The 144179-nt window shown below is 34.3% G+C and overlaps 10 protein-coding genes and 10 non-coding genes across 21 annotated transcripts; 17 read left to right on the plus strand and 3 right to left on the minus strand.

The window, feature by feature from the left end:
* Positions 1-6375: 6375 nt before the first annotated feature.
* Positions 6376-9022, plus strand: LOC131608190 (protein NONRESPONDING TO OXYLIPINS 2, mitochondrial-like). The gene is made up of 3 exons (XM_058880114.1): positions 6376-6626; positions 6718-6836; positions 8644-9022. The coding sequence occupies exons 1-3, from the start codon at positions 6472-6474 to the stop codon at positions 8661-8663; spliced, it is 294 nt and encodes a 97-aa protein (XP_058736097.1). The 5' UTR covers positions 6376-6471; the 3' UTR covers positions 8664-9022.
* Positions 9023-10256: 1234 nt separating this feature from the next.
* LOC131603864 (proteinaceous RNase P 1, chloroplastic/mitochondrial-like) lies at positions 10257-13886 on the plus strand. Its single transcript, XM_058876304.1, has 7 exons — positions 10257-11761; positions 12185-12274; positions 12360-12541; positions 12648-12768; positions 13032-13100; positions 13206-13320; positions 13482-13886. The coding sequence occupies exons 1-7, from the start codon at positions 10373-10375 to the stop codon at positions 13610-13612; spliced, it is 2097 nt and encodes a 698-aa protein (XP_058732287.1). The 5' UTR covers positions 10257-10372; the 3' UTR covers positions 13613-13886.
* A 7807-nt stretch (positions 13887-21693) lies between these two features.
* LOC131603865 (protein LIKE COV 1-like) lies at positions 21694-28712 on the plus strand. Its single transcript, XM_058876305.1, has 7 exons — positions 21694-21955; positions 22610-22662; positions 24549-24658; positions 24994-25161; positions 25251-25348; positions 27975-28101; positions 28292-28712. The coding sequence occupies exons 1-7, from the start codon at positions 21815-21817 to the stop codon at positions 28384-28386; spliced, it is 792 nt and encodes a 263-aa protein (XP_058732288.1). The 5' UTR covers positions 21694-21814; the 3' UTR covers positions 28387-28712.
* Positions 28713-30924: 2212 nt separating this feature from the next.
* LOC131603866 (protein LIKE COV 1-like) lies at positions 30925-35699 on the plus strand. Its single transcript, XM_058876306.1, has 7 exons — positions 30925-31230; positions 31732-31784; positions 32823-32932; positions 33271-33438; positions 33542-33639; positions 34696-34822; positions 35268-35699. Exons 1-7 carry the CDS (start codon positions 31084-31086, stop codon positions 35360-35362), a joined length of 798 nt encoding a protein of 265 aa, XP_058732289.1. The 5' UTR covers positions 30925-31083; the 3' UTR covers positions 35363-35699.
* A 7085-nt stretch (positions 35700-42784) lies between these two features.
* Positions 42785-42878, plus strand: LOC131608448 (small nucleolar RNA Z43). The gene has a single exon (XR_009285708.1). It is a non-coding gene; the product is annotated as a small nucleolar RNA Z43 (small nucleolar RNA).
* A 245-nt stretch (positions 42879-43123) lies between these two features.
* On the plus strand, positions 43124-43205 carry LOC131608477 (small nucleolar RNA U83). The gene has a single exon (XR_009285735.1). It is a non-coding gene; the product is annotated as a small nucleolar RNA U83 (small nucleolar RNA).
* Positions 43206-43270: 65 nt separating this feature from the next.
* On the plus strand, positions 43271-43361 carry LOC131608444 (small nucleolar RNA snR60/Z15/Z230/Z193/J17). The gene has a single exon (XR_009285704.1). It is a non-coding gene; the product is annotated as a small nucleolar RNA snR60/Z15/Z230/Z193/J17 (small nucleolar RNA).
* Positions 43362-43466: 105 nt separating this feature from the next.
* Positions 43467-43571, plus strand: LOC131608479 (small nucleolar RNA snoR99). The gene has a single exon (XR_009285737.1). It is a non-coding gene; the product is annotated as a small nucleolar RNA snoR99 (small nucleolar RNA).
* Positions 43572-43596: 25 nt separating this feature from the next.
* Positions 43597-43719, plus strand: LOC131608304 (small nucleolar RNA SNORD14). Its single transcript, XR_009285573.1, has one exon. It is a non-coding gene; the product is annotated as a small nucleolar RNA SNORD14 (small nucleolar RNA).
* A 53-nt stretch (positions 43720-43772) lies between these two features.
* On the plus strand, positions 43773-43894 carry LOC131608303 (small nucleolar RNA SNORD14). Its single transcript, XR_009285572.1, has one exon. It is a non-coding gene; the product is annotated as a small nucleolar RNA SNORD14 (small nucleolar RNA).
* Positions 43895-70229: 26335 nt separating this feature from the next.
* On the plus strand, positions 70230-70324 carry LOC131608449 (small nucleolar RNA Z43). Its single transcript, XR_009285709.1, has one exon. It is a non-coding gene; the product is annotated as a small nucleolar RNA Z43 (small nucleolar RNA).
* A 237-nt stretch (positions 70325-70561) lies between these two features.
* LOC131608478 (small nucleolar RNA U83) lies at positions 70562-70643 on the plus strand. The gene has a single exon (XR_009285736.1). It is a non-coding gene; the product is annotated as a small nucleolar RNA U83 (small nucleolar RNA).
* Positions 70644-70709: 66 nt separating this feature from the next.
* On the plus strand, positions 70710-70800 carry LOC131608445 (small nucleolar RNA snR60/Z15/Z230/Z193/J17). The gene has a single exon (XR_009285705.1). It is a non-coding gene; the product is annotated as a small nucleolar RNA snR60/Z15/Z230/Z193/J17 (small nucleolar RNA).
* Positions 70801-70925: 125 nt separating this feature from the next.
* LOC131608302 (small nucleolar RNA SNORD14) lies at positions 70926-71048 on the plus strand. Its single transcript, XR_009285571.1, has one exon. It is a non-coding gene; the product is annotated as a small nucleolar RNA SNORD14 (small nucleolar RNA).
* A 2056-nt stretch (positions 71049-73104) lies between these two features.
* On the minus strand, positions 73105-75913 carry LOC131603870 (chloroplast processing peptidase). The gene is made up of 5 exons (XM_058876311.1): positions 75391-75913; positions 74280-74417; positions 73818-73904; positions 73585-73652; positions 73105-73494 (listed from the first exon to the last, which is right to left on the minus strand). The coding sequence occupies exons 1-5, from the start codon at positions 75841-75843 to the stop codon at positions 73350-73352; spliced, it is 891 nt and encodes a 296-aa protein (XP_058732294.1). The 5' UTR covers positions 75844-75913; the 3' UTR covers positions 73105-73349.
* A 5527-nt stretch (positions 75914-81440) lies between these two features.
* On the minus strand, positions 81441-84458 carry LOC131603868 (pentatricopeptide repeat-containing protein At5g25630-like). The gene is made up of 4 exons (XM_058876309.1): positions 84302-84458; positions 84069-84176; positions 82481-83398; positions 81441-82392 (listed from the first exon to the last, which is right to left on the minus strand). The coding sequence occupies exons 2-4, from the start codon at positions 84084-84086 to the stop codon at positions 81505-81507; spliced, it is 1824 nt and encodes a 607-aa protein (XP_058732292.1). The 5' UTR covers positions 84087-84176; positions 84302-84458; the 3' UTR covers positions 81441-81504.
* Positions 84459-92418: 7960 nt separating this feature from the next.
* LOC131603869 (pentatricopeptide repeat-containing protein At5g21222-like) lies at positions 92419-94995 on the minus strand. The gene is made up of 4 exons (XM_058876310.1): positions 94861-94995; positions 94640-94747; positions 93506-94411; positions 92419-93417 (listed from the first exon to the last, which is right to left on the minus strand). The coding sequence occupies exons 2-4, from the start codon at positions 94655-94657 to the stop codon at positions 92542-92544; spliced, it is 1800 nt and encodes a 599-aa protein (XP_058732293.1). The 5' UTR covers positions 94658-94747; positions 94861-94995; the 3' UTR covers positions 92419-92541.
* A 7534-nt stretch (positions 94996-102529) lies between these two features.
* LOC131608191 (protein SYM1-like) lies at positions 102530-104784 on the plus strand. 2 transcript variants are annotated; one of them, XM_058880115.1, is made up of 3 exons: positions 102530-102790; positions 102882-102973; positions 104093-104784. In XM_058880115.1, the coding sequence occupies exons 1-3, from the start codon at positions 102623-102625 to the stop codon at positions 104493-104495; spliced, it is 663 nt and encodes a 220-aa protein (XP_058736098.1). In that variant the 5' UTR covers positions 102530-102622; the 3' UTR covers positions 104496-104784. The 2 variants fall into 2 exon arrangements, with proteins under 2 accessions (XP_058736098.1, XP_058736099.1); XM_058880116.1 differs by having other exon boundaries at positions 102534-102784.
* Positions 104785-110659: 5875 nt separating this feature from the next.
* On the plus strand, positions 110660-115220 carry LOC131603871 (grpE protein homolog 2, mitochondrial-like). Its single transcript, XM_058876312.1, has 5 exons — positions 110660-110913; positions 112115-112612; positions 112687-112854; positions 113867-113995; positions 114487-115220. Exons 1-5 carry the CDS (start codon positions 110806-110808, stop codon positions 114571-114573), a joined length of 990 nt encoding a protein of 329 aa, XP_058732295.1. The 5' UTR covers positions 110660-110805; the 3' UTR covers positions 114574-115220.
* Positions 115221-140468: 25248 nt separating this feature from the next.
* On the plus strand, positions 140469-141671 carry LOC131608192 (transcription repressor OFP8). The gene has a single exon (XM_058880118.1). The coding sequence runs from the start codon at positions 140503-140505 to the stop codon at positions 141433-141435; it is 933 nt and encodes a 310-aa protein (XP_058736101.1). The 5' UTR covers positions 140469-140502; the 3' UTR covers positions 141436-141671.
* Positions 141672-144179: the final 2508 nt, after the last annotated feature.

The raw sequence follows: 144179 nt of genomic DNA on the forward strand, positions 1-144179 counted from the left end.
CGACACTCTAATCCGATACTTAGAGCTCAAGATATGAATGCTTCTAATTGTTATCCAAAATACAATACCGACACCATGCAGCGACACCTTAAATGATATTTCCAAAACTCCGCAAATGGTACACTTAATTCCTAAAATTGCTTCTCAACAAGCCTCCTCATTATTCCTTTATTCTGTTCAACTCTGACACTAACATCCCATGTCGCACCAACGAACAATCTAGTTCTAAGGACAAGTGTAACCGTAACTTCACCTCCTTCTAACATTATCCTGACACAATTAAACATGTTACAGCTGCTGCAATCATTTTTATAACAAAGTTCATCTCGTTAGCTTTCCGACGCTTCAAACGGAACTCAAATCGGATGTCCAGAACTCCAGTTATGAATTTTCGAAATTTCATAACAATTCAGCAATCTTCCTGCGATTTGCTTACGGAAATTCTACTCCAAAACTCATTCTTTTCAAATTAATCTCATTATTAACATCATCTTATCACCTCTCTTCGCTTCCAAACTTCTTATAACTTAAACAACATATTTCATCGCTGAAGTTCGATTTCTGCAACATCCTGAAACCAAATTCATGTACGCCATCATCAACCTTCTTATCCTTGAGATCGTACTCGTCTCTTCACATTACTCGCACTTTAAAGAGTTTTCAACAACATCGATAACCTCTACCATCATCTCAATTACTTACTAGTAATTCTACGACAAGGTCTACGACAATACTTCCTTTAATCACTGCTTCAACAGCGACCTCTCTCATAAGGCTACTCACACAACAACATCACAGTCCATCAGTAGCACTTGAAGCATCACAACTTCGAAATTCCATTTTCCAGAAATAACCATCATCTATTCCGAGACACATCCAACTGAAATAACAACCACATTCTTCAGCCCAAGTCACCTTCACTTCAGAAAACAATAACTCCACACTCTTGTACTGCTGCTCTGCGCATCACTCTATCATCTTGCATCTGAGACATATCCGAGAAGCATAGCTTCTCCCCCACTAGTTTCAATCCCACTTCTGCAGACAAACAGTTAGAACACACTGAGTACCAACAGTGTTTCACACACATGTCGCGTACCGAAAGGAAATTAACAACAAGACTCTGGTCACAAGGACCGACTATGCTCTGATACCACTATTGTAACACCCTTCTAAACCCCCGCGGAAAATACAATAATAATTAGAGTAAACATGAAATACAAGGATGTCACAACTTCTTTAACATAAAATACCATAGTCATTTGTCATGCCACACGAGGAACCATTTAACATAAATACAATTCATGTTCAACACAGCGGATTATAATTCATAACATTGCATATTCATCATCATTCATGCAAGTTACTCTAATACAATTATAAAACAACAAAGCCAACAGAGTAATTCGTCTCTAAACTAGCGTTCCCCAGTGTTACAATCAGAGCATGACTCGACACGAACTACGGGCTAGCCTACAAGCTATCTTCACCCAATCAAGACGCCGCTACATCCTTAATCTGAAATCATCAAAGTAAGGGTGAGTTTCATTCGAATTAATAAGCATTATGCAATCATAAGCAATAAAATCTCATAGTAATTATCATCCACTCAATCATACACATAATCGGAATTATTACAACAAGCAAGCATCAATCCAACAATATTGGCCATCGGCCCACAACTCATCAATTTCATCAATGATCAAGTTATATTAACAACATCTTCTCAATACATCAATCATGTAAACACACCAAGGCATAACACTGGATCTCATCCAATCATGTTATCACCAATGCATATGATGCAACTGACACTATGCATGTGGTACCAAAATTCGTGAATCATATCACAGGACTTCTCTCTTTGATACTGCCCTCTAGTCGCTCACACCCCACATGGGCACACGACTACTGCCTCATCGCTCACACCCCACATGGGCACACGATGACTTCCCGCTAATCTCCACACAATGGGAATTAGCCTTCCAATGCAAATGATTTATGAATAATGCACACATGACACATACTTACATCTTCATACATCATCATCATTCCGATGCTTAACATCGCTTAACACCTCTTACCAATAAGGTCACAACAAGTATGTACATGTATAAGCATCATTCAATCATTCACATTCATACATCACATCATCACAATTAACATACACATCATATTAATGTTAATTGCCACCATAGCCAACATATTAATATTAACAACATATTAATATTCACAATCATCAATCATCATCATCATACATATACAATCATTCACATATGTACACTACATCCTCACAATTAACATACACATCGTATTAATGTTAATTGCTACCATAACCAACATATTAATATTAACAATATATTAATATTCACAATCACCAATCATCACCACGATCAAACATCGTTATATCCATCATCATTGCACACAATGTAACAAATTGTCAAAGCAACCCAACAACATAATCACAAAGCATATATCATCTACGACACGTTATATACTAACATCACTCAATGGATATCACAATCTCATCACCAACACAAATACATGCATCAATAGTCATATATATAAGCACATATACATATACTATCTTTCAATTCATTAATAATTAAATCGAGTTTAAAAAGTAAAGTTGGCTATTGCCCATTTTATCAATTCATCAGATAAAGCATCTCATTAGCTTCGCAACGCCCAAAACGGCACATAAATCGGATACTCAGATCAAAAGTTATGAGTTTTCAAAGATAAAACATTTTTAGAAAAATGCTGCAGGAACGGGGTTGTCCCTACGTGGGAACCGGTTCCTGGCAGCTTCAAAGTCACGTCTCTGATTTTTACTATGGGGAACCGGGTTGTCCCTACATGGGAACCGGTTCCCAGCTGCCCAGAATCCATATTTCTCTGTTTTTACAAGGGGGAACCGGTTCGTCCCACATGGGAACCGGTTCCTACGTACCTGCACAGCCAGAATCAATATTTTGACAACTTTTACCCTATCCCATAACCCCAATTTCAGGTACATACGAACATAGCACACAATTACCATCAGTTTGCACATCATAACATATTTCAGACAAGTTTTATACAAGTATTAACACATATAACATGAATATCAACAAAATCATGTAATTCATACAATTCATCAAAACCTAACATAAATCCCAAACCCGACACGTACGATTGAACTAGATAACAATCCTAATCAATCATACTACCCACAATCACATAAGGAATACTAACCCGAAGAATCCCCCCTTACCTCAGAGTCGAAACTTCGAAGTTCTCCTTCCCTTCAGGCTCTTCTCACTTTCACGTGTTCTTCAGTTCCAAAATCTGCTTCTGCTGCTTCTTTCCCCAATTTCTTTATTTTATGAAAAATAAAATAAAATATTCTAATGGGCTTGCTTAGTCAACACCCCCTTACTGCTAACCACCACTCTAGGCCCAATGCCAATATTTCATCATTTTCCAAATAATTCCAAATAAAAATACTAAATTATCTCTAAATAATAATTTAATTTCCAATTAAATTAAAATTAGAAAATATGGGGTGTTACACTTCCTTCTATAAATACCTGTAACACTAAACACAATTTCATCGTCAATAATCAAAACATACACACTATTTGTTTGTTATCATCAACAACTACACAAGAACATTCCAAAAAAATGGCTCTATTGGCCATGGGTGAGCAACATAGAAGAACCACCAATAACATTGATTCCTTTGTAAATTTTTATTTTTTTTTATGATACTAGAGATTTATAAATTTTTTCTTATATTACGTTTCCTTAATTATTGATAGGAACCAAAGAGATTTTATTGTTGTGTACACGAATATGTCTCACATGACGAACAAATAGAACAGTATTTATGACTTGCTGGTTTTGGTCATCTACTCAACATAGTCAATTAACATGTTGATTATAAATTTATTTTCACCTTGGTGAAAAGATGGAGACCGAAAACACACATATTTCATCTTCCATGCGGTGAATGTACCGTCATCCTAGAGGACACATATATGTTATTGGGTCTACGTATCAATGGTAAGACTGTTAATGATTAAGTTAATAAAGACAGTGCAATATGCGAGGAAATTTTGGGTGCCCCTTTATTTGAAGACACATCAAGGGGCTAAGGTATTAATCTCAAGTACCTTAAACAACATTATTCATCTAAGATATTAACCGAAAATTCTACCGAGTAAGAAAGAATATTGAAAGCTCGGTGTTATATTATGATATTATTTGATCACATTTTATTTCCTGAAACAATTGGTAATGCTGTAAATATTATGTATTTACATTTGTTAAGAGGCTTCGATAAAATAAGCACATATAGTTGGAGTTCAATTGTTTTGTCCCATCTATATAGTTCTTTGTGTAAAAACGCGTGGAATAATACTTGTTCATTTTATTCTAGCGCTTTTTTCATCCAAACATGGGGTTGGTCGAGAATGTCGACACTCGCCCCTGTCAAAGAGAAGCCCTTTATAAATTCCTATGCGACAAAGTAAGGTTATATCATTATTCAATTTACTTACTTTAAACTATAAACAACAATAATTAATTTATTTTCACTATTTTTAGTATAAGTGGTCTGTTTTAGAGATGGACTATAACAAAACTCCTAAACATACTATAGTAGTCTATTAAAATTTTCTGGATCATATTAGACGCGACGAGATATTACAACTAAACATCTTGTTAATTTAGTTTAATATTACCAATTTATTAATATTCTAATAATTTATTTTTCCTCTACAGTTTATCTGGAGGTCGTATCTGGGTCTCGACCATGAGATTAACCCATAGGATGCTGCAGTTTGGATTGCAAAACAACAATCATCAAGTTCAATACTATGGAGATGCACCAGAGTGACCGTGTGAATTGCAATTCGGCATTCAGCAACAAATCCCAGACACCCTGACGCCTTTGGGAGAATGACATCAATTAAGAGTCGATGACCAATGGAGATATAGAGATTTGAAAGACTTCGCTAGGGATGTGTGTTGTCAATGGAGGCACCAACGTCAATTGACCATAAATAAACAAATCATGCAGGGGTGTTAGACCAACTCAAAATTATATGAATTGGTATTCATCGGTTTCAATAAATTTGTTCCGGTTTCACCCAACATATTTGACCGACACACGCCAACGAGCTTCATCACCATACGCCCAACAACCCACCCCACGACATTACCAAACTCAACATTATTGTCAACCCACCCAGACCCAACAACCTTACGAAACCACATCCACCCAAACCCGTGACCAATTCATGTCACACACCCAAACAGAAAATCAAGAGCATGACCCATACCGCCACCAACCATATGCTGCCACCACATCTTACCACATCACCGATGACACATATGATACAACCACATCATACCATAGCACCCAACCAATGTACAACCAAACATCACACGTCAGAGTACCTAACCAACACCTGTCTTTCAAACACCATAAGAACCATTGTTTCATTTTAAAACGGTTCAATGTCCCAATTCAACCAACCCCCCGCCCACACATAACCCAACCAACACAATCTAACTACGACAACATGACCATCAAACTCTTTGGTAGCGCCATAAACTGGGAAAAATGATCAACAAGTTGTATGATAACCCTAATATCCCAGGACCATTGCACCAGGCACCTATGGTTCAGGCGAATACTTGGAGACCCCAAACACCTCAGAGAAATCAAGTGAGACCTCGAAGACAAATACGGGGGTCGAAATGTGGATTCAGTAGGCATTTGAATCAAGGAGGTCAATAAAAATATCGTTATGTAATTCTTTTTAATCTTATTGTAAATTAATCTTTTTTATTTAATATTTATTATTATTTTTGTTAAAATAAATTTTAAAAAACTGAGTAGCCAACATGTGTGGCACATAGTACATGTGTCATCCTCTAGGCATCACATAGGTGCATGCGCTATGAAATGTGATGTCTCCTTGTTAATTTGTATGCATGTGTTATAGACAATGGCACATCTTATCTTTTACGATTTTTTAAAAAAAAAAAGGTGATTCCTTTAGAAATTATGTTGAAATTTGGTTATTAAAGTTTTTTTTAAAATTCTCCTACAACTGCGATCATGATGAGATTAAACGCACTTAATGTTCGAATTGATTCCAAACCAAACTATACCGGTGGTAATAAGGTAAAAAAAGTTTTTTATTAAATGTGATTCTTTTAAAAAAATCGACATAGACTCTGCTTTTTTTTTTCCTGTTTAATTAAAACAAAAACAAAATGTGTAAATTGATTTATATGATTTTAAAAGTATTTAGGAGTTAGCATATCAAATCTTACCATGCTACTAAAAAGTGAAAAATAAAAAATGACATACAAATGTTAAGAATTTTAGTTGCGTCTCTAAGGTCAAGGTCACACACTCTCACTCTCACACACTGAAACAGGGCTACTTTGGAGCTGAGCTGAACAACAATCACAATGGCAACATCATCGTCTAAAGCATTCGGAAGGTTATCGTCTCGATTACACTCTCTCGTTAACAACAACAACTTCACCACTAAACCATCACCACTCTCTCATCTCAAACCCAAACTTCAATCTGCAACACTTCCACGCGTCCCTCTCACTTCACGGTCTGAATCCCCTTTCTCTTTAACCTAATCCTTCATTTTTCAATAACCTAAATTTAATTATCATGAATTTTCTTCATTTTTGGTTGATTAGGTTACCGGTAGAGTTGGGTAGCTTGGAATCAATGTTGCCGCTGTACAGCGCTGTTGCTTCTGCTCGATTAGTTTCAAGCTTGTCCATTGAATCTCTTGGTTGGGGTTTAGTTCCTCAAGGTCCGTTTTTTCTTTCTCTTTTATTCAATTTTCAAGTTTATTCATTTGAAATGTGTGTCTTTTGACGTTGAAATGACACAATTAGTTTTGTATTTGTTTATTATTTTTTAAAGTAAATATTTGATACTTAGTGCTTTGTACATTCTCGCACATTGCTTTTGTTTTTTGTTTGCTTTCAGAATTCGAAGTGAATCATAAGTAGGATAGATTACTAAGGTAGCTAGAATCAGTCTTTCAAGAAGACATGGATTGGAATGGTTGAAAATGTTCTTTGAATTGTATGAGAATGTTTTTAAATGGTGGCTAGGTATGTCATGACAGATTTTTTAACAACCGCCATAGGCAATTGTGAAGGCGTGTTTGCCATGGCGGCGCCATAGGCCACAATGGTGTGTTTATATTGTGATTTTTCGGTCTTCTGCCATCGACAAAACTGTTGTATGATTGTGCCATTAATTTTATCAAAACTGTTGTATGAATGTGCCATTAATTTTATGTTGGTGAGAGGCTGGAGCATTATGATAGTTTTGCTATGCATAGCCGGTCCCAAACCCGGATAAAAGGAGAGGGTTGTGTAAGGCATTCATCAGCCAATGTAAAACTTCATTGAATTTCTATGACATGGATCAACTACGAAATAATGTGAATGCTAAGTCGTTGCCCTAAAGATGGATAGAATATGGTCCTGGATAGATCATATGGCCTGGCCGACTCTACTTAGCGGGTTAAGGCTTGGTTGATTGATTGATTGATTGATTGATTGATTGATTGATTGATTGATTGGAGAGGCAAGAGCATAGGTTATGCTTTCATAGAAGAATTTACTGAACATGCCTTTCCCTTATGATCAGAACATGAATTTCTGAAGTATTTATGTTTGTGGTAGATAGTATTTACTTAGATGCAAGAGATTATGTTCCAAGTTTTTTAGGAAGAAAATGGCATGCTAAAGCCTGGAACAAAGGGATAGTAGAGTGGTCAATCATTTCCTTTTGACCCGTTGCTTTTGAAGTTTTGAATCCTTTGATCTTATGCACAACATGATACCTTTGTCCCTATTTTATTATGGGATAGGGCCCAACCCAAATAGTTAGTGAGGGAATGTGAATAACACTGATAGTTCCATTATAGCTCATAAATTTCGTAAGAAATGATTCGGCATTATTTTTTAATGAAGTTTTGCTGAAGTGACTGCATAGGAGGAGTGCTGTCTAGCATGCTTAATACTGTAAAATGACAGATATAAACATTTTTTTAGTAATTTCACAAAATTGTGTATTGTAAGACAACAAAATTAAATATATTAAGGACTGTTTGCTTAACTTGGTTTCTGTTTTCATGTTCGTTGAAAATATTCAGTTCATTTTACACATTTTTGAATATGCATACTGGATGACAAGTCCAGTATTTCCTAAAATTTAGAAAATATAAAAAATCATTTTAAGTATTTCCAAAAGTGCTCTCGTTCTAGTTAGTTATCCATATTCTCTCTATCACAATTGTTCATTGTTGTAGCCTTCCATGACATGATGAAATGAAATTGAAAATTTTTATTGAAAATGTTTTTAGAAAGCAAATGGGTCATTATATCCCTTTAGCACTTGTAAGAAGTACAAAACTTGCCAGCATTAGTGCCTTTATGTAAATACTGCGAGTTTGAGACACCATATATTTATCAAGAGTTCTTTTTAGCACATAGTTGGTAAGATAATTGCCCATAGCACATTTTGTATCTAAATTGAGGTACCAATTATAATAGCCGAAAGGAAATAACTTATCACAATGCTCCTGTTTTTGTATTTTACAGGTATTTCCATGCCTTTATGACAGCGTTGATCGGCGGTTAGCTGATTCTAGTAGCATTTCCATTTAATGGAAGACTGTGGCTCATGTTGACGCTTTTCATTTCTATGTAATCTTGAGGCCTTTTGACATAGGATTCTTCATCTGATATCTTAGAGAGACATGCAATGCCTTACTCATTGAGTTGATTCATTTTATACTGATAAGTTTCTAGAATATCTTTTTTTGGCTTTCCTATTTCTGCGTGTTTTTTTTAACTAATAATGCATTATATATCTGAACAATGTATGCCATGTACTATTCTTAAAACTATGACTATTTTTTAAGATGGATTTACGTTCAATGTAAGAAATGATAATACAAATATATGGTTTCAACTTTCACCATGGCTATTAAAAAAACCTTTGAGTTATGGTTTTGAATGTTGTCCGCACTGAGATGAGTTTCAAGGTTAGGAGAAATATTGCTGGATCAATGTCAGGAGAAATATTGATAACTCAAATATGTTTTCTTCCATAAAAGATACATGATGTTCTAAGCAGTGATACCATATCTACTTTGTGTCAGAGAGACATTTAGGTGGATACCTTTTGCCCTTCTGCAGGAACACAAAAGGGACTATTGTTTATTACCTAGTTAGCTTCTCTTCTACGTCTTATGTTTGGGAAAGCTGCGGGTTTTGTATGTTCCCATTCCTTGATTGTCCCTTTGATCATGTAGAATATTTGGTGCTCTAGAAATATATTCATTCTCAAAAGAGCCTTTCCTGTTATGACTTGATTCTGAGGTAAACATCCTTATAATTGGTTGGTTACATGAGGCTACAATCTTCAAGAAGAAAACAAATGATTTAACATTCTAGTCAAGTTCAAAGCTAACGGTTTTTTTTTTGGTGTGCTTGAAAGCTAACGAATATTTGATGTTATAATTGAATCTCTCTTATTTGCTCTATTAATAAATGTTTTAGAAACTTCTTTTATAAAGAACTACAATCGTACTAAAAAACAAATTTATTTGATCTCTTAAAAATAAATTTATCCTTCTACTATCTTGACATTTTAATCAAAACAGTCTCTTAATTAAAATATTTCTATAAATTATATTTAAAAAAGCTAATTTGACTAATATTTCTTTTAAGCTTTAATTTTTGTAATAGTATTACATATTTTTGTTAAAAAAAATTACATAGATGTCTTTATAAAAACTTTAAATAAAAAAATGATTTAAATAATTTTTCATAAACTATTATTTGAAGAATTTTATCTTTTTTCTACAATTTTTCAATATCAATTTTTTTTAAAAAAATCATTTAATTTTAAAACTATTTAAATAGCTATCCAATAAAATTATTTTTGAAATATGTATTTTTTTAAATCATATAATTTTGATTATGTTAAAATTTTTAATAATGAGTGTTTTACTCGTTGTTAGATGACAAAATTGCTTTTTTAATTTATCATCAAAACCATTTTTAAAAATAAAATAAAAACTTTTTTTTTTTAATTTATAACAAACATATTTAAATATTGATTATTTTTTGAGAATCATTTTTTTTTTTTCAAGTAACAAATTAGTTGGTATTTTCTGCATGATGGGTTTGGGTTTTCCTACTCTTGGCCTATAAAATCCACTTTTGAAAAACACAAATTTACAACCAAAGTCACGAAAAAACATGTTTCAAGATTAGATTGGGTGTCTGTTACTTGTTAGCAGCCACACATGATAACACGGTAATGGCTACTTCTCCCCTCACTCTCCAACTTCACCTCCAACGCTCTCTCTCTTTCTCTCATTCTCTCATCCCCAACCTCTATCATTCCTTCCCTTCAATCACCACCCTCAGTTTCAACCCAAGAAAACAACAGCCCACTATCCAATGCTCTTCACGCAATTCACCACTTGAAACCACCAACGTGAGGAAGTTTTCCAAGAAAACCCCTTCTCCTTCTTCTGTATCTCATACTGACAAAAGGGTTTCTTTGGAATCAAAATCACTCAACAGTGTCATTGAGAAAAACAAGAATGAAAACGAAAGTGTGGTGGGAAAGAAGAAGAAGATTAAGGATACCCCTCAAGTTAAATTGCGGGTTTCTTTGGATATGTGTTCTAAAAGAGGTGATTTGGAAGGAGCTTTGGCCTTTTATGATTCAGCAATATCAGAAGGTGTTACATTAGGACAACACCAGTATACAGTTTTGTTATATCTTTGTTCTTCTGCAGCTATTGGTGTTCTTGGACCCGCGAAAAGTGGGAAAGGTACTAGAACTTTGAATGCACAAGTCTCATCAGTAAATAGAAATGATGATGACAGATTTTGTAGTGATAGTGATGATAATAGAGTGTTAGATAATTCAGTTTCGGTTTCGCGTAGTGATAGTGAGAAACTAGATGAGAAGAGTGAGGCTTTGGTGAGTGATGAAGTTAAGAATTTGGCATTGCGGAGAGGATTTGAAGTGTATGAGAATATGTGTCTGAATAAAGTTGAATTGAATGAAGCAGCATTGACATCTGTGGCTAGAATGGCCATGGCAATGTGTGATGGTGACATGGCTTTTGAGATGGTCAAACAAATGAAGATTTTGGGGTTAAGTCCTAGGTTAAGGTCTTACGGTCCGGCTTTATCGGCTTATTGTAATAACGGTGAAATAGATAAAGCATTCGATGTTGAAAACTATATGTTGGAACATGGTGTTTACCCTGAGGAGCCGGAGTTAGAGACGCTTTTGAGAGCAAGTGTAAGAGCTGGTAAGAGTGATAGGGTTTACTATGTGTTGCATAAACTAAGAAGTAGTGTTAGGAAAGTTTCGAATGCTACTGCTGATTTGATTGTTGATTGGTTTAAGAGTGAAACGGCTTCGAAAGTTGGGAGAAGAAAATGGGATAAAAAGTTGATAATGGAAGCAATTGAGAATAATGGTGGAGGATGGCATGGGATAGGTTGGTTAGGGAAGGGGAAATGGCAAGTTCTTCAAACCAGTGTTGGAAAAGATGGAGTGTGTAAATGTTGTGGAGTGCAATTGGCTACTATTGATCTTGATCCTGTTGAAACGGAGACTTTCGCTAAGTCGGTTGCATCCATCGCTATAAGTAAGGAGAAAAATTCAAACTTTCAAACATTTCAAGTAAGAAACTTCAATAATGCTTATTATTTTATTCTAGTGAGTGATTTTCGGACGATTTTTTAAGTGGTTAGTTAACATGTCTGAAATAGATGGTTAATGAACATACCAAATGTCGAAATTCGTTAACCAAAAATTTAGACATGATTAATTATCGTTTTCAGGTGTTCAACTACTCGTCGATTTGAACACCTTAAAATTGTGATTAGTCACATCCTAATTCACGGTTAAGGAGTTTGACGCCTGTTATATATATTAAGTTGTTAGCCCTTTACTCAATGTAATTAATTGATATTCCAATTGTGTTAACTACTTGGATTGTTATCGCAAAAAATTGTCCGATTTTTGTTGTTGAAATGACACAACTATTATTTCTAATCATATTACATATTCATAATGTAAAAATTGTGAATTTATGAATTGCAGAAATGGATTGACCAGTATGGGCCTTTTGAAGCAGTGATTGATGCTGCAAATGTAGGTCTTTATAGCCAAGGGAAGTTCATGCCATCCAAGGCAAGTTACGGAATATGAAAAATAGTCTTTGTTTTTCTCTTGCATTAAGTTTTTATCATGGTTATTGATTTTTTGTCCACCGTAGATCACCGCTGTTGCCAATGGAATGCGGCTAAAACTCCCTTCAAAGAAATTTCCGCTTATTGTTTTGCATCATAGGCGTATCAGAGGAGACAAAAGGGATGCACCAATCAACAAAGCAGTGGTTGATAGGTGGAAGAATGCCGGTGCGCTCTATGCAACACCGACCGGGTCAAACGATGATTGGTAGGAACAAAATGAAATACATATTCTTAATTAATAATAGATTATTTTATTAAACTCTATTGATTAATAAGCATTATCATGTTTCACTTACTAACATGTGTTTCAGGTACTGGTTATATGCAGCTATAAAATTTAAATGCTTACTTGTTACCAATGATGAGATGAGAGATCATTTGTTTCAACTTCTCGGAAATGACTTCTTTCCCAAGTGGAAAGAAAGGCATCAGGTTAACTGAACTCTTTGCTTTCGTTCATTTTTCTTTCGGCGCTATAGCATAGCAGAATTTGAACAAATTGCTATTGTTTGGCGATATGCTATTTAGTAGTACAAAGTGTTCCTAAATATAGTATCTAATATTGCGGCGCTATAGTGCTGGAGCATAGCAGAATTTGAACAAATTGTTATTTTCTGCGATTAACAATACTACCTTGATTACAACTAGAACTCTGCTTATAATTGGAATACCTATTTTTTTTCTCCAAATTTTAGGTACGGTTCGGATTCTCTGATAATGGTCCTGAGTTTTACATGCCGCCTCCTTGTTCTGTTGTTATTCAGGTAAGAAACATAGCAATTGAAAACTATTGTACTGTACTTTAATTAAAGTGGTTGCGATGAAAACGAAAGTAAGAAGAAAATATAACATGAAAATTGTGGTAGCAGGAATCGGAGGAAGGACACTGGCATATTCCAATTGAAGCAGAACTCAACGATGAAACAGAAAGAAGCTGGCTGTGCATCACCCGAGCTAGCGAAGATTCTTTGGCAGCATCGAAAGGTATCTAGTTCACATTTACAAGAATTATGTGTTTTTCTTCTCCTCTATAGAAATTTTAATTTTATGTCCATTTCTGCTTTTCATCCTTGCAAAGTTATTCCTCGCAAAAAATATTATCCGTGGCTCAATTGGATGAATCAGCTTTGTTTTTGTTTGATTAGATGAGAAACCTCTGCGGACAAAATCAGTTACTAGAAATGAGTCTGAAAAGGAGTCACAATATCGGAATCTTGTCAATCACAAAGAAGTGAAAGAAACACCTCGCGGATTGTACAAAAATATCCGATCATGACTGGACATTTATCCAAACTTGAGGCGGCAGAGTCGATTAACGATTGCAATGTTGATTTTCAGATATAAAGCTCCGGTTTAGCTTGAACACAGACAGCACAAGATAGAGATTGTTTGGTAGTTCATTTTTTTCCGACGAAAAACATTCTTTGTACAATAAGTGTTAAAATCTGTCGTTTTAACAGTGCACTGAAGGGGGGGTGAAAATGTTCTCTCTTGTTTTCATAGGGCACCATGGATTCTATTCTATATTAATAAGTGAATTCGGTTGAGAATCTTGTCATGTTTTTTTTTAGAATTTGTGATGAAAACCTACCTTTTGAAACTGTTATATACTAATTGAGAACATGTGATGTGATGGTTCCTTTTATTTTAAGAACATGTAGTGTAAGGATAAGTCCATTTGAATCACATGTTCTTCTTACCATTTTAGTCCTTAATTGTGAAATTGTCAACTTGTTACATTGTTTAATCAAGTCCTCTGCTTGTCACATAGTTTAAAAGTAACAGCAACATGAATGACAGAACAACCACCAAATTATGTTTATTTTAGGCATAAAACAACACAGATTATTAACAAAAAACACAATTCATTACCAATCGTTGGTTGTTCCAGTGGTGATTGGCGCTGGACTTGGTAGGAGAATCACGGTTCGATCTCCCGCAACTACGATCGGGAGGGGATGAAACCATTTGATGCCAGAACTCGCCTCCGAGTCAACTGTAAATGATTGCTAATAATTCAAAAGATGAGATCGCCTCCGAGTCAACTGTAAATGATTGCTAATAATTCAAAAGATGAGATCACTGTGGTTCTTGAGATGGTTCAACAATCAGAGAATGATAAAAAGACTAAAGAAATACTTCTTTGGTTTAAAAATGACTATCTCTCTAAGAATTTTATTTTCAATGGTCTACCTTTGTATGACTTTTACAAAATTTGTAAGTTTGCAAGAGAAGTTGGAAAAGCTCTAAACTAGAAATAAAACATTGAGGAAGCTGACACAAAAGAATGATGTGAGTAGCTACTTCAAATACCATATGACTCATGATAGATCATTGGAGGCTCAATCCTACAAGATCCATAAATTGCTCATGAAATCATCACTTCAGGCAAGTCTTAAAATGAGCAATTTCAAGTGACTTTAATCATAGACAACTTGCCTCTTGTTTGAAAGAACTTCAAGAACTACCTTAGATTTTGTTTGCGAGTTAGGAGGGGAGGAAAATGGAGGACTCCAGGAAAACAAAATTTTAAAAAAATATAGAGAAGTCTTTAATATTTTTTTGAAAGAATTATTTTGTATAGAATAATAAATAAATGCTTATTATTAATATATTTTTTACTTTTAGAATATTATAACAACATAGAATATATTTGAACAAGTTATATAAACCCTTAAAAACCTTCTAAAATCCTCATTTAATATTTTTTTTAGATCTCTCAAATAAGGGGGGTTTTGTATTATGAATAAAAATAAACCCTCCAAAACTCTCCATACTTTTCACTCAATTCTTTTTTTTTTCAAAGTCTCTCTCTCCCTCTCTCTCAAAAAGTCTTAGGCACAAAACTAGGAAGTTTTCTCTTGAAACTCCAATCACACGCATTTGTATTTGTATTGAGGAAGAAGTTAGATTAGAAAGATTCGGTGTTTATTGTCTCGAACAACAAAACTAAAAATAAATTATTTGGTGTTGCTCTAAAGTCAACTGACAAACAATTTAAGAATCAAAACCACCTAGTGAATAAGAATTTCAACCACGACAAGAATGAGAACCCTTCGAAACCCCAAAATCATCTACCACCTCCAAGAAATTGTTATGGTCAAAATTATCGTACTACAATTATGGAAAACTAGGCCGTATGATACACAAGTGTAAAAATAAGCCAAATATTGCATCAGAGGCTAACATGTATACTAAAAGAGTAATGTATGACTAAGATTACCGAGATTAGTCTTATAGGTGGTTCATGGATCGGCAATGGTGCCTCCTGCCATTTAGATTATGATTTTGCTATGTTCAAGACACACACTCAAGCTATATGTAAGAAATTTTTGTTGGAAGATTCTCACACCACTAAGGTTGTTGTAATTAGAGATATGAAGCTATAGTCCATTTCCAAAAAGAAGTCAATTCTCAAGGACGTGATGTGTGTTCCAAAGATTAATCAACACATAATTATTCAAAAAACTTTTGCCCCTTCCTCTCATGAAATGAACGACAAAGTAGAAAGAAATAACATGAAAAATAGTGATTCGACGTACCTAGAAATTCTTATGAACTTGTTTTTAAGCAGTAGTTCAATCTCTATCTTGATTTTCAACATGAATTTTGGCGCAAACCTCCCTGGGGTCTGCTTTACTAGCCTTTTGTTAGGCCTAATTGGTAGTTTTAACACCACCAAATCCCGACTAAGTCTAGACAACTCGTCGTAATCCCAAGCGAAGGATATTTGAACTCCTTAAGGCTTAGGTTGAGTTTGACACTTATGTAAGTTGGCCTTTTAATCGTCCTGTAATCAGTATATTTTGATGCACTCTTTTACTATTGTACTTATGCAATTCTATAGTTTATTTTATTATTTTTACTATTTTAGTGTGTTTTTATATTTTGAGGTTATTTCTGTATTTATTTTAATTTCGTACTTTATTTTCAACTTAAACAAATAATTGGTATCTTCTTACCGTGCAGACTATAACTTAAGCTACGAAAATTAGATTGACGTATTCTAACATTTGTTGGAAAGCTGAGAGGATAAGCTACAAGTTTTATGTTGAAGACAAAAACTGGTTTGAAATGCAGAATGGTCGAATGATTCGTTTTAGTTCTAGACTTAATAAAATAATTAGTTTTGAGTATGTTTTTATATTTTTCGGGTCGGTTGCCATTAGAGCCTGAATTCCCTTGTGTTACTTAAACCAAAAACATAGTTTAGTAAAGCATCCTGAATTCTCACGATAAAAATACGCTTGATACGAATCTATGCAGAACTAATACTCCCGAAGTTGATCTACTGTATTTAGGTTCCAAAACTTTGAGATTATTATAACTGTGCAATTTGAATTTCGACTTCCTTTCAAGTTCTTCCTATTAAATCGTTTGCTTAATTCAAGTTCAATCGTTTGCTTTATTCGATAGTTGTTATAGGATAGAAATTGTTAAATTCGATTCACATATGTTCGCTAATCTAAATCATTTTTTTAACTCAGCTTATTTGTTAATTCACGTTATCTCTAACTGAATGCTTAATTCGACAAACAGGAACATAATTCACATAGTATCGCTCACGTTTGTTTGATTGGTACTGTAATCGAATAGGATAGAGAATCTGTTTATGGAATTGTAGCTACAATAATCGATGATAAGCCGAAATCTGCTTTTACCTTAATCACTTTTGAAATTAAGTTCTGAAACTGAAAACCCCACCATTGTTACCGTCTATTGGTTCAAAATCAATCCAAGAGTCCTTGCGATATGACTCGAGTGTCGCTTCCCTAACTATAGTTTATTTGTGCGCGAATTAAATTGGCCTTGTTGCGTTTGTTGTTTTTTTGAGGCAATCCCTTCGTATTGAAGAAAAACTCTCTCTTTTTGTCTTCTCAGTCACTTATTCTCGTTTGATAAGGGTTACCCTTTTCTAAGTCACTTATTCTCGTTTGATAAGGGTTACCTTTTTCTAACTCCTTGGCAGTCTGCTTATCAAAAACAACACTGCAACATGGGAGAGCATGACCTCAAAGTTTTTCAACCTACACATGTTCAGAAAATCAATAAGTTCTTTCTTGGCTTTAGGAAAAGCTACCCACATCGACATAAATTACCTTCCGCTTGCCTACGTCAGCTATTGATTTCTCGGTAGGTTGAATCCACTCCCTAGAGGGAACATTGGAAGGAGGGACATTTGTTATACTTTGTTGGGTTTTTTTATGCACACCCCTCGTGTTGAAGAAAAACTCTCTCTTTTTGTCTTCTCGGCCACTTCTTATTGATTGATAAGGGTTGCCCTTTTCTAACTCCTTGGAAGCCTGTTTATCGAAAATGACATTACAACGTGGGCAGAGCATGAACTCAGAGTCTTTCAACCTACACACGTTCCGAAAATCAATAAGTTCTTTTTACAGCTTTAGGAAAAACTACCCTCATATGATCTTCATAACTGACTTTGACCTCCTACGTATCAAAGTCATCAGTGATATCAACCATCAGCACGTCTACAGGTTCGACAAGGAGAGCCTTTTCAACTTTGGGATCATTATCTTCCTCCACTCGAGGCTTTTGCTTGTTTGCAAATTTCAACCTCCTGTCTTTCAAGGCATTCTGCATTAGGCCCCTTAAAACAATACATATAGAAGTTTTATCACCAAAAAAAATTATGAAATTTGAAATTTTATTTTTTCTTTCCTTGCTCTAATGGTAGTGTCTTAAGCCTTTTAGGGATTATGATTTGGTCCTTAGAGACTAGAAGATCAAATATTTCGTCACATTTAGTTACACCAAACATGTGGGTTTTAGTGACAAACTTCTCGTTCTTAGGTTCGACAGGATTTTTCCCGTTGTAAGGTTTCAACAATTTACATATATAAGGAGGCCTTTGTTTTAACTCTGTCATATTAACCTCACTTTCTATGATATACTCAAAGTCTACGTCAGACAAATTTTCTATTTCACCTACCTCGATATTGGCTACGTTCTCTTTTTTATGATACTTACTCGACCTGGATTTTTCAGCCTTTATACGTTCGAACTGTCAAACTTTGTTTGCCAGTTGAGCCATGTCTCTCAAGTACTTGGTGTCTAGATTCTTCCTAATGAGATAGTCAAGACTCCCCATATACAATTTGACTAGCTCTTGCTCAGGCACTTAGGTGAAACACCTTGACTTCATTATCCCAAACTTGTTTAGATAGTTGTCTATTGTTTCAGCCACCTTTTGCCTTTCACTGGCTAATTCCTTAAGGATAATCTTAGACTGGTCCATGTAAAACTGCCCATGGAACACCTTTTCTAATTGGTTCCAATTACATATGGAATGTGAAAGCAATGTGGTGAACCACGTAAAGGCATTCTTTGTCAAAGAATTTGAGAAATACTTTATTTCAAATTTTTGTTGTTGGCTATATCACCAGCCCCAGTCTGATACCTAGCAACATGTTCGACTATGGAATCATTGGTGTTGCCAGCAAATTTGGTGAACTTATGGACTTTCCAACCTTTAGAAAATTCAGTCTGGCATACATATTTCGATAATAGAGAGACGTAATTTGGCATATGTAGGCCAACTTTAAGGCCATTTTGGGGAAAAATCTGTTCGACCACGTTAGTGATATTGTTTTACCCCCCAAAATTATTTTTTTGGTCGCTCCTAAGTATTTGGTTGGCATCCTAGTTTCTTTGCCCCAAAACTACTTTAGGGCCATTTTGGCTTTCTTTAGCTTCGGCTACCCTTGGTGGGGGCTATTCGACAAACATCGTATTATTAGGCATTGGCATAACAGGCGCTTGGGGAACATCAAAGAAGTAAGAAATTCTATCCAACTAATGGGACACCTGCTGATAACTCTGATTTGTGTTCTGAATTAATGGATTGAACACAATACTCATCTGTTAAGTAAGCATGTTCTCCATCTCATTTTTACTTTTATCCATATTTTGCCTCATAGATAAAGGGAATTTGTAGATAAGGTTGACATACGAGGAGGGCATATCCAATCCTTCATTATGGTTGTGCCATTAGACCAGGGATGCTTATGGCAGATCCAGACGCCAAATATGGACTTAGAGGTGAAGCTATCTTTGCAACATTATTTGCAAACATCGAAGTGTGTCTTTACAAACCTGTTGTCATGGCTGTTGCCATGCCATATGAATAATCTCTAGTACCTAGAGGTAGTGTAATACTTGGGACATAAGGGGGCATAGAGTCCCCTACAACGGCCTGAGTGACCCTAGGGGTAGTTGGAATATTTGTTAATGGGGATAACAAAACTACCACTGTTGGTAATGATGTCGAAGTCGTTACTGAGCTTAGGGTTGAGCCAGTTACTCAAACGGAATTTTATGTCCTTGTAGTACCAACCATCAATGTGACTGGTGGTTTTGTGTCTGGAGGATCGTTTCGAGGAAGGGGATTTTTTTAGAGGAACCATTTCAACACAAATCATACCACTTTTCAGACAGATAGAAACCATACATTGAAAACATTTTCATGAAAAACGAAAAAAAAATGGAACACTTTCTCGTAAATGTCTAGAAATTCGCACAAAATGTCCCATTGGGCATGCCAACTTGTTCGCATATGTTTTTAGTAAACAATCACGAGTTTAGTTCACTTGTGAGATTAACTTAAAAAATTTCGAAAATAATCTATGTAAACTTATGTAAGAGGAAAAATGTGTGTGAATTGAATGTAAATGTTTGTATGAAGACCAAATGGACACAAACTTTAATAACGAAAAAACTTGGATAAAAGTAATGAACAAAAAAGACAATAAATGATACTCCGGCAAAGTGTCTCAATTAATGGAACATGACGACAATAAAAAAGTAAGGGGCGCAAACTCATGCATGTTCTTCACAATTGTTTCGCTCTTTGACTTTGGTACTTTAGTTTTATAGAGTATTAGATAAATTTTGCGACCCTGATTTCATTACATGAATATGCTATTTATACTAATCTAACAATAACCGCCGACAACAGTTGAATCCTAAAGATCTGACGCATGTCCTCCTACTTGGGTCTTTATTAACGTGTTTCAACGCATCTTAAAAACTTAACTTAAAATTTACAATATTAAAATTTAATTTTGAACAAAATATAGAAACTAAAAATATAAGAGTTTAAAGGTAGTGCACTAACAGTGTAAACTAACTTTACACATACAACCAATTAAAATCTTTATATTTGCCATGTCATATTAGTTTTTTAAATTAAAATTGTGTTTTAATTAAATATATGGTTGTGATTGGCTGACAGTGTAAATCAGTGCATATCCCATTTTCTCAAAATATAATTAAAATTTAAAATAAGAAGGATAATTTTTAAAGAAAATTTTAAAACATTTTTGCCAAAATAAGGATGATAATTTTTAAATTATATATTCAATTTTCTAAACTGAAATTATATATTCTATTATTTTTAATTAGGTTAAGTCTAGGGTGAGGGTTCAATTAAGTCCCTCACCGGTGAAACCCTTAAAAATAACCATAAGATTAAATGAATGCTTGAGATTTAATAAAATAAATTTGAGAACATGTAAAATTAATTATAGGGGATTTTGTTTCCACAGTGTAAAAATTTTTTTTTACCGTGTCAAAAATATTTACTTTTGTACGAATTGTGTTTCGTACCTATCCAAAACATCTCTCCACCTCTCCATGTTTCTCAGTAAGGTCTCAATTTTTTTCCTTTATTTTTTCCGGCAGCGGTAGAAGCAAAGCAGATTATGTCCATGTTGCTTATGAGGCAGTTTCCTTCAATTGGTTTTGAATTTGTGGAAAGTGGGTCTCTTGAGGATCTTTTGGATACCGTTCGAGAGCATAAATCAAACGTGACTTCAAACTGCGTTGTATTTTCTGCAACCATGTTTGAAGAGCACTATCACATTGACTCCTTAAGTGACGGAGATAATCTGCTTTGCTTCTACCGCTGCCGGAAAAAATAAAGGAAAAAAATTGACACCTTACTGAGAAACATGGAGAGGTGGAGAGATGTTTTGGATAGGTACGAAACACAATTCGTACAAAAGTAAATATTTTTGACAGGGTAAAAAATTTTTTACACTGTGGAAACAAAATCCCCTATAATTAATTTTACATGTTCTCAAATTTATTTTATTAAATCTCAAGCATTCATTTAATCTTATGGTTATTTTTAAGGGTTTCACCGGTGAGGGACTTAATTGAGCCCTCACCCTAGACTTAACCTTTAATTAAACACGTTTTTCCTTTTTTTTTTTACTAAAAATTTATATTTTGACTTAAAGAAAAAAGAAAAATTAAATATTTTATTCCAATTAAAGTACAATAACCCCAAGCAAAAAAAAAATTCAAAAAAAAAAAATTGAATAAAAATTCAATTATTCTGCAATTTGTCCTTTCTGCGGAGTCTACCACGGCGTTGCAGAAGAAGCGAAGCAAAAGGGCACTATCGTCCACTTTTGCGAACTCTGAAACGTCGTCGTTAGCGGTTGTTCCTCCAGTGATGGTTGACGAAAAATCCCCCTCGACGGTCACCGGCAATAGAGATCGAGAGCTTCTCATCCCTGTCGCTAATTCCGGCGTCGACACCGATGCTTCCAAGCCATCGTCGTCGGCCTCCTCCGTTCATCATGCCGGCCGCGAGGTTGTGATCTTTCCTTCTGCTACTTTAGGGTTTTAATTCTTCTTCACTCTTGCTTTATTCTGTTGAGTTTTAATCATTTGATTCGTATATGAACCATGCGTGCTTAATGCTTATCTGAATTTGTTAGTTTCGGAGATTTCTTTGAGTTTGATTGGTAATGTTAGAAGGATCAATTGAATTGAAACTATTGCTTTTTATATCTCCAGATGAAATAGTTGTAACCTTCAATGCTAGTTCTTAGCTCTAGTAGAAACACAATAGTGTTGTTGATCACTGATTGCGAAAAATAGAGGGTTGTTCAAAATCAACTGCACGACGGTGCTTATGCCATTATTTGACAACACTTCTTGTACTAAATAGAGTAGGGAATAATACTGGTTTCTCAACTTCTGCTACTTATAGATGCTATTTAACAACACATAAATTCATAACAAAAAGCTAGTATAGGTTACTTTTTTCCTGGTTTGGATTATCGTGACTTTTCAAGTTTCTTAATTTGGAAGAGTTTGATACATTGAAGCTGGTTTTAGCAACATTACGAGCTGAAATTTGTTTTCATGAATTTGAACTGTTCATTTTGTTGCATGAAAGAATTTATCTGAAGTATTTGTCTGAGTCTGACAGATCGCTATTGTTGTTTTTGTCTATTTGTAGACTTTTTCCATAGTTGTTAGGAGCTGGGCGTCAAAAAAGTTCATGACTGGATGGTGAGCCTTTCTTTCTTCAACCTAGTACCGTGTCATTTTACATTCTTACATGTCAAACTAGTGCACGCGCCACACCTTAATCTTTCACTATCGCATCTTATTATTTCTTGAAGAAAGCTTTTCTTTTGATTTGAGATGAATAGCATGAAATGAATTCATTTTCTCTAATTCTTTTATCTACATTTAGTTTATGCTGCCATCTTGGTGTATCGGTGTTTGTATCATGAATCAAATGTTGCCACTACATGATAGTTACACTTATCTCTTCTACTAGGATATGAGAAACTTTGCTAGTTTGCTAGTTATTGTGTTTGGGTATGGACGCTGGAAAGTAGTGGACAAGTCCTTTTTTGGCAAATTGGGGAAGGGAATTAAAAACCTTCAAACTCTGAACTTTCTTATAATAAAATAAACAAAGATATACCCGAACCCTCCTATTTTCTCTCTCTGAGTGGCACCACCACGACACCCAGGCAACTGGATTAGCATTGCCTGTAGCATTCTCAACAGATGTGCCTGTACCTTTATCTCCACATCATTTGAGAAGTTCCACCATCTTCCGGGAAAAAACGAAGGAAGGAGTCTACCCCATTTTTCAGATTCTCTTCATAAACTCATCAACAGCGTTGACTTTGCTGGAATCTTCTAGATTGTTCTGAAAGACTACCCCGTTGATGGAGGTCGAATTTGCAGGGAGGGAGAGGGGCTAAGAAAAGGTGCCTAGGAGTGAAACTGCGAGTGGAGGGAATTATTCACGCTGTGATGACATGGAAGTGCTTTACGGAGGCTCTGATAACATTCAGAGGTTTGGTGTTTATTTTGTGTGGTGGTGGTGGTGTGGGATTGGAGGAAGTAACTAAGGTTGTGTTATTGGGCTGCGGGTAAAGGAAGTATGATGCTAGTGGGGAGAAGTTTGAAAGACTGGTTTATGATATGGCTATGAGATTGATGGGCTGATATAGAAGTAAGAACTAACAGTGGATCTGATCATGGAGAGGTTGGTGACCATGATGGATAAGTGGTAGGAGAAATCAACAGTTAGGGGAGGGGAAAGGAAGCAGGTTCGGTAGGGGGCAGGGGAGATGAGATAAATTTACAATTCTATCCTTTAAGTGAATATCAAATCGGGGGAGTTAACTAATAAAAAATTCAAAACATCAGATCTAGCGGCTATCAGTGCAAGGTGAACCAGTTTACTATTTTTAAGTTGTGTATTGTGCCATAAACACAGTCAGTAATATATACAAAGTGCCAGTCCTTAATGACCAATCCTAATTGAGTAAAACCCCTAGGTTCTACACTATATAAATCTCCAAATTGCTTATTGTATCATACCAACCAAATTATTGCCAACATGTCTATTTCCATAACAGTTAGATAAAAATATACAATATTCTCATTGCTATCTCTATCACTGGTTTAAGAAGGATGAGGTGATAGAGAAATATATCATATTTTGAAATGATAAAAGATGTAATATGCACAGCATGCTTGCTGCAAACTTGCAAACAAAGTTTATGACTATCCAATGTCTACTATTCGTCTGTCTATTTGCATTTATCTTAGGTTTGCAAAACTATGTCGCTGCTTCAGGGCTTATTATTTTAACATTTCAGATTGGCTGTTGCTTTATCTTTATCTTTGTGGTTTGGTGCTTTTTGTGGCTATTTGTCCACGGAAGCTTTGAAAGATAAGATTATTGTTTTAGATTTGAAGGATATTTCCTTTTTTATGCCTTCTTTCTTTCTCACGACCATGCTATTATATTTGACATTTTATGCTGTCATTTAATATCAAATCTATTATACACATGTAATGGCACTAGAAACTGAATGTTAAGAATTTCTGTTTTTATTTCTCATTGTTCTTTTGTTTCCTTGTTGAAGTGTCATTCTTTTTCCAATTGCAATCACCTTCTACTTTACCTGGTGGTTCATTCATTTCGTGGATGGGTTTTTTTCTCCAATCTATGCTCAACTTGGAATCAATATCTTTGGTAAGTGCTTCTGCTGTGTGGTACTTTAAAATACACCTTATGTTTCCCCCCCGCAATAGATCATTTAAGAGTGGCTATTCTATTGGATAAAGCATTTTGTTAGCTCTAAATTTTTGAATTTTCATTTTGTTCAAGTTTCGCCGCTTTTTGTATTTGTGGGTTACTGGAAGTACAAATGTGCAATAGAGCTACAAAATTAGTAAAAAAAAATCGTGAAAATTAGATATGTTATCGACTGCTGCTGTTGTCTCTAGCATATTATGTTATCGGCTGGATGCTATGGTAGCATTTATCATGCTGAAATAATTGCTCAAACAGTTAAACTTCTTGGTCAGGTCTTGGATTCATAACTTCCATAACCTTCATCTTCTTGATTGGGGTTTTCATGTCATCATGGTTGGGTGCATCTGTCCTGGGACTTGGTGAGTGGTTTATCAAACGAATGCCTCTTGTTCGTCATATCTATAATGCCTCTAAGCAGATTAGTGCTGCTATATCACCAGGTGTGTTTGCCAACATCTCTCTCTTTATTGCGATGCTACTGTAAATTTAATGGTGGGTAACAAATGTTTTGACATATGTGCTGCCACAGATCAAAATTCACAAGCCTTCAAAGAAGTAGCTATCATTCGACATCCACGCGTGGGTGAATATGCATTGGGATTCATCACCTCGTCTGTTGTCCTTCAGGTGTCTTAAATAATTCTACTTTAGTAGCTGTTGAGTTCATAAATTTTTCTTTCAAGGTTACTTGGCTTTTCACTATTTCTCTATGAATATCACTGTCTGTCAGAGCCTGTTGAGATATTGCCCCGGTTTACTGTCCTTTATTCCTATCATGTAGATATTTTGTTTACATCTTTCTGATAATCTGATTGCAGCCCTTTTTTTATCCCTATAATTTAGGGATCTTGATTGTAACTTTTTGATTAAAATACATAAGGCTGTGACGGTGTAAACTCTCAAAATAATTCAGATTAATTCACTATGTACTTAGCAAGTTGGTATTAGAACCTATCAATCCAGGTCACCCGCTATTAATTTATATCCATGCACCAAATCAAATAATATTGAGTGTGAGGGGATGTATTGGAAAAACTCAAACCCACGTAGGATAAAGGTAAGGCCTAAATTGAGTATATAAAGAATGTCATCCCTCACCTTATATGTCGGTTTTCTAAGGATGAGTTGGGTTCAATACGAAAACATCTAATAGAGCCCAAACCAAAATTTGTGCCAATTATGGATCATGCAAGTTACAAGTCTCAAATGTGCCTTGTGTACTCGGAGAAATGACAAAATAACAGAACAAAATTATAATGTAAGAGCTAAAGATGAGAACGTTGGTGATGATGACGTTTCTAGTCATCCACGCGGTGTTCACAAATCTCAAAAATGTGGAGGGGTAATGCATGAGTCACTTTCCGTTATACGGGGATTGGGCTGTGGATAGAGAAGTCATAGTGGAGAATATTGACAGTTATTAGCAGAGAGTTGAGTATATTTGAGTATATTCTGTTATTGTGACTTAGAACTTGAGTACCTATCGTCAGAGTAGTCAATAGCTGCCAATTGCGGCGTTATCCCGCTATAGCGGAGCGGAGCGAAGGCCGACAGGCTACAGCTATGGGAAGAGCTTTAGTGGTGCAGAACACTATAGCGGCCGCCAAAGGGTAAATAGCATGATAGCAGAGCGGAGCAGTTCTCGGCTCAGAGCGGTTTCTGGCCAGCTATCCTTTTCCCCTCTAAAAAAACCGATATTACCCCTTACATTTACAATCTTTTAGGGGTAATTTTAGGTTTCTTAATTTGAGTTGAGACTCAACCTTAACTTCCTTCATAGTCGGTTATGCACTTCAAGAGTCATGTGTGCTTTGATTTATGAATATTTATGAGTCGAGTTATTTGTTTAATTTTACATCAAATATATGTTTATAATTATTATATGTAATTTGTCCAAAAAATGATCAAATAGAGCAGTCATCTTGCTTTACGCTATCCCGCTATCCCACTTTTGGTGTCGGCCGCTCCGTGCCGCTATTCGGGAATGACTACCTATTTTATAACATGGCAGTTATATAGTAGACTTTTTTGTGTAGGAGTCGGCGCTTATTTAATTGTATGTGGTGTAGTTATAGGGAGGTTTTATGGCAATTTCTACTGTCATATGTAATAGTAATGCACATTTTACAAATTTATTGCTAGAATTTTTTTTTATATCAACGAAATTTGTAGTGGGTCTTATAATAAGGAACAGATGGAGTACTACTCTAGACTCGTTTATAAGCAAAAAAGTGCTTGGCATTTTTGCACTCATATAAGCAGAAGTTAATTTTTCTATGCAAATTGAATGTTACTATTTTCATAACACCCTTACATTAATTTATTGATATTCTGAGGAAATGGCCATTATAATTACGGATAGACTGGTAAATGTATTTTCCTTTTTGCATCAAATCAAGAAAATTAAATGAACTTAACTACCATCCTTAATTAGTGTGAAATTTGGTGCTTTTGCTTATAATTGAGTCTAGAGGGAGTAATTATCAAGAGGGGCAAAGAACCAAGCCACCTAAATACTCCACCGAACATCCCATATTAGATGTGAAACCCAGACACCTGTCATTGCACTGCCCTTGAGAGCCAATGTCGTGTGGCTGGCACTCTACAATGCCTTACTTGGCTTTTCCAGTGCCTCCTTTGTATGTAGCCCTTTTCGAACCACCGACAACCAGCTATGATACCAGTTGATAAGTATTTTAGGCACTTGGGGAACCATCCCTTAAAGGCTAGCTGTCAAGGGGAAGAACCAAACCACTTAAATACTCCACCGATCATTCTATAATACTCAATGTGTGTGTCACTTGGGGAACCCTCCCTTAAAATCTAGCTGTCGGGGGGAAGAACCAAACCACTTAAATACTCCACCGAGCATTCCATACTGCTCGATGTGTGTGATACTTAGGCACTTCATAATACCCAAGTCTCTTATCAGTTTATCTACCAGATCCATGTGTTTGTGTATTCTCAGTGGGGAATTCAATAAAGGTTATTTGCTAAACTTTATCAATCTCATTGGCTCCAGGATCCTTATATTATAATCCTTGTAGGAGTGATAGAATTCAAATCTGTGTTGCTAGTTTGCTATACAGGCCCATATGGTAATGCCCGTTAGGACTTTGTAGCACTTAGTTAATGCTTGTTGGTTTCCATGCAGACTTTTAGGTTCATTTTTCTTTGTTGTTGCTTATATGCAATTATCACAGCTTTAAAAAACTTGTTGAATTGAACTATCTGAACTATATATCTGTTTCAGACTTATTCTGGAGATGAGGAGTTATGCTGTGTCTATGTTCCTACAAACCATCTTTATATTGGTGATATATTTCTTGTCAACACCAAGGATGTCATTAGGCCAAACTTATCAGTCCGGGAAGGAATTGGTGAGTTATACTAGTTTCTACTGTTATAGAAGGAAAAGTAGGCTTAATCATGTTGCACTTAATAACTCTAACACATCTTAACCGTGTTGCAAATTTTTATGAGCAATCCATATTCATTGAATATGCAAAATGTATGAAAACTATAATTGAATTCACTCGAGATAATTTTAACATATGCTAAGTTTTGCAGAAATTGTTGTTTCTGGAGGCATGTCAATGCCGCAGATCCTATCGACGCTTGATTTGCATGTTCCGGTGGGAATAAGCAGACATGGTAGAAGATGAAAGTAAAAAGCACAATAGTTGTTAGCTGTTTAACATCTTATTTCATCTGAAGATATCAGAAAAGCAGCGCAACCAATGTGTTGCAAATACAGGCATGAAATTTATATGTTGATCTGTGAGCCAGTGTTAGATCGATAGATTATGATGTTCTGTATAACATTCATCTGTGCAATAGAATGTAGAATTTAATGTTTGTTGGAAAATATAGTTTGGGTGATGATACAGGGTTACAACATTTCTCTTGTTGTAGGGACCTCAAATTTTATACTTGTGCATATCATCCGCTTTCAAGCTTATATATGGCGTTTCTTCTATGTGGTTTTCAATTCATTGTGGAGTCAACTAATCCAAATGTCACATTTTCAATTGAGAATTTATTGAATTTGACCCGACAGTATAAGAGTTTTCCACATGCATCTTTAAAAATAATGGCATTATGATGATAAGATATGGTTAGGTGTATTTCTTAATTTATTATATGTACTGGTATGTATAATACTAACTATTAATTTGTAACAACTCATCAATACCAAAGAATCCCCCTTATTACCGCCGACATAAAAAAAAAACATATCACATAATACCGTGTTATATTGGAAGATAAGATATCATATGCCTGAGTGTACGTGATAATTCAATACTAATAATCAACCAAAATATATGCAACAACTCATCAGCCAAACTTGACAGCATAAGATACTCATACAGGCTGTCAAGTTTAGTCTTATAATGATTTGTAGTTTGCATTTTCTTAAGGCTTCGTCTGTATTATCTAGTATAGGATAAAATTATACAATAATAAAAGCTCATGTTCTTATTTATTACTACTAAAAAATTAAGTAACCTTAATTTCAGCCATTGCACCATACCAACCGTTGTAGTAGGATCCATCCATGGTAACTAATTATTGAGCCAAGAAAAGGTAATATAAAATAGAGAAAGTCATGCAACTTTCCCTGCTTAAGCATGTTTCAATCGGTGGTTTATAAGTTGGAATTAGTTGTATATGATGGAATAGAATGAAATGAAGGGAATGTGATTATTAAGTTGGAATTAGTTGTATATGATGGAATAGAATGAAATGAAGGGAATGTGATTGATTATTCTGTTTGTAATTTGGGGTGTATATAAAATGAATTAATTAGTTATGTTTTATTATTACGTCAAATTAACAAAATTATCTAAAGATAAGATATAGTTGGCTAAAAGACCAAAAATAAAATAAAATATGATTTGTTTTCTATTTATATAATTAAAATGAAAATGAGAAAAGAAGTTAAAAATACTTATCTAAAGAAAGGAAAAGTAAAAAAAAAAAAAAAAGTGATAGTGTAAGTTTCAAATAGTTTTAAAATATTATAATTATTATGGAAATAGGTTACATAAGAGTTATATATTTTTTTTCATTTATATGGATTGTTATGGAAAATATATATAAAAATTAGTTAAATTATTAAGAAGTGGTAAGAAAATTAATGTTTAAAAAAATAAATATGTTGAGTAATATGTAAAAGATATAAAATTATTAATTTAGTCGTGACTATTAATATATAATATGGATTTAATTGAAATATACTAATTAACAGTGTAAAATTTTACATCCATTAAAGTTTTATAAATATTTAACTTTTTCTTACTTGTGAATGATTGTTATACACTAACGTATACAATATTTTACATTTATAGTGCATAACAATTAATTTCATTAATAGATTAAAGTTATATTTTAAAATTATTTTATATAATATTGTAATGATTAATCTCATTAATATATTAAAGATATATTTTGATATATTTTTAAAATTATTTTTATATAATATTCTAATGATAAGATTAAAGTAAAAAGTTCTGCATTACATATATATATATATATATATATATATATATATATATATATATATATATATATATATATATATATATATATATATATATATATATATATATATATATATATATATATATATATGTGTGTGTGTGTGTGTGTGTGTGTTATTTTATAAGAAGCTAAAATAAAAAATTAAATATTTTAAAATTTTAACCACAATGTATAATATATTTAAATTATTGGTGTATATTAATTAACTTTTTATTCAAAATATCAAATTAAAAATTAAATGATAGTTTAAAAATTCACATATACAACTCCTAGATCTTGAATAATAATGTAGTATCAAATTTATTGATATCGGTTTTTTTTTTAATTGTGAAAAGACTTAATCATAAAAAAAATTGTTTATATTATTCGATTCATTTTCATATTTTACAAAAGTTAAAAATTTAATTAAAGTAAATTTTTTCGATCAAATTTGAATATAAATGTCGATTTCCATAATCTTTTGTCATCACCCGTAATAACATCATATTTGTTCCATCAAGTCAACAAAAGTGTCTCAATCCTCCAACATGAGGAACTCTTAAAAATTTATTCTGTCTATTTAAAATAGAATAAACTTTTGTAATTTTTTTGGTAATATGATTAAACTTTTGTTTGAATTGAAATACTATCTATTTCACATAAATATTAAATAATCAAACAAATAAAATTAGAAGGAAAAAAAAAAAAAAAATCATAAAAGAAAGTCGAAGGAGAAAGGAAGAATAGAATTGAATCGCAATTTTAAAAAATCGCGATTTCTACTATTCTTCGTTTTTCATAATCTGTAAACGACGTCGTTACTGATTGTTCCTCCGGCAATGGTCGACGACAAATCTCCGTCCACGGTAATGGGAAACAGAGACAGAGATCGAGAGCTTCTCATCCCTGTCGCCGATTCCGGCGACGACACCGATGCCTCTAGACCATCTGCTTCCTCCTCCTCCACGCATCATACCGGTCGCGAGGTACTTTAGGGTTTTGATTCTTCATCACTTAATTTCAAGCATTTGATGAATCTCGATTTCTGCAATTTCTTTGACTTTGAATTGTGCTGTTTTTATGGATTGTTAACATGTCAATTGAATTTACTGATTTTCATATAATTAACTGGATGAACTTGTGATCAATTTTAAACTAATTAAACTAAGGTGCATAAACGGTAGTTTTTATTTTTACCTTTTTTGAAAATTCAAACCAAATTATTAAATGTGTATGCAAATCCTAGCTCAACTGGCTGAAGCCGATATTGCTAGGTCGGACGTCATCACCTGAGTTTGAACCCTGGTACTCACTGTTGCATGTGTGAGTTTATAGTGGTTATTACCACTTCGTCTACACACACAAAAAATCTGGTCCAACTTAGCTTTGAATTCGCATGGATTGTAGTGTTTTAATGAAATTGCCTACTTTGCATATAAAGTAATTTTCTGACATCTGGTTATGTGTTTTTTCCGTCTGATTTGTAGACTTTTTACAAAGTTGTCAGGAGCTGGGCATCAAAAAAGTTCATGAGTGGATGGTGCGTATCACTATATTCTTAATCTTTCATTGCCTTATTTCCTGAAGAAAGCTGTGCTTTTGTATGCCTTGGATAGTTTACAAACAGCTTTGTGTTTCTTCTTGGTATCTCCTTATTTAATGGGGAAGGGGAATTGAATCTCTAAATAGCGTATTCAATTGATGCCATGCTGGTCAAACTATCGCCTTTAATGTCTATTCCCACCCCACGATAGTTAGAATAAAACTATACAAATATTATCATTGTTATCTCTATCACTGGTTTTAGAAACATGAGGCAAAGGAGAAACAGATTACTTTTTAAAGTGATCAAGGATGATTATATGTGGCTTACATGCTCCAAAAAATTATTTATTGCTGCAGCAGTTGTCTGTCTATTTGTATATATCTTAGGCTTTGTAAAATTGTGCATATATCTTAGGCTTTGCAAAATTGTGCATGTGCCTCATAGTTTACAGTCTTAGCGTTTCAGACCAGTTGTCGCTTTAACTTGTAATTTTCAAGATTCTTTATCTTTGTGATTTTTGTTTCTATTTTTGGTAATTTGAAGCTTTGAAATTTAAAATGATAGTCGAGAATTTTGGTTTTTTACTCTATTGGTTACAGTTTTTAATCCTTCTTTCTTTGTCATGTGCATGCTGCTAAATGTGACATCTTTTTATGCTGCCCTTTAAGATCAAGGAGCCATTTGGAATAACAACTTAATTAATCATATACTAAATGGCAACTTATGGATAAGATATTTCTACAATCAAACAGTGAATGAGGGTAAGCTCTTAATAAGCTAATAAAAACAACTTATGAAAATAAACTACCTGAATGGATTTATGAAAATAAGCTGAAAACATCTAAGGGACATATCATAAACTATTTTTTATAAATTATAAGCTTCTCCAAACATTTACACAATAATATAAAAAGTTCTTTCAAACTCCTCCAAATCTGACATGTGCATTATTACCTATGTAATGGCACTAGCAGCTGAGTGTTATGAATTCTTTGTTAATATGTTATTTTAAACAAGTGATTTTTTTTGAAGTGTCATTCTTCTTCCGATTGCAATCACCTTCTACATAACCTGGTGGTTCATTCATTTCGTGGATGGGTTTTTTTCTCCAATTTATGCTCAACTTGGAATCGACATCTTTGGTAAGTGGTTCTCTTTTATGGTACTTAACCACACACCTTTACTATTTTCCCGATACAGTCAGTAGAGTATGTCTATTCAATTTTATTGAATCAAATTTTTCATCAACTCTATATTCTTAATATTCATTTTATTTAGTTTTTTTTTTTTTTTGTATTTGGGAATTATTGGCAGTAGAAATGTGCAATAGAGCTGCAAAATAAATACAAACGTTACATGGAAAATAGAAATGTTATTGGCTTTTCTTGTCTCTGTTTCTAACCTATTTGGCCACATCCTGGATGTCATGGTAGCATTATACATGTAACATTTGAAGTGATTGCTAACACTTCTTGCTCAGGTCTTGGATTCATAACTTCCATAACCTTCATCTTCTTGGTTGGGGTTTTCATGTCATCATGGCTGGGTGCATCTGTTCTGGGTCTAGGGGAGTGGTTTATCAAGCGAATGCCGCTTGTTCGTCATATCTATAATGCCTCTAAGCAGATTAGTGCTGCTATATCACCAGGTGTGGTTTGCAAAACATATTTTTCTTTAACATATCTCACTCTTGATTGTGATATTAATGTTTGGCAGCAAAATTGTTTATGTTAACATACCTGTTGCCACAGATCAAAATTCACAAGCCTTCAAAGAAGTAGCTATCATTCAACATCCGCGTGTTGGTGAATATGCATTTGGATTCATCACCTCATCTGTTATCCTTCAGGTTTCTGAGATTTCTACATTTGGCAGTTTATTTGTTTAGAATTTTTTTCTGCATAATGTCTTGAATCGGTGTTTAACTGTTTATCTATAAATGTTTAGTGTTTGTTAGTGCTCATAGTCGAACAATGGGCCATGTTCTGCAGCATGCAAAGAAAAACAATCCCTAACATAAGGCTCATGTACTTTAGGAGAAACAGGAAAATATCAGGGCAGAATTAGTAATATCGCAATTATATGGTTGGAGCGTTATGAAGTAGTTTTAATTTTGCAGTAGGGCAGGTATATGGTAGAATAATTATATAGCAGTTATTTAATTTTATGCGGCGTAGCTATAGGTAAGATTTGTAACAGTTTCTGGTATGCATTCTGTCTTTCTTCTGTGTAAGGCTGATAATTGGTTTCTCAAAAAGAGATCCCTTGGGCTCTAAAGCTGGTATGGAAGCATGTCAACAATTGTGATAGATATTACCCTTAGTGCTTTAGTTAGTTAGTGAAGGCTGGAATAATTAGAGAAGTAGTAACATGTATTGCCTATGAATAAGATGTCGGTGGATAGAGAGATGCTAGTCATTTGTCAAAGAGTTGGGGCCTTTTGCTGTCGGGAAGTATACTGACCTTCAAAGTTTTGCAATTATCTATCTTTTAAATGGGGTTTATCCCTATCATTTGTTATAAGGGAAGGATGCTTTGATAAATAAGACGTGTTGCCTATGAATAAAAAGAGAGGCAAAGAGGGTGAGATAACTAATCGTATGTCATAAAATTTGGCCTTTGGGCATAGGGTGATTTGCAAACTCCCAAAGTTCTGCAGTGTAACTTAGTGATGAACTTAATAGTCAGTTGACACTTTTCTAAATCCTCATCCAAATTGCATTCTAGATGTTAACTTGTGATCAATAGTTTGGAGTCATGGGTCTATATCGATATAATTAGATAAGCATTTGATCTATTGTATTTGGCAAAACAGGTTTTCTTTTAGTTAATGAAAATTTTCTGCAATTGTCGCGATCATGAATAAATTGTTGATTTAACTATATTATTTGTATCACTTTTTCAGAGTTATTCTGGAGATGAGGAGTTATGCTGTGTCTATGTGCCCACGAACCATCTCTATATTGGTGATATCTTTCTTGTAAACACCAAGGATGTTATCCGGCCAACCTTATCCGTCCGGGAAGGAATTGGTAAGTTGTCTAGTTTCTATAGTTACTCAATTTTGGGTAATTTATGGAAGGAAAAGCATGCTATTAATAATAATAACTACTTTGCACTCCATTAATGGTATGGGGTTTTTTATGAGTGAACTACTTTCTGGGGCTTCCTTTTCTGATGCTAATGATGCGATAAAATTGAAGTTAAGATTTTTTTGTTTTACTGATTGGGAATCGGGGGATAATTATTAAAAAGACTTACGTTTCACTTACACGCTAGTCATACTTGTGCAAATCAGTACACGTCACTCAAACAGTTTGCAAATTTTTTGAATGCCTCAGTATGTGTAACTCGTGCATATTATGTTGCAAGAAATAACTGTTTGTGCGTGCTTGTTGACATTACTAAATGGAAAGTAACTAAACAACATAATTGAACTCATTCCAGTATATTTTTAACACATGCTAAGTTTTGCAGAAATTGTTGTTTCTGGAGGCATGTCAATGCCACAGATTCTATCGACGCATGATTCACGTCGTCCGTTGGAAATAAGAAGACCTGATAGAAGATGAAAGCAAAAGTATAGTAGTTGTTCGTTGAGTAGCTTATGTTGTTTTATATGGAGCCATCAGAATGGCAATGCAACCAATTTGTGTTGCGAATGCAGGCATTTAATTTAAGGCGTTGATTCATGAGCGAGTGTTAGATTCTGATGGTTAGTGTAATATTCATTTGTGTAATAGAATATAGAAATTAGCGATTGTTTGATAATATAGATTGAAGTACAGAATTACCACGTTCTACTGTGCCAGGAGTCCCGGAATATCTGCATGTGCATATTATGGTGGTTTCCTGTTAAAACAATTCAATTTTGTAGTGCTTTATACCTTAATTTATGTCGTTTCTACTTCTCTGGTTAACAATTAATTAGCTGGCCAAGTGGCCAACTTATTCAAATATTACCATTCTCATCTTTTTATGAGTAAAAAGATTCTTTTATAAAATTAGAGGATAGATTTGAGTCTAGAGGAGGAAGTAGTTTCTTATAACATGGCCATCAATCCCCACCTTTACTTGGAGATAAGGGGTTTGCATAACCCATACCCCAATTGGATATGTATCTTATTAACTCCTCAATTGGTAGTGGGAATGAAGAAATAGATCATTTATAATGGCTTTTTACCCTTATTAGGAACCATCACCTGTTAAACAACGACGCTCATTTTCCAAACACCATATGTTAGACGGTAGATTTTTACAATGGCAAATGTTCTTGAACAAAATTCAAGACAACGTATATTATTAAAAAGTTCTACAAGATATATTATTAAAAAGTAGAATTTGTATATTATATGTATGAAAATACGGTGTAAGTTTAAGAAAAGGGTGTCAACTAATGTTATTCTAATATCCATTTTTAACATTTACACCGTATTTATATATGATACAATTTATTTTTTTCTCTTATTTTATTATTATCATAAGCATTGGTATGTGTATCACATTCAAAATAATGTATAAAGTTACAGTGTAAATGAATATGGTGTTGTAATTTGATTTAAGTATAACAAGTTTCATACTTTATTTTTTGTTGAGTGAAAATTTGGTAATTCAAGTGTTGTAACTGGTTAACACGGGGTGTAATCGATTACAGCTGACAGAAAAACAATTTTAAAAGTAAGAAAAGTTGTTTTAGAGTTGCGTTAACCGGTTAACAAAACATCTTAACCGGTTACAATTATTTGTGTATTTTTGTGTTTTGTTTGTCGTAACCGGTTAACAATTTGTGTTAACTAGTTACAATTTCGAGTTTTGACTTCTTCTTATATTTTGTTTATATGTTTTAGGTCTCGATCATTTTTGTAACACTTATATAAATGTCTTGGAGGCATCCTCATCTTTAGTTAATGTAAATTATCATTCTCACCCTCAATCATATCTCTCTCTCTCACTCTCTTTTCTCTTACTACATCTTTCTCCACCTACTACATAGTTCACCAATTGTGTCATTGTATGTTCTAACGTTTGGCATCAAAAGCCTGGTTGTGATTCATAAACATTTGTTGTGCAACATGAATTTTGTCTCTAATGATATAGTCCTTACAAATCTACCAACCCTTGTTCCAAAGAATTACGACAAATTGTGCAGAAAAATGAAGGTGTTGTTTGGCTACCAAGAAGTTCTTGAAGTGATCAAGAATGAGGTGAATTTCCTTGTCGAAGGTGTAACGGATGCACAACAGGATGCGTACAGGGAAGAAAAGAAGAAAGATTACAAAGTGTATTCTTGATCCAGTAATGTGTGGATGGTGACAACTTTGAGAAAGTTGATGACTGCGAATCGCCAAAGGAATCGTGGGAAATCTTGGAAAAGACATATGCAGGGGATGCTAAGACAAATGTGGTGAGGTTAGAATCTCATAGACGCCAATTTGAATAATTCAAATGGAGGAAGATGAGACAATCAACGATTACGTAACGCGAATTACTCGAATGATGAACCAAATTAAGTCGTGTGGAGAAATTGTTTCTAAGCAGAATGTTGTGTCGAAGATCTTACGTTCTTTGACGACAACATTTGATAAATTGTAGTGGCGATTGAAGGGTCGAAGGATCCTGCGACGTTGAGAAAAGATGAGCTACAAAGCTCTCCTGAGGCTCATGGGCAAAGGATGGAGGAGAGAAATAACGGTAAGGAAAAGGCGGAGATCGCTTTGCTAGCTCGGTTCAATGAGAAGAACAAGAAGTCGAAAGGAAAATGGCACATGACAAGTAAAGAGATTTTTTCATAATTTTGGTGGAAAATAGTCTTAAAATTTGAAGAATTCGACTTTTCAAATGGGTGAGAGCAGTTGCAGCAAAAATGATAGTCAAGACAACTTTAGAGGCAAAAAAGGAAAGTATGACAAGAGTAAGTCACAATGCTATAATTGTCAAAAGTTTGGTCACTTTGCTAGAGAATGCAACGCGAACAAAAGGAACTCTCAAGGAGATGAAGGCGAGAATGTTAGACAGGAGATGGATGATAATGATACATTCTTGGTCATTATCACTGAAGGTGACAGCAGCAGCAGTAGGTTTCAAGGCAACAACAACAACAATTTCGGGAACATTGTAGAAACGTTTGTGGAAGAAAACGTTATGGTGACTGTGAGAGAATAAGTCTAGTGCAGCGAAGAACTGTACTTAGATTATGGTTGTTCTACACATATGACAGGGAGGAAGGATTGGTTTGTCGAAATTAATCAAGCCACGAAGAATAAAGTGAAATTCGTGAATGAATCGAATTTAGCGACTGATGGAATCGATGATGTTTTGATCGTGAAGAAGGATGATGGACATTCCTTGATCAAAGATGTATTGTACATTTCTTGAATCAAATGTAACCTTCTAAGTACTGACCAATTGCTTGAGAAGGGTTACAAGATTCACATGAAAGACAAGACGTTGCACATTATGGATGCAAACGGGGTTTTGGTCCTTAGAGCACCTATGGCTGCCAATAGAACTTTCAAGATGGAGTTGAAGGTTATGGAGCATAGGTGTCTTGCTACAGTGGCAAGTTGATAAGAGTGTTTGTGGCATTACCGTCTTGGACATCTCAATTTTCGAGATCTTAATGCATTGCAATAGAACAAAATAGTAACTGGGTTGTCATCCATCAACATACCAGTTAAGATTTGTGAAGAATGTGTGCAAGCGAAGCAACACAAAGGTAAATCCAGCAAGGATACAGGTTGTAGAACTAAGCATCACCTTGAAGTGGTGTATTCTGATGTGTATGAGCCGATGCAACTTGATTCGTGTGGTGGCAATATGTACTTTGCCACTTTTATAAACGATTACAATAGACAGCTATGGACATACCTGATCAAGATAAAAGATGAGGTATTCAAAATGTTTAATAAGTTCAAGTACATGGTTGAGCGGTAAAGTTGTCACAAGCTCAAAGTTCTCAAAACGGATAGTGGAGGCGAGTATGTCTCAAATGACTTTGGGAAGTTTTGTGATGAAGAGGGGATATTTCATGAGGTTGTGCCACACTATACAACATAGAAAAACGGTGTTGCCGAGAGAAAGAATCAATCAATTATGAACATGGTGAGAATCATGTTAAAAGGAAAGAACTTATTGAAAGAGTTGTGGGAATAAATGGTATCCACAACTGCCTATTTGTTGATCGAATGATGTGTTAAACCAACAACTATTCTAAGTTACTGAAGCAATAATGTGGTGTACAACAAATGAGATCCAACATTAATCCTTATGATTTGAGTGATAGCATTAGCGTAGAATACAAGTAACAAAAGACTCAAAAACCCTAGCACAATGTTTTCTATATAAATATGAAAGGGAATGTCCTTCTTTGATTTCATTGCATTTTTTATAAAACAAAACATGGCCACATGGCCTTCTTTATTGCAGTATTTGCATTTTAATATTTTAAAGGGAGACGTGGTCTTGGTTTTACATATATTTTCCAATTTCTTGTTGTTGTTACTCGGTTCATAACCTAATCATGCTTTATTGTAGGAGACTCTTTGACTTCCTAACAAGACTTATAGGTTTTCTCTTCCTTTGGTAAATTTTACAAGAGTTTTGTGAAGATCGCATACTTCATTTTGTAAGTTGTTACATTTATTACATATGTCATGTTCTTCATTTGAAGTGGAAGGGCTTTGATTGAGATTTTCTCCCTTTTCCCTAAGACGGTATATTTCTTGGTCCAGGTCTTCGTTTCTAGTCTCGAGAAAGAAGATAATGTCCTTCGATGTAGAAATAACTTTCTCGAGATTGGTTATTTCTTTTGATAATTTCTTGCATAATCTAAATAAATCATGATATGAACATTAAGAGCTTACCTCATCATTATGATGTCTTGTCATTCGACAAATGTTGGCCTTTTCTTCTTCTTCTTCTTCTTCTTCTTCATCTGAAGATTCCATATCGTTATCTCCCCATGTGATATATGCTTTCTTCTTCTTTTGATTCTTTTTTATTTTTTTATTTGCCTTCTTGAGTAGAGGGCAATAGGGTCTAATGTACCCTTTATTTCCGCAGTTGTAACATGTTGGAGTGAATGGTTTTTCTTCCTCTTTCTCTTGTTCTTTTGCTTGATTTTTCTCTTTCTTCATAAATCACTTGGATTTTTTTACTATGAGGGCCATCTCATCATCTGAGTTGGATTCTTCAATTTTAAGTGCTAAGTGTTTGTTTTTCTTTTCTCCTTCTTCATCCATGTTCAGTCTTTTGAGCTTCATTTCATGTTCCTGCAATTTTTCAAAAAGAGTGTGTGTGTCAAAAGTCGTTAGATCTTCAGATTATGAAATTGCAGTGACTTTGGGTTGCCAATTGATGTTCAAGCATCTAAGAATCTTTATGACTAATTTCTCATTTGAGAATGTTTTTCCCAGAGTTCTCATACGACCACTTGCAAAAATATCTTTCTCACAAATAAACTTTTACTCAAAAGCACTTAGACAACCAAAAGTGAAATAAGAAAAATTCAAAGAAGAGTAAGAAAGATAAATTCCAAATAAATATGAAATCGATGAAAAGTGGCGTCATTTGAAGTGAGGGAGAGCCTTCATTATATAGTAGTTTGAATCACCAAAAAAGGAAATGATCCACGAGTCAAATTAATTATCTAATCGATGGTCCTAATTGATTAGATGCTTCAAATATAAACGATTATAAAGTCCAAACATGAAGGTTTAGATATATAATTGTTGCGAGTCTTAAATGTGTTATATTCGCTGATTTCACAAATGATTATCATCCTTCTAATCGATTATGAAAATGTTCCAATGGATTAGATATATGAAAAGTTTTGCTAATTGTGACACATATTTTTAATTGATTAGGTAGTCAAAAAAAATTTGGATAACTTTTTAATCACTTGGTCTTGGCATAAAAAAGTCATTTTTAAGAGGAAAAATATTTTTGTGAGTTGCCTTAGTATTCTTAAGCTATTATCTTATTTTTATAGTACTCAGTCCACTTAGACTGATTGACAGACATGACTTGACGAGCTTTCATACTTTTCATAAAAAAAGCTTCAAGATTTTGTGGGATAGTATTTGATTATAAAAGCACTTGATCTTGAGTTCTCTTATAAGATGTTTGGTTATCGTTAGTGTTGCAAGCTATTATCACGCGTTATCATCATCAAAACTCCAAATGCTAATCTTTACTACCTACAAGCACATAGATCCATACATTATTTTGGTAGAACATCAAGGACACTTACCGCAAGCATGCAAAAAGACACACGTCTCAGATCGTTTGGTCATTCCCAATACATTCTCTATCATTGCATTGCATTAAATACACCATTAATCTCTAAATTCAACTTTCACTCATATACTAGTCACAACCTAAACATCACGACCGAAAATCAAATCATACTATGTAAATGATAAACAGTCCGATCAGTGATGCCTTCAAACACACCTAAACTACCTCACCTTTGAAACATTATGTTTGTGAGAAAGTGGACTATGTTGTCATAGCTTAACCACTTCGCTCTTTTAGGCATTGGTCTCGAGGAACCGTGGATTGATATATCTTCAAAAAAGACCCAAAAGCCTCGGTCCACCAACTATTTAACTCTTCATAACACAAAAAATATTTGGATAGAAAATGGCGAGGTGAAATGACGAACATGTGATCGAGCTCGACCCACAATCTCTCATGGGATAATGTGCCAAGTCATAAGCTAAGCAAGTTGAACGAGATTCCCTTAGAAGAATAACCGAAATATTCGTCGGGCTGACCTCGTTCCCAACATATTAGGATAACTCACTCTATTAATGAGTCAAACCTGAGTGACATGTAGCTCGTTTTTTAGGCATATAAACCAATTTTCCTATCAAGTCCTTGATATGAGGTTCCATCTATAAATTCTTAGCAACTAGAACCAAAAAAAGCCATTTTGTGCTCCCTAACATAGATAAGGTCCTTACTACTGTACTCACCACAAGTAAAAGTTTTAAACAATGATAATCCATATTTGTTGGTTTTAAATGCAATGTCAGTCACCAGCATATTAGGAAACACGTTTAACAAGTTTAAGAGATTTAGATGTGCCTGAAATAACCCCATAACAACATTTAAGTTGTCATGTTTTCGACTACAACATACATACTTCTTAGCTTCAATCATCTTCATTAAGTATTGACTCTTAGTTCTAGATACTCTAAAAGATAACATGACTTCTTTTCCAAATTCTATAAATTTGGTTAGTATCCGTGCAACTGTCCTCGTCTTGATCATGGATAGAGTTCAATTTGTGTCTTAGTGCCATATTAACTCATGCTCACATATTAAGTCTTCTTCATTTAAACAAGTAACAAGTAAATGACCCATAAAAATGTAAGCTAACTCGTGGTTGTGAAGACCACATATCACTTCAAACATATTAACTCGTGGTTTTTTTAGCAAGTCAATCATAAATGTTTTAATTAATTCTTTACATAACATATTCTCTTTTGATAAATTTCACAACAAAAAGGAAAAGTAGAACTATTAAATTTGGCCAAAGTTACAATTTGAATATTAAAACATTTATTTAAGAAAAAGAAAAGGGATATTTTGAAATTATCATAATACAGAGAATATAGAGCTAAAAAGTGGGGTATGAAACCAACTTTTTAAAAATAATATCACTGGGCCTTAATACCAAAAAAAAGTTAGCAGGTTGATTAACAAAAATAACTAGGTTATTGAACGCGTTGAATGTTACCTTGCGGCGCAGGTTAAGCAAAGGCGCACCCTCCGGACATTCTAGAATTCAGTTACACGCGTTTACCGTTTCACCCAAAACCCTAGCTCTCATCCTACTCTTTATAAACACCTCTTCACCCTCAAATGAATCAATCGTCTCCTCTCTTCGATTAGGGTTTCACCATAGCCGCTACAATTATCATACTCTGTTTTCTCGTTTTCGTTCAATTGAATTGATATCGTTTTACAATTTAGATCTAGTTTGAAGTTGACGATGACGATTGTGATTAGGTCTCGTTCGTCGTAATGGCCAAATCTGCCTTGCCGACCATCCTGTTATATCACCACCCATATTCTGAGTCTCTTCTTTCTCAATCAATTTACGCTTTCTGTTTTTCTTTTTTCAATTTCTTGAAAAATTTTCAATCGTTGTTTATCCAATTGGCCGATGATTAAACTAAATTATAGACAAGCATATGTCTGAATTTATTCATGTGGAAAATCTAATCTTCTCTATGAGGCCTTATTTTCTTCTCTTAATTCTGCTTAGATCTAGTTTTTAGGTTAATATATCTCGAATAGTTTCATTTATATTTACTATGTAATTGTTCCAATGATGAGATCGATGGATATTGTGTTAGGGTATGAATATTGATGATTATTATACCATACTGCCTTCCTTCTGAGGATTCATAGTTTATCTTTTTGTTTAATTTTCTTTATTTCACTTTGAAGTTAGATTAGCATAGTTGATGGAGATTCATGTGATGATGAATAGCATAGTTCAACTGATCTATTCATGATTAAACAAATCTTTTAGTCTTTCGCTCCTATCTGATGATTCTCCTTTAAATTTTTGTTTAGGTTGTTATACACTATTCATTTGAATTTGAATTTCAATTTATTAGCTTGTTTTGGGACATTCGTCTCTCCTGAAAGCAGTGTTTCTGATTTCTTTTAGGAAGATGACGTCCCTTAAATGCAAATTATTCATCCGCTTCACTTTGTCAGCTCATTGTACCAATAATAAGCTGATCATTTTAAGATGGAATATTTTGTGCATATTTTTCTGCTATAATGTCGTCAGTGATGATAACATTAAGGCTTGTTTCTCAATACATTCGCAGTGGCCGACCAAGAGTTTTCGCCTTCGCCAGGCTTGAGAGCTAGTGCTGTTTTTATCCTTCCTTGGATGTCTGAGACGACTGATATTTTGTTGATTCATTAGTGAAATTATGTTGCATTTCATAATTGATAGTTCAATGATGATAAATGTAAGGCTTGTTTCTCAATACATTCGCAGTGGCCGACTAAGAGCTTTCGCCTACGCCAGGCTTGAGAGCTAATGCTGCTTTATCCTTCCTTGGATGTCTGAGACTATCGATTGTTTTGTTAGTTTTAAATTACTGCTTTTTAAAGCTATTTTATTTATTCATTGGGTATTAATTTTTGTTTGATTTAAGTTTTGAAGATAAATTCTTTGGAAGAACAGCAAGTCCTATTGTCACTGGTCGTAGCTTGACTAATAATTCTAAGGAAGAACAGCAAGCAACCAAATTTGAAGAACCAACAAATCAGAAAAGACTTGTACAAGAAGCTTATTCTGTTTTTCTATGTGTTATGCCTTTTCATTTAAATCCGTTATACTATCATGTGTATAAACATGTATTACTTGTAGAAATTTGAAGATATTAGAAATTAGTTAGATAAATCCCTTCCGAATCTACTTGGGTAATAAGAAGAAATTAAGTTGGATTACTGTGCATTATGATTGTTAGTTTGATATTATTGAACTGTTTTTTCTTATTTTAGTAAAATTCATTAAAGTACTAATTAGTAACACTCTTTATTGAGTATTAACACTTGCTAGTAGTTCATATTTCGTGTAGTTTTTATCCACAAATTAATGTTTTTCAAAATTAAAGTTGTAATTTGAACCTACTTCATTCTTTTTTTTCCAAAAGAAAAAGAATAATGAATGACAAAAATCTTATTTAACATAACAATACCACTATGCAAAAATTGAACCAGTTAGTTCAAGACATTAAATTAAAGGATGGTAAAGAATCCCCACAACCAATGGCTTCCCTTATTATATGTAACCAAAAGAAACCATTGTCAAGAATAATAGCTATCTAATAAGGATATGAGCAAAGCTTTCAATGTGCTTAGACATCCTCATATCTAAAAAAATTCCCCATAAGTACATATAATGTAATAAGGAGGCTGAAATCACAAAAATTATAATCTTGTTTGAGGCTGAAATCACCATTCTCAGTGCCAGTCCAGACCAACATGACATCAATACAATGCTTAGGAATGAAACACGAAGAATTCTTCTTATCATGAAGGTAATCTAAAATGAAGGTAATCTAAAACCACAGGGCCTGCCCCGACATTTTAGAGGCTCTGGGCGACATTTTAGAGGTTCTGGGCAACTACTGAATTTCTTAAGTTTTAATATATTATTATAAAATAATATTTAATAATATATATTTGGCAAAATTATACGCAAGGTCCTTTATCTTATTTGTTTGTAACAAGGTGGTCCTTTAAGTTTATTTCGCTACAAAGTGGTCCTTTATCTTAACAAACATTTGCACCGTTTACCTTTTCCACAAACTCCGTTCCAAAAACGCTTATGTGGCAGTAACCATTGTTGATGTGTCATTTAACTCTGGTGAATAGATATTTGTCACATGCAAAAATAGGATTATCCCTAATTTCAGATTAAACCTAATTTCAACTTGGTGACTGAACCCCGAGCTTGAAGACGAAGACGACGAAACGACTGGAGACGAACACGAATAGGCTGGAGACGAACACGAAGCGACTGGAGAATCATAACTCGTGTGAGCAAACGAAGCTGACCTAGGTAAGAAAGCTGCATTTTAAGTTTTTATTTTGTGTGTTTGATTGTATGTTTAGGTGTAATGTTACGTTGATAGTAGCTTTGATGTGTTGATGTTAGGGTTTGTTGTTTATTTGATTGTTGGGTCTGGAATTTCGTACTGTTAACAGGTAATGGATGGGTTTAATGTTGATTTCCACCATGGGGGGTATTTTGATGGTGACAAATATGAAGGAGGGGAACTGACTAACTGGACGTGTGATGGTGATAGATGGAGTTACTTTGAGATCTTAGGGGTTGTGAAAGAGATGAAGTATGAAGGGGTCTTGGAGATGTGGTATGACTTTGCTGGAACATTGAAGCCGTTAGAAGATGACTTTGGTAATTTGTTGTATAGGTTGTCAGGTGACATGATTTATGAAGTGAGACATACAAATATGACTGGAGAAAAATACACAGTTGATCTAAAGAAGTTTGAGTGCTCTTGTAGGAGTTGGATGCTCAGTGGCATTCCTTGCTATCATGCAATTACTTGCATCCAAAGTAGATCCGAAAGCCCAACTGACTACATTCCCTCCTTCTATAGGAAGGATACTTACCAGGCTTGCTACCAACCATTGATTTATCCAACAAATGGGGAAAACTTATGGGAGTTGACACCATATCCTGATATACTTCCACCACCAACCAGAAGAGCACCAGGTAGGCCAAAAAGAAGGAGAAACAAGGATGCTGATGAAAAGAGGAATGATGCAACACATGTTTCAAGAAAGGGGCTGCCAAACAAGTGCTCAGTATGTGGTATGTCTGGACACAACAAAGCATCTTGTCCAGCTGCTCCAAGGCAATCCCAAACTGCCACCAATGTGGAATCCCAAACTGCCACCAATGTTGAATCACAAACTGCCACCAATGTGGAATCACAGACTGTCCAATCTCAACCAACCCAAAGAATGCAAACAAGACAGTCATCTCTAAGCCAGCCCCAAGTTGGTGAAGCCCCAACAACAAGAGTCCTGACACGACAAACCATCACGGTTGCTTGCAATGAGAAGGGCAAGACAAGGACCAACTGCTGCATTTCAGCCACCAACAAGCCAGAGACCAAAGCTGGCCATAAAGAGAAAAAAAATTGAATCTTGTTGGATTGGTGTTACTGCATTCTGTTGGATTGGTGTTACTGCATTCTGTTTATTTTGTGTTTTTTTGGTGAAAATTGGTGTTGCATGATATCTTTTGAGCTGGTGTGTTTGAGGTGTAATCTTGTTGGATTGTTACTTTGTATTTTGGACCTAATCTTGTTGTACTGATGTAATCTTGCTGTACTCATGCTAGAGCTTTAATTTTGAATATATGGTTCTTATTTTGGAGTTTGGTCCTAATATGGATCTAAAACATATATGATTCTTATTTTGTATTTTGAGTACTGTATCAATGTATTATGGATCTACAACATTGTGGATGTGTTTCAATCTATTAAGTTCTTCTTTAGGTTATTTTCGAGGTACCAAATATATGAACAAAACCTGGAAATTATATTTAAGATTGTAACAAATCAGGACTATTTGTTTTAAATTTGTAACAACCAGGTCCTTCTACTTATATTGTAGTAACATAATTCGTACATTGGTCAATGCAGAATGTTATACAAATACAACACAAAATATGCAGAATTGATATAATCATTAGCTTCATGTTTTACACTGCAGTACAATTTGGTTATTCATTCACCATTGCTTGATCAAAATAAACATCAACCCTACAACAAGCATAACTAAAAACATAATGACATAGACTTGTAGCTTCATCATTTTTATCATATTCTTCAGCATCTCATTGTCATCCTTTGCATTTTTATGCATCTTTACATTTGGAACATTTGGAAATTACTGAAGCATGAATCCCTGGATTGGTTTCATCATTGTAATGGTTCTCATACCACTCAAAAAAGTTGCACCCAACATTATCAGGTTCACTCTGTTAAAAAAACATGAACAAGTCAAGAAAATAAGTTAAATATGACTCATGAAAATAAGTTAAACTTACCACAAAGTATCTACATCCCCAAAATAGCTTCCCAAGGTTCCTTCCTTTCTTCTTAACTGTTCTAATAACTGCTTTGGCTCCACACGAACAAGTGGGTGCAATTTCATATTGAGAAGCACCTGAAATGAATGTATTAGAGCTCTGACTTCTTCGATTTGGACCGCTGCTACCATATGAGGCCATTGATTGAATTTGGGGAAGTTAGGGTTCTAAGCAATTTGAAATTGAGGATGTTAATGCTACGTATTTCAGTCCTAATATAGAATAAATATTATAATTAATGCTTATTCAGCACAGTTAAGTGACACATCAGCGACGTTACTGCCACATAAGCGTTTTTGGAACGGAGTTTGTCAAAAAGGTCAAACGTGCAAACGTTAGTTAAGATAAAGGACCACTTTGTAGCGAAATAAACTTAAAGGACCACCTTGTTACAAAAAAATAAGATAAAGGACCCTGCGTATAATTTTGCCTATATATTTTGATAAAATAAAATAAAAATAACAGAACTAGACATAAATAATAATATATTATATTTTATCATACAAATTTAAAATTAAATAAATTTAATATATGATGGGTCTTTTTGAATATAAAATAAATATAATTTATATATAATTTAATTTTCTTTTATAAAATGGAAAGGCTTATGAAATGCATATATGATTTTTTTTAATTATCTTAATATAATTAATTTTTGGAAACTCATGTGCCATTGTTCTTTATAAAAAGTAAAAGTATGGAATTGTAAAAGTAAAAGACAAAAATGCTCGAATAAGCCAAAAATTTTTTTTGCCTTGGTGCTTATTATTTCATTTCTGTTTGAGAATTGCCTCTCTATGTAGCACAGGTTATCTAAATCTTAATAAAAATAAAAAGTGTAAAAACGGCTTCTGCCATGCCTCTCTATGTAGCATAGGGTATCTAAATAAAAATAAAACGTGTAAAAACGACTTCTGCCAATCTCGAACCCAAAACCATGTGAATTCCATGGAATACCAGTAATCGCTATGCTAACTATACAAATTGATATAGGTTTAGCAAATTGTATATTTACTATGTATAATATATTTTTTATTTATCTATTTTGTTGACTTTGAGGCCCCCGATTTTTTGAGGCTGTGGGTCTGGTTTTCCTGGCCCAAGGCTGGCCCTGTAAAACCATGTTAGAGTACTATGATAATTAGGATGGATATTCAAATTATGGACAGAGGAACATCCATCCAACAGTTTAATCAAAAGTTTATTTTCTTGCCATCGCCAAGGAGCCATTTGAAATTTTCAGCAATAGTAGAATATTAATTCTTAATACCACTTGAGAGAGAAGAATATATATGATGAGTGTTAGATGAAGGCGACATATCTAAAGGGGTGAATAGTCCCCAAAGAAAAATTTTCTTTTTAGAAACTATTTCTAAAACTTGTAAAAATTATGGCCAGCAAAAGATTTAGTCTAGGTCGAACAAATCGTCTAAACCAAATAAATTATAGGAACTCAAATATGCGCACAACTGTAATGAATAAGAATGATAGGCAATTAACACACACAATTTTAATCAATCCTTTCAATATGCTAGCTAAGGTAACCTATTTCCATTGAAAATAGTGAGAAAAACGTAAACTAGCAAATTGTCGATCACTTGACGTGCAATCGATTTTTCAGATTTTTCCTTTTGAATATGTTGATACCAAAAACTACTTACAATCCAATGGATTGTAATGCAATCAACAACACAATTTAATGCTTAACAATCAAAGGAAAAGTCTATACAAGTCGACTACTCATTAAATGAATTCAATTTATTGATGGAAAATAAATGTGTGAGAGAGAGAGGAAACAAGAAAAAATGATTACGTGTAGTTTGCTTGTGTGTATATATAGATAGAAAGTTGAAGATGAAGAGCAATCTTTGTATGTGTTTATAGTTTCCTTAAGTTTGAAATAGTGCATGTATGAAGTATTTATAAGTGTGCAAGTTGGAGGCAAAAGAGAAACTTCAAAATTGAAAAAGAATACAATTTTTCAGAAAAACAACAACATGTGTCGACACATACAAGTCATGTGTCGACTCATATTAATGCATGTGTCGACCTGTGTAAAGTTATGTGTCGACATATAGAAACAAAAGCTACAGACCTTAAAATTGTAGTACATATGTTGACCTGAAAATTGTATGTGTCGACACAAAGAAGCAATTTTTACAGAATGCGTCGACACATAGAAACAGAAGCTACAAGCTTTGTTATTGATGCACATGTGTTGACTCATACCATGTTTGTGTTGACACATAAGCCCTTATTTTGTGTAAAAACTCTTTTTAATGCATGTAACTGATTTTTAATGCTATGATACATTTTCCAAACATGTTCTAAGTGCATTCTAAGTTCCCTAATGCAAAGGTGCACATAATGACTCAGAGATACCGTCAAATATACATAAATTCTAAAGTTTTCCTAGTTTTGACATCATGCAAAACATCTAACGGAGAAGTGCACTCACATGCTCCCCTTTTTTTATGATGACAAAACTTACGACGATGCATTTCTTGTCTTCATGAAGGCTCACCTTGAAAAAGTGCATCCCAAATTCGTCTCGCACATGCTTATCCCCCTTTGACAACATCAAAAAAGACAAAGCATGTCATGAGATGTATCATTTATCGCACAAATACGAAAATATCACACAAAGGCATTTTGCAAAAAGTAAGAACATGCACTCACATATACCCATATACATGGAGTGATGCAAAATTAAATTATAAATACAAATCACCATAATAGAAAATACAATTGCATGAAAGAAGATGAATGCAATGCAATGGAAAACTCTTGAGCCCCTTCAAAAACGCCACTCTTCACATTGGTGCTCCCGATACTGCACACACATGTGCCTAGCTTGGTGAGAAATACATCACCACTAAAACCAAAACCAAAGATGCTAACATAAAGTGTGACAAGACTTCATCAAGAATTATAGTTGCACTAACATACTCAATTTAATTCATGTTAAAATAGTTGCACTAACCACTATGCAAGGAATGATGATAAATACCATGCTTGACCATTAATAGCATCAAAGATACTTCAAATGTGCAATATTTATGTCATGAAAAACACATGATGATGAAATACAAATGATTAAAACATGAACTCACTATAAGCATATGGATTGAAAAATACTCAAAGGTTAATCAATAAATTTTTTGGAAGCGAACATTTATGGGATTGCATCATAACATCAATTTTTATAACATGAATATACAATAAAATTTCAAGAGATATAGATATGCAACATAAGATATAAGGACTTACGAACAAAGAGATAAGTGAAACGATATAACCTCATAAGATGACCAACGAAGAACACACTCACATGAACTCTATACCTTTTGAAGTCAACATCCTTACCATTTTTTTTATCTTTGTTCGAGTTTCCATTTATGGACATTGGAGTGTAAATTGACTTTGCATCTACGATTTTGAAGCGTTTAATCAACTCTTGACAATACTTTGTTTGACACACAATTGTAGCTTCTTTGAGTTGTTGCTTTTGAAGTCCGAGAAAGTAATTTAACTCCCCCATTAACCTCATTTCAAACTTTCCCTGCATTATCTCTTAGAGCATGTAGTTAAGCCTTTGGTGATGTATCTAAGAAGGTTGTCAGTTGGATGGTCCCTTGAAGACTTTCAAGTTAAGGGTAGATCATCCACTTTAGTTAGATTCTAATCATTCTACTTTTCATTATCTTCATCTTCCTCCTCCTCTTTAGGTTTTACCGTTTCAAGTTGATCAATTCCTTCTTCGTTATCTTTGAGTATGTCTTCTGAAAATGCACCTGTATCATGAAAAGAAATACCTTTTCAAACATTTCTCGGATAAGATTCATCAAAAGTAATGTCCGCAGATTCTTCAATAGTAAGTAATCTTCGATATCTTATCGAAAACCCCAAATAATTACCATGATCTTGGAGGGGAAATCCTCACAGTTTTTCCAATGAAACCCCCAAAGATTCTCAACCCAGTTACACCGATCCACATACGTAAATCAGACGTTATCAACCTAGTCTAGATGGCATTATGCGTAGTTGGCTTGTATGCATAGATGGAAGGTTGAAGATGAAGAGAAATCTTTGTATGTGTTTATAGTTTCTTCAAGTTTGAAATGATGCATGTATGAAGTATTTATAAGTGTGCAAGTTGGAGGAAAAAGGGAAACTTAAAAATTAAAAAAGAATGCAATTTTTCACAAAAACAACAGCATGTGTCGATACATAGAAGTCATGTGTCGAATCATATTAATGCATGTGTCGACCTGTGTAAGGTTATGTGTCAACACATAGAAACAAAAGCTTTAGGCTTTAAAATTGCAGTGCATGTGTCGACCTAAAAATCGTATGTGTTAACACCTATAAGCAATTTTTACAGCATGTGTCGAACTGAAGCATAATATGTGTCGACACATAAAAACAGAAGCTACAAGCTTTATTATTGATGCACACGTGTCTACTCATACCACGTTTGTGTCGACACATAGACCTTTATTTTGTGTAAAAACTTATTTTAATGCAAGTAACTGATTTTTAATGCTAAGATACCTTTTCCAAACATGTTCTAAGTGCATTCTAAGACCTAATACAAAGGTGCACATGATGACTTAGAGATACAGTCAAATATACAGAGTGATAAAGTTTTCCTAGTTTTGACATCATACAAAACATCTAACGGGCAAGTGTACTCACAATGAGTGATGACCACTTTCCCTCTAAAGGATCTAGAAGAAAGAATATTTGACCAACTGGAATTATTCTGCATCAAGGACCAGCAAAGAGACATGTTAACCACATCATTAAGAGTTAACTTGTATCTAATTCCCAAGCCTTCATCCTTAAAACTATTACAACGTTTATGCCGGGCAACAATGACTATTTTTCTTTTGTCTAAATCCCCACTCCAAATCCAAGTTTCAATGTTGTTTATGATGCCACATTGCCTATTGTAAATATTTAAATTATGCATCAACACTCCATGCACCACAACTTTAATTAGTTGGAGTCTTCCAACCATAGAAAGGAGGATGGATTTTCAAGCAACAATATTAATCCTGATTTTGTCAACAATGAATTGGAGGTGGATGTTTTTAGGTCTTCCAATAAAGATAGGGGCACCTAGATAAAGGAAAGGAGTGAAGGCCAAAGTGAATCCAAGAAGGTCAGCAATACTCTTGTGTCTGGACTGGTCTATTGCCCCAACAAAGATAAGAGACTTTGCAGCATTGCAAGTCTGACCTGGACATTTAGTATATCTAGCCAAAAGGTTGGAGATAGCATTGAGGGATCTCCGGTCACCCTTACAGAAAATCAGAATGTTATCAGCATATATTGTTTGTGTATTGTCTAGCTCTATTTTTTACTTCAGTTTAATATTTTTTGCTGCTATCAATCAGACTCCGAATCTGATTTTGAACCAGAATCTGATAACAAATCTTTAGAAAAAAATAGGAAAATGTCAACACAATTCAACCCCATTCTTAGGTTTTTCTCACCTTCAAGGATGTCTCACTTGGCAGTAGTCAAAAGGGTCCTAAGATACATTAAAGGATCTATTGGTTGTAGAGTTCTCTTTCTCTTAGTTGACACAGACAAATAATGCAATTTACTCGATTTTATCGATTCTGATTGGTGCAGAGATTAGGATGATAGAAAGTCTACAACTAGATACATATTTATGTTTGGTGGAACACCAGTCTCGTGGTGTTTGAAGAAGGAACAAGTAGTAGCACTCTCAGCTTGTGAGGTCGAGTATATTTTTTGTTTCATTGTATGTGTGTTAAGCCGCATGGTTAATGAATCTATTGAAGGAGCTGGGCATCAATGAAGGTGACACTCTGACGCTCATGATTGATAACGTTTCCACTATTAATCTTACTAAGAACCCAATTGCACATGGGAGGAGCAAACTTATTGTGACGAGGTTTCTCTTCTTGAGAGAGCTTGTTAGTAAAGGAAGGTTGAAATTGAGATATTGTAGAAGTGAAACCAAAGTGGCTGAATTGTTGACCAAGGGTGTCGCAATTGAAGTGTTCAAAATGTTGAAGATGAACATGAGCATGGAAGACTTGAAGTACTTGAATTAAGGTGGCATGTTAAGTGAAAATTGATAGTTCAAATGTTGTAACCGATTACCACATGGGTGTAACTAGTTACAGTTGGGCAAAATTCACTTATGAGCTAAAAAAAAAGTTCATTGTGGGCATAACTCGTTACCACTATATTGCTTTTTTTGTAACAGTTGTAACCGGTAACAAGTTTAGTGTATCTTGTTACAGGTTCGAGAATTTCATTATGTTATTAAGCTCGTGTAACTTGTGTCCCAATTCACTTGTAATTGATATATAAGTACCTTAAAGGTATCCTCATCTATGTTAATGAAAATATTCATATTATCACCCTCAATTCTCTCTCTCTTTTTAATTCTCCCTATCTCTCTCACTCTCGACATTCAAACCCTCCATTTTCACGAACCAAGTAATTCTAGTTCTAACAATAACTAAACTAAAACAATTTAATTTGGTAGAGTATAAACTTTTATGGTTCGACGTATAAGAGATTATCTAAATATTCAGGAACAAAAGTATGCAAATGATGGAAATTGTAATGTCGTTGACCATAGTAAGCAACTACACCCATATGAGTATGCGATGGCGACAATAACAACAAATAAATTACTTCGGAGATGATAAGATAGAGGTTGGAGGCAGTAAAGTGGTAGTTGAAGTAAGATGAAGTTTGTGAATTTCTGAATTGTGGATGTTTCTCGGCTTCATGTATTTCTTGTTTTCCATCTTGTTTTTATTTTAATTTTATTTGTAAAAAAAAACCCCACGTGCATGTATCTTGAAAGTTTGAGAGACCAAACTATAGAAATCAATTAAAAGTCACTCTAACGTGACTACATGAGTGTTTGACTCTGTTTGGTAAGACATGTTTTTGAGCTTATAGCTTATGTCTTATGTCTTATAAGCTCATATGATAATTTAGATCTGTTTGATAACGTTCTGTTCATCATGAGCTTATATCTTATTTTACTAACTTATAGCTTATTTTCCAGACGCTATTTCAAATAGCGTTTTAACTTATGTCTTATAGCTTATTATTTTTTCTTCCTTTTTTATCCTTATTATTTTAATTAAAATCCATTTTTAACCGTTATAATTTATTTTAATTTAAAATAAAATAATTATATATTAAATATTTTTTATGTCATTTTACATCTATATGTTAATTGAACCGCTAATTTTACCAAACACTTCAATTAGCTTATAGGCTATCGGTCTCAACCATCCGCTATAAGCTATAAGCTATAAGCCATCAGTCATCAGTCATAAGCTATAAGCTATCAGCTAGCTTATCAGTCAACCTCTATTTTTACCAAACAGACCCTTAAAAGTCTCTCCAATTGAGTCTCTCTTGCCCTCTATCGTGCCACAATCTTCACCATTAATTTGTTTAAGATAATATTTTAATTTTAAACTTTTCCTTCTAAAATCTATCAGCCATTGGATTATGTGCAGGATAAATAATGACAATTTCCTTATCCACCCCAAGCTTCTTAGAAACCCGCGCGAAATTCCAAAAACGCCCCTATATTTCAAAAGTGCATCTCCGAAGTCATCAAAAAGCGTAATTTTCGAAAATGCATCTTCATAATCATTTTTTTTATTTTAAAAAAGGTGTTTTCGGAGATGCATTTCCGAAAAGGTGATTTCAGAGATGCATCTCTAAAAACACATGCGTTTGCAGTTTAAATAAAACAGCATCCCCCAATTTTTCATTTACCTTAAAACACCAAAACTTCAAAATCACCAACCATTTGTGCCTACACAAATCAAAGGCTAGTTCAAAACAACAACAAATTGCTCTCCAACCTTCAAAGACTACTTCAAAAGCACCATCAACATCACTTCAAATCTGTAAGTTCTCACAACCTTAACTCTAGGACTGCAATTCATATTAGGGGTGTTAGAAATTAGCACAATGTATTAGATTTAAGTTATAATATGTCACCTAGTCTGTTTAGATAGGAAAAATTTGATTTTGAAGCATTTAGGGCAAGAATGGAGTTTTATGAAAAAATGGAGTCGTAGGTGTTTTCGAAAGTGTATTTTCGAAAACACCTCTCTAACCAGTTTCGAAAATGCACTTACGAAATGAACTCAGAATTGTTTCTTTTTATTTTCTTGATTGTTTCGCCTTCTTACCGATTTCAATTTTTTCAGGAAAATTTTAGGAAACCCCACACGACTTAGACAGGATAGGGAGACCCAGACCGCATCGACTTGACGCGAGCGGGCCTCATAGTTAGAATCGACACGGGGACGGGGTCGAGTACCCGTCCAAACGGATGAGGCGTCTGCTGGATCCTCATCTGGATCTAGGAGTCGGCTGACTCGGGCGTCTTCCTCTCATGAGGTGGTACGTGAGGAGGAGGAGGTGAGACATCATGAGGATGATATACCTGATGCTGACCCTCCGAGCGGGGAGGATGATGCGGATGAGGGCTACCCGGGAGGGCCTACAGACACTTCCGTGTTGATTTACTATCACGACCACGTCGTTTGACGCGTTTGGGAGGGAGACGTAGTTTTTTTAATTACACTTTATAATTTAACCATTTTTTATTTAGGTTTTTATTCCACTTTCTCCTAACGGTCTAACTAAGTTTCTTTTTTGTTTTTGTTTTTGTTGTGACAGGAACGGTCGACCATAAAAACCGTGAACCATGCACGAAAGATATTTTCTCTTTTTAAACCACAGGCTCAGTGGTTTAATGACGTGGTAGTTGGGAGCGAGCTTGGTGGGTTATGCATGACCAGCTATAGTACCATCATCCACGACATGCAGGGCGCATTTGTCGAGAGGTGGCCCAAGGAGACATCTTCTTTCCACCTTACTGTTGGGGAGTTGACGATCACCTTACACGACGCGGCCTGTGTGCTCCACGTACCGATCAGAGGGAGGTTGCTCGACTATTCCCGGATACAGAGGGTTGAGGCCACTGAGTGGATGGTGGACTATATGGGCATGGACCCAAACATGGCGGATTACGAATGCAGGGCGACAAGTGGGGCGCATATCAGATTCTCCAGCTTGATACAACCGTATGAGAATCACTTGGTGGCGGTAGTGGAGTCGGAGCAGGAGGGTGACGAGCTTTTTACTGAGTATCACAGGGCTTGCGCTCTGCGGTGTTGGTTCTTGCTTTTGGTAAACACTACACTCTTTGTGGACAAAAGTGCAACCTACGTCGATATGACGTATCTCCGGTACTTTATCGATCTGACTACAGTGGACCAGTGGAACTGGGGGCAGCTATTTTGGTATATGTTGAAAGTATTTTTGGGTAAATATTTTCGGTAATATATCGTATCCACAGGGATTGGTTAATATCACTGCCGTTCTATAGTTGTTTATTTTGAGTTAGGAAAATTGAGTTGATTTATTTTATGATTCTAATAATATCAAAAGTAAACAATAAATTAAAAGCGAGTAATGAACTGTTGTTAACGATTAGAGAAATATGTTGAACCTTAGGGTTCATCAACCTATTCCTATACAATTATCAATTAATTCACAATTGAACAATCTTTTGACTCATTATCTTCACTTATCCTCAAATAAGATTCCATGTCTGCAAATCAAATTAGATAACTTTTACCGGTATGAGATTCGATCTCTCCAAATATCAATAACGATAATAGTAATTAAGAACGATAATTATGAAAACTCAATCCCAATTCCATCTCTGCAAATTGGTATTGAATCAATATAGTAACCTAGGGCAAAAGTTAAATCCTTTCTTTCGATCAAAGATTCAACGATAATTTAAAAATAAAAACAAGATTTCTTATTGATAACGAATTCAAACAATTGTTCACAGGAATTAATTAATGGTATTGTATATTCATAGGTTAACTACTACCTTAGATTCAACACGAGGGGTTTAGCTCTCCATAGACATGAAGAACACACAAAGATTAATGGAAGAATTCATCTTCATCAAAGGAATGTCTTCGCTTGATAGAGAATTGGTCTTCAATTGATGATTGTGGTTGCACCTTCAGATTGCTCTCCTAATTTCGCTCTTCCCAAAGTTATTTTTCTCTTGGAAGCTAGGGCTTTTAAATAGAAGTTTTGGGCTTTTAACGCCGAGGCCGCGGCGCGGCATCGGACTGGCGCGGCGCGCTTCAAAACAGAGATATTTTCGCGACGCGCTCTAGAAACTCTCGCGGCGCGCCCTTTGCAATTTCCATCTTTTTCTTCTGCCTTTGAGACTTCCAGCTCTCTTTCCTCCTCATGTTCTTCTCAAGCTTCAATTCAGCTCTAAACCTGCAACAATAACACCCACAAGTGATTCGATTTGCTTTACGCACGAACTAAACTTGTTCAGTTCAATTCTTAATAAAAACCTATGGATTTATCACATTTTGAATTGGTTTGGAAACTAAATCACTTCTATTAACACATGAATTTACCATTAATTTACTCCTAACAAACTCTCCCCAACTTAGAGTTTTGTTTGTCCCTAAACAAAATTACTTACCTCCAGCAAAGTTTACCGACAATCATGCAACAAGTTTTTCAAAAAGTTTTTTTCTCAAGTGGTTCAATCCAGTAACTAAGTCAAATACTCCTCTTCTACCTGCAAACTCAGAATATACACATGAAACAAACTTTGAAAGCAAATTACCTCCAGAAGTTCAAAACACTACACAGTTGCTTGAACCAGCACTAATCACTCTTATCAGAAAATATAATGACTCAAAGAGGGGTTAAACACTCATCCAAACAATTAAATCAACAAAGATCCATACCATACGTTCACCAAATTGCTCGCATCAAGTCTTGTGGAATCTGAGAATCAGAAGGTCTTTCTATGGTTGTAATGTGGTTTAGATTCAAAGAAAAGAAGATAATCAAGGGTTGTTCCTAATATAGGGAAGCATCCAATTCATAACTTATTTCTTTTTCTCTAAAACTCTAATTCCTTTACCTGTCCATCTTTTTTTTCATTCATTCGTAGCTTGATTCTTCTTTTTCACTTTTTTTTTTCAACAATCTTTATATTCAAGCGTTGTTACTTCTCTTTTTTTTTTTTCAAGCTACGACTTCTTTTATCTTTCACCGATTACCATAAGTACTTACTCTTCTTTTGAATGTGACTCTCCCCAACTTGGAGATCAACCTGTATTCAGATTATATGAATGCTCCCCTACTTTCTAAAAAGGTCAAAGAGAAAACACATCACCAAATTTTATGGTTGATGGTCCAGAACAAAACTTTTTATTGAGATCAAAACTCACCAGCTATTTCCTTGGTGCATATTATGATACTTACCTTGACCTCAGGCTCAAAGAATAGTTAGCAAAGGATCACACTCTCACAGAAGAAAATAATTTTTACGGTGGAGTCGGCTCAAAGAACTCTCAAATTCAAACACTTGCCTAAATCACTTCCACAGATTTCCACAGACGATGCAACAACCGGTTTAGCATGATACGAACAAGTCAAAATAATTGATGGTCTCCTGCATATAGTAAACAATGGAAAGCTTTCCCCACAATGGTTAAGGCTAAGCTGATCCAATAAACAATGTACCATAAAGAACTTCTGACAGTATTTACTAACACCTTAAGTTTCATTGCACACATTAAGAGTTTGAGTTTGAAAATTCATACCTGCTTTGTTACTTATTGAAAAAGAGAGTGAAACTGAAAAATTATGAACATTCACTTCCTACCACTTTCATACATGTTGCTTCATTGTTGATACTTCGCTTGAGATTCTCGTTTAAAAATTTTGAACATTCACTTCCTACCACTTTCATACATGTTGCTTCATTGTTGATACTTCGCTTGAGATTCTCGTTTTGTTATGGGACTACTTACTCTAACTGGGAGTACAAAAACTAGAAATGAAAGAAACAACTAATTGCAATACTTAACATAACTTAATCAAATAAAAACAAGTCATAGTGACCCCTGAGGTTCACTAGAGTATAGATTAGATAAACAGAATAGCAGCAGTCTTATCATCACCTCAATTACCAACACAAAACAATTTTTCACTCACTCTTACATCACCTCTCATCACCTCATACAAACATGGCATCAATATCAGCCTCAATATCCGCCTCATTCTCCTGTTCTTGGTTATCAGCCCCAGCAGTACCACCTGCATCTGCACCTGTATCACCACCTGCATCCCCCCCAACAGGAAAAGGGTTGGTCTCCGGCCAACCACAGTAAGTGAAATAGCTTTCCCTGGTTGGGAAAGTTCTCTCTTCAGGGGCTACAGACAGGTTCCTGAATTGTTGCTGCATAGCATCGTGCAGAAAGATCTGGGACCTCTGATTTGCTTCAAACATAGCAGAGTAATAATGATGGGCTACCAGAGGGTCAAAAGGGGCTGCACTACCCTGAGGGGGTGCTGCAGAAACAGAAGGTCCAGCTGGAGGAGGATCGGTTGCTTGATCCCTGTAGAATGGCTTTGCACAAAACCTGTCGATATAAACATCATCAATAAAAGTGTTAATAACGTGATGTCCCTGTCCAGGAATTTCCACTCCGGCTTCTTTACAAAGCCCCATAATCAATCCAGGTAGTGGCAACACACATTTGGCATTAATGCCATGTTGTGTGTCACTCAATGCAGCTCGTCGCAATTCATTCGAGAGAATGAAGGCGTCATCAACAGTATTTTCCGTCATGATCGTGGTTATTAAGAAAGCCACATCAAGAGGAATGGTGGTGACATGAGTCCTTGGCCGGATGTTGTAGAGGATCACCGATAGAATTCCCCTTGCTTGAATACTCAGATCCTTCCTGTTGTAATGGGTTGGGTTCCCTTGCCGACTAAGCTCTGGTCCTCGCCCCCTAGTACAAATTGTCTTCGTCATCATCTCCACCATGTTGGCACAATTGTTGACATTCTGCCGGTAGAAGCATTTTTCATTCTCACCCAATTGGAGTGGTTCCCCTAAGAATTCACTGATTGACTCTCTGTCGAACGCCACAGTTTTGCCTCTCACATAGGACTGATATGAATAAGCGACAGATTCATCAGTAGTCTTGATGGCATTGGCATAAAATTCCTTGACTATGTCGTAGTCAATTACAGTGTGTGGTTCAAACACCTTTTCCCAATTCCTATTTTCCAGAAAACCCCACAAATTAGCATAAGGACCATCTTCATCTCCCCGAGGTACAACAACTTTCTCAGCCAAGATGGTTCTGGACCCCAGAATCTTGAACCTGTCGGCTTGAGCCCGACCTAAAAACTTTTCGGATTGGTTGGCCGTAGCACGCGATCTGCGAGGACCTGAACCTGTTGACTTTGTGCGCACTCGCTTGGCTGGATTCATCTGCAATTACCACCACAAATAACAAGCCATAGATAGGGTTAGCAAGAATAACCAATGTTAAAAAAATTCTCCAGCCGCGGCGCGACTGCGGGGTACCGCGGCGCGGCTGCGGCGCAACTGAAAGGGTTTGCCTGCTATGGGTCCTTCTTTCAGCCCCTAACCCTCTTTCATTAGAATCAGATACGACCTCAGAACCACAAATCGAAATTGTCTACCCTAGGGTTTACACAAAAAACATCATTGGATTCCTAATATTGAAGATTTGAACTTACCTATTGATAGGCTAACATTACCAGAACATAATACCGAAGAATGAGATACATACCTTGCTGTCGAATGAGTAACGATGAAAGATAGTGAACTAGGTGAATGAATGGAGCTCTGACCCAGAATTTGCGTTTTGGGGCTTGGGAGTTGTAAAAGATAGAAAGAGGGGAAAGTGAGAGTTTTCAAAATAAAACCTATTTTTGGCCCTGCACCGCGGCGCGCAAGGTTAATCCTGCGACGCGCAAATATCTCTGTTTGGCGTCGCGGCGCGCACTTAATGCCCGCGGCGCGGTATTTTAAAAAATTTTGACTTTTTGTTGCTTGTTTCCCCACTTCACTCTTTTGTAACTTCCCTTGTGCTGATGGCACTGATTGATGATAACCCATATAAAAATAAAAGATGAAATTAAAAGAAACTTACTTAAAATAAAAGATGCTTACTCTGTTGGGTTGCCTCCCAACAAGCGCTTCGTTTAACGTCGCATGGCTCGACGGTTAAACTCCTTTGACTAGGAGTTCAAAAGTGAGATTGTGCACACTTCTCTATCAAACTCTCCCCCAAGGTAGCTTTTCAACCGTTCTCCATTAACGGTCCAACTGTCTTTAGTCTTACCATCTTCGATAGTAATGGCCCCGTAAGGTTTAATTTCCTTAATTATGAACGGCCCTGACCACTTAGACTTCAATTTGCCTGGGAAGAGCCTGAGCCTGGAGTTGAATAGTAATACAAGGTCGCCCACCTTGAACTCTTTCTTTTTGATTCTCTTATCATGGTACCTTTTCATATTTTCCTTATACATTTTATTAGATTCATATGCTAGGTACCTGAATTCCTCAAGTTCATGGAGTTGATTCTTCCTCTTCTTATACGCCAAACTATCATCTCTATTGAAGAAACGTAAGGCCCATAGTGCTTTGTGCTCCACCTCCACCGGTAAATGACATGCCTTACCATAAACCATTTGAAAAGGTGATGCACTAGTTGGCGCTTTGTATGCTGTCCTATATGCCCACAATGCATCGTCTATCCTTACCGACCAGTCTTTACGGGACTCTGACACCATCTTCTCGAGAATGTTCTTGATTGCTCGATTTGAAATTTCTGCTTGCCCGTTGGTTTGGGGATGATAAGGTGAAGCTATCTTGTGGTTGATATGATATTTGTCCAGCACTTTTGCCACCTGTTCATTAACAAAATGAGATCCACCATCGCTTATGATCACTCTAGGCATGCCAAAACGTGTGAATATGTTACGGTTTAAAAATTTTAGCACCGTTTTGGCATCCGCCTTTGGTGTAGCGATGGCTTCGACCCACTTGGAAACATAACCCACTGCAACTAGAATATATTCGTTAGTAAAAGAAGGAAGAAATGGCCCCATAAAATCGATGCCCCAGCAATCAAAAACTTCTACTTCAATGATGGTTTGAAGTGGCATCTCATCCCGTTTACTTATCCCACCAACTCTTTGACATTTGTCACAACTCTTTGCATGGTGATGGGCGTCTTTGAAAATCGTTGGCCAGAAAAATCCGGATTGGAGGACCTTTGTTGCCGTCCTCCATCCATTAAAATGACCACCACTCGGTGAATTATGACAATGCCACAAGATTTGTTGGGCTTCTTCTTCAGTAACACATCTCCTTAGAATTCCATCCTTACCTATCTTGAACAAGTATGGGTCGTCCCACACATAGTACTTTGCATCGGCTAACAACTTTTTCTTTTTGTTCCAGTCAAAGTCTTCCGGTATCATACCGGTTGCTTTATGATTAGCCAAGTCGGCGAACCATGGTCTTGTTTGTATTTCAAAAAGTTGTTCATCCGGGAATGTCTCATTTATTTCAGCTTCTTGGTTGGTGACATTTACATTGACCAATCGGGATAAATGATCTGCTACCACATTTTCTGACCCTTTTTTATCCCGGATTTCTATGTCAAATTCTTGTAAAAGAAGGACCCAACGAATGAGTCTTTGCTTCGAATCCGGTTTGGTGAGCAAATATTTTATGGCCGCATGGTCTGTGTAAATCACCACTTTTGACCCAATGAGATAGGATCTGAATTTTTCAAGAGCATACACTATAGCTAAAAATTCTTTTTCTGTGGTAGCATAATTGACTTGAGCATCATTTAGCACCTTGCTTGCATAGTGTATGACATGAAAAACTTTTCCTTTCCGTTGGCCTAACACCGCACCTAGGGCATAGTCGCTAGCATCACACATAAGTTCAAAATGGTTTTTCCAATCTGGTGCTACTATCACAGGTGCGGTAGCTAGCCGTTCTTTCAGATCATTGAAGGCTTTAACACAAGATTCATCAAAATTAAAACACGTACCTTGGTTGAGTAGATTACTCAAAGGCTTGGCAATCTTGGAAAAATCTTTAACAAACCTTCTGTAGAATCCTGCATGACCTAAAAAGCTTCGTACTCCTTTGACATTTATTGGAGGTGGGAGCTTTGAAATTACCTCCACCTTGGCTTGGTCTACTTCAAGTCCTCTTGAAGATACTTTGTGTCCGAGTACAATTCCTTCTGTTACCATAAAATGGCACTTCTCCCAATTAAGGATCAAATTGGTCTCAATACACCTTTCAAGTGCCACGTCCAGATTGTTCAAGCATGTATCAAACGTCTTTCCGAACACTGAAAAGTCATCCATGAATACCTCAATACTCTTTTCAATAAGGTCAGAGAATATGGCTTGCATGCATCGTTGAAAAGTTGCTGGGGCATTGCATAGTCCAAATGGCATCCTCCTATATGCGAAAATTCCAAATGGACATGTAAATGCTGTCTTCTCATAATCCTCTGGGTTGACTACGATTTGATTGTATCCGGAATATCCATCCAGAAAGCAATAGTAATTCTGCCCCGACAATCTCTCAAGCATTTGATCCATGAATGGTAATGGAAAGTGGTCTTTCCTTGTTGCTTTGTTGAGTCTCCGGTAATCTATGCACATGCGCCACCCGGTCACAGTTCTAGTCGGTATGAGTTCATTTTTGTCATTACGGATTACCGTCATGCCTCCCTTCTTTGGAACAACTTGTACCGGACTTACCCATGCACTATCAGAAATTGGGTAAATCATTCCTGCTTCTAGGAGTTTGATCACCTCTTTCCTTACTACCTCTTTCATTGTTGGATTTAGTCTTCTTTGTGGTTGGGCCACTGGTTTGAAGTCTTCTTCTAACATAATCTTGTGCATGCAATATGCAAGGCTGATACCTTTCAAATCTGCCAATACCCATCCGATTGCTGCTTTATTCTTTTGAAGGATTTGTATGAGTCTTGCCTCTTCTGTAGCATTTAACTTTGAGCTAATAACGACCGGTTTACTTCCCTCTTCATCTAAAAATACATACTTCAAATGAGTTGGGAGCAATTTTAATTCTAGCTTCGATTCTTTCACTTCTTTTTTTAGCTCCAAATCCTCCACTTTGTCTTCTTTGTTGGATGTGTTGCCACCCTTCTCTAATTCTTTTAGAAACAACTCAATTTCTTTTTCTTCTTCTTGAGTGAGTACATTAAATGAATCAACAAGAGATCTCTCTAAAGGGTTAGAAAGATGAATTTGGCTCGCCACTTCCTCGACACTTGCTTCAGTTACATCCATGCGAAAGCAATCATTCTTGTCTTTGGGTTGCTTCATGGCATCAAAGAGGTTAAAACATACCTCTTCATCTTGGACTCTTAGCTTCATTATACCGTCATCGATGTCGATCATCATCCGGGCTGTTTTCATGAATGGTCTTCCAAGGATGATAGGTGAATCTTTATCTTCTTCCATATCAATCACCACAAAATCCACCGGAAACAGAAATTTGTCAACTTTCACTAACATGTCTTGTGCAATTCCATACGGGAGGGTGGTAGATTTGTCTGCTAGTTGCAAAGTCATTCTTGTTGCTTTCATCTCAATATTTCCCAGCCGCTTTACTATTGATAAAGGAATTAAATTTATGCTTGATCCGAGATCAATCAATCCATTCCCAATATTTTGATTTCCTATTGTAACCGGCAAAGTGACTCTTCCGGGATCTCTCGCCTTTTGAGGAAGGCGCGATATGATAGCACTACATTGTGCATCAAGTATAATAACCTCTTCTTCTTCCGGTCTTTTCTTCTTTGTCAAGATATCTTTCATAAATTTCGCATATTTTGGTATTTGGGCAATAGCTTCAGAGAATGGAATATTAATTTGTAGTTGCTTAAAAATTTCCATAAACCGGGCATATTGTCTAGCGTTGTCTTTCTTTGAAGGAGCATGAGGATATGGCAAATGTTGACTTGGAATCGTGTTGTTCGCCATCTTATCTTTAGCACTCCTTCTTTTTAATTTCTCCTTCTTGACTTCTCTACTCATATCTTCCTCCTCAGCCCCCTTGTTAATAATTTCATGTTCTTCATCTTCTCTATCATGTTTTTCATCTTCCTTTTCTTTATCGTCTTCAACCTCATTCATTTCCTGCTCATCCTTGCCACCTTTTTGTTCAGACCTTGTCACCACTGCTTTGCAATGTTCCTTTGGGTTCTCTTGAGTGTTGGCCGAGAAAGTTGCATTTGATTGATTAGTTGCAATCTGCTTAGCAAGTTGGCCCACTTGAGTTTCTAAATTCTTTATAGCTGCTTCTTGATTCTTTTGATTTGTCATGGACATTTGCATAAATTGTGTCATAGTTTCTTCTAGCTTTGATTGTCCTCCTTGTTGTGGTGGTGGTTGAGTGTACGGTTGGAAGGCTTGTTGTTGATACCCTTGATTCGGTGGCCTTTGTTGGTACCCTTGATTGTTATACCTTGGTGGATAACCTTGTTGGTATGGCTGATTTTGATATTGATTCTGCCTTTGTCCTTGGTTGTTATTCATGTAATTCACTTCTTCTTCTAGCACTGGTGGACAAAATCCTGTTTGATGATCTCCCTTGCACAATTCGCACTTAGCAACTTGATACGAATTAGATATCCCGTTCAGCTCCTTGATCTGTTGTGGTAATTTAGACATTTGTTGTGTCAAAAGTTCCACTTGTGAAGTTAGCAATTTATTCTGAGCAAGTAGAGCATCACTGTTGTTCAGCTCCAACACTCCGGGTTTCTTATCTCTTACCGTTCGATCATGGTTGCCTTGACGATCATTTAGAGCCATTCGCTCTATTATCTGAGTAGCTTCTTCAGGTGTTTTGGACATGAGTGAACCACCAGCTGTGGCGTCCAAAAGTGTCTTGTTTGTAGCTGTGAGACCGTTACGGAACATATGGATTTGATCAACGTCTGTAAAACCGTGTCCTTTGCACTTTCTCAACATAGCTTTATACCTTTCCCATGCTTCATTCAAAGATTCATTACTACCTTGAGAAAATACTGCTATTGCTGTTTTTGCTTCGAAGAATCGGTTTTGAGAGTAAAACCTTTCCAGAAATTTTTCTTCTAATGTGTTCCAATTAGTCATCACTGCTTCAGGTTGATCCAAGTACCAATCTTTTGCCTTAGATAGCAAAGAGTGTGGGAACAACCTCTTAAATAATGCTTCCTCATCAGCTTGAGCGACACCCGTGGTACCCGCTAACTCATAGAATCGAGTAAGATGCGTGTACGGGTCTTCATGGTCCAATCCGGCGAAAGGACTTGCACAAATCAATTGTATGATGCCGGTCTTCAGTTCTGTCGGTCGCCCGTTGGCGGCAGTTCTAGCAAACTGAGGATTGAGTCTTGGACTATTTGCACATGGACCAGGAGCAGCCATGTTGACAACAGTAGGTTGTATAATAACTTCCGGTTCTTCTTCCGTGAATAGTTCGTGAAAGAAGAGTCCTTCTTGCGACTCGTCAATAGTTTCAAGTTGTTGTGACGATGTCGCGGTTGCGTTGTCTCTTGTTCTTGCTATGTTTTCTCTTCTTCGTGCTTTGCTATTTAACCTCCTAGCGGTCCTTTCGATCTCGGGATCAAAAAGAAGTTGATCGCTAGAAACTTTGCTGCGCATACACGAATTTCTGCACACACTAACAAACGAGTGAAACAACCAGATCAAGAAAATAAAAATTAAAACTCAAAATAAGAACTATTGCAATGCGTGCAATATTGACACCAATCCCCGGCAACGGCGCCAATTTGTTGAAAGTATTTTTGGGTAAATATTTTCGGTAATATATCGTATCCACAGGGATTGGTTAATATCACTGCCGTTCTATAGTTGTTTATTTTGAGTTAGGAAAATTGAGTTGATTTATTTTATGATTCTAATAATATCAAAAGTAAACAATAAATTAAAAGCGAGTAATGAACTGTTGTTAACGATTAGAGAAATATGTTGAACCTTAGGGTTCATCAACCTATTCCTATACAATTATCAATTAATTCACAATTGAACAATCTTTTGACTCATTATCTTCACTTATCCTCAAATAAGATTCCATGTCTGCAAATCAAATTAGATAACTTTTACCGGTATGAGATTCGATCTCTCCAAATATCAATAACGATAATAGTAATTAAGAACGATAATTATGAAAACTCAATCCCAATTCCATCTCTGCAAATTGGTATTGAATCAATATAGTAACCTAGGGCAAAAGTTAAATCCTTTCTTTCGATCAAAGATTCAACGATAATTTAAAAATAAAAACAAGATTTCTTATTGATAACGAATTCAAACAATTGTTCACAGGAATTAATTAATGGTATTGTATATTCATAGGTTAACTACTACCTTAGATTCAACACGAGGGGTTTAGCTCTCCATAGACATGAAGAACACACAAAGATTAATGGAAGAATTCATCTTCATCAAAGGAATGTCTTCGCTTGATAGAGAATTGGTCTTCAATTGATGATTGTGGCTGCACCTTCAGATTGCTCTCCTAATTTCGCTCTTCCCAAAGTTATTTTTCTCTTGGAAGCTAGGGCTTTTAAATAGAAGTTTTGGGCTTTTAACGCCGAGGCCGCGGCGCGGCATCGGACTGGCGCGACGCGCTTCAAAACAGAGATATTTTCGCGGCGCGCTCTAGAAACTCTCGCGGCGCGCCCTTTGCAATTTCCATCTTTTTCTTCTGCCTTTGAGACTTCCAGCTCTCTTTCCTCCTCATGTTCTTCTCAAGCTTCAATTCAGCTCTAAACCTGCAACAATAACACCCACAAGTGATTCGATTTGCTTTACGCACGAACTAAACTTGTTCAGTTCAATTCTTAATAAAAACCTATGGATTTATCACATTTTGAATTGGTTTGGAAACTAAATCACTTCTATTAACACATGAATTTACCATTAATTTACTCCTAACAGTATACCTATATCAGAAGCTGAATGAAGCCTCCAACTGGAGGACCAGACAGTTGACTGGATCATGCACACTCCTAATGGTACGTTTCTTTTTAATTATTTCACATTTAATTATGGTTCATATTTTTTTTCAACATATTATATTATCCTATCGTATTATTTCAATATTATTTCGCATTTACTATTCAATATTATCGTATTATTATTTCACATTTAATATTTGTTTCAATATTATTTCACATACTATATTATCGTATCGTATTTGTGTTTCAGGGCAGGATTATCTCATACTTCTCCCGCATCCACGGCTTCGCCATTGATCCTGCGTACAATGAGGGCATGTCCAGGGCCGCACAATACGTCCTCCAGAGGGGGAATAACGCAATAGGCGCATATCGCGTGAACCTGGACCGCACTATGCACGATGACATCCGTTGGACGCCCTTCACTAATTACCGTCATGTTGTCCCATTCGACTGCATCGCATTATATTCTGGATGATTGGCGTGTGAGACCAACACCATGGTCAGGTATTTTCCAGAGCGGTGCATGAGGCAGTTTGCACGTGTGCAGATGATACCCAAGTCTCCGTTTGAGGCTGCTCCCGACACCGTTACCCGAGTGGGTCTCACTGTAATATTTGAGGATTGAGCACATCATTCGGTGTCTGAGGAGTATCGACGTATGGTGGCCACCCAGGAGTGGCACTGTGTGGAGGGGTACGTCACATGGTTCTATCGTGTGTCACATCCTTTGATGACATCCGATGCTCTAGGAGATCCTCCTAGGCCAGCACATGAGGAGATCTTGGAGAACCAGTAGGCCAAGGATGACCATGCCACTGATCTCCTGCCGTTATGCCAGCAGATATAGATGCTTGGACATGATGCATTGGACAAAGGTATCATTGAGCAGGGCGGTCCAGAGGTAGTTATCATATTGGAGAGGATGGTAAGTGACGCGGCTGGTGCGACGGCGTATAGGCGGCAGAGGAGGTCCCAAGGAGTTAGAGTTATGCATACTCAGTAGTAGTTGTCTATTTATGTTTTATTACTGACTTTTTTTGTATTTGGGTTGTATTATTATTTTGACACTGAGCACGATCTCGTACAACTATTTTTCGTATTTATAATATTATTATTTTATTCTAATTTACGTGTTTTATTTTGTCGACTCTATTCCATTTTGTGGATTAATTTAAAATATGAGATTAATCATTGATTTGAATAAAAAGAAAATCTCAGAGCATATTTTGGAGATGCATATCCGAAATAAATAGAAATGTGAAAATTCGTTTTTCGGAGATGTATTTCTGGAAACACCATAAAATGAGTGTTTTCGGAAATGCATCTTCAAATTATGTGAAAATATGGAAAAAAATTATTTCAGAGATGTAAAATATAAAAAAAAAAAAATTACTTCTGAGATACATCTCCAAAGTCATGATTATTATGGAGTTTTAAGTAGGGATCTCACGCAAGAAGGTGCATAAAGAAATTGTCAAAATAATAATAATTCTAGGAGTGGTTTGAATGGAAATGATCCAATTCCATATTGAACGGGTTGAATGTTAACTGGTGGCACAGGTTGAGCCAAGGCGCACCCTCCGGACATTCTTAAAATCAGTTAGATGTGTTTACCATTTAGCACAAAACCCTAGCTCTCACTCCCTACCCTTTATAAACACCTCTTAACACTCAATTCAACCATATCCTCTCTTCCATTAGGGTTTCTTCATAGCCGTAAAATTTCTCAAACTCTGTTATCTGTTTTTCCCCTCTCCAATTTCTTCTAATCCTTCCCGTTCAATCGAATTGATATCATTGTTCATTCTTGATCGAGTTTAAAGGTGACGATGACGAATTGTGATTAGGTCTCGTTCGTCGTAACGGCCAAATCGGCCTTGCCGACCATCCTGTTATATCACCACCCATATTCTGAGTCTCTTCTTTCTCAATCAATTTTCGCTTTCTGTGTTTCTTTTCTCAATTTCTTGAAAATTTCTCAATCGTTGTTTTTTCAAGCGGCCAATGATTAAACTAATTAATAGACAAGCATATGTCTGAATTAATTCTTGTGGAAAATTTAACTCTATGAGGCTTTTTTTTATTCTCTTAGTTATGCTTAGGTCTTGTTTTTATATTAATTTTTATCAATTTGTTTCAATGCTCTGTTGTTTTTCTTCCAACGATGAAATCGATGAATAGTATGTTAGGGTATGAATATTCATGATTATTAAACCATACTGTCTTCCTTCTCAGGGTTCGTAGTTTACCTCTTTGTTTAATTTTCTTTACTTTTACTTTGAAGCTATATTAACATAGTTGATGGAGATTCACGTGATGATGAATAGCATAGTTCAACTGATCTATTCATGATTATACAAATCTTGTAGTCTTTCGCTCCTATCTGATGATTCTCCTTCAATTTACAAAATCTTCAATTATGTTTTTTTTTTTTTTATTCTTTATTAACTTGATTTTATTTGTAATTGCTTGTTTTGGGACATTCGGCTCTCCCGGTTTATTTTAAAAGTTTTTTAATATCGTCAGTGATGATAAATGTAAGGCTTGTTTCTCAAAACATTCGCAGTGGCCGACCAAGAGCTTTCGCCTTCGCCAGGCTTGAGAGCTAATGCTGTTTTTATCCTTCCTTGGATGTCTGAGACGACTGATATTTTGTTGATACAGCTTTGAAATTGTGTTTTAATTTTGTACACTTGTTATCTTTTTTAGATGGTTCAATGATGAGAAATCAAAGGCTTGTTTAGTAGTCTCATATCTCTATAGGTTTCACACAACTAGTCCCTTTGTCGCTAGTCCCATTGCTATTCTTTCCACTAACGCTTGATTAATAAATTATCAGGGGACATGAAGCAACAAAATTCACTAGAGTAGAGTGGCAATGTTACATTTTTTTCAATATTCACTTCATTTTCTTTGATATCTTTTTAAACATAGGAGATTGGACAAAAATTGAAACGGAGAAGACAAAGGAAATTATGCTGTTTTTCATTGTGTATCTCTTTTTGCTACCAACAAATTAGAAAAGACACTGTACAAGAAACTTATTCATGTTTAAAGGCTAATGCTTTTTTTTTGGATCCATTTTTGCTACTGGTAAGTGATAATTCTTTTGTGTGGAATTCTTTGTATAAGCATTTGCTACCTTTAAGTGATACTCCATCAGGTCTCATATAAATTCTTTGTAGAAGCATTTGCTACCTTTAAGTGATACTCCATCAGGTCTCATATATAAACAATTTTAAATTTTTTTATCTCAACTGCTCTCATAGCGGTAGAGAGCTCTACAAACAAAGCATTACTAGCACCCAAAAATTTCAAAAGCTTTCCATGATTAGCATCCTCATATTTGAAAATTCTCCCACATGAACAAAGAGAGGGAACTCCTACTACAAAGCCGTTAGTTGCATTTCATCCAACACTTATTTGGAGGTTGGTTTGGCTTCTAGCAAAATTGGCAATTGGCAGCAGCAGATATGGAGAAATACACAATTTCTAAAGAACCTTATACCTTCAAATAAATCTTAAGGTTCCTAACTTTCCAAAAACTTGTCAAAGGCCCGTGAATGTTGAACAAGTCTGAGAACCACCTTCAAAGTATGTACCATTGCCTATTTTGGGAATATAACTCTTTCCTAACATTACAAATACTGTTATACTTTTGTAAATGTCAACCAAGTCTAGAAGTGACACCACAAATACTGTTATATTTATGTAAATGTCAACATGACAAAGAGTTTTTAGAAGAAGTGACACCACAAATTTTGTTATATTTTTGTAAATGTCAACCAAGTCTATCTTAAAAGTCAAAACGACAAAGAGTTTGGGAATAAAGGACATGATGAAAAACCAACAAATTGCTCCGAAGGAGTTTTTAGAAGAAGTGACACCGAAAAAGCTCAGAAGGAGTTTTTAGAAGAAGTGACACCAAAAATGAAGTATAATACTAGTTTGGACATTAATTCTGTGTGAATCGTGATAATGGATTCCTAAATGTTTAATCTTTCATAGAATAAGATATTTCGAAGTATGAAATTTCACAATGCAAAACTGGAACAAGACCAATAAGTCTTGTTGGAATTAAACCCACAACTGAGTAATTATTTATTTCTATAAGAAAGAAAATTTGGAAAAAAAGTGAATTAGAATTTGAACAAAATTAAGAATTATGCTTTGCAAACAGCAAGTATTCAATGTTATATAAAATAAGGGTTACTCCATCTATTTGTAGTTTTAGATTGTTTGCTCTCTAAGTCAAAGTCCAAAACTACAAAAGTCCAAAATCTATTTTGATCTAAGTTAAAATCATGTGTCAAACAACCTGTTTTGACACTTCTACACCAAATATAACTCGACACACATTAGACTATTTCAATACATTCTTGTTTATGTTGAGCAACATGCTACTTTGACAACATGTATGTTGAGCAACATGCTACTTTGACACGAGGGATTACAATCTCAACAAATTTCACATGTGGGAGAATGCAAGGGTCTTTATATTCACACCTTCCTATCTGTATTTTGGCTAATCTCCAATCATGTAGACAGCATTGTGTCATTGAAGAACCAAAAACCAAGTATATGATATTTTGGTTTGTTTCTTACAGTTGATAAGATTTTGGAAAAGTTGCTTAAAGAGTACAATTGCCACCTACTGAAAAAACTCACCAATTTTCTATTACTAAGATCAACCAATGTAAATGGGATAGTACTACAACCAGTTGTTAGTAATTAAAAAACAGAATATAGAATTCCATCATTTCATCTTTTGTGTGTCTTGCTAATCTTTGGATTCAAAATCCTGTTACAGAAGGGTGATCAGGCATCAACAACGATACAAGCTAACACGGAGAATGGGAAGGAGCGTAAAATCGTTTTCCCAACAAACTATTGTACAAAATGAATTCTAATTTGAAGCTCTGACAAAAAAGGTTGTTGCCTTCATCATTGAGATGCTAGAGTAGTACTTGTAGTCTCTGGCTTTGTTTCAACAGGGCACCCTCCCTTAGCAACTGTGACGGCAACTCTATTTGGTGGCCAATATCGGAATACTGATCTACCTATGATATTCTTGGCCGGCAGGGGACCCCTAAGAAAATTGCATTTAACAAGTAAGGAAATAACTCAAATAAGAAGTAAGAATAGTGTACAGAATGTATGTAATCTTCAAATTTATTACCACACATGTGAGTCGTAGCTGTTATTGCGGTTGTCTCCCATCACAAAAACGGAGTTCTCTGGCACACGCTGCAAAGCAAAGTATTTTTAAGAGAATGATATGTGTTGATTTTATTTAAATTGTTTTGTATTATTTATTAATTATGCATATGTTCTTAATTTTAAACACTCTATGGAGACCCATAAAGAGAACTGGAGAAAAACAGAGTTACGATATAAGAGTGTAGAACTTACTATGGGTTTCATCTCATACTTCGGTGCTTCTTTTATAAACTTCTCATCCCTCTCAATCCCATTAACTACAACATGTCCATTTCGAACCTGCAAATAATTCAATTGCTCACATTTCGTACACCAAGGCATTGAATCAAACACGGCAAGAATCTGACTGAATTTATAATAACTGAATACTGATTTAATATTCTACATTCATGCAAATTTCCAAGTTCCAGGTACAGGCAACAAACAGTAATCATTAGTCAGTTAACCGAACCTTAAAAATGTTAATCAAGTAAGAGAAAAGTCATCGACAAACGAAATATAATAACACGACCTTGAATGACATTGTAAAAATTTGTTTGTAATCATGAAACTCAACAGTGCACAATAACATTAGCACAAACAATGAATCGAACAAAAAACTCAAAAACAACATCATGATACAAGAGCAAGAATGTTTATCTCCAAAGATCCTACCTCTACGATATCACCTTCCTTTGCAACAATACGTTTTATGAAAACATCATCATCAGTATATCCAACTTCTTGAAGAACTGGAGGACTTTTGAAAATCACAATATCATTTGCACACGGCTTTCTAAAATAGTATGAAACCTGAAAACATGAAGTTGTATCATTACTAATAGTGCACCATAACAGAAAGCCAAGCTGAAATTTGATGTCAAATCTATTAATAGGGTATAGCCATATATATTTAGGTGATTCTATCCCGTGAGTAATTGAGTATTGAGGCTTACAATGATAACTCTCATGAATGACAACAAATAGCTACAACAGCGAGACTATAATAAGTAAAGAACAAAGCCAGCAATCAATTCAACATGCTTCAATATCAGGAACTATGAACTTACCGATTATGTATAAAAGCAATATTCAATCAAATTGGTGCTCAATGAGCTATTATGAACGAAGGACATGCTTGATTGCTTGGATTAATAGTATTGGGTGAAATGGAAAAGGATGACATCCATTTTTTAAAATCCAACTAGCATACCCCATTCCATTCCAACCTATGGCAACAATCCAAACATACCCTAAAAACTACAATGCACGACAAATTAGCCTATGTCATGAATCAACCTTTGAACCTGCAATACTCAAAAACATCGTAATCCTAACAATTTCACATCAACCTCTATTAATTGAAGGATTGCAATACTTCAACAAACAGCTGAAGTTTTCATATGAAGAAGCATCTACAATCTAAACAGAGATGCACCATAACAAAGAGTCTATCTAATTGGATGCTGATGTCAAAACATATTACTAGATCATAGTCATATTCATATACACATTTACATGAATACTAACATTCTATGAAACACATAAACACATACACCGAACACGACATTGACAAATCAACATCGATAATAGTTTGAGAACATCAAACTCACCTTTAACCTAAAGTGTTTGGTAGTACATCATGACCAACATTAGTGTTTTTCTTCCTTCCCATTTTTTTTCGAAGTAGTTAAATTTAACATTAACCAAACGCAAACCTAGTTTTCCACTACATTCAAAATCCTAAAAAATGCAAAGCCAATAAGTACTTCATTTCAATGAGTACCTTTTCAGCAACAATTCTATCTCCAACATTATAAGTAGGATACATTGACAAAGAAGGAATAAACCTCGGCTCAGCAATGAAAGTCCGAAACGCAAGGGAAATCGCCAAAGCAGCAAAAACCGTTTTGGCATCATCACTAGTGAAATTCAACCACTCTGGAAAAAGTCCGGAAGACACATTTTTCTTCTCAACCTCCTGGTCACCATCTCCACCGCCACCACCACCACTACCATCACCGGAATCTTTCAAGGCTTTATTGCATGGGAATCTACGGCGGAGAGTGGTGGAGGTTTTGTAGAGTTGGGGGAAGTTGGGACGAGAGCGTGGTGGTGAAGAGATTCTAGAATTGAAACGGAGATTGGGTAATTTGAGGGATTTGAAGAGAGGAGCATGGTCGAAGTTAGGGTTTTGAAGTGATGGTAGTGAAGAAGAGATAGAGAATGATGATGACATTGTTCTAACTGTGTTGTGTATTGAAGGTTGAGTTGAGTTGAATTGAGTTGAATTGATAACAGTTAAATGTGGTGTTTGTTATTGTTACTGGTTTTTTATTGTACGGTTAAGATTGGGTTTTGTTTATTCCCTATGCATTCTTTTTTACTTTCTTCTTTCTCAAGTTTGTTTATTTTTTGACAAATTATTTTTTTACATCAAAATGGTGCATTGATTATGGTGGCACTTTGTTCTTGCGAGCCTTTTTTTTTTTTAAATTGTTTTTTTTGTCAAATTTTTGAAAATTGTTTGGTGTGTTAGGAAAAAATAGTAAGTGAAAGATTGAAAGGTTGAATTTTCAATGTTGATTATAAATAAATAAATAAATAAATTATTTTTTAATTATTTAAAAGATAATTTACGTATATTATATAATTTTTTCAAAAGTGTGTTTTTGAACTTTTTTTTTTTTATATATAAAAGTAAAAGAGTCATTGAAATATATGAATTGTATTAGTTTTTTTTTTTTTTACATGAATTGTATTAGGCTATCAAGGATGGTTTATGGATTCAACACCTTTTTTTTTTCTTCACTTTTTACACTTCACATCATCTTCTCTCTCTTCCACCTAATAATTCAACACTCATTCAACTTTAACCTACTACAATGATTTCGTTTAATTCAACCATCACTTTTATTTCATATTCTTACTTTCTTTTATATTTTGTTTTTTGTGATTATATATTAATAATTATTGAATGAAATTAAATTAAAATAATTGAAAGTTAATTAAATTTATTTTAATTTTTTTTATTTTAATAACTTATTTGAATTTTATTTTTTTAATTGTGTATTTTTAATTAATTTTTTTCTTGCAAATAATAAAGATGAGATATAGGGATAATCATTATTAAAACAAATAAAGTTACAAAATTTAAAATAAAATACAGTAAAATAGAATTTTGAATGTTAAAAGGGTTATTGTTTGGATCATTTCACTAAAAAGATGTTTAGATCTATAAACAAGAATTTATTGGTGGCTAAATAAAAAAACTAGAGAGAAAAAGGTCGAATTTTTTGTGTGTCCGAATCAAATGAACCAAGTCTCTATTTATAGACAAAAAAATTAAGAATTTTGGTGAAAATAAAAAAAATAAAAAAATAAATTTATTATAAAATATTGTTCTAAATAATTATGATAAAATAAAAATCTAAATAATAAAAACAACCAATAAAATTTTGCAAAGTATATGATGTGGTCCCCACTCCCTTCTCATTCAACATGTTGAATATATTCAACACCAGTTAATCCACATCATATTCAACATGTCATTCAACGCACCATTGAAAACATTCAACTATTGAAAAAATTATTCAACAACCCCATTGTAAATGGTCTTAGTTGAGAGTATTTACGATAGATACCATTAAAAATAAAGAAAATAAGTTTTTCTTTTGGATTTCTTTGTTGAAAAAGAAAAGTTTAAACATAATTAAATTTATTAAATTCAAACGAATCCAAATAAAAATTATATCTAAACAAATATAAATTAAAAAAAAGCAAAACATTATTGGAGATATTTGAATTCTTATATTAAAAAATCGCTCATATCGAATCGGATTTTCAAGTGATTTTTTAAAAACCAATTCAAATAAAACCAAACCACATGCATGTTTATTTTTATTTTGTTTTAATAGTGTTCCATTGTGGTACTAGAATTGGTTTGTAAATAGGTGATTATGATGGATAACAACAAATTTAAGTTTTCGATGCGGTGGAAGAGAGGTTGACATGCAAAATTATCACTCCAACGTTAAAGTCAATATGTGAGGGAGAATAGTAGATGAAAATTGAATTTGAAATTGTGTACCAGAATTCTTCGTGTGTTTCATTCATATAATATAATATAATATAATATGGTGGTTATAACAACAAGCTATTTGATAGGCGTGTGTTGCAGGGAGCCGTTGGACATATCTTGAATTTAGATTGTTTGTATTCTTCCATTGGGCAGTTCCCCTACACCGCATGTACTTTAGATGACTTGGAATTCCCTTCGAATGGCCGATCGATGGCTATTCTGGTCGCCCCAAAACAATTGCCCCCAAGCCCTTGCTTTGTTTGACAAAACAAGGGTTTATTGTTTTTGCTTCGCCCGTCGACCATTCTTTTACCTATTCTGAAAAGTCAAGAAAAGGCGTTACGATTTTTGAAAATTTGCGCCTTTAGTGTCTCCCATGCTTCATAATGACCCTTGGGAACCGAAACAATTGAGTATTTCGTGTAGGTGACTTGAAGCATTGATAGGGTATATTCCCTTTAGTATGCCATCACAAGATGTTTGAAGAGTTAGTTTCTCATTTCTTTGAAGTGTCTTTCCTACTTCGTTGTTATTTATTTTTCCTTCGACATTTCCCTTCTCACGCGCTTAGAGAAAATTGTATCCACCATGAGCCAAAAGTCAAAAGAAGATGTTTGTGCTCCTCGGGCAGATCTTGTTTATTCTTCAACTATTTTATCTTTGCTAGATAGGGTAGCCTTGATGGGGCCTTTTTGGATGTAAGTCCCTCTTCAAACTGCGGTATTTTGACCCCTCGTGAATTAAAGAATCTGCAGTGAGTGTGGTGATTGTGCCATCCCTTTCTATAAGTGTATTTTCTCAATCCTGGGATTCAGAATGCCCTTCAATGGCTTTGAGATGGAAGTCCTTAAACATCTAATGGTTGATCTGTCGCAGCTTCACTCTGCGAGTTAGGCGTATATAAAATTCTTTCAATATCGATATGAATATTTAAATGAGAGACCTCCTTTGACCCTTTTCTTCTACCTCTTCAAAGTTCAACGTTGTCCTATGACTCGGGCGCGAGGTCGTGGTTTTGTTCTTAAGGTGCTGATTGTTCGTGGCTTCTGGGCTTTTTAGGAGAACTTGAGGCATGTTGAAGACCGATTCTTCCTAGTTACCCCTTTCCGTCTGCAGGCTCGTGCGACAGTATATGCACCATCAGGGACAAATTGGGAGGCTGGTGCACCGAATTTTTCCCAAAGTACATGAAGAAAGGTCACTCTTTGATGGATAATAGGTTATATGTTTACAAAGGGGACAATCTTTTCCAAGAAGATGTGTATCTGAAGAAGTGGATGATGGACTTTATTAAAGATATGGGTTAACCCGAGGGTGTTGTTCTTCGGGATGAAGCTTCATAGAAACGCTCGAAGCGACTTATCGACACCCACCTACTGATGGATGCTCATACCCAGGAAAAAAGAAGATTATTTTTGGTAAGTCCTGAATGCCATTAGTTTCTTTGTCGTCAATTCGCTTATTTATAATGTGTTCACTTTGGTAATAATTACATGTAGATTCAATGAAGGATGAGGAGGCGCGTTGTCTTTTAAGACAAGGAATCTAGTCAGCGCGAATTGTAGCAAGTCCTTCCACTATTTTAGGTCCCTGGAAGAACGTTGCTGCTTTGAATTCTCTCTATTTCAGGCCTCCAACCATTACGCAACTAATAGGATCGGGCCCTCGCCCTTCTAAAGAACGTCGAGCTTCTCCTTCATAAGAAGACTTCTTTTACTTAACCAACCTGACTAGGCGTGCTCTTGTAGAACAACAGGTGACTCTAGCGTTTTACATTGTACACGCATCTATTGCTCTGGCCATTGGTGGTGCTAGTCGTTGGGATGCTCTTTGGTCTTACCAACAACGCAAAGAAAAACAATGACTATATGAAAAAGTTGGTTGCTTGACACTCCAGCGGAATACATAGCTACAATAAATAGAGAAAGCTTATGCTTTTCTTAGTGGGGAATGTGATGCTCTACGCCCCCTTAATCTCCGGAATACATAGCTACAATAAATAGAGAAAGCTTATGCTTTTCTTAGTGGGGAATGTGATGCTCTACGCCCCCTTAATCTCCTGGGTCTCTAGTCGACCAGATAAATATTTTGGTGAGAGGTGCAGCGAGGAAGGATAAATCTCTAGCTTCCACATAGGCTATTTTAATATCTACCCATTTGTCTCTTTTGATGCTCAAAGAGATCTAAAGGCTCTACGTCTTGAGAATGTCTCCTTGAATTAGTGTTTAATTGAGTGCTCTACCGCTAGCCTTACGGATGTTTCGGAGTTGGCAATGACTTTAATCTGAATAACATATTCAGTAATAGATCTATTATCTTTCTTCATTGATTTCAACTCAACTCGAAGTTGTCGAACTCGTGTCTTCATATGAGCATTGAAATATCTATAAATCTTGTCTCATACTTCAATTCAAAAACATGTTTGCAAACAAGACTCAAGGTAGCATATATTCCGAAATTGTAAAAAGAAACCATATAAACACAGCTTAATCCAACACTATACAAGATTCGTATTCTTCATAGACTTTGCCTTCAATGCGATCTTGACGAATTCAGATAAGAGGAATTGGCTGCAATCAGTTGCGAGTTCTGAATCAATATTACGATTGTCGCAACATGAGAAGGTTCAACCATGACTGCAAGCAAGATGATGAACCAACGAAGAAGACAAAGATGCATTTCTTGGAACTGAAGAAGAGTGTAAATGAAAGTTAGTTACAACTAAATTGGAGTTAGTTAGAGATCAACCTATGTAATGATACCATGATAGAATTATGAACTTCATTGCATTATGAGTTAAGATTTACACTGCCATGGTACATGCATTTATACTAATGCACTCATGCTACTTTACTACACACTCAAGTATGGTGCAAGCTTCTACACTTGTGTTGCACCTCTTCTACACACTCATGTATGGTGCAACTCTAGACATACTTATCATGGATGGTGCACATCTTCTAATATGGAATAATGACAATATTTGTTCTTTGACATTTGCTTTGAAATGAAAACAGTGGTAATTGAAAGTAAATGAATAAAAAATCTGAGATTCATGGAGAAGTATGGAGATGTGTGTTTGATCAAGATATTCTCTTAGAACACTTCCCATGTACTTAGATTTGTTAAATAAGACTCGATTGAGACAACATCTTTTACAAGAAAAAAAGTATAAATTATTAGCCATGCAACAAACGAGGTGATTATCATATTATACTACTATACATAGTATATGATATGATCTTCAATGATGAAGAAGAAAAATGGCATCTGAAGTTCCCATTACAATCCTCCTTGTCTCTTTTCCAGCACAAGAACACGTAAGTCCTCTTCTTAGACTAGGAAAATGTCTTGCTGCAAAGGGTGCCTCTGTCATCTTCATCACATCAGACAAAGGTGGCAGAACCATGCAAACTGTCAACAACATCATTGAAAAAATACTAACTCCAATCGGCAACGGTTCTCTCACTTTCGAGAACTTCGACGACGGTTTTTGGAGTAGGAGTTAGTCTCGGTTGTTGCGGAGCTGGAAATGATAAGTTGGTAACAAGAGTCAAGTGGAAGAAGGCGGCCAATGATGCAGTGGCCGTTGGTGGTTCCCCTGACCGACATATTGGTGCATTTTTACATGACATTAAGATACGTCACAATATTGTTAACTTTATCAAGATCTAATATGGTTAATTAGTTTCTTTTATGTTCTAAGGTGGTTAATTAACTTTATCAGAATTCATAATCATGGAAGCAAATAAATATATTCAAAATGATTGTGTTTCATCACAAATCAATACTATGAGATGACAAAACCAAAAAGTCATCTCAACAATGTATTGACACTAATCTGCAACAATCAAGTAAAGGCCTAATGATATGATTATGAATTCGATGCCTACTTACAATCAATGACTGTACTCCATATGAATTTGCACGAACAAAAACCATCGAAACAGTAGCATTTCGTGTCCGGTCATATGTTTTAACTATCATTTGGCTTTTTATGTTGCCGTTATTAATGGTTCTTTCTGGTTGAGTTACCACTATTCCAGGCATTTGCAGTAGATTATTAGACTGAGAAGCACCGAGTTTCTGTTTCGTATAAATTCTCTCCATGTTCTGTCCTGGTATCTTTTCACTATCAAAATCTTCATCAGACTCAGATTCATCTTCCAAACCATTGAGAATTCTGTCCGCTTCTTCAGAGAAACCGATGGAACGCCAAGCATCAGCAACCAGCTCGATAGTGGACGTCTCAGGAGCTACACCACTTTCTTTCATAGTAACAAGTAACTCTTCTGCTTTCCAAGGTTGCTTTGCTTCTCCATACCCCCATATTAAAGTTTCATAAGCTTTCAAATTCAAGGGAATTCCCATTTCCTGCATTTTCTCGTAAAGTCTAACAGCGCGGTCCATTTTTCCAGCGGCACACCATCCACTTATGATGGTAGTGAAGATCACAACATTTGGTTGTAAACCATATTTGGTCATCGGAGTCAGTAGAGCCTCGGCTTTATCTGGCTGCCCGGAGCGTACATAGCCTTTAGCCAGGATGCTATAAGCGTGGATGTCAGGTTCTATCTCAGCCTTCACCATGTCATCGAATATCTCTTCGCAATTGTCCATAAGCCCGGATGAACTCCATGCATTCATGATGGTGCTATACGTCACTACATCTGGTTTGATCCCGAATTCCTCCATCAATGTCAATGCCTGACCAAATTTCATTTGTAGGTTACTATTTTGGTCACAATACAAGGAACTATCGATTTTACAAAAATTGTTAGATATTAGAACTTACCTCATTTACTCCATTTGTGTCTGTAATGTCTAAATATCCTTTGATAAGAGAGTTGAAAACTACCGGATTTGGATGCACTCCAAGCTCTTTCATTTTGTATAAAAATCTCAAGGCTTCTTCCATGTAACCTTCCTTACAATAACCGTTTATTATGATACCGCAAGTTCGTTCATTAGGCCTTACTTTGTTATTATACTGCTGCATTTTATATATTAACCTTTCAGCTTCAAATGTCTCGCCATTCTGAGCATACGCTCTCGCCAGCGTGTTGTATGTGACAACATCTGGTTGAAGACCGGAGTCCACCATTTTATGCAGAACATCCCACGCCTCTTCCAAATTATTATTGGTACACCAAGCTTGGATGAGAATATTATACGTTCTCTCGTTCGGTTTCACATTTCCATCCTGATACATCATCTCTAGCAACTTCGTGGCTTCATAAGGCTTTCCAATTACTCCAAATCCTTTAATGAGAGTATTAAAAGTACGAGTTGTTGGTTTGCATTCGTATTCCTTCATTTTCCGAAAGATTTTCATGGCTTCATGTATCTTACCCGAATCAGAAAAAGCATTGATCATGGCATTGAAAAGTATAGAATCTGGCTTCATTGCATTCTCTTCAACTTTTGAAACAAGTGAAGGAATAGACTTGAAACGCTTTAGACGTGTTAGCGCGGCCACGAGTGTTGTGTATGTTATGATAGTTGGCCTATGTCCTTCCTCAGCCAAACTATTGAATACGGTCACAGCTTCTTGCGGTTTCCGTTTTCCAATCAAAGAATTCATCAGTTTTGTTCTTGAAATAACTCTTCCACAACTGTTGCTCTCCATACAGATACGACAGCGGGATTCATCGCCTGTTTCTTCGGGAGTCGAGCTTAATTTTGATTGACTGTTCTTGTATTTCTTCGGCTCCTGTTTCAGAATTGCCAAAACATGAAAATTATAGAGAATGTTCATCTTTAACACATGATTAGTCATTCATTGGGATCTAATGTGTAAATCAAAGATCAAATGATTTTTTAGGCAATGCGCTAACGATAACATTTTGATATATACACTTGACTATATTAATATCACCTCAAACAATTCTAGGATCGAGAGAACATAATATCGATCATTGTCATCGATGGATGATATGCATGTTGAAAGTCTCACATTGGGTCTGATATCCGGAAAAGGAGCTCAAATGTGGGATTCATCCCTCCACTTATTAGTCAATTTTGTAAAGTTCAGTTAAATCCAACTCAGATTCTAAAATAGTATCGGAAATTAAGCATGTACGTACGAGTGTGTAACTTCTTTTTTGAAAACTTGAGACCAACTAATCCAAGGGATCAATCCCACCATCCATTAGCGGGAAGCCATTTAAAGGCAGCGAAAAGCTCTGAATGGACGGCTCAACACAAGGATTGTTAATACCTATCGGGATTCGAACCTGAGACCTTGAATAATATATTTCTAGGAATGTCTAAATGCTCAATATCATAGTATCTAAATGCCTAATGCAACACCATACAGAAAATAAAGATTAGAATAGCATGACTGATAAATCTTTAGCATTTTCATTACTCATTAGGGCTACCTTCTGGAGGCCATCCATGGCAATGAATAGAATTGAGTGCTGCTTCTGAAAGTCTCAACAAACCACCTTTCTACCCTTTCCAGAATCAGATTCTGGCTGCAAGACTACCTATATTCCAACCATCATCATAAAGAAATATCACATTCAAAACCTCAAAACAGAAGTTTACAAAATTAATTCATTGCAAGCAATAGAAACTAGAAACAAAATATATAGTTTATGCTGCTGCATACCTCAGTTGAGTAGTTGAAGGGAGGTTGTGGGGAGAGATGAATATGCATAGTTAGGAACCAATGGTTAAGTTATGGTGGTGCATGTAATGTGATTAGTGAAGAAGATGACTTGTGTGTGTGGCATACAAAGGAGATTCTTATCCACAAATATTTATCGCAAAGAGATTTTAGAGTACTTTTTTTTGAGGCTGTCGTGACAAAAAGACAATAACATAGGCACTTCACTTGTGTAGCGGATTATGCCACGCCAGCATTCAAATTCGCAAGATGAAAAAATTGCACTTAGAATATATTTTTATAATTACAAAAATAGAAGTTTTATTGTATACTTTTAAAAAAATGGTTGAAAAATAAGTATTTCATTCAATAAAATTATAATTACTAAATTTAATAGACTTTTTCTTAATGACCTTCATATTAATATTATAATTTTTGATTTACAATTTAATATTTACCACACTTTCTCAGTGACGAGTCAGTTCCATTAAGACAACTCAGTTGATAGATGTGCATAGAGATTAGAGACAGGGGTGCGGGTTTGAACCCGCAACATCTCACTTGTTCACCTTTGATGGATTAATCATTTCAAATTTTCAAGAAAGTTGGTTGAATTATTCGGTTGGTAAACCATTTGTTAACACATGTTTCAACTAGTTCTTAGAAAAAGTGTAGGTTGTAGTTATCAATCAAATATCCAACTTTTATTTGATGAAATGCAAATCAAATCTCAATGTGTTTTGTCTTGTCAAGTTGAACAAGATTATATGCAATACTAATGACTGATTTATAATCGCAAAATAATTTCATGAAGTCTTCACTGTGTATTCTCAAGTTTTTTACACATATTTCATCCACGGTAATTCACAAATGTCTTGTGTCATTGCTCTAAATTTAACTTCAACGCTTAATTGAACAACTACACTTTGTTTCTTACTTCTCCATGCAATTAGGTTCCCACACAACAAGGTACAATCGCCTGAAGTAGACCTTCATAAGTGGAAGCTTCCATTGTTAAACTTTTAAATGCTTGAAGAAAAGCGTTAATCTCCTTGACATTGCTTATAGCCCAAGCACACCATGGCTTTTGAGAATCTTTCAAACCAGACCCAAGGTGATTGCTTTAATTCATATAATATCTTCTTCAATTAACATAAATGATTTGTTCCACCCGTAAGATCAGAGTTGCTTATTGGAGACATATTTGAAATAGGACATGATCATGTATCCCTTCTCAAATCAATATGTAAATCATCAGGGTCAACATCAATGCTATTAGAAATATGAGAATCATCGGAAAAATAATCTTTTTAGTACTTACTTCTAGTTTAGATTATTGAATTTGTTTGGGGAGCAAGTCGGGTTTACTTCTTATCTTTTACACCAAAGTTAGTACTGAAGGCACTGATTCCTACAAAACAAAAGATACTGGAGGATGAACAGTTATAGACTCCGGTTCAGGTTCAACCATTGAAGAACTAAGAACACTTATATATGTGCTATAGGGAGGTTAGGACCAAGGGTAATGAAATCAGACTCAAACTCTAGGCAATTTGTGTGAGTTATGTACTATAGACGTTTTCATGAAAGGTAACATATCTAGAGACATGGAATTTCCAACTAATAGGATGATAATATTTATTCCCTCTTTTGTTAGGTGTATAACCCAAAAATATACACAAGACGACATGAGGATATAACTTATCATGATATTATTTATGTACATGAACAAATGCAACACAACCAAAAACACAAGACTTAAGGTTCGACAATATGGGAACAAGGGAAACACATGAGAGCATAAATTTAACATGACTAACATTACCTAAGACTCGAAAAAGGACCCAATTAATCAAGTAGGCATTATAAAGAACCTCTTATCCCTAATAAGAGTTAGGTACAGACATTTAAAATAAGAGAACTCGAGCAACTTCATGTAAGTGACGTGCTTTTATTTTGGTAATCCCGTTTTATTGAGGGGTTTTGACACATGTGAATTCATGGTTAATACCATGCTTACGGATGAAGTTAGAAAGACTCGGAATGGAGATAGGAAGATAACATACTTTTACCATCAAGCTCCTCAAAGAAGTACTATAACTTGTCTTTTTCTTTAACAATTCCAATTGTCTCCCCATGGCAAGGTATTGAAAAATACAATGAGAAGTAAACAATGTTGTTTTGTAATTATGATCTCAGGTAAGCTTATGGATAGAAGTTTAATTGTTGGAAAGTATAGGAGCTAAAAGCACATATTTTAGCTTGAATGAACTTTGAAATTCAATATTTCCAGTTTCCAACAACACGAGCATAATAGCCTTTAGCAACAATTATATAAGGAATACTCAAAGGTGAAGTATAACAGGATAATATTGAGGAATTAAAGTCATATGGTTTGTATCCCCAGAGTCAAGAATCCAAACATTATTAGGTATAAAACCGCAAATAATAAAAGATTGGGAGAACAACATTTACTAATAATTTCTAGTGATCCATTTTCAAAAAGCTTACCGGTGGAGTCAAGAAGAGACTTCAACCGTTCCACTTTGTTTTGACTGAAATATGAAATACCAGTGTCCCTTTAGCAAATATTTTAATATCATGAGCATGTGTAGCTACATGTGTCTGATTCTGATACATATATCAAAGACATTCTCATCGGATAAGAACTTTTTCCTATTTATGTTATTTGAAACACCTATCCTTTCTATGTCCACTATGTTTGCAGTTCCTTTATTCATTCCTTTTTTTTATTTTACACCTAAAGCGCACAATACACACAAAACCAATAGAAACTATAATGTCAAATCAATCATGTTTTAGTTAAAAAATTGGTAGTAAGCTTACAAGTCAAGTTCTAGTATAATCAAGATCTAATTATGAGGCACTACATGTTAAAGTTAAAACAAATTCTAAATCTTCCCATATTTTATAGCCTTAGACTTCACTTTTCTATGAAAATTTCATTTTATCTGTACTGATGCATAAAATTAAAATTCAAAATTTCACATAATTTTAGCATGATTAAAAAATAAGAAAATTAAGTAGTTTTATTTACCACACAAAAACAAGAAAAACAAGAAATAAAAATTAATACTTTCCTCCATACGTAAACCAAACATTGTCCTCAAAAGCAAAAAATCAAACAAAAGGAGAAGAAAACTCACAAAATCACTTATAAGGAGGGAAATGGCCGTGAGAGATGTGTTATTTATACATCACTTCATTTATATGTCCTTGCATTAAATGCTCTACCTCTATCCTTGATAGCCATTGTTGATCGATCATTGAATATTCATATGATCTTTGGGTTGGAGTAGACGGGGGTACAATAGACATATCTGCATCATACACATAATTTTATTCTCCTTATTCAGGATATAGTATAGGATATGTGTATAGCTAATATTACAATTTGGACCGCTAGAGTGATTATAGTGTACATGAGACTTTTTAACAAAGTAAAGAGGTTCTTTCCTAAATTAATAAAACACATATCAACATAATAAGTAATTCATATAGTTAGAATGTTGTATTGGTCAACCTGTCCTTGTTGGAAGAATTTTCCATTGAGCAAGAATATTGAACCATTCCTGCTGCTCTGATGTGGAAAACTATATCCTCCGCGGGTTTGAACTTTTCCCACTTCCTCTTTTGAGCCTAACTTTGGAGATTCGATTTACTTGTGACGTTAATGGTGCTTTCTCTTTTTAAAACTTTTTGGTGTCATTGATAAAACTTGGTAAGGGTGAGTATGTGAGAGTCTTGTAAGGGAGGTGAATAAAGGGTGGTTTTAGGGTGATGATAGGTGTGGGAAGGTGAATGGTTTTTGATTCTTGTTGTGGGTAGGGAGAGAAATAAATTGTTGTGGATAATGACCATACAAGACCTCAGAGAATATCTGATAAATGAATGCGGGCTCAAAGTGATCTCAAACAAAGTTAGAGGAGTGCAATGTCGAGATTTATCACTTAAAAGCACCTTTCCCCTACATGCCTCGTGTTGAGGATTGTGCGTTGATATGTCTATATCGGCCTGTGTTCGTCCACCACACATGAAGTTCGAAGAATATTTGAAAGACAATAACAAACTTAGGCCGAAGATGACAAAATATATGGAGGCTTTATTTATCGAACAATTTAACCTGACAAATATTTTATGAAGTCCTATTTAACTATAGTTTAATTCTGTAAAATATGAAGTCATGTGTTAGGTAGTTTACTTTGCACGCCCTCAAAGAGGGTCATGCTTACCGATTCATTAGAATCTAAACTATAACCCTAGGATGTTAAGATGGTATTTGATCAAAGAACAAGAGACTCTTAAATATGGTAGCATCCAATGATTCAAATAACTTGTCATTTCACGTTGCATCAGATAAAGAGGCTGGGGATGAGAAAACAAATTCATCAAGTGAAATTGTTGAACCATGTGATAGGAGATTTTTGGATCTTAATAGAACTGGTTCATATATAAATAAATTTCTAGATGATGGGTTAGAGTTCGGAATTGAGAATGAAGTATTGAACAAAGAGGTTCATAATATGCTGAAGATTTATGTATATTCTGCATACTAGATGCTTGGAAATGAAAGGGAGAAAAATTATGAATAACTACCTTGTGTTTGTTTTTCCTAACTTTGAATAAATTTAGAGTTCTATGTGAGAAATTTTACTAGTCTTTGTTTCAATTATTGTAATTTGATATATAGAATGAAATGAAAATTTGATCTATTGTTCCAGTAGTTAAACTGTATGCAAAACATAACTCATAGAAATATTTCTTAACTCATAGAAATATTTCTTAACTCATTTTTAACTAGCATCTCTAAAAAATTTCCAACTAGTAATGTAACCATATTGAAACTTTATGTAAAAAACCACCAATGTGTAATCTTCCATGCTCTTGAAGTTTCTGCGAAAGCGAAATAAAAAATTAACATACTTCATCACTTCACAATAATAAATAAAAAATAAAATAATGAGTTCAAACCTTAATCAAAATTGTGTAAGTATTCAAAAGTTGCTTGGACTAATTCCGAATCACAATTTAGTTGAATTGGTATATTATCTCGATTACAAAGAAAAAAATTCTTCATATGAGGAATTTTGTAATGATTAGATCATTTGGCCTTCATTATCTCAATCATGCATGATTGAAGCGTGAGAAAAATTTTATTCGAGTCTTTGCTTGAAAAAATTTTAAATTCATTTGCACAACTTGAATAAGTTCTTTCACACTTTTCGCCACTTCCATATGTTGCAATGATTGAATAACACTAAAAAACCCAAATCTAAAACATTAAAATCAAGAGAGTTAGGCGATTGACATATGAAACGAATATCAAATCCACCTTCATAAGCCGCTTTACAAAATTCCTCGTCATCGATAGCTACATGACACGGTGCATTATCTTGTTGTATGTAAATTGTTTCTCTTACACATTCACATGACCACTTTTCTTTGGTCGCAGGTAAAACCTGGTTTATTAAGAACATTTTTCTCACTTCTTTAGTTATAGAAGTAATTGATTGTGTGACAAGTGTTCCGGATGGTCTATTCACACTTGACCTTATTAATAAACTAAAGGTCACATGCCAATTTTTCCTGAAAATGTTTCTTTACCATCATCGTCAAATCTAGGTCTAGCCACTACAACTAAAAACATAACCTTAGCAATGTAGTTTTTGTTTTTGCAAGTATGGTATGGATCATCCTCATTGGCTAAAAGGTAATAGTTCTTGATTTTTTGGGACACATAGAACCACTTTTCATCTCAATTGTAAAATATTATACATGGACTTAAACTTTGGATCATGAGGGTTGCTACTTTCCTCAAGCATGGATAGACAAAATCTAAGATGTCTTTTAATATTATCTTCCTTCAAATGAAGTTTTAATACGCTAGAATGTCGACGCAAAACCCCTTCTTTTTTGTAAATCAACAATTGATTCTTATTAACACCCAAGGCACGTCCTAGAGCTCTATAAGTACTTCGCTTATTTAAAGCAACTTCACGAACCTTTTTGATATCTATCTCAATTCTTTTGCGACCATAATTTTTTATTGGGTTAAATAAGTTTTTGGTCCCTGTAAATATCTCAATTTTGATTTTTAGTCCCTATAAAAAAAATGTTGACTTTTAGTCCCTATAAAATCACTTTTGCACTCACTTTTAGTCCCTCTACAGGGACTAAAAGTGAGTGCAAAAGTAATTTTATAGGGACTAAAAGTCGACTTTTTTTTAATGGGGACTAAAAGTAGTTTTTGATAATTTTATAGGGACTAAAAACATATTTAACCCTTTTTTATTTTTTGCTTCAAAATCTGATAAATGACTTTTATAGAACCGAAAATAAAGCCAACTTTGCAGCAATTCCACATTTGAGCTTACCGTCGTGACTTTCATTTGTCAGTATTTGAGAAATTGTATCTCGTTGAACATTGCTCAAGAATGAACGCTTTCTTTGAATTGGCTCGGCCTCATATGAATCAATGTTTCCCACTGCATATTTTTTCAAAAAATCAATATTTTTCCACTGCATATTTTTTTATAAAAAAAAGAGTACTGCTCAAAATATTGCTCAAAAATGTTGCGAGTTATAAACATAGTTATGCATGTGATACGACCGAAGAATCACATGTTAAAAGCATGTAAATAAAAAGAAGGGTTAAATAAGTTTTTGGTCCCTGTAAATATCTCAAATTTCGTTTTTAGTCCCTATAAAAAAAATGTCGACATTTAGTCCCTATAAAATTACTTTTTCATTCACTTTTGGTCCCTGTAGAGGGACCAAAAGTGAATGAAAAAGTAATTTTATAGGGACTAAATGTCGACATTTTTTTTATAGGGACTAAAAACGAAATTTGAGATATTTACAGGGACCAAAAACTTATATAACCCTAAAAAGAAACATGCATAAACACATGAGAAATTATTGCTCAAAATAAGTTGGAAGTTCTACTGTAAAACATGCATAAACATAAATATGCAGGTTTCTTACTAAAATGGTTTCCACTCAAAATAGTTTCTACCAACGAAGCAAACAATAACACGTTATAAATATCATCATCAACAACACGTTATGATAAAAAAAAAAGTCATCGAAATTGTAATACCTTCCTCAGTTAGTGTCTCTCGTCAACTGCATCATCATTTTGATCATGTTGAACTTACTGTTCTATCTTCTGCTATATTTTCATTAGTTTCAGCAGCAATTGGTGTTATATTATCAAGAACTTCATTATCAATGAAAGTCATTTAGCAATTGGTTTTTTATATTGATCCCTTTAGAAATTGGTTTTTTTATAATGACAAGAGAGCAATTAGTTTCTATACTGGACGTGTAAGTGTTAGTACTAATCATAAAATGAGTCGGCGGCAAATTAGTTCCAGTGGCGCAATGTATGAAAAATTATGATTGGGGGGAATTATAATTAGATTGCTTCAATGGGTGCTTCTGTCATCTTCATCAAATCAGACAAAGGTGGCAGAAGAACCATGCAAACTGTCAACAACATCATTGAAAAATTACTAACTCCAATCGGCAACGGTTTTCTCAAGTTCGAGTTCTTTGACGACGGTTTACCAGAGAGTGATAATCCCATTCTAACAAGTTTTCATCACATGGAAGAACTTGAACTTGCTGGGAAACAGTTGGTTTCTAAAATGATCAAGAATCATGCTGATTCAAACAAACCAGTTTCTTGTATCATAAACAATCCTGTTTTTCGCCACTTACTATAGCTATGCCAACAAACTTGTACTTTTCCCTACAGAGAAAGAACCTTACATTGATGTTGAATTGCCCTTTTGGTGTTCCTAAATAAATACAATGAAATTCCAGATTTTATACATCCTTTTTGTCTGTATCCAGGGCTAGGGACACTCACTTTCGCGCAGATGAATGACTTGTCGAAAGTGTTTTGTGTACATGTGGAGGATACTTATGAAGAAGAGCTAGAACATGATATAATCAATTACCTTTCGGAAAAATCAATCCCGGTAAGATCCATTGGATCTCTATTCAAGAATCCAACAATACAAGGAGCAGATAATATCCGTTGTGATTTCACTAAGAGTGATGATGATTGTGATATTATAGTGTGGCTAAACACAAAGCCGAAAGGTTCTGTCAGAATTCATTTTCATGGAAGCAAATAAATATATTCAAAATGATTGTGTTTCATCACAAATCAATACTATGAGATAACAAAACCAAAAAGTCACCTCAACAATGTATTACACTAATCTGCAACAATCAAGTAGAGGCCTAATGGTCTGATTATGAATTTGATGCCTACTTACAATCAATGGCTGTAGTCCATACGAATTTGCACGAACAAAAACCATCGAAACGGTAGCATTCCGTGTCGTGTCATATGTTTTAACAAACATTTGGCATTTAATGTTTCCGTTATTAGTGGTTCTTTCTGGTTGAGTCACCACTATTCCAGGCATTTGCAATAGATTATTAGACTGAGAAGCACCGAGTTTCTGTTTCGTATAAATTTTCTCCATGTTCTGTCCTGGTATCTTTTCACTATCAAAATTTTCATCAGACTCAGATTCTTCTTCCGAACCATTGAGAATTCTGTCCGCTTCTTCAGAGAAACCGATGGAACGCCAAGCATCAGCAACCAGCTCGATAGTGGACGTTTCGGGAGCTACACCACTTTCTTCCATAGTAACAAGCAACTCTTCTGCTTTCCAAAGTTGCTTTGCTTTTACATACCCCCATATTAAAGTGTCATAAGCTTTCAAATTCAAGGGAATTCCCATTTTCTGCATTTTCTCGTGAAGTCTAACAGCGCGGTCCATTTTTCCAGCGGCACACCATCCCCTAATGATGGTAATGAAGATCACATCATCTGGTTGTAAACCATATTTGGTCATCAGAGTCAGTAGAGCCTCGGCTTTATCTGGCTGCCCGGAGCGTACATAGCCTTTAGCCAGGATGCTATAAGCGTGGATGTCAGGTTCTATCTCAGCCTTCACCATCTCATCGAATATCTCTTCGCAAATGTCCATAAGCCCGGACGAACTCCATGCATTCATGATGGTGCTATACGTCACTACATCTGGTTTGATCCCGAATTCCTCCATCAATGTTAATGCCTGACCAAATTTCATTTGTAGGTCACTATTTTGGTCACAATACAAGGAATTATCGATTTTACAAAAATTATTAGATATTAGAACATACCTCATATACTCCATTTGTGTCTGTAATGTCTAAATATCCTTTAATAAGAGGGTTGAAAACTACAGGGTTTGGATGCACTCCAAGCTCTTTCATTTTGTGTAAAAATCTCAAGGCTTCTTCCATGTAACCTTCCTTACAATAACCGTTTATTATGATGCCGCAAGTTTGTTCATTATGCCTCACTTTGTTATTATACTGCTGCATTTTAAATATTAACCTTTCAGCTTCAAATGTCTTGCCATTCTGAGCATACGCTCTTGCCAGCGTGCTGTATGTGACAACGTCTGGTTGAAGACCGGAGTCCACCATTTTATGCAGAACATCCCACGCCGCTTCCAAATTATTATTGGTACACCAAGCATGGATGAGAACACTATACGTTATCTCGTTCGGTTTCACATTTCCGTCCTGATACATCATCTCTAGCAACTTGTTGGCTTCATAAGGCTTTCCAATGATTCCAAATCCTTTAATGAGAGTACTAAAAGTGTGAGTTGTTGGTTTGCATTCGCATTCCTTCATTTTCCGAAATATTTTCATGGCTTCATGTACCTTTCCGGAATCAGAAAGGGCCTTGATCATGGTATTGAAAAGTAGAGAATCTGGCTTCATTCCATTCTCTTCAACTTTTGAAACAAGTGAAGGAATAGACTTGAAACGCTTTAGACGTGATAGCACAGCCACGAGTGTTGTGTATGTTTTGATAGTTGGCCTATGTCCTTCTTCAGCCAAACTATTGAATACGGTCATGGCTTCCTGCGGTTTCCGTTTTCCAATCAAAGAACTCATCAGTTTTGTTCTTGAAATAACTCTTTCACAACTGTTGCTCTCCATACAGATAAGACAGCGGGATCCATCGCCTGTAGAGCTCAATTTTGATTGACTGTTTTTGTATTTCTTCGGCTCCTGTTTCAGAATTGCCAAAACATGAAAATTATAGGAAATGTTTCCTTACATTTTAATCATCATCTTTGACACATGATTAGCAAAATTCAAATATCAAATAATTTTTTAGGCCATCACTTAAAACAACTGAACTTTTTCATCCCTAAGATATTGTAGATGATATACAGAAAAAAATTAGAATAGCATGACTGATAAATCTTTAGCGTTTTCATTACTCATTAGGGATACCTTCTGGCGGCTATCCATGGCAATGAATAGAATTGAGTGCTGCTTCTGAAAGTCTCAACAAACCACCTTTCTACCCTTTCCAGAATCAGATTCTGGCTGCAAGACTACCTATATTCCAACCATCATCATAAAGAAATATCACATTCAAAACAGAAGCTTACAAAATTAATTAATTGCAAGCAATAGAAACTAGAAACAAAACTATAGTTTAGGCTGCATACCTCAGTTGAGTAGTTGAAGGGAGGTTCTTGGGAGAGATGACTTTGTGTGTGGCATACAATGGAGATTCTTATCCACAAATATTTATCGCAAAGAGATTATAGGGTTTTTTTTTGAGGATGTTGTGAGAAAAAGACAATAACATAGCATAGGCCACGCCACGCCACGCCAGCATTCAAATTCATTAAAATTAAAATTAAAATTATTAAATTTAATAAGTATTTCATTCATTAAAATTAAAATTATTAAACTTAATAGACTTTTTTTAATGACCTCCGTACTAATATTATAATTTTCTATTTACAATTTAATATTTACCACACTCTCGCTCTTTCAAAGTGGTGAATCGGCCCCGTTAAGATAACTTAGTTTATAGATGTGCATAAACATTAGAGGTAGGAGTGTGAGTTTGAACCCACTATATCCCACTTGTTCACCTTTTATGGATTAATGATTTTAAATTTTTAAATAAGTTGGTTGAATTATTGGGTTGGTAAACCATTTGTTAATACATATTTCAACTAGTTCTTAGAAGGAGTATAGGTTGTAGTTATCAATCTAATATCCAACTTTTATTTCAATGTGTTTTTTTTTTTGGTGTTAACCGACCGGTATCGGCGGGGAAAGGGGCCCCACGTGACTAATCTGGACCCGGGCTCGGAGGCGACGGCACCGTGGCCCCAGGGCGTTTTTGACTCCAGCCGGGATCGAACCCGGGTACTAGCCGGTTCCGTCCCTTTTTGGAGAAATCTCATTTGCCAACTGAGCCAACCCTTTGAGGTTAATGTGTTTTGTCTTGTCATGTTGAACAAGATTATATGCAATATTAATGACTCATTTATTATCGCAAAATAATTTCATGGAGTCTTCACAATGTATCCTCAAGTTTTTTACACCTACCACAGTAATTCACAAATGTCTTGTGTCATTGCTCTAAATTTAGCTTCAACGCTTAATTGGGCATCTACACTTTGTTTCTTACTTCTCATCGCAATTAGGTTCCCACACTAGAAGGTACAATAGTCTGAAGTAGACTTTCATAAGTGGAAGTTTCCATGGTTAAATTTTTACCTCTTTTAAATAAGACGCACCTCTCTATAGTGATTTTGAGATATTGTAGAACATGTTCTATAGCTTGCAAATGCCTATCCCTCGAATCATTCATATATTGGCTGACCCCACTAACTACATATGCCAAATAAGGCCTAGTGTATGTGCCATGTAAATCAACTTTTCCATTAGTCTCTAATACTGGTCCTTGTCAACTTTGACATTTTCCTCCTTAAGAATTAATTTTGTTCAATGGGTCTATTTGCTGGTTTGTATCCAAATTTCCTTATTTCCTGCACAAGATCAAGCTTGTATTTCCTATAAGAGTTAAATATGCCTTATTCTAAGTAGGTCACTTCAATTGTCAAAAAATACTTTAGTTGTCCAAGGTATTTCATCTTAAATTATGCTGATAATTTTCTTTGAGTAGTTTTCTCTCAATCAAATCACTGATTATAACACTAATATCCTCAACATAAGTAAGAAGAATAGTTGGATTTCCTCGTAAATACTTGAAGAAAAATGTTAATCTTCTAGACTTTGCTTATAGCCCAAGCACAACATGTCAACATGGCCTTTGAGAATCTTTCAAACCAGACCCAAGGTGATTGCTTTAATTCATCTAATGTCTTCTTCAATTAACAAAAATTATTTGTTCCACCTGTAATATCAGAGTTGCTTATATGAGACAAATTTAAAAAATAGGACATGATCTTGTTTCCCTTCTCAAATCAATATGTAAATCATCTGGGTCAACATCAGAGCTATTAGAAATATGAGAATCATTAGAAAAATAATCTTTTTTAGTACTTACTGTTAGAGCAAGATTTGCAATGAGTCTCTTTGTTTTGACGATAACAATACATATATTTTGTATGTAACAATTTAGTTTCTAACAGTTTTCTTAAGTGTGCAGATATTGTGTTCTAAGAAGATTCTGGATATTGTGTTCTAACAATTTAGTTTCTAATAATTTTGGGTAATCCCATTTTATTGAGGGGTTTCGACACATGTGAATTCATGGTTAATACCATGCTTACCAATGAAGTTAGAAAGACTCGGACTGAAGATAGGAGGACAAATTACTTTTACCATCAAGCTCCTCAAAGAAGTACTTTAACTATGAGGCACTGTATGTTAAAATAAAAACAAATTCTAAATCTTCCCATATTTTCTAGTCTTAAACTTCACATTTCTATGAAACAAGAAAACAAAAATATAATACTTTCCTCCATACGTAAACCAAACATTGTCCTCAAAAGCAAAAAAAAGAAACAAAAGGAGAAGAAAACTCACTAAGTCACTTATAAGGAGGGAAATGGTCGTGAGAGATGTGTCATTTATACATCACTTCAATCATATGTCCTTGCATTAAATGCTCTACCTCTATCCTTGCTAGCCATTGTTGATAGATATGTGAATATTCATATGATCTTTGGATTGGAGTAGGCGGGGGTACAATAGACGTCTCTGCATCATGCACATGTTTTTCTTCTCCTTATTTAGGACATAATATAGGATATGTGTATAACTAATTATTATAGTTTGGACCGCCCTCCTTTTTGGGTTCGGCAAGGAAATTAATTTCACGCCTCTGATGAGGAGTTTATATGTATCTCCGGATTGGGCGACCATTTGCATAGTCAACCACGCGTTCATATCTCGTCGTACATTTCCTAGAATTTTTGGTAATTGTTCTATGGCTAGTTTGAACCCCAAAAAATTTGGCGATAGGGGTAATTGATCCCCTAACCACTATGTTTTTTCTACGTGTTTAGCCGATAATATAGTGGAATCAACAGAGTGACTCTCAATCATGCACTATATAAAAAAACAACTTTCTTTGACTTGTGACACTCATACTCTCATCTTATGAAAATTAAGCGTGCCGATACTTTTTTAATATATTTAAAGCACAGGTTCTTAATGAAATAAGTTTTAGAAAACTTATATCCTTGGCCAACTATTCTACCCCGAAAGTTATAATAATCAAACTCTGGAGTATAATCTTATAACCGCCAGCAGGCAATTGGAAATTTTTGGCAAATTGTAATATACTTAATAAATAGTTAGAATCAAACCGTCTAAATTGCACAATGTCGTGATAGTTGTCAACCACCAGTCTCTTAATATTCACATGTAGAGTACTTGAGAACTCTAGAGTGATTCTAGTGTACATGGTTTTTTTTAACAAAGTAAAGGGGTTCATTCCTAGATTAATAAAACAGATATCAACATAATAAGTAATTCATACATTTAGAATATTGTATTGGTCAACCTACCTTGTTGGAGTGATTTTCTATTGAGTAAGAATATTGAACCATTCTTGCTTCTCTGATGTGAAAAACTATATCCTCCACATGTTTGAATTTTTCCCACTTCCTCTTTTGAGCCTAACTCTAGAGGTTGGATTTATTTGGAAAATTTCTTTACCCACCTCCCTATGGGGGGTCACCCCCAGCGAAATTCCCAAACTACCCCTGCTTCGGAAATGAACTTCCGAAGCGCTTTTTTTTTTAAAAAATTTCCTTGATTCGGAAGTTCATCTCCGACAACACCTCATGGGGGGTGCGTTCGGAGATGAACATCCGAAAACACCTCATGGGGGGTGAATTCGGAAGTTCATTTCCGAATTATGCAGAAACTGTGTTTTTTTTTATGTTTTTTCTTAAACGCAACCGCATTTTAATTAAACATTACCGACAAATAAAATAAACAATAGATAGACTGAAAACACTAATATGATAAATAAACAAAAGAAAATACTAATATGAAAATATTATATACAAACCGAAATAAATAAAAATAGTGTGCTAAATATACAATCCAAAATCAAAAAATGAATAAACCCCACCACTACTAGGTGTGCCTAACCCGCTCACCCTGGGCCCTCCTCTGCCGCCTGTACCCCGCCGCACGGCCCGCATCTGTGACGATGATCTCCATCACGGCGAATGCCTCTGGTCCGCCCTGATGAATGACACCTCGATCCAACGCGTCCCGCCCAAGCATCTCTATCCGCTGGCAGATCGGAAGGAGATCAATGGCGTGGTCATCCTCCGCCTGCCGGTTCTCCAGGATCTCCTCGTGTGCTGGCCTAGGAGCGCCGGGAACGTCGGGTCTCAAGAGAGGATGAGACACCCGGTAGAACCATGTGACGTACCCTTCCACACTGTGCCAGTCCTGGGTGACTCGCATGCGACGGTACTCCTCCGGTACCACATGATGCTGCCACTCCTCCCATATGGCAGTGAGCTGCACTCAGGTCACTGTGTCAGGAGCAGCCTCGAAGGGTGACCTGGGTATGATATGCACGAACCCAAACTGCCGCATGCACCGCTCCGGGAGATACCGGACCATGATGCCGGTCCCGCATGCCAACCAGCCTGAATATAGAGCAACCCCGTCGAAGGGGACAACCTGAGCATAGTCGGCGAACGGCCTCCAGGTGACGTCGTCGTGCATCGTGCGGTCCAGGTACAGGCGGTATGGTCCCACCGCATCGTTCCCCCTCTGGAGGGCGTATCTGGCGGCCCTGGGCATGGCGTCAACGTACGCAGGATCGATGTGGAAGCCGTGGATGCGGGAGAAGTAGGAGATGATCCAGCTCTGAAACACAAATATGATAATGTATTAAAAATAAATACGAAACATAAATAAATAAATAAATACGAGAATGTGTTAAAATCAAACGTACCGTAAGCAGAGTGCAGGATCCGACCAGCTGCCTCGTCCTCCAGTTGGAGGCCTCATTCAGCTTATGGTAGAGATATGCCAGAGTAGCTGCCCCCCAGTTCCACTGGTGAACGGTATCCAGGTCCATGAAATAGCGGAGGTAGGTCACGTCGACGTACCTGGCGCTCTTGTCCACAAAGCATGCAGCGCCTACCACATGCATGTACCAGCACCGGAGAGCGCAGTCGCGGTGATAGTGTGTGAACAGCTCGTTATCCGCACCCTCAGCCTCGGCAGCCGCGTCCAAATGATGCTCAAAGTAAGTGCTCAGTGTGGTGAACCGGACATGAGGCCCAGAAGTCGTGGCGCACTCATAGTGAGCAACCTCGTGCTCCATGCCCAAGTAGAGCGTCATCCACTCAATGGCCTCCACCCTCTGGATCTTGGAGTGGGTCAACAGTGGCCCCCTAATCGGCAGGTGGAGAAGACACCGCACGTCGTGCAAGGTGATCGTCATCTCCCCAACTGGCAGGTGGAAAGATGACGTCTCCTTGTGCCAGCGCTCCACAAATGCCCCCTGCATGCCGGTGCTGATGGTGGTGTACCCGGTCATGCAGAGCCCGCTAAGCCCTGAACCTCGCACGTGGTCGTTAAACCACTGAGCTGCTGGTTTAAACAGACCGAAAATCTTCCTGGAGTGGTTCACCATTTTCAATGGCTCTCTCTCCTGTTACAAAAAAACAAATAAGCGAGAAATAAACGGTAAAATTATAAAAAATGGTGACAAATAAACGGCTAAGTTAAAAAAATACCTCTCCCTCCCAGATCCGCCGAGCGACGTGATCCTGGTAGTGAATCAGCAGGGAAGTGTCAAAAGGCCCTCCCGGAAAGCTATCCACCTCCTGCTCCTCCTCCTCCCCGACTGGAGGGTCAACATCCGGTATGACCTCCTCCTCCTCCTCATCCTCATCCTCCTCCTCTCACTGGTGGGAAGAAGATACCCGAGCCAGCCTACTCCTAGAGCCTGAAGCAGATGAACTCTCCACCAAGTCCTGTGGAACGCGGACATGGCGTCCCCGTCCCTGCCCCCGTCCCTGGGTCGACGCCAGCTGCGCCGCCGCCCGCTCGCGTCTAGACGACGCAGTCTGGGACTCTCTCCCCTGTCTGATGCGTGCTGGCTGGTCTGACATGATCCTGTAAACAATCGAAATCGATTAATATGCGAGACAAATGAAAAAACAAAAAAAAAATGAACTTCTGGTACAGTTCGGAAGTTCATTTCCGAAAACTGGGATGGAGGTGTTTTCGGAAATGAACTTCCGAAACACCCCCACGCAGAGCTTCTCTGCAACCTCCAATGGCAGACCCAAAAACTTAAACCAAATCCATTTTTTTGCCTACTAAACATCCTAATATCAGTACTAAGCTATCTTAATGTCATTTTTTCAGATTCTAAACACCCTAATATAGTTTAATTAAATAGATCTAAAACTTGAAAAAACAATGATAAACTTACCAATTAGTGTTTAATGATGAGTTTGGTTGAGTTTGGAAGAAGAGTTTGGCTACTTCACACTTGCTTCTGCAGAAATTTCGCCTATGGAAGTGTTTGATGATGATTAGGGTAAATGATTTGGGGGAGGGGGAGAGTTCTGCTTAATCTGCAGAACGCGTTTTATTTCGAAAGTTCATTTCCGAAATTGTAGTTTCGGAAATGAACTTCCGAAATAAGACATTTTTTTTAAAAAAAAAGGCGCTTTCGGAGATGAACTTCCGAAAACACCTTTTTCATGCATTTCGGAAGTTCATTTCCGAAGTCAGGGGTATAATGGGGTTTTCACCAGAGGTGGACTAGAAGATAGGGAGGTGGCCAAAGAATTTCTCTTTATTTGTGACGTTGATGATGCTTTCTCTTTTTTAAACTTTTTGTGCCATTGATAAAACTTGGTAAGGGTGAGTATGAGATTGTCTTGTAAGCGAGGTGAATAAATGGGTGGTTTTAGGGTGAAAATAGGTGTGGGAAGGTGAATGGTTTGTGATTCTTGTTGTGGGTAGGGAGAGAAATCAATTGTTGTGGATAATGACCTTATAAGACCTTGGAGAATATTTGATAAATGAGTGCTGGCTCAAAGTGGTCTCAGATAAAGTTAGAAGAGTGCAGTGTTGAGGTTTATTACTTAAAAACACTGTACTCCTACATGCCTCGTGTTGAGGATTGTGCGTCGATATGTCTATCTCGGCCTGTATTCGCCCATCACACATGAAGTTCGAAGAATATTCGAAAGACAATGGCAAGCTTAGGCCGAACATGAGTGAGTTCATGAGATCAACCCGACTTTGCTTACTTTGGTACAACTCATATCATACACTAACATACAAATATACATAAGAATTAATAGCAATAAAGACATGTCGGTCATGCATAAATAAAAAGACAAAGACAAGGTCGTTATGATCATTAAAATTTTACTTAAACAAGAGAAAAAGACGATTAAATATACATAATGTGGAAGTAATCAAACAGATTAAATATATTCAAAAAGTATCTCTTGATAAAAAATACCACATAAAATAATAAATATTTTTATTATTAATTAAAAAAAACTTTATTTATTCGAATATATAAAAGGGTTAAATAAGTTTTTGGTCTCTGTAAATATCTCAAATTTCGTTTTTAGTCCCTGTAAAAAAAATGTCGACATTTAGTCCCTATAAAATTACTTTTTCATTCACTTTTGGTCCCTGTAGAGGGACTAAAAGTGAATGAAAAAGTAATTTTATAGAGACTAAATGTCGACATTTTTTTTATAGGGACTAAAAACGAAATTTGAGATATTTATAGGGACCAAAAACTTATTTAACCCTATATAAAACACCCCAACTCATTTTCTTTACTTAAAAAAACTTTATTTTATCAAAAAGAAAAAACTTAAGTGAGATATTTGGTTTCACGTGTAGAAAAATATCTCAAACCCTTCATATGTCTATTCTAAATTGGTAAATGAAGTAGGAGAGAACAAGATAGATAGGGTTAAGAAGATGGCAATGATTTTGAAGGCATGGAATTGGTATCAGAACTCTCTGTCAGTTCATCCAGTGAAGACCCAAGTGACTACCTCTGGTGTTCTTTGGGCTGTTGGAGATATAACTGCTCAGTACATCACTCACACTACTGCTGCTAAAAAACAATTATCTCTAACTGTAAGGGTATATGTAACAATAACATTTCTATTACTTGTTTGTTTACGCCCCTGAGGCACAAGTTAGCATTACCCTTATTATAATTGTTGATGTGCAGGAAGCGGATACTAAATTTGTGATCGATTGGAGACGTGTGGCTGTTACAAGTATGTTTGGAATTGGTTTTGTTGGACCTGTTGGACACTTCTGGTATTATCTCTTGAACAGCTTTCTACTTTGTTACAAATTGTTGTTTTCATCCAAATTTTCAGATATGTTGTCTTGGTTATTGCCCTGTCTGCTGTTTTTTTTGTTGTAATAAGTGCTTCAGGTTTAGGACATCTCTCTATAATTGTTTAGATGTTCAATCTTGGGTTTGAGAAGGTGAGTTCCTCACCTTACAAAACCTGCTATCGGACCATTTGAAACACGATTCAGATGTTCAATCTTGGGTTTGAGGAGGTGAGTTCCTCACCTTACAAACCGGTATTGTAGCGTTAAATTAAGCAAAATCCAAACTCTAAGAGTAGTGTTGATTTTTCATAAGATTTTCGATGGATTCTGTATTGAGATAACTTGCAAGTCATTAATTTTACTAAGAAGCTTCAAGGTCAGTGTTAGATCTCTTATTAGTAGGCTGCCGTCATTGTTATGGGCCAGATAAATAATGAGGCCAAAGAAGAAGATGAGGGTCAAACTATTGATGGGAGCAAGCTGGTCCCTCAACTAAGAGCCAAGGGAAATGCAACTAAGTCCAAATACCTCAAATATTATGTGATATCTAAGTGGAAGAAAGGGAATATGAAATGATTGGCAATTCTAGAATATTTCTTTGCTATGACTCACTAAGCCTATGTTTGGTGAAAGGAGAAAACATGGTAATAAATCACAGTGAAGGAGAAGCTACAACTAGTAGCTTCATAAAATAACGGTAGAAGTGGTACAAAACGTGAGGTAGCGGTGTGTGGCCACGCTATCAAACATAGGCTAAGTTTCTTAGGATGAGTCACTAAGTTTGTTAGTTATTAGTATTTAGTTGGATTCATAATAACTCAATCCAGTATTACCTTCATAACAGCCATTGTGTGATTAAGTAGCACTGCACTTATTATTTGACAGCAACTGTTATGTATTATGCAGTTGTGAATTTTCATATGGGAAAAGACCAAAACTCTAATTTTTTAGGAATTCATTGTAATATTATTATTAATAATTGATATTTTGGTACCAGTAGTATCTATCAAATAGCTCTTCTAAAAAAAATTATAATTTGGATTCTTGGTGCCAAATGAATTCTTCTCCCATTGAACCAACCTTAATGTCTTGTAGGTATGAAGGCTTGGACAAATTCATAAACCATAACCTTAAGCTAATCCCAAAGACTGCGCAATCCGTAGCAACTAAAGTTGCAATGGACGGCCTGATTTTCGGTCCGATACATTTGTTTGTCTTCTTCACATACATGGGATTGTCTGCTGGAAAGACCATTCCTGAGGTGAAGGAAGATTTGAAGAGGAATTATATCCCAGCATTGGTGTTAGAAGGTGGTGTGTGGCCAATTGTGCAGATTTTCAATTTTCGATATGTTCCTGTCAAGTACCAGCTTCTGTATGTAAACTTGTTCTGCTTATTGGATAGTGCTTTCTTGTCATGGTTGGAACAACAGAAGGATGCACCTTGGAAACAACGGTTTCAACCATTTCAATCATCTAATGGAAAAGGAGCTCAATGATGATGATAAAGAGACTCGAAATAATGGTTTACAACAGTTCATAGTTGTAACATCTGATTCCAGAAAAGACTAAGAAAAATTGAAGTTGGAAATTATGATTGAAGTACACAAACACAAAGTTGTTAACATGTTAAGAAAGTTAATAGATAATTGTCTCAGTTGGGGATTGGGTGTATAGTAACTCAACAGGTCTGATTGCACTTTTTAAAAACTGGATTAGAATTCAAGTGTGAGTGATTAAGTTTTTCAGACTAAAAATGGTTGAAATATTGGATAGATTTTGAATGGATATGTGGCTGAAATTTTCTTAATTTTGAACGTTAGTCCATTGATACTTCTAACGCTCCTAAGACTCTTCCAACAAACTCCTTTTTCTTTACGCTCCTCAAACTCTTACAACAAACTACTTTTTCTTTTTAAAAATTGCAGTGTAAAACAAAATAGTGAAATAGAAAATGCTAGTTAACAAAAATACACTAATATTGTGTCAATTTTCATGCCTGCGTCATCTTATAAGATTGGGTCATCTTATAAGATTTAGTTCGACCATTGTGAAGATTCTACAACTTTTATTTAGTAGAGGTGACAATTTGATCAATTAATATACAATTCATTCAATCATACATCTATTTTTTGATCCAATCCATACATTTGATAATTTGAATGAATGTAATTTAATAAAAAAAAACATTCTAAAATTCAATGAATCACATGATTTAACTTGAAAAAGATTTTTTTAAAAATGAATCACATAATTTGGATGAATTTAATGTAACCAATTTTTTTTTAAAATAGATATTAAGTGTTAAACTATTGTTATAATTGTTTTAAAAATATTTTAATAATTTGGAACCTATTTTTAACCAAAAGTATTTTTTAATAATATAAAATTGTTTGATATTCTTTTTTAAAATTATTTTTTCTTTCTAAAACTAACTAATGTATTTGAAATAAAAAGATGATGTCTATTATAAAAAATAAGATTTTTTAATTACTTTAAATTAATAATTGCATATACCACACAATCTTACCATTTTTCAGCCATATCCATTTCTGTTCTAATACGTGTACGGTTGGGGCGACCATTTTTCTTCCTTCACATATTTTTCGTTGTGTCAAATTATGTCCCCTTGATATGTAGGTCAATGTTCCTCCTTTACTACCACCGAAAAGCTATTATTGTACATACTGAATACGTTTATGACTTTATAAATGTTGGATTGCTGCAAGGAACCATCCTGACAAACATATGAATATGCGACAATGACATGGGAGCAAGGCTTGGAACTTTCTACTATCACACCGACCTTTATGTAGTTCAACCCGATAGTATCCCTTTGGCCTCCCCTCATTGTGGCTCATTGTCTCATTTTCACTGAAAGTGTGTCTATAACGTTCAAATCTTGTAACTGCATGCGTGTTAGCTTTAATAGTTTCCTCCTTCATCACTTTCATGCAACTTTAACTAAACAATTGGCCCGATTGTAACACTGAACTTCATTTTTTCGCTTTTAATTACGAACAGTGATCCCAATTTAAAATAGGTGGCTCTCACCAACGCAATTATGAGTAGGTTTCTAATACCTTTAAAGACAGAGTTCATCGATTTCACAAGTTTTGTTGTCATGTGGCACCATCGTCAACCCTCGTCAAATGCCCTAGTCCACTTCTCCATTGTAATATTATCTTCCCACCTTAATGCATATGTATTTGACAATCTAATTTCCTCGTTGTAGTGTCTGAATGATGATTGATTTATAGCATACCCCACATTCATAACTTTTTTCCAAAGGTTTTTTGTCTATGATTTCCCGCGTGAAGTTTTGTGCAATATGTCTAATGCAGTAAACATGGGTAGAAAGATGATTTTGCCATCCCTTATCAGGATTATTATATACAATCTTAATAGATGCGTGTCTCTCTGAAATCAAACAGAGATTGGGTTGTGGAGCAACACATGTTCTGAAATTATTGAGAAAGAAACTCCAACCAATACATGCCAGACACCCAACTCCAAAACCAAAAGTATACCCCATACCACCACCACCACCATCATGCTTATTATTAGAATACCCAACGACCATATGCCCTTAACACATCATCCTACCACAGCCAAAACACCCAAGAAACATATAACACCAACACTTCCTCCTACCATAGCCAAAACACTCAAACATCACAACATCAAAATATGCAACAAATATATGGCTACCAAACACCACAATAACCATTTCTTCCTTTCTCCAACGAATCATTCACATTAATGTCGTCATTTAATTGACTAGGCCGCTCACCAATAACCCCATTAAGACAACCAAACTACATCGGCAATGGCCACAAACTTAATAACAGCAGTGCGTCAATGCATACACAAGACTACGTAGAATTATAAGAACTTATTAGGGAATATGGTGATGATGATGTTCCATAGACCTCTTTTTAAACACCCAGGGTGAATCAATAAAGACCGGTATGAGAAAAAGTTCATAAGGTGTATGGAACCGGTGACATGTATGAGTAAGCACCGTCATTGTTAGTGTAAAATATATTCTCGTAGTAATCATATTTAAATTAAACATTCATACTTTTTATTCATTTTTTATATAATTTATTGTTTTAATTAAAAAAGTATTACACTAAGGTGCCAGATGAATTGGTGCCTCCTCCTAAGCATTATATAAAGGCGCTAATTGGATTAGCTAGGCCTATAAGAGATGGCAATTAAATTGACACTAGCTCTATTTTTATAATGCAGGCGCCAATTAGATTGGCATGTGCTCTGTTTTGCCAATTTTTTTTGTTTGAAACATGGTTACTTTGAGAATTAATGGGGAAACTTGATTATTTGAGAATTTTTTTTTGAAAAACTAAATTATTTTGATAAAAAAATTAGAACAAAGATTGAGATTAAGTTCTTCATAAATATAAATTGATGCAAGGCAAAATCTGAAAGCAAAACTACTTTCAACTTGGACAATATCAAATATTCTCCTGTCGGAAAATTTACTTCTAGACCCTGCATAGAAGTAGAACAAATTTACTTTATAGTTGGGAAATTTAAATTTAAACCACATAATCTGATATATATGATTAAAAAGAAAGAAACAAACCTTATTCAAAAGTGTAGTTGAGTCCACAACTATCTTTTTTCCATACTTCCTTGAGGTGTTTTAATACATCAACCACTTTCTCAAGTTTTTTAATTTAGCTCTGGGACTGCTCGTCTTGGGCAAGCTAGGGGTCATGATGACGACTGCACTAAGCAAAAAACTCTTCTTCCAGATGCTCTTCCATCATATTTTTGTAAGTATAAGAGTGCGCCTAAGAGGGGGGGTGAATTAGGTTTTCAAAAATTTAATCGGTTTTATGAGAATACTTCTAATAATTTTTGGTTAAGTGTTTGAAGGTTTTTGTAAGGTTCTTTTCTTTTCTTTGGTAATGGTGATGAAAGCGATAAAGTGCGGAAAAGTAAAGAACGCAACGATATATACTGGTTCCCCTCACAATCCGAGAGTACTCCAATCCCCTTTCAAACACGAAAGAGATTTCACTATAGTTAGAATTATTGTACAAGCCTATGCCTACTATCTAACCTATAGGGTGATCAAAGGTTCTTAACACCTTTAAGACCAAAACAACACTAATGTGAATGAAGAACAATCCTCTTCAAACACACCACTTACTTCCAACAATCCTGGATAGTAAGGAGATAATTTTCTTTGAATTTTTACAAGAGATTTAGATGAAGTTTGTATAGCACTATCAATCTTGGATTGATCTTCTTCTTCAAATAAACAATTCTCAAAATGAATGTAAGTGTTCACAATGTATGCATGAAACTTTGAATGGATTTCTCAATGAAAATGTGTATAGAAAGTTTCACTTGAAAATAAGATTTGATGAACACTTGGAAATATTGAAAGATGAAGAATATATGGTTTATGAATTGTTAATGAAGAAGGTGAATAATGATTCTGAAATATGTAGTATTTATAATGTGTCAAACACCTCTTTGAATGGTTATTTTTTCATGAAACAATGCAATGATCAAGTGGTAAGAAAATGGATTCGTTTGAATAAGATCATGCAATGAAAAAACACACTGGTTCAGTAGGAACCGGTTCCTACCTGGGACAACCCGGTTCCTGCTCAACGTTACAGCAGAAATTTCAAATTTTGAACTGAGGAACCGGTTCCCACCTAGGGACAACCCGGTCCCCCATAGTAAAACACAGAGAACTGAAAACTGAGAAAGCTGGGAACCGGTTCCCCCATAGGGACAACCCGGTTCCTAAAACCTTTATTTTGAAATTTAACTTTGAAAAAGGTTTTAAATGTTCTTTTGAGGGATGACACTTTGTCGTATGTTTATGATATGCATGAAAATATATTTGTGAACAATTATATGTCAAAGTGAGTATTGTTTATACCTTTGACTTTTTAGCTTGATTCTTGAATCTTCACAATTTCTTCAAGACTTTGAAATGATGTATTTTTGCTTGATACTTGAAATTCTTTTTGCACATCCTTTATAAAAGCTTGATGTCCATATTGTCTTCATCAAAACACACTATGCTTGAGAAGCTTGCATTTACAATTTTATGTATCTACACTCGTTAATGGACAAATGCAAATATGCAACAACAACAATAAATTTTTAGTTATAGATAAAAAGATGGTAGAATGCTAGTATTGTACATAAATCAGATAATACTGAACATAAGTAAAAGTAAGATTCATATAAATTGATAAGCAAGATATATGGTTTTAAGCGGTATCATGAAATTTGTTACCCTTTTATCGAAAGAACGATTGAAATAGTTTCATAGCGAATTTCCAATCAGTTGAAAAAAAACAAGGATGAGGAAGATACTTAAGGGTAGGTAATGAGGAGAGATGTAATATATTTTCAATCGGTTGAAGAAAAGCAGGGATGAGGAAGATGAGTGAGGGTAGGGGATGGGGATAGATGTAGTCGGTCTTGAGCAAGAAGCCAAATGAAGTGTCAAACACGCTCCGGAACATTCAGTTTCCAGATGCTCTTTTAATCAATATGTATACTATCATTGGTGGGTGTACAAAGTGACTTATACATAGCTTTGATTGAATACTCTCCAGCACTTGTGCCTATAGTTATAAATTCATCTTCTCCGTAATGATCTCTAGGAGGAATACACGCTTGAATATTTCACTGAATCTCACTTGGCATCCAGTCTTTGAGCAGCTGCCAATTCTACTCGCCATGGATATCAACCAGATCGCAAAGTTTTATGCCATTAAGATGACCAGGAATATGGATGTCTAGATCCTCTTTCAAAACTTTGGGCGCCAACTAATTATCTTTCCAAGGATCAATCTTCCTCCCGTCTCCAATGCACCAACTACCGGTCGAGAGAAGACGAGGTTCTAACTTCTTAATTCCTTTCCATAAACTTGAGTCAGCACTCTTATGATTAAGATTCTCAAGAGAGCTATTCTGATTGTATTTTCCTTTCATAACCTGATACCACAGTTCATCAGGTTTATGTTGCAACTTCCACCCCAACTTCATAATGCAGGCCTTATTCATATTGTCAAGTTTGCACAGCCCTAGACTACCTTCTTCTTTTATTTTGGTAATTTTCTTCAAGCTGACATCATGAAATTTCCTACTAGTCTATGAATCGCCCCATATGAATTTCCTTTGAAGCCCATGAATCTCCTCAATGCAACCTTTAGGAATCATATTAGTCATCATGGTATAGATGGGAATGACTTCCATAACACTTTTAGCCAATGTAACTCGGCCTGCGAAAGAGAGGTGGTTGGATTTCCACTCGCGAGTTTTGTTGAAATTTGATCCAAAACATATTGATAGTCATGCTTCTTGAGTGCTTTTCCATTAATAGGCACTCCTAGGTATTTGCCAAGCTGAGTAGCAGATTTGAAATTTGAAATTTGAAATCTGCAGGAGTTTGTTCTTTGTCTCTCTAGTTGAATTGTTGGAAAAAACAATGCTTGTTTTCTCATTGTTGACTTCCTGGCCCGACATGGAGCAGCAAGCTTGGAGAATGCTAATGACCACCACTCTACTAAACACTTTGTAGATGGGATTCCACACAGATATCGGGCGGAACTAAGACACCATCTAAGGTTGGTTATCTATTAAACCCAATTATAATTAAAATTGAAGGGCAAATGGTCAATAAACAAAAAACTAACGTTATCTAATTTTAATTTTCCCCGAGTAGTCTAACGATTAACATATTCCGGAATTTGCATTTTCCCTTCATCTTCATTTTTTGAACTCTTATTCTTTCTTCATTCAGCAATGTTCTTCCGTATCTCAAGAATCATTTCCCGAATCTCGCTTCTCTCTTCTCCGCGAACCTCTCATCATCAACACTTCCACCACTTCTCCAATCAATTTACCAACAAGGTTCATTTCTACACTTGCTCATCAATTTTCATTTTCCCTATTTTTTTTTCACGTCGTAGGGTTTTTTCTAGGGTTTAACGTTTTTGCTCACAATTTCACAATTATATAGCTTCAACAATAATTCTTATAGTTTTTGTTTACGTACTATTTTACTTCCATGCTGTATTTTGTATATGGATTTTGTAATTTTGTTTTTATGTGTGGAAGCTTCTAGAGATTTTGAGTTTGAACTATGTCGTCATTGCTAATAAGTTTTTGTTAATTTTAGGGTTATGATTGCTTGTATTTTGTACATTCATATTGTTCAGTGTGGTGTGGCATTCTAGATTAGCTTACCTCATAGCTCTGGTTTAGCACTTCTTTTTGTGTTTTTAATTTGTTTTTGCATTCCTTTTGAATTCTAGTGTTTAGAAGGAATAATTAAGCTACCTGAATGTCATTTTAGGGTTTAGAAAAGTAGCTTTGTGAAATCTCATGGTCTTTTTGCTGCTATTGCTTTTGATTGTCCGTTTAGTGTGTGTTTGGATTGGCAGTACATAATTGATTTTTATAGAATTAAGTTTGGTATAATTAATTTTAATATAAATGAGTTTAGCAAAATTGATTATTTATGTTTGGATACATTTATGTAAAAGTGAGTTGAACAACAAATTTTAGTGTATAAATTGCGTTTAAACTCAGAAGCTACAAATTCTAGTTTCAAGTAGAATTAATTCTGGAGGTAGAACCAATTCTACTTTAGAAGGAAAAATTTTAATTGAAGAATCTATAGCCCCGACACATATAGCTTATGTATTTCCTAATGAAGAACACTGTGTGTTGAGCTCTAATTTTACTAAAATATAAGTGCTCACTTCTGATTTCTCTCCCAATCACCAGTTTCATGGGTTTAATTTAGGGTTTTGTGGGTAGTGTTTAGAGCTTTTAGATGGAAAACATGTTGTAGTTAGTGTCTGCTATATATATATATATATATATATATATATATATATATATATATATATATATATATATATATATATATATATATATATATATATATATGAAGTTGTGATGCCATGGAGGTTATTTATATAGTTGTTGTTACTAATTACTATTGATCTATACTTTTGGACCAATTATCTTTAAATTCTTTTTTGACAAAATTACGGATACATTCTAAAATTCTCATTTAGTTTAGCGTACACTTTTATTGTTCCAGCTAATTCCAGTTCAAGTCAATTTCTTATATCCATCTATAAATTCATCAGCTCCAAAATTTGGATTTTCTTCATCAGCCTCAATTGAAACAGAAGGGAAAAATGGGAATGGTGTGCAAAATCGCGATTCCTCAAATGACGACCCTGCAAAAATAAGTCAAGATGCAAAGGAAATTGATCAGCCTGGACAATCCAAGCATGCAGATCAAATAGAAGAATCAGGATCTATTTCAGATTCTCGATCTCAAACTGTCAAAAGAAGGAGGAGTGGCATTAAACGAACTGCATTTTCTGATTCAGATTCTGATTCAGAGAGTGAATCAAATCTATCCAGGGATGATTTGATTATACGTGTAGCTGAGAAGGAAGAACTTTTGAAATCAAAGCAAAAAGAGATTGAAAAAATACAGGATAAATTTCTGCTTACTTACGCAGAGATGGAGAACGTTATGGACAGGACTAGGCGTGAAGCAGAGAATTCAAAGAAATTTGCCATACAGGTTTAAGTTTGAACCTTTTTGTCCCAAATAACTTGTAAATTTTTTTGCTGATGAGTTATTTGAATGTGCTATAGAATTTTGCAAAGAGTTTACTTGATGTTGCGGATAACTTGGGAAGAGCTTCGTCAGTTGTAAAGGAAAGCTTTTCAAAAATTGATACGTCGACTGACTCTACTGAAGCGGTAAAACTCCTGAAGACACTTTTGGAAGGTGTTGTAATGACTGAGAAACAACTTTCAGAGGTAGAGTGTTCTATCTGTATAACTGAATAACCATAACCAATTTAGCATCTAGTCTTTATTTTATTTGTTTTGCGGTTGAGGTTTTCATTCAGATTCTGCTTTTAGCTATTGCTGCTATGTTTCTCATTTCTAGTTTTGCTTAGATTCATTGCGTGATTGTGACGATAAGGTTTATCGGGGAGGGACTGGGAGAGGGTTTTGAAGCTTAGTTTCATGGTTCATTAGGAGCTGTGAGATTAAGGAATCATATTGGTTTCTTTTCCAAAGTCAGTTTTATTTTGAAATTTGAAACATGTTGGATATGATCTTATTATGATTATTTAACTATCTCCCATTTTTGTTTTGAAAACAAAATGGATTTTTTTGGTTGAGTTGCTGCAGAAATATTTTAAATATGTTGAATGGCTTACCTTTGAATTTTGATTGGTTAGATGGGTTCTGTGTGAAATTTGGGTAAACACCTTGGCATCTTTTAGCTATTGCTGCTATGTTTCTCATTTCTAGTTTTGCTTAGATTCATTGCGTGATTGTGACGATAAGGTTTATCGGGGAGGGACTGGGAGAGGGTTTTGAAGCTTAGTTTCATGGTTCATTAGGAGCTGTGAGATTAAGGAATCATATTGGTTTCTTTTCCAAAGTCAGTTTTATTTTGAAATTTGAAACATGTTGGATATGATCTTATTATGATTTTTTAACTATCTCCCATTTTTGTTTTGAAAACAAAATGGATTTTTTTTGGTTGAGTTGCTGCAGAAATATTTTAAATATGTTGAATGGCTTACCTTTGAATTTTGATTGGTTAGATGGGTTCTGTGTGAAATTTGGGTAAACACCTTGGCATCTTTCTGTGCTGTCATATCAACAATATGTTTCATAGTTATGACCTTATCATGAAATTATTTATCCCATTTTTCAAAATTCATCATCATATGCTTAAAAAATGAAATTTTGTGAACTGTATAGTGTATATTGCTTCAGGCTATTATTTTGAAGGTACTGTTGCTACTTACAGGTACTTAAAAAATTTGGTGTAGAAAAATTTGACCCTACAAATGAGCCCTTTGATCCTCATAGGCATAATGCGGTCTTCCAAATCCCTGATGATTCCAAGCCCTCAGGCACTGTTGCAACTGTGCTGAAGGTAATTTTAAATTTACATAATTGCTTATAGAAGGACTTTGATTTTTGGCCTGCCAATTTTAGAATTTGTTTCAGTCATTAAAATCTTCATGTGATATTTTGGTCTATGTTGCAAGAATATTCCTATATTTATGGGTTGTATGACTGTAACATGTTCATATTAATACAATATTTGTTTTCAAACTTCTGCATTTTTTTTAACAGTAGCTATACTTCTATAGTTTAGGAAATTCTTAGGTACAAATTCATTATCCATCACAAAGGATAGCATACTTTCATCCTCTTCAAATGAAATGTGTTACTGAAGTTTATTTTATCATCTCAATTGTTGATACTTGCCATTTATTGATGTCTATAAAATATCCGTTGGATCCGAGGTTTTGCTTCATTGAATGTTGGAACAAAGTTAGCCTTATTCATGATTTTATTCCATAGGTTTTTTTATGAGATTTAAAAGATAATTAAAATGTTATCCGACCGATATGTTTGCAGGCAGGATATTTGCTTCATGACTGTGTTATTCGGCCAGCAGAAGTTGGTGTAACCCAAGCCAAAGAAGATAATAATCCAGAAGAATGATGGGAAAGATAGTAAAGCTGAGGAGGACTCATAGGATTAAGAGATTCCTAAGTGGTTTCTTATTGCATAGTATTTTATATCATGTGAGGTTTCCTTCAAATTGCATCTGAAGCATTATGATCTTTCTTCCTTGGCACCAGCCACCAGCTCTATTTTCCATGCCTTTTACCAGCATGCAACAGATAATTTTTACTAATCTTATGTCTAGAGCAACATGATACAAGAAGATGGGTTTAGTTCAATCTGACTTTCCTTGCATCTATCTTGTTGATACAAATTTTAGTTTTCTTTTTTGTGGTAGTAAAACCCTTATATGAAACTAAGGAGTTATACTTGCTTTTTAAATCGTAATTGAGATACTAGGATCCCCATTCATTGTAAGGATGATAGCAGATCGACACAGACACAGTTCACAAATGAAAAGAGACAAATTCTCTCAGAGACCAGTTAGCCTTGTCAAAGATGCGGGCAATAACACAAGTTTGAAGTACTGTGGGATTTATCTATGGTTGGCATGTTATTATGTTAATATCAACTCATCATTGACCATAATGGCACGGAAATTTCGTTTCACCCTTGATTGTAAACTCAGTTCTCATTTCCGCCATTAAATGAATTCATTCATTTTTTAAGGATGCATAAGTTTATATTGGGTTGAAAAATGAACTTTTCATTTTAAGAATTAATTTCTATATAATTTTATTTTGATCATAGTGAATATGGATATACCAATGATTTAAACAAATGACCGCTACATTAGAAAGATTTACATAATTTTAATAGACACTACAACAATGGATTACACCTCCATCATCTTTTTTTATCTTAGCCAAATGTATGTTTTCTCTCTCTAACACCTCTCTCTTGTTTTTTCACCATTTCAAATTTTATGCAACAAATCTAAATAACAAAGTGTTTCCTACATTGCCTCAACCATTACAGTATACTCATTCTATTCCATTTCTTTTTTAGTGTTATTTTTAACTTTTTAAATAATAATGATTTTTTTTTATAATATTCTTAATTTTTTTAACTTTTTTCTTTCTTTTATAATAATTAATTAGTGATAATTTTGACAAAATTACAATCAATACTATTTAAAATTTGAAAATGACACTTAAAACAATTTTTTTCTTTTAAAAAGTGATAATTAAAAATGTAAATCTATGACATATTAAAGGTCATACTTAGACTTTGATTTTTTAACATGCCGAATATATATTTGACAAAATCTATCTTTGATTCAATCCATAATAATCAGAGCTATTCAATCTAATTGTTATTAGTATTGGTTCGGAGTAGATTTTGCCAATGTTTAAATGTTTTTTATTTTTCTGTCAAAAAAAAATGTTTTTTATTTTATTTTTTATAATACGAGTATTAAATGTTTTATTTTTCTACCAAAGACATGACTGTTTGGCCGATTAAAAGAAGAGATTCACATCTACGTCCATATTAAAGCACGCTAACACAAATTTTATGAAATTTCCAAAAAACACCATAGTCTTAATTCTTAGTAGTTTTTTCATCTCCAACAAAAGGACGGGATTTTTACTCCATACTCTTTTCCTTTATCTTATCATCTGTACTTTTTTTTATAAGCAAGCAATTCATTGAAACTGAGTATAGGTACTCAAACCCTTACAGTGGAACAAACACAAACAAAAGATAAAAACAGCACCAAGGCCTAACAATAGCAACAGAAACACAAAAGAAACAAAAACTAGGAAACATTTATTTTTCAAATTATAGAATCTACACATTTTACTTTCAAATTATTTACTATTCAATTTTTACCATCATAATTAAATTTTTTCATCTCTACCCGTGTGTATCAGATAACTTTGTCAAATATATTTCAATAAGTTATTTCTCTTTACTAGATAACTTGCCATTAAATTTTTTGTTATATTACGGCTGCACCATAATACATATAAACAAGTTATCTGATGTTATAATCTTCATCGAATAACTTACTTATAAGTCTTCTGGTAGTCATCTAGTTGTACACCAAATAACTTTTTTTTTTTTGATAGAAAAACAAGCTTCATTAATATTCAATCAAGCAAGAATTACAAATGTTAGGACACAATTGAAATGGAACATACTCCATACATAGCCTAAAAACACTTCTAACATAAAACACTACATAGTCATAAGAGACATTATACATATAATTTTCAAAAGCTAAGGCACAACCAAACCAAATCCAACGACATATCAACGAGCAATCCACTCTCTTGCAAACACCATCAATGGCAATGTAGAAGCGAGAATCCATAGTCTTTTTCCAAATCCAATTAAGGATGATTTCTTTGACTTGTGTTTGCACATTTCGACTTTCTTTGGTCTCAAAATTGCCCCAATTTTTTGAGTGTTCACAAATTAATAGATGACTAGAGATAGTTATGGAATAGATGTTGAACTCATAAGCTTCCTCAATCACTATGAAATGCCAATAGACACACATAAACATGCTATAAGACACAAAACTCTTTTGAGGCATTTTGTCAAACATCAAGAGTGCATCATTTTATCAAACACCAAATAACTTACTTATAAGTTATCCGATGCACAAATTTTTAAAACATTTGACTTTTTTAATTTTTAATTTTTATAGCTATGAAGATCTATTTACAGATATGCGATTAAATCATATATGAGTTGATACTACAAAAGCATTCTCAACTACAGTAAAATTTGATACACGAGAAGAAGTGATATGATGGATTAAGGAGGTTTGCATCAGAAATAAATTAACAGTTATCATTATTGGAAGTCTTTAATAATTCAAATGCATTGTGGAAGCTTTTGGGAGCCTTTCGTTGAAAACAGCTTATTTGAAAAGCACTTTTAGAAATCTAAGAAAAACAAAGTTTCGAAGAGAAATTCGATTACCCAGATTAGGGAAATCAATTTCTTGGATATTATTTCAGTTTTCTAGTTCAGTTTTTAGTTGGAGAAATCGATTACCCCATTTTTGGAAATCGATTTCCTCCCAGTGTTTTGTGTTTTTTAGCTCTTTTTTGGGCCTGTGTCTTATAAATACTCCCTCATGTAATATTGTTTGAAACTAATACCATTGTGAATATTTCTCCTCAATTACTCTCTCTCTCTCTCCCTCTCCCTCTCTCTCTCTCTCTCTCTCTCAATATCTCCAAATTCGCTTCATCTTCTCCAAATAACCACTTTTCTCCATTGATTCACCACACAAGTTTTGTGTTTGTTTTAACAATTATTGCTCGTTCAAATACGAAGACAGGAATAAGAGGAAGAAACAACAAATTAATATTTGATTGTGATAAAGATGGAAACTATAAATAAATTGATAGTACAACAAAAAGTGAAATTAAAAAATGTGGGTGTCCATTTAAATTCATATCAACATCGTCTAAAGATGGTTCATGATGGAAAATTGATGTAAAAGTGGACTTCACAACCACGATTTACCTGATAAATTAGAATTTTATTCGTTTGTTGGTCGTCTAAGTTCAGAAGAAAGGCAACATGTGTTGATTTGACAAAATGTCATGTTCCACCCAGACATATACTGCTTTCATTGCAAGAGCGAGATCCATCGAATGTTACTCACATCACGTAAATATATAAATGTAAGAGTAAATTACAAAAGGAGACTAGGGATTCTAGAATTGAGATGCAACATCTGGTGAAGTTGATGGATGAGGCATAGTATGTTTACTAGAGTAGAAGAAGAGATGACACAGATGAGTATATAGTCTCATTCACACAAGCTATGGAAAGATGCAAATAAGGTTATTAAGTACTTGCAAGGCATTAAAAATTACATGTGCATATACAAAAGGTTGAACCACCTTGAAGTGGTTGACTACTCAGATTTAAACTTTGTAAAATTTGTGGGATCAAGGAAATCTATATTTAGGGTTTTTTTTTTTACTGGAGGAAGAATATCATGGAAGACTAGAAAACAATCTATAATTTCTACCTATACTGTAAAGGAATAATTTGTGGCATGTTTTGAGGCCACAATTCAATCATTGTGGTTGGAGAATTTTACCTTAGACTTTGTTTGGATTGATGAAAATGGATGGAGCGGAACGGGATGAGATGAAATAAAATGATATTCCACTGTTTGGATAATATAAAAACGGATGAAGCAGAGCGGAATGGAGTGGTATTAATTCCATTCCATTCCATCACTTACCACCAATTTTCTTCCCCTTTGATTTGGGCAATATGAACAACTTACCTTGTTCCGTCCTAAAATTTCTAAACAATAGAATGATATCTTCGTTCCTCTCCGCTCTATTCCACTTCGCTCTATTCCGCTCCGTTCATTTCATAATATCCAAACATAGCTTAGGGATTGGTATTGTTGATAATAGTTTGACTTTAAATATGACTCATGTAAATAATAGTTTGACTTTAAATAAAAGATGCCCTAATGTGAAGATTATCTGGCTTAATGGTAATTAAATCGATAAAATATTTATTTTGAAATTCAAAATAAAACTTAAATTTGTCTCATCTTCATTTATGACCGTTGAGAATATGACCGTTGTAGATAAGCTACTTAATTATAAAAAATAAACTAACATATTTTATTGATTTAAAATTATTATATTTATATACTTTAGAATTAAATTAAATATAAAATAATTGTTGAAGGATTAAATTTATAATTTATTTATTAAAATTTAAGTTGATAATATATCTTTTGTGTATGCGTGTGTGATCTAGTGGTGAAGACTTGGGTCTTGAGAGTATGCTCCTCTCAAAATCTTAGGTTTGAGTTCTGCTATGTACAAATTGTTTATTTAAAAAAAAAATGTATCTTTTGGAAAGCAAATTGCTTACCGGTTTTCATTCAAATTATTTCAATCACATGATACTCAATTATATGATGATGCATCAATGTCTACAATTTTGAAATTCATGCTGTCAATTTGTTCTAATGCACTTGTCTTATGTTTGATGCAAACTTGACATAAAAATTCAAAAATCTTACCTAATCACTTGACAAAATATACTATGTATGGGTTATGTCAATCTTAGTGGTAAGTGTGAGATTTGAAATATTATACAAAATTTACAACATGTTGTGTATGTATGGCCAATAGAAAAGACAAGATCATGAAATTATTATGTATATAAGAATTTAGGACCAAACGTGATGTTCCAAATGTCAAACACTAACACCACTTTGCTTTGATTGACAATATAATAAGGTAACAAAAGTTTGTATTGAGAGAACCTTTTTATATAATGATAGGGTATGATATTTTGTTCTTGTCATTCTTGAATTCATGTGAGTTTTGAAAAGTGAAATGTAATAATCCAACACTGTTTGTTACCCCTTAGTGGGGCATTTGAAATAAAAGGGTAAGAGGTACTCTTATTCATGTGTCGTCATCTATTTGGAACATTTTTGGGGCATACTTAATTAGACAACAATCATAATCGGTTATCACTTAGTAAAGTAGGAACATTTTTGTTGGATTAGAGGCATAGTTGATTAGAAGGTTTATTAATTGATTATTGATCATGTTCTCCCTGTAATCAATTAGATATTATTTACAATTGATTATAAGTTGAATTTTATTGTATAACTGATTAAGTAGAGTCTATAATCGATTATACATTTATTTATACATTGATCAATATCATTTTTAAGAGGCTTTCGAAAATTTTGAAGTTTAGAAAATAGTTTAAGTGTGTGTACATATATCTTAGTAATTTGAGAGCGACACACATTTATTATTATAATTAATTATATTTCAACAGATAAACAACAAAGTGGAAGGTCACAAGCGAGCTTCTAGCAAAAGCGAGCTTCTAACAAAGTGAAAGTTTTTTTTATCATTTGATTCTTTTGCACAAATTATTGAAAAACCTTATGATTTTTTTTTATTATATTCACACTTATCTTTATTTGATGATGTTTATGACAATTTGCTTCAATCTCTTTTAGTTGTAATCAAAATCAAGTGTATCTATTTAGCCCATAAAACCACATTCTTTCCCTTTTTGATGATGATAACCCATATCTAAAAGAGATGGGATAAAGAGGAGTTAAGTTGACAAAAAATGTTTTGAATGTTAATTCTCACTAATATAGAAATAGAAAGTATATTTTTTTTTTGGCAGAATAAAAATGCAGAGAAAACAGAAGAAGCGCATAACAACACACCTTTCACATAAAGAGGAAGACGAGGAAGCAAAAGAAGAAGAAAAACATAAAGCAAGCAATTTATTCAATGTATGATTGGTTTAAAATTCTTAATTTAATTATTACGAAATTTTTTTTCTTAGAAAGAGGTTCACTAAAAATATCTGTCAGTTGATTAGATGAGTTCACAAACACAATTATCCATTCTCTTTTTTCAATGTGATCCCTAATAAATCGGTGCCTAACTTCAATGTGTTTCATCCAAGAGTGAAGTACCTGATTCTTAGTAAGACTTATGGCGCTAGTGTTGTCACACTTAATTAGGAGAGTTTCAAGGTTAACATCGTAAACACTTAATTTTGTTTCATCCAGGTTATCCATGCACAATCTTTAAACAAGTGACTCTAAACACAAGAGGGGGTGAATTGTGTTAATTAGAAATTGAATTTATTTTAAAATTTTCTTTCTTAAAAAGTGTTTATGTTAGTTCAACAGGGATAAAACAGTGGAGAAGAAAAAGAAGAAAGAGAGAAGTTAAAAGTAAATGAAAGAAATTAAAGAGATAGAGTTGGATATAGTGTTTCAGAGATTTATACCAGTTCATCAGTCTTCCACTTAGTAATTACTTTGGGAGCTTGACGTCACCAGAGACTTGGTGTTGTTCAAATTTTAATTTTTTTTACATTAACACTTCATTTAGAAAGAATATAAATGTAGATCAGTAAATAAATAAATATGATAATAAATTAATTATAGTTCATTTAAAAAGAATATAGAAAATTAAATTATAGTTCAATTAAAAAGAATACTGAGAGGTAAAGTCTTCATTTTAAAATGATTTATATATAATTATTTAAAATTTATAATAAAATTTTAAATTAAATTTAATTCTCGAGAGTTATTTATTCTAACACTTATAATTTTATCTTAATTTATTTTAGTATAAAATTTAGAGATTAATTATATATTATAATTAAATATTTAAAAATCAGTTTGGAGGCGAGCAAAAAATCAAAATTTTTTTGTTAGGGATCTATTTTTTTTTTCCCGAGCCTCTAAAAAATCGGAACCCACCTTATCCTCAAGTGTAACACAATCATAATTGAATATAAATGTAAATAGTCATATGCACAATTATATTACCTATGTTTTCTCTCCTTTTCTTTTATGTGTTATAGTTCTAACATTTTTAAGCTTTTGAACTACTAAATACATTACTTTTAAAACCTTATTTTCAGACAAATATGAAACTTGAAATAAAATATTAGAAAAGAAAAAAAGAAAAAGCACAATAGATGCTCCATTTTATTCCTCTATAAGTATTTCTACCTAAGTTGCCGATTTTAATTCAAAATATTTCAATCATATGATACTCAATTATATGATGATGCATCAATGTCTACAAATTTGAAATTCATGGTGTCAATTTGTTCTAATGCACTTGTCTTATGTTTGATGCAAACTTGACATAAAAATTCAAAATTCTTACCTAATCACTTGACAAAATATACTATGTATGGGTTGTGTCACTCTTAGTGGTAAGTGTGAGATTTGAAACATTATACAAAAATTACAACATGTTGTGTATGTATGGCCAATAGAGAAGACAAGATCATGAAAGAATTTAGGACCAAACATGACGTTACAAATGTCAAACACTAACACCACTTTGCTTTGATCGACAATATAATAAGGTACCAAAAGTTTGGATTGAGAGAACCTTTATTATATAATGATAGGGAGAGAAAGAAATGGTATGATATTTTGTTCTTGTCATTCTTGAATTCATGTGAGTATTGAAAAGTGGAATGTAATAATCCAATAATATTTGTTACTCCTTAGTGGGGCATTTGAAATAAAAGGGTAAGAGGTACTCTTATTCATGTGTCGTTATCTATTTGGAAGCTTCCACAACTTTGAGATACTATTGAAAGAGAGAGTGAGAAACAAACCTTGACTTCATGATTCTAAAGTCATTTTTTAATAGGAAATTAAAGGGTAAAATCGATCGGGATTCTCTCCGGTAAAAAAGTCGTTTTTTTTATATATAAAAAAAGAGATAAATTAAGAAATACTATAATCATAATATAATAATAACATGGAATATTTTGAAAATATTACCTTAAATTTTATAAAAAATATAGACTACACTCTATATTATATTTAAATTACATATATTACAATATTAAGAGACAAGAGGTATATGGAAAATATAGACTTAGATATAAATTTAAAATATTTTCAACCGTTGTAGAACAAATTGAACTAATATATAGTTATTTTTCTCTATTTTCCTTTAAAATAAAAAAATAATATAAAATTAGATATAAAGTTAAAATATTAAAAAAATAATAGAAATTTAGATATAAAGTTAAAAGTGCATGTGTTGTTTTGAATTACTTAGGGTATATTTGTTTGGGGTAGAATAAAATAATCACCCCTAATATTATTAGGTCAGTTTAAGTAAAAGTACCCCTAATATTATTAGGATAATTGGTTAATCAACTTTTTTTCTTCTTCTTTTTAAATTATAAAATTATAAATGACATGTCATATATTTTTTAAAAATATTTCAACATTTAAAAAAAATAGTTTTACCTATTATCAATATTGTTTTAACATCAAATGTCGAAACATATTATAAAATTAATAATAAAATATTTGCAAAAATTATAGTAGTACTTATAATTATAAATAATCAAAATTTACAAGCATTTTAATTAAAGCTCAACATCCTAAATAATAAAATTATAACTTACAAAATAAAAAATATTCAAGAAGCTAAAATGAAAGCAATTATAAAAAAAAGTCAAGAACATTGTCCAACTATCTTCTAAAATTTAAAAAGAAGCATTCACTTCAACATTAATATCTTCAATCAAACTCCAATTGTACAAATGCAAATATTAATTGTTACATTGATTTATTAAGAGACCTAAAAAGTAAAAATATCTAGTAATTAGTAGTAAAAAATTTAAGTTGAGTGAGTTTTATGGTGTGGGTCTCGGTTTACTTGAAACCCAAATATTTTGAACGATTTTTCATTTTTAAAAATTATGTTGACCCACTAACTCGATTTAACTCATTTTTTTATATAAGTTTCAATTTGATAGTTCATAGGTTTATCCAACCTGTGTACATCCATAATTTTACCTTTCTTTATAATATTAAACAATGGGAGAAATATTTTATTTTTGCAAACCAACTTATATGAGAGGTGTTATTCTAAATAAACTTTTTATGAACATTATTTTTATCAATATGAAATTTGATTTTTTTTTCCAATACACCCTCACACGTGCTTATTACTATTGGGTTTGGTGTGCATGTAAATGGTAAAAAGCCTAAATGGATAGACTTTGATATCATGATAGAATTAGAATTTTTGACATAACTCATGTTTACAAAATCAACTTGTGAGGTGAGGAGTATCACTTTATATAAATTATTTGTAGATTCTATTTTTAATAAATGTGAGACTTGAGTTTTTCTAATATATGTTCAACACTATTGAACTTAGTATGTGTGGATATAAACGGTTGATGGTCTGAATTATCGATATGTGAGACCTGATATTTCAAATACAATCAACTCTAACCATTTTTATTTTAATTGAATTGGATAAATCTTCCGCTTTATTTGTCTACACCATTCCATCATGAAGAGTAAAAACCATGTTGAAAAATTATGGTACCACTTTTCTAATGGCTTTCTCAAAAAGTTTTTTAACACTTGAACCATTATTATATAACTGGATTTGAAAAATTAATACTTTTTATGAATTTAGAAATTACATCTCAAAAAAATAATATTTCCTCTTATCATTATTAGAAGCAAATATTCTCTTTTTAAGTTCATTGAATAATTGATGTATCTGATATTTTATGTAGACGAGATACATTCATTACTCAATAAATTTAAAAAGAGATTATTTGCTTATAATTCAAGTCGAATGAAGTATTTCACTTAAAACAATTATGCAATTATGATACTTGCCGCATTCTCTTCCCGATAAATATATCCCTTCATTAGCTTCATAATTATCCAAACATAATTATTGAGAAGAACACACGACTTCAAAAATAGTACTTCATCTTTGAGTTTATATAAATTGACACCACTAATCTTATTAGTCAATTTTGAAAAAACTAATTAAGAAAACTATAATATGCATGATATCAAAGTCTATTGACCGAATCTTGAGTCGTCAGCTGTTAAAAAATTATGCACCAAGCCCAAAAAATATTGTGTGAGAGAGTGTATTGGGAAGATCCCAACTCCTATATCGATTGAAGATAAAGCATTGAAAGAATTTATATAGAGTGACATCTTTCACTTTATAAGTCGGTTTTGTAACGATAAATTACATCAGACTCCAATTCTAATATAGTATCAAAATCGAGAGTGTACCGAAAAGATTTCAAGTTCCACATTAATTAAATATAAAGAGGGTTTATCTAGAATTACGTCGTTTAATTTACGGGCCATTAATTTAAAATCATACCGTTGAAATTTTAAAATTGTGTAACCTTACTAGTTTACCAAATTCAAATATGCAGTATAAGGAGCTATTGCCCTTAGATTTTATGGGGAAGTGAAGAGTAGTAGTACTCATATTGATTGGTGAAGTTGAATAAATAAACCTCAAAAGTTGTCTTGTAACAACCGGACTAGTTGAGGAAGACACGAGCATGTTGACAAATTTTATTAATAAAATCCATCTAGATAGAAACAAGTAAAAGGTGACAATAATACCTTTGTCTTCCACTCCAATATCTCACATTTCAAATATCAAATCTCTCTCTCTCTCTAAACTTTTGTTGCTTTCTATATTCAGAGTACTCAGAAAAATATTAAGAGCCCCCACTACTACTTTATAGAAGGGTCAAAATCAAGTATGAATAATAATGCATTACATATATGATATTATTGCTCTATACTCCACCATATATATACATTTTTCTCTGCAATATGAAAGGTATTTTTCTGGTCACGAGTCACTATTCAACAATATATACTCCTACTTAAGTTAGAAAATGCTCAGTTGAATGCTGCAAATATAGGTACTAGGTATTATATTGTACTTAATCCTCTAAGCAATAACAATTCCTTTTTTAACCATATTCTCCTTCACCTTGTAATATCATAATTTTGAAATTTTGTTATATATAATATAGGGTACTACTACTACCTAGACACTATATCATGAAAATAAATAAATAGTTATTTTTTAATTTAATATTAATAATAAGAAAACCCTAATCAAAGCCTTTTGGTTGGCTTGCATGAAGGGATTAGGTCAGTCTGTCACTATATGTAGCTAGATGAGGATAATCAACTGAAATTTACAGACAAAATAGTTGACTACATTCCAAAGCTTCTTCATTTAATTTGAGTCTGCACTTTGCATTAATGGAGTACTAAGAAAATACTATGGTAGTAAGTACTATACAAGTATATTATCCTGACAAAATTAATTTCAGATACTACTATTTAAAATTATTTTAACATATTTAAATGTTATTTGATAGAATTGATTTAGTTTTTAGAAATGATTTTAATATTAAATTAAAATTTTAAATTTTTGTTTCTTTATTTAAATTTTACTTAAATATATTTAAATATTAGCTACTTTATATTTAACTCATTATTTACTATTAATTAAAAATCAATGAGTTCCTTTATATTAATACTTATATATTTTACTTTTTGAAGTTTTTTATTCACATTTAGCCACTAAAAGTAATGATGTGGCTATTTTTTTAATGACATGTAATTATATTTTTTAAATTTTTTTATAAAAAATAACTATTTGTATGGTTTTCCGAATAGCGCATTATTTAAAAATATAAATATCAAAAATTTTAAATGTAAAAATATTAGAGAGAAATCAAATTATTTTAATTTGAAATATGTTAGTAACATAAAATAGAATAATAAAAACTATAATTAAGTGTTAAATTCAAATAAAATAACTTATAAGTAACTTTCCTCATGATATCGAAGACAAAAAGCAAAATTGTGCAAGTACACATGTACATTTACTAAATATTTAAAACAGTTAGTATCATGATATAACAGATAAAAAAAAAGTATGTTGTCTTCTCAAGATTTTTCAAAAAACCTATCATTCTAGCATTGAAATGTCTCTTTTCTCTGGCAGACTCTATTGAGTCCATTTTTGTTTTAAGAATGAAATGACTGTGGTTCACATATTACGAATATCTACCATAAAAACCCTCGGTCTATTACTTACACATTAAAATTAGCACACATAGACTACCATTTACAAATACATAACAAATAGTAATATAAATTGACTCCTACCGGCCACAACTTTTCTTGCATATAGAAATTTGTCATTTCTTGACGATTTCTAAATGTTTAAAATGTTTGACAATAAATTCAGAATATACCGTAGTAAAGGTTTCTGATGGATGGAGAGATGGATGTACTTGTAATGTTGACATTACAATGCCAAAGTTATTGAGATCAGAGAGAAAAAACCTGCAAGTATGTAGTGATTTGTACATTGATGTGGCGCGAAGTCACACTTATATATGAACGACGGTTATAACTACTCTCGATGAACGCGGTGCCCTATAAGGGGGACCATGGATGGATTATGACGGTTAGAATGAGCATTAGGGGGACCATGGATGGATTCTGACGGTTAGAATGAGCATTGTGACTAGCTTCTGTGTGGGCTATCAATTGTACACATGTTCATCAATTTGAATGGGCAGAGCTTTGAATTTGGTTTTCATACTAATTCGGCCTTATTGGGTCGTTGGAACAGTCTGACACAGATGCCCATCAAGTCCTTACTATCGGGCACAAAGCTAGGATTTTTGGTGTGATATTGTTGAGATCAATGTCAAGAGAGTTCCATTATGAAGTGCAATGATCTTTGGAAGAGTTCTTCAAGTTAGGAAAGAGACCAAAGATAAGTTAGTAAGAGTTTGTAGCCTTAGGACCACACGCATTAAATGATTGTCTTGTTACTAAAACATCACTTTTAGGTGTCCTCCCATGTGTACCTATGATCTAAGGTATGACTGTGACGTCCTTAGACTGCTTGAGTTTTCTCGAGTGGTGTCATGGAACCTAGGTCAAATATGGGTTATTGATTATACCTTTCGATATCCTCTTGATTCTTGATTATAAATATTGATACTCCTAATTTCCACTCAGTTGCTCTTTTTCGTTTCCTTCGCTTCAAAGTGGCATACATTCCTTAGTCTTCTTTGTAGATGCCTACAAGGATGAACTGAAGGCACGAATCTACAGTAAAGTCTTTACGCGCCTCACCAACTAAAAACCTAGTGACATCGAGGTTAGGTGGTGGATAGAGTTCCAATCATGCTAATGTACTCATGATCGTAATTTTTTGTCTATTGATAGTGAGGCTCAAATGGTACAATGAGAGAAGCATGCTCTTGAGTTTCCCGTTGACTCATATCAGTTCCCTTTGGGTGAAATAAGATATTTTGGCTTCAATCTAATTTGTAAGGCTTCAACCATCCATCATCCATATCAAATCAAACAAAACATACAATGCGATATTATAAAACGAATCATACAAAACTTAATAGCTTAAGAGAAATCAAATTCACAAAACTCATTATCTTACAATTATATTTACGTGTGAATATGCGTGCTCCTAAATCTAAATGATCTGGATATAACCAGAGTCGTCTCAATTTTTTCGGAGACCCTGTGTAGATTAGTCGTAGTTAATCATGAATAAACAAATAAAGGCCTTATTTGACAATAGTTTAACCATTATAAATATTTTATGAGGCCCTATTTAGCCACAAGTTAATAGTGAAAAATTTGAGGTCATGTGCGGTACCCCTTCTTGCACACCCTAAAAACGGCTCTGGACATAACTCATCACATAGGCAACCCGCCGCAAAGGAAATCCGCTACAAAGGCAACCCGCCACAAAGGCAAATCCGACACAAAGGCAAAAGATGCATATGCTATAAAATGCATATACGTTCCATAACTCTCATTAAGTCACGTTATTTTAAATTTCATTTCACAAAATCATTCTTCTTCAAACATAATCAATTTCAATCCTTTTAATAGACTTTTAACAAGTACATTTCATCTGATTTACATCGTACACATAATAATAACAAATCACAAACACGTAGTTTCGTCCATATCACATAAGCATAATTCATCTGATTCACATTGCGACCACATATATAATAATAAAAATCACAAACCAAACAATATTCAATCACATCACATAATTATACCCAAAACCACCATATATCAAACTATTATTCAAAATTGGAACAAGGATTAAAATTTATGCAATATCAATATACGGCACTTATCGTCTCTTTTTCCTCAACTTATGTGTGAATGCGTATATTTTCGTTATATTTGTACATATTGTGTATAATTTATGTTTTTGATTCATTTATGTACCGTTTGATAGTTTTCTATTCATTTTGTAGGTATTGATGCGTGTTTGGAGCATGAGCAATAAAATGTCAAAGACACCGCTTCAAAAGCACGATTTTGAGCAATTCATCGGCGGATAAGGCTCAAAATAAGGATGATAAAAAATCATCAATTTGGTTGCCATTTATTCATTTTTATATAGAGCATGGAATAAGCTTTCAAACGGTTCGAATCGGGCGCAAATCGGAGTTACGGTTGTCAAGTTATGACCAAAACAAGATTTCATCTTTTTGTTGAGGGCTCTAAGCGGGCTTAGCGCGCTAAGCGCGGTATGGGCGTTTTGGAAAGTCATTAAATAGGGAAAATCACATTTTTAGGTTATGCTTGGGGGTATTTGTTCCCAAAGTCATCACCTTCATTTTTTGTACATTAGAGCTTAGAGAACAACATTTATGGCTTGCTCATGGATGATTCGGGGTCGGGAGCTTAGTGGATCGTGTTTGACATTGCGAGAAATTGGGTTTTCTTCTCTTCCTCTTCTCTTTGTAACCATTTATGTTAGGGTTTTGTTGTAAGTATGCTTTGTTTATATGTATATTTATTGCTCATGGTGTTGTTTAATGCTTTCATTACAAATCTTCATTAGTGATTGCTTTCTCTATGTGGGTTTGGATTGTTGCAGAGATGGATGATTCGAATCCGGGTTTAGGAAGAACATTTATTAGGTTTTAACTCTAGATATAGATTAGAAATTAGTATTCACTTTAGTGTCGGTTCTTAATGCTTCTGTGGTGCTCGTGTTATGCTGAGAGATCGTCGACGCGAGTAATACGGTCGTTGTCTCACTTTGTGTTAGACATAACCTCCGTGTGAGCGATACGTGATGATGTTGATTAGTAGTTTAGGTTGATTTCAACTGAGTAGTAAGTTTAAGTATTTAACGGGTATATGAGTTCCAAATCTCGAGAGTCTCTATTGTCCGAATAATGAAATTCTTGTTCTTGTTCATAGTTTAATTCCCGCAATTTACTTTAAACTCATTCTAACCCTAACTCATAAACACGAGACTTATTGAACGGTAGTTCAATGCACTAATCCCTGTGGAGACGATAATTTCTCGGATAAATACTTCCAAAACTTTTGTTGTTTTACCGCTTCAACAGTCATGTGCGGTAGCCCGTCTTGCACACCCTAAAAACGGCTCTGGACATAACTAATCACATAGGCAACCCGCCGCAAAGGCAATCCGCTACAAAGGCAAGCCGCCACAAAGGAAATCCGACACAAAGGCAAAAGATGCATATGCTATAAAATGCATATACGTTCCATAACTCTCATTAAGTCACGTTATTTTAAATTTCATTTCACAGAACCATTCGTCTTCAAACATAATCGATTTCAATCCTTTTAATAGACTTTTAACAAGTACATTTCATCTGATTTACATCGTACACATAATAATAACAAATCACAAACACGTAGTTTCGTCCATATCACATAAGCCTAATTCATCTGATTCACATTGCGACCACACATAATAATAAAAATCACAAACCAAACAATATTCAATCACATCACATAATTATACCCAAAACCACCATATATCAAACTATTATTCAAAATTTGAACAAGGATTAAAATTTATGCAATATCAATATACTTTAATTCTCCCTTCTCTTTATAATAATTATGCATTATATCATTGTTGTGAAAATGATGTCGGATTAACAAAATATAACTGGTTTTTTGATTGGCAAGAAACCCACAAGGGTACAAAAGAGAGAAGCTAGAAGAACACAATGAATTGGTTATAGACTACTATTCTTTACTTTTTCTTTGAAACAAGATTACAAGTGTTACAGAATAATAAATAACATCTCTCACCCTAATTAAGATTTGCACTATGCAATGATGGGAGACTAGTATGCTATTTATAAGAAAACTAACACACTAAACTAATGGGCTTTTACACACAAACCCATTAAAAAAGTTGACTTAGGGAATAAGATAACTTAAACAATTGGGCATAACAAACAGGACCAATTCGACATGCTAACAATCCTAGCATACTTCGACTAAAGCACGAGAACATACTTCAACGACATGATATGATCCTGTCGAATTGTCGAACCAAGAAGCTACCATTCGACCATACTAGAGTTTGATCAAATATCCACCTTGGAATAAACTCTATAACATCAAAATAATACTAGCTTTCTTCCTGCATCTTTATCAACTGCATACAGTGAAAAAATTTGCAATTTGGAAATATCATCGTGATCATATCAACAACATTGTGATCTATCTAAACCTTCAGCACTTGAACTTTTCCATGCTCGATTACCCTCTAACGAAATGCAACCTCACATCGATGTGCTTAGTTCGCTCACGATAGGCAGAAATCTTCTACAGGCATATTGCACTTTGACTATCACATTTAACAGTGATAAATCGACCTTGAAGTTTCAACTCCTTAGCAAAAACTTCAAGCCACACTGCTTCTTTCACAACTTTAGTTATGGAAATATATTCTGCTTCAGTGGTTGATAAGGCAATAACCTTCTGATGTGTCGTTTTCCAATTGATCGTTGTGCCAAACATAGTGAACAAATATCCATAAATGAATTTTGGAATCCAAACAACCTGCATAATCATAGTCGACATACCCTTTGATTACTGCTTTACTATCTTCACCACATGCTCCACCATAGACTAAGACTTTGTTCATAGACCCATTTACGCACCTTATAATCCACTTCAATGCTTGTTAATGAGCCTTTCCAAGATTTGTTATGTACATGCTAACAACATTTACCGCATATGCTATATCGGGTCTAATGCAGACCATAACATACATCAAAGAACCTACTATGTTAGCATATGGGATGCTATTCATATGCTCTTTCGACCTTAGTACTAGGACACTAATTTATACTCAGCTGGAATTAAGGGTTTACCAGAGTCATGATAAGTGCCAATTTGTAGTGCATTTGTATATATAGTTTTGTGGCACTTATAGTGTTTTTGTGTAAATTTTGTTGAATAATCCCCCGTTTTGTGTGTAAATATGTTTAGTTTGTTTATAATCGTATTTTGATTCCTTTATGTACCATTTGATATTTTTCTATTCATTTTGTAGGTATTGAGGCGTATTTGGAGCATGGACAATAAAGTGTCGAAGACACGGCTTCAAACGCGCGATTTTGAGCAACGAAATCAATTCATCAAAGAATAAGGCTTAAAATAAGGATGATAAAAATCATAAATTTGGTTGCCATTTTGTCATTGTTAGATAGAGCATTGAATAAGCTTTCCAACGATTTGAACCGGGCGCAATTCGGAGTTACGGTTCTCAAGTTATGGCGAAAACAAAATTTGGTTTTTTTTCTGCTATCGCTTAGCGAGATTAAGCTCGCTAAGCGAAATCGCCTGGGACAACAACTCGTTAAAAGGGGCAAAAAACACATTTTTAGGTTATGCTTTGGGGTATTTGTTCCCAAACCATCAAACCTTCATTTTTTGGTCATTAGAGCTTAGAAGACAACATTTTTGGCTTGCTCATGAATGATCCGGAGTCGGGAGCTTATTGGATCGTGTTTGACACCGCGAGAAATTGGGTTTTCTTCTCTTCCTCTTCTCTTTGTAACCATTTATGTTGGGGTTTTATTGTAAGTATACTTTGTTTATATGTATATTTATTGCTCATGGTGTTGTTTAATGCTTTCATTACAAATCTTCATTAGTGATTGCTTTCTCTAGGTGGATTTGGATTGTTTCAGACATGGATGATTCGAATCCGGGTTTAGGAAAAACATTTATTGGGTTTTAATTCTAGATATAGATTAAGGCTTAGTATTCACTTGTGTATCAAAGTTTAATGCTTCTGTGTTGTTCGTGTTGTGCTGAGAAATCGTTGACGCGAGTAAAACGGTTGATTTCTCACTTTGCGTTAGACATAACCTCTGTGTGAGTGGTACGTGATGATGTTGATGAGTAGTTTAGGTTGATTTCAACTGAGTAGTAAGTTTAAATAGTTAACGGGTATATGAGTTCTGAATCTCGAGAGTCTCTATTGTCCGAATAATGAAATTCTTTTTATGTTCATAAGTTAAATTCCCGCATTTACTTTAAACCCATTTTAACTCGAGATCGAAACTATAGAAAATGTTGAACGACAGTTCGATAGCACTAATCTCTGTGGACACGATAAATCCCGGATGAATATTTCCAAATCTTTTGTTGCTTGCCGCTTTACCGCTCGAACAAGTCACAACAAACTTTGAATTCGACATACCAATTTTTTTGAGAATCTTCTCCAAGTATGTCTCTTGATATAAGCATAATCTCGAATGCTTTCTATCTCTTCGGATGTGAATCCCAAAAATCCTAGATGCAATTCCCAGATCTTTCATGTCAAACTCCTTATTGAGTTCAACATTCACCTTCATTACATCCTCGATATTAATTCTTGCTTTGAGAATATCATCCACATAAAGCAACAAAATAACAAATGAATTTCCAGGTCAAAATATGAGGTAAACACAGTGGTCGAACTGACTTCTAATGAAACCTATGTGTGCCATGAAATTATGGAATCTCCTATTCCGTTATCGAGGAGATTGTTTCAGGCCATATAAAGATCTATTGAACTTGCACATATAATCTCTCTTTCCCTTTTCTGCATATCCTCCAGGTTTCCTCATTAGGATTGTTTCATCTAGATCACCATACAAGAAAGCAGTCTTCACATCCATCGGTTCAAGTTCTAGGTCAAACTTCGCCACCATAGCTTACAACATTATGATGAATCTATGTTTTACAATGGGTAAGAACACATCATTGAAGTCGACACCTTCTTTATGAGTGAATCCATTGCGACCAATATTGCCTTATATCTTTTCGAAGTCACTCATCCGATTCCTTCCTTAACCTTGAAAAACCACTTACAACTTACTAACCTGACCCCTTTAGGTTTCTAAATCAGCTCCCAAGTGTTATTATCATGAAAAAATTTCATCTCATCATTCATGGCTTGCATCTATTCAGTCTTATTTATACTCCTCATAACTTTCTTATAATCTATAGGTTCTTCATCTAGAATCTCAATTGTAGAGATTAAGGCATAAGTTATAATATATGCATGCCCAAGTCTCTGAGGTGGTTTGATGAATCTTCTCGGCCTATCTCTTGTCAACATGTTGTAATCGACATTTCCTCAACTTCCTTAGTATCATTAGCATCTTGTGCTTCATCTTGGTCTAGCTCTTCAGATATTTATGTGCTTCGACCAACATCATCAGTTTTCTTGAAAGCCATTTCAACTTCATTGAAAACTACATCTCGACTTGTGATACACCTCATATGACCTGGCTCTATGCACCATAGCCTATGAACATGCATCTCAGAGCTCTAGGTTCAACCATGTTTGGCCTAATGTGAGCATAAGCAACATAGGCAAATACTCTAAGTTTGTCGAGATCTGGTGGATGTCCCGACCAAACTTCTTCAGGTGTCTTCATATCTAACACCGTCGAAGGACATATGTTTATCAAACATGTTATTGTCGAAATAGCCTCTGCCAAAAATACATTCTTTAACCCAGCACTAGCTGACATGCATCTAACTCTTTCCAAAATAGTTTGATTAAACCTTTCAGCTAAACCATTTTGTTGGGGAGTACCTGTAGTAGTTTTGTGCCTTGCAATACTAAAGGCTACACAAAAACTGTCAGACACCCTATTGCAAAATTCAAGGTCATTGTCGGTTCTCAACCTCTTGACCTTTATGCCAGTCTAATTTTCGACCAGAGTCTTCCAACTTTTGAAATTCTCAAAAGTTTCATCCTTAGTTTTCTGGATGACTACCAATAACTTTCTAGAATAATCATCAACTATGGATAGAGAATACCTTGCTCCTAAATGTGATTGACACCTTGCAGGCCCCCAATGATCATCATGGATGTAATCAAGGAATTCATGTGTTCTTTGTTCGCCTTTATTGAACTTCACTCTGCAAGATTTTTTCGAGTACACAGGATTCACAAAACTTCAGCTTATTAACCTTGTCTCTACCAAGCAGTTTTTATTTCCCAAATTCGACCAGACCCCTTTCGCTGACATGGCCCAATCTCATGTGACAAATTTATGTCTTCGACAAAGATTTCGTAGATACAATATCTGCAAAACCACTTAAAACCACCTAAAATAGTGTATGGGACGATTAAAGTAGTATATAGATTCAACATTTGATAATGTTAAAGATAAAATTAGAAATAGATAAATATATTCTCTAATAAACCTTATTAAAAAAAGGATATTTAATTAAAATAGTTCTTAATTTCAAAATGAATTATGATCTTTTAAATATCAACTTTATAAGGACACTATGCAAAAAATATAATTACAATGTAATACTGAAATCTATTTATAATAGGTTAATAAGTTACACACTCTTATAATTAATAAGATTTAAATCAATTCATAATAATAGGTATATAAGTGACACACTCTTATAATTTTTATTTTAGAATAAGATTTTGACACTCATTTTTTTAAAGATTAAGTTATAATAAAATTTAAGAGTTAAAATCATAAGAGTCAAATAATAGGTTTAGTGAAAAACAAATCGAACTTGTTAACTCTTTGTGCATTGTCTCTTAAGGATTAATCTAAAGTTTAAAAAGTTAATATCTTATGAATTTCAATATCAAGAGAAGAATAATTTATATTCTCATCTTTTTTTTAGAGTTAAATATGTGTCACTTAATGGTTTGATTTATCACCTTATAATATTTGCTTTTTATTCTTCTTCTAATGTAAAGATTTTGTGTCTTTGAAGTTCAAAAAATAGTAAATCTTCATATTTTCTGATGTGGCATGTTCATATGATTTTTCTTTTAATTTTTTATTTATTTCTTAAAATTCATATGGCTTTTTATTTATTTATTTTTTAAAATGTTATATTTAAAAAAAATATATATTACAAGGGAGGTAAATCAAAACTCGTTAATATTGTAGAGGATAAAAGTTTTTTCTTTTTGAATATTAAAATTTAAAATATTAAAAAACCATGAAAAAACATGAAAAATAGTCCCAATGAATTTTGAACCAAGGACCATTTCCTTCCTCTTGCAAAGGCGTTAGAATGCAACCAAACCTCAGTCAAAGAAGTCATATTCTCCAAAACCTCAACTGACCCACTAAACTTAACATTACTCTTGTGAACATTCAACCACAAAGACTTAACAAATAAACCAAAAAAACACTCCAGCATTGTTAGCAGAAATAAGAACTTGCCCTTAATACTAACATTGTTAATAGAAAAGTTAAGCGAAGAAGCATCCTTAAGATAAACATAATGCTTATGCGTTACTTCGATTTGTGGATGCTAGAAAAATGGATGCTTCTGCATTGCTTTAATTTATGGATGCTAGGAAAATGGATGCTTTTGCGTTGCTTTGATTTGTGATTTTGAAGCGGAAGGAATCAGTGATGTTGAGGAAGGCATTTGTTTTTTATTTGTTTGAAGAATTTATGGGATTTGGCTCCATTGACGAAGTTCTTGTTGCAAAAGGGTTTGTTAGGAAGATGATGGGAGAGTTGAATTGTAAAATTTATAAGATAACAATATATATATAACAATTTATAAGATAACAATATATATATATAAGATAACAATTTATAAGATAACAATATATATATATATATATAATGAGAGTAAAGTTACACAATAACAAGTGGCCGAGTGGTAGAAACTGTCCATTATGTTATAGAGGTTGTTGTGGTAAGGCGCCTATTGGGATGATTTTTTATGTTTTTTTGAATGTTTTAATATGCAAAACAAAAAATATATATGTGAACCTTGAAATATCAGCGAATTTTGATTTATTCCGCATAGTAAAAGAAATATGTAAAAAAACTGAAAATTAAAATAGCCACGAGAGTTTTAAAAATTTTGATTTACCCCTTTCTTATTATTTTAAAATTTACTTTAAAAATAAATAGATAAAAAAGCTACGTGAATTTTAAAAAAAAATAAAAATTAAAAGAAAAGTTATCCTGACCGATCACGTAAGCTAAAATGAGAATTTCATGTCATTTTGTCATTTGAGGGGTGAATGACACAAAATTTTTATATTACAAGGAGAAATCAAGAAAAAATATATTATGGAACAAATCGAGTCTCGGGTATCGTATGATTAATCATTTTTTATGTTTGTCAAGTATCAAAATTTAATGATTCAATTATTTAAAAACTATGTGCATGTCTTTTTTTTTGTCAGATTATGTGTATGTTTTGATGCTTTTAGACCAATCAAAATTTATTTTTTGATTAATTTACTGTTCCACATTTTTATGTCTGTTCATGTTTCTACTGCCACAAATGTAACATCTTTTTTAAGTAATAAAATTATCAAAATTAAGTTCAAAAACAATATGAAAATTGTATTTTTTAGCAGAAATCATGGAAACTTATTTTGAAAAGATTATTAATACAAGTATTAGTTTGAGCTATTAATAGTAATACAAGTATTAGATAAAAATTGTAACTACTTTACTCTTTGAAATGAAATGCTGAATTTTCAGTTTCCAATATTAGATTGGATTGGTGATGCATGTTTTTGAGATTAACTAATTTCCCTCACATCAAGAATTAAAATTGAAAAGGAGGGTAGAAGTTAACTCTAGTGTTGTTTTGTTTCAAACTAAATCTTTCCTATAATAGTCTTTCTACCAATTGTCCAATTCTATCACGGGACTATGTAGAACAATCAAGTCTAGGTTAAGATTCTTAACCTCTTGTTGAAAAGGCTATGCTAATGTTACTATTTTATTTGAATTTCAAACATAATTAAGCGCCTTGAACTAGTCCACTTAGAATCTTGATCTTGGTCTGGTCCCCTACAATCTTAGTATATGTCCTGATATCAAACATAAGTTGCAAAAGTTAATTTGTTTTTTTTTTAGTACTTAACCAATTAGTACAATTCGTCAATTACTTTATTAATAGTAATCAATTTCAAATTATTTAGACCCAAACTTAACTAATAAGTACAAACTTGTTTAGTTTAAATTGTGCACCAAAAACGGTTAAAGTATAGATGAATAATGATTCAATGATTTTGAAAAGCCATTTTCTTATAATAGTGATTATAGGATATATAATAATACAACTTTTTTCAAAATTAATCAATTCTATGAAGTTCAAAATAAGAGTATTATCATAGTACAATGAAGATGTACAAAGTGACAAGGCTTTATAGTTGTGGACAAATGAGAATGGTGCTTGTGGAGTAAGTCTTGCCCATGCTCTTATGTTGGTACTTATTCAGAACGTTTTAAGCTTTTCAGAGCTTCACTCATACACCCAATAGTTTTGAAGCTAGACCAAAAATTAAAAAAGGACAATATGATATAAATTTTACATGCAATAAATTTGAATTCTCTTATACGCCACCAAGCTATGCTTACAAGATACACCTCAATATATATGGTGGCTATCAATTTATTAAATTCATATTTTTTTTTCTTTAAAAAATTGGTAAACGTTTATGCATATTAAGTTAATCAATCCAACACAATAGATTAAAATTTTCTATTAAATTGATAAATTATTGTTTGATACGAACTATAAAATATACTATGATTTTAATATTTAATTCACGTGTTATTTATTATTTGTTGTGTAAGAGAAGTTGGTTTGATCGAACTAAATAAATAATTTTTTTTGGTCTAATTTATTTTTTAGGTATTCAAAACTTTTATCATTGTTTAAATCAAGCTAGTTCAATTTAATGGTAAGGCTGCGAACTAGGTCTTCATTAATTATTTAGAAGATAGAAAGGGTTACAAGTTATGGAAAGTAAAATCTGAAGAATCAGATGGAAAGTAAAGAATTGAAAATGATGGAAATATTAGAAACTAGTAAGACTTTGTTTTAGTTTTGGCTTTCAAGATTCTTCATTTTTTTGCAATCTGAGTACCATGGTTATATTTTTCATAACTACTTAGGCTTTAATTGGTAAGATATGTTTTCGAGTTTATAGCTTATGTCTTATATTTTATAAGTTCATATGATAATTTAGGTTTGTTTAGTAATGGTCTTTTTATCAAGAGCTTATAACTTATTTTACTAACTTATAGCTTATTTTTCAGACGCTATTTCAAATAGTGTTTTAACTTATGTCTTACAACTTATTATTTTTTATTTCTTTTTTATCCTTATTATTTTGATTAAAATCCATTTTAACCCTTATAATTTATTTTAATTTAAAATAAATAATTATATATTAAATATCTTTTATGTCATTTTACAGTTATTAGTTAATTGAACCGCTAATTTTACGAAATACTTCAATTAGCTTATATTATCAGTCCTAATCATCCGCTATAAGCTATAAGCCATCAGCCATCAACCATTAGTCATAAGCTATAAGTTATCAGCTATCTTATCAGTCAACCGCTATTTTTACCAAATAGACCCTTAGTTGTGTTCCTCGTTGATTCTTCTGGATTTTCTTCCTTTACTCCATTTGATTTAGAATACTTTTCAATTTCACTATTTATTTTTAAAATGTTTGTTTCCTAAATTTTTTTCACAGAAAATCAAATTTATAGTACATGTATAAATAAAAACTTCTAAAATTCAATCAATTTTACTTAAAAAACACTACACATATTATTTTTCAATTTTATTCATATAAATATATAATTTTAGTTTAAAATATAAAATACTTTTATTTTTATAAACTTGTTCAACTATTAATTTTACAAAACACTTCACATTCAACCTACTAATTTATTAATTATAAATTATATATTATTTTAAAAATATTTAATTATAAATTTATCCACTAAATTACGAGCTATCCGTTGCTTTGTAGTACTAAATAGAGTCTATAATCTATAGATACCATTTTTTGGTGCTTTCAATACTCAACCTATAAACTCTTTTACTATTTTTATCCTTTATCTATATCATTTTTTTATTTCTTATTTTATATTTTTAACAAAAAATTTCTCATCTTTCTTAACACTCTTTTGTATGGTAGGTGAAATGTAAAAAAGAAGATAGAAAAAGCCGATGCGGTGGGCACGCACGATTAAAGACAGAAACAAGGTCAATTTCCACTGTTTACAAAATCGAATTTCTCTCATTGATTCACTCACTGCCCAATTCAGAACCAACAAAAAGACAAGAATAATAAAAATATTGCCTAAATTATTATTAATCTTTATCTTTTCATTTTCAAATTATTAATTAACATTAATAACTCTTCCACTTTCCGTTTTTCATGCATTTATTTATATCTCCCTCTTCATTTTCTTCAGTCTTCAAATCAAACCCCCTCTCTCTCTCTCATGGAAAACCAAAACCGTCTGAAAATGCGAATCTCTCGCATGTTCCGATCCTCATTCGGTTCCTGCAAAACCCGACAACATGCATCTGATGTTATGGAAAAACCACTATTTGCACCCCCCAACAACCACATCCCCTCCAAAACTCTACTACCCTTTCACCCCATTTCCAAACCCAAACCCTCTCAAAAAACCATCGACGACATGTCGTTTACCCTCTCTCATTCTCTTCCTCGTCGCAAAATCTCTACTTGTTCATCATCACCATTTCTCTGCGGTGCAAATAGCAATAACAACAACAACAACCTTAAACTCGACAGAAAAACATGTCCACCACCGGTTTCACCAAACAACACTACATTCAACGATGAACACATCAACAACAACAACAACCTAGGTTTCTACGAAAAAACCAACGCATCATCAAAAACCGTCACTAACAAAACCAAAACGAAGAACAAGAAAAAGAGAACGAAGAAGAAGAAGAAACAAACACAAACCAAGAAGAAAAACAGAACCTTTCCATTCAATTCATGTGCAAAAGACACAAACTTTGATAGCTACTGGTGGTACAGCACCGACGAAGACGACGAAACCGACACACTCTTCTCATCAAAGTCTCTCTCATCCGACTCCTCCAAGTCCCGCCGCCGTAAAACCTCTCGCCGGAAACCCGACCGGAGTTCCGACATGGGTGTTCTTCCGTTGAACGGAAAAGTCAAAGACACGTTCGCGGTGGTGAAGCGTTCGAGTGATCCGTACAGTGACTTTAGAACTTCCATGGTGGAGATGATCGTTGAGAAGCAAATATTTTCACCTAGTGATTTGGAGAATCTGTTACAGTGCTTTCTGTCGCTGAATTCGTATCATCATCACAAGATCATTGTTGAAGTTTACACAGAGATTTGGGAAGCACTTTTCTCTGACTGGCTTTGAGATATTAAAAAAAGAGAGAAAAAAATAGTAAGAATAATAATTATCTTATTATTATTATTTTTGGTTTTTTTTAATCTCTGTTATTAATTTATGTTTTTGTTTACTTTAGTTTAGTTTTTCTAACTCAGTTCCAATGTATGATATTCCATTTGCTACTACTACTCAATTTTAGTTCTTCAACTTATATTTGTTTGTTTGTTTTCACACTTATAAGTTTTAAAGAATAGATGCAGTCGCGTTGTGGTCACGTAAGAACTCTCGCGATTTTGATCATTATTGATATTGCGGCTGATCCGGTCATCGTAGTATTAGTATTGGCACTTTTCGATATCATTTTTATTGCATAATTTTTTGAAGTATCTGTTTTAAAAATTTTAATTTAATTTTTTGTAGTAGTAATTGTGTTCCAAGAATGGATATGCTGACAAGCAACTATAATAACAAATGTGGAGCTAAAATTGTGAAAAGACCTATAAAAAGTGAACATGTATTTTTTATGGAAAATGCCAGCTTTTTTCTTGGTTGAATGAAAAATAGGAAAGACTTTTTTTTTCTTTGATTTGAATTTGATGGAGTGAGTTTGAAAAGGATTGGGAATTTAGGATGGGTTTTTATTTATTTTTTTAATAATTTTATTTTTAATTTTGATTTGAATGAGAGAAAGTGTGATTGAAAATGCAAAAGCTGTCTTACACTCTTTTTTGAAATTCCTTTTATTCGGATACGGCAAAAGAATACAAAAAGATTTAGCTCGTTTTCTAAGGTCCCCAAGAAAATAAGGGAAAAAGTAGTAGGAGGAGGAGTACGATTTTAATTATTTGATGCTTTTTAGCCATTGAAATTCGAAAGTCGTAGTTATTATTTAATTCCACATGGGATGTGACTTGAGAAGCCACTTTCTCACTTTAATTTTTAGTTTAAAAAGGTAAAGGTGAGATGTACGTATGATTAAATAGCAACTAGCTAGGTTTAGATTAAAGTTTAAACACACTTACTTTATTCTACTTATATGATCACAGACAAATGGATAAATAAACATAAAATGATCTTCAAGGAAATATTAGAGCCCTACTAACTAGCAGTGTTAAAATTTTCTTATATTAAAAGTAAGGGTATCATCATTATTAGTATATAATAATGACGAATTTTTTAATGTATAAAAAACATTATATATATTTTTTAATAAATCTGATACATCTTAAAATGTGATGAGACCTAATACATCCTGCCAATCCAATTTTATAGTTTGACACTTGAGTTAGGTCATTAGATCAATTTTTTTTTTTAATATGCAATCAAAATTTCGTATAAGATTTATTGGGTCACCTGCAATGAAGTTTTTATTATAGGATTAATTATTATTTATTTTCACTTTTTAGTTGTTTAGTCTCGAGTATAATGAAGTGCGTTAAGAACTTCACATTAAATAATATATTAGTCAAATATGACTCTATAAGTGAGTAGAATCTTCACTCTACAAGTTAGTTTTATTGGATTGAGATAGATCCACACACATTTTTTTAATACGTTAAACATAAGAATTAATATTTATTGATAAAGCTACTTGTATAGCAAGTTAACTAACCATGTGACTCTTAGTTAGTTAATCATAACTAACTTTGAATAGTTACTTACGAGGAGGTTACAAGGTTAGAAGTTATATTAGACATAACTAATTCAATTTACTATAAGCATTGATTGTATTATATTGTAAAAATCATATTTGTGTAAATCAATTTTGATATTGTAATGCAAAGTATTTGAATTGTTCTTTCATGGTGTTCATAGTGTAAACTTTCACATGATATCATTGATATGTGGCTATGCGTTCACCATTGATGTTGCAATTTCTTGATTTTCTTTACAAATCTCAATCTGCTTTTTCTCTTACCTTCCATTGATCTTGATCCCGTTTTCTTTTTCACCTTCTTCTCTTCAACCATGTCTATAAAGAGTTCTTCGAGCACCATTAATGGTCATGCTCCATCAAATCGAAACAATTTTTCTTCAAATATTAATAAAAGGATATCAAAACAATACCTTCAACCCTTACTTCATGCATCATAATATAAATTCAGCCTTTGTTTTAGTTATTCCTTTATTGAATGCTGAAAACTTTCATTCTTGGCCCCGTTCCATGACAATGGCTTTAAAATCCAAGAATAAACTTCATTTCATCAATGGAACATTGCCAATACCATCAGGTGAAGATCATGATTCAATAGCTTGGGATAGATGCAACACGATATCATGTCATGGTTGAACAATTCATTTGAATAAGAGATTTCTCAAAGCAACTTATGAATGGAGACTGCATCTAGCATATGGAAAGAACTGAAGGGTCGTTTTAATCATGGTGATGTGTTCAAAATTTTAGATATTCAATACGAAATATGTACTCTAAGACAAGGTGATTGTTCCATTTCTTCTTATTACACGAAATTAAAAATGTTATGACAAGAATTAGACGATTTTCATCCAATTCTTATATGTGATTGTGATGTATCATGTATAGTCGTTGACAAAATTTGATGTTACAAATAGTTTGATCAGGTCATCAGATTCTTGAAGGGTTTGAATGATCAACATTCTGCTGTTAGATCAAAATTAATGTTGATGGATCCTCTTCCAAACATTTGTAAAGTCTGTTATTTGTTTGTTCAACAAAAAAGAAAAATTGTTTCTCCCGTTGATGAATCCAAGCTCTTAACTTTTCCTTCTGGTCAGTTTCAAGGTAGACCCAA

This window comes from Vicia villosa, linkage group LG5 (assembly GCF_029867415.1).
Source record: "Vicia villosa cultivar HV-30 ecotype Madison, WI linkage group LG5, Vvil1.0, whole genome shotgun sequence".
Lineage (NCBI taxonomy): Eukaryota > Viridiplantae > Streptophyta > Magnoliopsida > Fabales > Fabaceae > Vicia > Vicia villosa.

Bases quoted from the DNA above. Each gene is read 5' to 3' on its own strand.
- LOC131608192 (XM_058880118.1), top strand. From the start codon at position 140,503: ATGGAAAACCAAAACCGTCTGAAAATGCGAATCTCTCGCATGTTCCGA.
- LOC131603869 (XM_058876310.1), bottom strand. The intron at 93,418-93,505 runs GTATGTTCTAAT...AAATTTGGTCAG, and splicing joins ACACAAATGGAGTATATGAG to GCATTAACATTGATGGAGGA.
- LOC131603864 (XM_058876304.1), top strand. From the start codon at position 10,373: ATGGCTACTTCTCCCCTCACTCTCCAACTTCACCTCCAACGCTCTCTC. The intron at 12,542-12,647 runs GTAGGAACAAAA...CATGTGTTTCAG, and splicing joins ACCGGGTCAAACGATGATTG to GTACTGGTTATATGCAGCTA. The intron at 13,321-13,481 runs GTATCTAGTTCA...TTGTTTGATTAG, and splicing joins TTCTTTGGCAGCATCGAAAG to ATGAGAAACCTCTGCGGACA.
- LOC131603871 (XM_058876312.1), top strand. From the start codon at position 110,806: ATGTTCTTCCGTATCTCAAGAATCATTTCCCGAATCTCGCTTCTCTCT. The intron at 112,855-113,866 runs GTAGAGTGTTCT...TGCTACTTACAG, and splicing joins CTGAGAAACAACTTTCAGAG to GTACTTAAAAAATTTGGTGT. The intron at 113,996-114,486 runs GTAATTTTAAAT...ATATGTTTGCAG, and splicing joins CTGTTGCAACTGTGCTGAAG to GCAGGATATTTGCTTCATGA.
- LOC131603870 (XM_058876311.1), bottom strand. From the start codon at position 75,843: ATGTCATCATCATTCTCTATCTCTTCTTCACTACCATCACTTCAAAAC. The intron at 73,653-73,817 runs GTAAGTTCTACA...TTTGCTTTGCAG, and splicing joins AGTATGAGATGAAACCCATA to CGTGTGCCAGAGAACTCCGT. The intron at 73,495-73,584 runs GTAATAAATTTG...CAATTTTCTTAG, and splicing joins AGCTACGACTCACATGTGTG to GGGTCCCCTGCCGGCCAAGA.
- LOC131603865 (XM_058876305.1), top strand. From the start codon at position 21,815: ATGGTTGACGAAAAATCCCCCTCGACGGTCACCGGCAATAGAGATCGA. The intron at 22,663-24,548 runs GTGAGCCTTTCT...TCCTTGTTGAAG, and splicing joins AAAAAGTTCATGACTGGATG to TGTCATTCTTTTTCCAATTG. The intron at 25,349-27,974 runs GTGTCTTAAATA...TATCTGTTTCAG, and splicing joins CCTCGTCTGTTGTCCTTCAG to ACTTATTCTGGAGATGAGGA.
- LOC131608190 (XM_058880114.1), top strand. From the start codon at position 6,472: ATGGCAACATCATCGTCTAAAGCATTCGGAAGGTTATCGTCTCGATTA. The intron at 6,627-6,717 runs GTCTGAATCCCC...TTGGTTGATTAG, and splicing joins CGCGTCCCTCTCACTTCACG to GTTACCGGTAGAGTTGGGTA. The intron at 6,837-8,643 runs GTCCGTTTTTTC...TGTATTTTACAG, and splicing joins TTGGGGTTTAGTTCCTCAAG to GTATTTCCATGCCTTTATGA.
- LOC131608191 (XM_058880115.1), top strand. From the start codon at position 102,623: ATGGCAATGATTTTGAAGGCATGGAATTGGTATCAGAACTCTCTGTCA. The intron at 102,791-102,881 runs GTATATGTAACA...GTTGATGTGCAG, and splicing joins AATTATCTCTAACTGTAAGG to GAAGCGGATACTAAATTTGT. The intron at 102,974-104,092 runs GTATTATCTCTT...AATGTCTTGTAG, and splicing joins GGACCTGTTGGACACTTCTG to GTATGAAGGCTTGGACAAAT.
- LOC131603866 (XM_058876306.1), top strand. From the start codon at position 31,084: ATGGTCGACGACAAATCTCCGTCCACGGTAATGGGAAACAGAGACAGA. The intron at 33,640-34,695 runs GTTTCTGAGATT...TCACTTTTTCAG, and splicing joins CCTCATCTGTTATCCTTCAG to AGTTATTCTGGAGATGAGGA. The intron at 34,823-35,267 runs GTAAGTTGTCTA...TAAGTTTTGCAG, and splicing joins ATCCGTCCGGGAAGGAATTG to AAATTGTTGTTTCTGGAGGC.
- LOC131603868 (XM_058876309.1), bottom strand. The intron at 82,393-82,480 runs GTAAGTTCTAAT...AAATTTGGTCAG, and splicing joins ACACAAATGGAGTAAATGAG to GCATTGACATTGATGGAGGA.